The sequence below is a fragment of the Drosophila eugracilis genome, unplaced genomic scaffold (genome assembly GCF_018153835.1).
Source record: "Drosophila eugracilis isolate 14026-0451.02 unplaced genomic scaffold, ASM1815383v1 contig_2088, whole genome shotgun sequence".
Lineage (NCBI taxonomy): Eukaryota > Metazoa > Arthropoda > Insecta > Diptera > Drosophilidae > Drosophila > Drosophila eugracilis.
In genome coordinates, this window is record NW_024572964.1 from 6022233 (window position 1) to 6142397 (window position 120165).

At 41.5% G+C, this 120165-nt stretch overlaps 16 protein-coding genes across 23 annotated transcripts; 8 read left to right on the plus strand and 8 right to left on the minus strand.

Moving 5' to 3' along the window:
• The first annotated feature begins 245 nt into the window (after positions 1-245).
• Positions 246-2278, plus strand: LOC108107590 (luciferin 4-monooxygenase). Of its 2 annotated transcripts, XM_017215152.2 has the most exons (4): positions 246-580; positions 636-1147; positions 1201-1495; positions 1548-1628. In XM_017215152.2, the coding sequence occupies exons 1-4, from the start codon at positions 413-415 to the stop codon at positions 1551-1553; spliced, it is 981 nt and encodes a 326-aa protein (XP_017070641.1). In that variant the 5' UTR covers positions 246-412; the 3' UTR covers positions 1554-1628. The 2 variants fall into 2 exon arrangements, with proteins under 2 accessions (XP_017070641.1, XP_017070640.1); XM_017215151.2 differs by having other exon boundaries at positions 250-580; positions 1201-2278.
• Positions 2279-2357: 79 nt separating this feature from the next.
• Positions 2358-4252, plus strand: LOC108107618 (luciferin 4-monooxygenase-like). Its single transcript, XM_017215187.1, has 3 exons — positions 2358-2596; positions 2653-3164; positions 3222-4252. The coding sequence occupies exons 1-3, from the start codon at positions 2429-2431 to the stop codon at positions 4177-4179; spliced, it is 1638 nt and encodes a 545-aa protein (XP_017070676.1). The 5' UTR covers positions 2358-2428; the 3' UTR covers positions 4180-4252.
• A 6686-nt stretch (positions 4253-10938) lies between these two features.
• Positions 10939-12736, plus strand: LOC108107656 (pollen-specific leucine-rich repeat extensin-like protein 1). Its single transcript, XM_017215242.1, has one exon. The coding sequence runs from the start codon at positions 11020-11022 to the stop codon at positions 12415-12417; it is 1398 nt and encodes a 465-aa protein (XP_017070731.1). The 5' UTR covers positions 10939-11019; the 3' UTR covers positions 12418-12736.
• Positions 12737-23888: 11152 nt separating this feature from the next.
• LOC108107612 (DNA polymerase epsilon subunit 2) lies at positions 23889-25941 on the minus strand. Its single transcript, XM_017215182.1, has 2 exons — positions 25200-25941; positions 23889-25123 (listed from the first exon to the last, which is right to left on the minus strand). The coding sequence occupies exons 1-2, from the start codon at positions 25903-25905 to the stop codon at positions 24252-24254; spliced, it is 1578 nt and encodes a 525-aa protein (XP_017070671.1). The 5' UTR covers positions 25906-25941; the 3' UTR covers positions 23889-24251.
• A 221-nt stretch (positions 25942-26162) lies between these two features.
• On the plus strand, positions 26163-27885 carry LOC108107521 (solute carrier family 22 member 3). Its single transcript, XM_017215062.2, has 3 exons — positions 26163-26796; positions 26843-27035; positions 27099-27885. Exons 1-3 carry the CDS (start codon positions 26163-26165, stop codon positions 27883-27885), a joined length of 1614 nt encoding a protein of 537 aa, XP_017070551.2.
• A 156-nt stretch (positions 27886-28041) lies between these two features.
• Positions 28042-29416, plus strand: LOC108108216 (ribosome biogenesis regulatory protein homolog). Its single transcript, XM_017216184.2, has 4 exons — positions 28042-28253; positions 28313-28565; positions 28624-29117; positions 29180-29416. The coding sequence occupies exons 1-4, from the start codon at positions 28105-28107 to the stop codon at positions 29328-29330; spliced, it is 1047 nt and encodes a 348-aa protein (XP_017071673.1). The 5' UTR covers positions 28042-28104; the 3' UTR covers positions 29331-29416.
• On the minus strand, positions 29343-30895 carry LOC108108217 (glutaminyl-peptide cyclotransferase). The gene is made up of 6 exons (XM_017216185.2): positions 30771-30895; positions 30568-30663; positions 30204-30509; positions 29932-30087; positions 29668-29875; positions 29343-29606 (listed from the first exon to the last, which is right to left on the minus strand). The coding sequence occupies exons 1-6, from the start codon at positions 30855-30857 to the stop codon at positions 29425-29427; spliced, it is 1035 nt and encodes a 344-aa protein (XP_017071674.1). The 5' UTR covers positions 30858-30895; the 3' UTR covers positions 29343-29424.
• Positions 30896-31279: 384 nt separating this feature from the next.
• LOC108107522 (glutaminyl-peptide cyclotransferase) lies at positions 31280-32451 on the minus strand. Its single transcript, XM_017215063.1, has 4 exons — positions 31978-32451; positions 31814-31918; positions 31547-31757; positions 31280-31485 (listed from the first exon to the last, which is right to left on the minus strand). The coding sequence occupies exons 1-4, from the start codon at positions 32449-32451 to the stop codon at positions 31280-31282; spliced, it is 996 nt and encodes a 331-aa protein (XP_017070552.1).
• Positions 32452-32869: 418 nt separating this feature from the next.
• Positions 32870-35302, minus strand: LOC108107523 (organic cation transporter protein). Its single transcript, XM_017215064.2, has 4 exons — positions 35202-35302; positions 34333-35150; positions 33914-34106; positions 32870-33851 (listed from the first exon to the last, which is right to left on the minus strand). Exons 1-4 carry the CDS (start codon positions 35300-35302, stop codon positions 32870-32872), a joined length of 2094 nt encoding a protein of 697 aa, XP_017070553.2.
• Positions 35303-36387: 1085 nt separating this feature from the next.
• LOC108107524 lies at positions 36388-38438 on the plus strand. Its single transcript, XM_017215065.1, has 7 exons — positions 36388-36493; positions 37185-37308; positions 37401-37486; positions 37562-37720; positions 37855-37941; positions 38033-38264; positions 38332-38438. Exons 1-7 carry the CDS (start codon positions 36419-36421, stop codon positions 38436-38438), a joined length of 870 nt encoding a protein of 289 aa, XP_017070554.1. The 5' UTR covers positions 36388-36418.
• Positions 38439-47164: 8726 nt separating this feature from the next.
• LOC108107927 (xenotropic and polytropic retrovirus receptor 1) lies at positions 47165-56426 on the minus strand. 2 transcript variants are annotated; one of them, XM_017215751.1, is made up of 7 exons: positions 56031-56426; positions 50596-50936; positions 49001-50189; positions 48372-48566; positions 47986-48155; positions 47565-47807; positions 47165-47444 (listed from the first exon to the last, which is right to left on the minus strand). In XM_017215751.1, exons 2-7 carry the CDS (start codon positions 50662-50664, stop codon positions 47295-47297), a joined length of 2016 nt encoding a protein of 671 aa, XP_017071240.1. In that variant the 5' UTR covers positions 50665-50936; positions 56031-56426; the 3' UTR covers positions 47165-47294. The 2 variants fall into 2 exon arrangements, with proteins under 2 accessions (XP_017071240.1, XP_017071239.1); XM_017215750.1 differs by lacking the exon at positions 56031-56426 and having other exon boundaries at positions 50596-51423.
• LOC108107930 (motile sperm domain-containing protein 2) lies at positions 52179-53261 on the plus strand. Its single transcript, XM_017215759.1, has 3 exons — positions 52179-52450; positions 52513-52998; positions 53053-53261. Exons 1-3 carry the CDS (start codon positions 52363-52365, stop codon positions 53202-53204), a joined length of 726 nt encoding a protein of 241 aa, XP_017071248.1. The 5' UTR covers positions 52179-52362; the 3' UTR covers positions 53205-53261.
• On the plus strand, positions 53421-59964 carry LOC108107929 (motile sperm domain-containing protein 2). 4 transcript variants are annotated; one of them, XM_017215755.2, is made up of 7 exons: positions 53552-53899; positions 54689-55174; positions 55300-55523; positions 57891-57963; positions 58215-58318; positions 58378-58710; positions 58770-59964. In XM_017215755.2, the coding sequence occupies exons 1-7, from the start codon at positions 53809-53811 to the stop codon at positions 58947-58949; spliced, it is 1491 nt and encodes a 496-aa protein (XP_017071244.1). In that variant the 5' UTR covers positions 53552-53808; the 3' UTR covers positions 58950-59964. The 4 variants fall into 4 exon arrangements, with proteins under 4 accessions (XP_017071245.1, XP_017071244.1, XP_017071247.1 ...); XM_017215758.2 differs by lacking the exons at positions 53552-53899; positions 54689-55174; positions 55300-55523 and adding an exon at positions 56535-56794; XM_017215757.2 differs by lacking the exons at positions 53552-53899; positions 54689-55174; positions 55300-55523 and adding an exon at positions 57426-57572.
• LOC108107928 (regulator of chromosome condensation) lies at positions 59872-62190 on the minus strand. Of its 2 annotated transcripts, XM_017215754.1 has the most exons (4): positions 62099-62190; positions 61980-62038; positions 61209-61907; positions 59872-61151 (listed from the first exon to the last, which is right to left on the minus strand). In XM_017215754.1, the coding sequence occupies exons 3-4, from the start codon at positions 61870-61872 to the stop codon at positions 60274-60276; spliced, it is 1542 nt and encodes a 513-aa protein (XP_017071243.1). In that variant the 5' UTR covers positions 61873-61907; positions 61980-62038; positions 62099-62190; the 3' UTR covers positions 59872-60273. The 2 variants fall into 2 exon arrangements, with proteins under 2 accessions (XP_017071243.1, XP_017071241.1); XM_017215752.1 differs by lacking the exon at positions 62099-62190 and having other exon boundaries at positions 61980-62090.
• Positions 62191-62682: 492 nt separating this feature from the next.
• Positions 62683-81206, minus strand: LOC108108127. The gene is made up of 6 exons (XM_017216048.2): positions 80743-81206; positions 67512-67706; positions 67080-67422; positions 64097-64385; positions 63679-63959; positions 62683-63610 (listed from the first exon to the last, which is right to left on the minus strand). Exons 2-6 carry the CDS (start codon positions 67649-67651, stop codon positions 63389-63391), a joined length of 1275 nt encoding a protein of 424 aa, XP_017071537.1. The 5' UTR covers positions 67652-67706; positions 80743-81206; the 3' UTR covers positions 62683-63388.
• An 18240-nt stretch (positions 81207-99446) lies between these two features.
• LOC108108139 (uncharacterized G-patch domain protein DDB_G0278987) lies at positions 99447-107978 on the minus strand. 2 transcript variants are annotated; one of them, XM_017216067.2, is made up of 3 exons: positions 107601-107978; positions 100741-101001; positions 99447-100498 (listed from the first exon to the last, which is right to left on the minus strand). In XM_017216067.2, exons 1-3 carry the CDS (start codon positions 107691-107693, stop codon positions 99719-99721), a joined length of 1134 nt encoding a protein of 377 aa, XP_017071556.1. In that variant the 5' UTR covers positions 107694-107978; the 3' UTR covers positions 99447-99718. The 2 variants fall into 2 exon arrangements, with proteins under 2 accessions (XP_017071556.1, XP_017071554.1); XM_017216065.2 differs by having other exon boundaries at positions 99447-100501.
• Positions 107979-120165: the final 12187 nt, after the last annotated feature.

Below are 120165 nucleotides of genomic sequence, written 5' to 3' on the forward strand. Positions count from 1 at the left end.
TGGTGGCAGAGTATTCCATATAGCACAGCTGACCATTTGCTAAAACAATTTGCGATATCTTTTTGAGTATTTTGTTATGGGATGAAATCACGAAAGAGGATTATTACAGGGGGATGAGTACAGTCTTGGCAATTAATCATTGTTTAAGTAAACATAAATAGTGAGTTTGATAGGTACAGCAACAGTGTTATCGAAATTGATGGGTTGACTAAGCGATAAATGTTTTTATTTGTTATGGAATACTTTTAATAATGAGATAAGATGCCATCACTGATGAACTTAGTAAGACCATATTTGCAGAGTTCTTTCGCTTTTCTCTCTTGCCTTTCGTTTCTAAGTCCAAAGTTCAAAAAAGCTACTACAGTTAAGAAAATCATCAACAATAATTTAAATTAAAATAGTCTTTAGAAATATGGGTGAACTTCAAGCAGGCGTATCGCCTTTCAAGACGAAAAACACTTATGATGATAATCTCAAGGTCTGGAGTGGTGGCGAAGGGCGGAGCTTATTCTCCCCGGATCTGTCCATCGGAGAGATTATCTTCCGGCAAATGGAACTTCATCCGAATCTTACTGCACAGGTATGTCTTAAGTTTATTAAAAATTATTAATTCTAAATTTAAACGAGAACTTCAGATCTCAGTTACGGAGGGCACAGTGCTGACCTGGGAAGAACTGCATATGAACGCCATGCGAATTGCCAGTTATATGCGGGAATTCGGTTTGGAGCAAGGTGACTTTGTTGGAATAGTTGGCAGGCTAACCACTCACTTGACGGCTCTGGCTTATGCCTGTTTCTTCAATGGAACCCCATATCATGCGCTTCATACTACGTACGAAAAGTCATGCATCGAAAGGCTATTCGGAATTACTACGCCAAGACTGATCTTTTGCGATGGAGATGACTATGAAAAGGTCAAAGAAGCTTCAAAAAACCTTCAGGTACGGATAGTTACCATGCGGAATCATCCAAAAGGATCACTTACGATCCATGACATCTTGAACACATCCGTGGTCCAGAACTTTAAACCAGTCCGTTTGAAAGATGGCACTGATCAAATACTGGCCGTTCTCAGTTCTTCCGGGACTTCGGGACTTTCAAAGGCAGTCACCACCAGCAATAGTCACCAGATTATTGGAAACTTTCTGTAAATATAATAATCAAAATTAGGCAAACTTTTTACAATTTGACACTTTTCAGTCCCGTGAACAGTTCAATGGTTAGCTATAACCCAAACACATTAGATTGGGCATCGGGAATCCAAATGACCATCAATGGTGCAGTGTTTAGCATGACGAGCGTTATTGCAGACACCGACTTCGATCCTGGTTTTTTGTGTGGCCTCATTAAAGAGTATAAAATTTCCGTAGTCTTCATAAGTTCTTGCCAGTTGGCTATGCTGGCCAACTGTCCTGAATTCGAATTGGCTGACTTTTCTTCTGTAAAGTACTTCTTTTACGGTGGATCAAACTGTTCATTGGATGCCCAGCACAAAGTACGTAGTCGTCTTCGCCCCGACTGCTTTATTTTTAGTTATACTCTAACAGAGTTAAACGGTCCCGGATGCTTAAACTTTAACTTCGATGAGAAACCCAACTCAGTGGGTCGTCCGGTTATGGGCATTAAAGTAAAGATAATCGACGAACAGGGCAAGGCTCAAGGACCTAATATTGTTGGTGAGATCTGTTTAACTCATGGCCGGAAATGGTGCGGTTACTATAAGAATCCAGAGGAAACTAGAAGGATGCAGGACACCGAGAATTGGTTTCACACTGGAGATTTAGGTTACATGGACGATGACGGATATCTCTTTATTATTGATCGACTAAAGGACATGCTAAAGTATCATACAATTATGTATTATCCCAGCGAGATAGAAAATGTAATCGCTGAAATGCCAAATGTAGTTGAAGCTTGTGTCTTTGGCATTTGGGATCCAGTGAATGGAGACAAGGCAGCTGCTTCAGTGGTCAAGAAACCTGGAACCCTACTCGAGGCCCAGGACGTTGTAAACTACGTAAAGAAACGTATCACTGCGAAGTTTAAGCAATTAAATGGAGGAGCTTTAATCGTGGATCACATAGTTAACAGTGGTAATAGAAAAGCAAATAGAGCAGCTACCAAGGCTGAATTTTTAAAAACTATGGAAAATAATAATTTGTAGACCATTTTAATGTTTTGCATGTCTAAATTAATTTATGATTTTATGTATTGTAACTAAATATGTATTTGTTTAAAAGCTGAAAATAAATTTGTTAAGAAATTGTTCTATAAATCATTTCAACTTAGAAAACTACTCGCAATATTTTTTGCAGGTATCGATTACAAAATATTAATTACAGCTGATCTTCCGATAAGCGCATTATTATATAATTGCGTATTGTATGGTTGAAAACATTTTAAGTTCGTTTTTGTTAATTTTTTAAATATGTGTGATGTAATAGACAGTTATAAGCCTTTTAAGGCTGAAATCACGTATGATGATGACCTCAAGATCTGGAGTGGCGGCGAAAGGCAGAGTTTATTCTCGCCAGACTTGTCCATCGGAGAGATTATCTTTCAGGAAATGGAACGCCACCCAAAACACATAGCCCAGGTTCGTTTTTGCGGTCTCCTTAAGTCAAACTTATATATTTTCATTTAAACCTTAAGATTTCTGTTACGGAGAATATTGAGTTGAAACGAGAAGAGCTTCTTATGAACGCGAAGCGAGTGGCAAGTTACATGAGGCAAATTGGATTGACGCAGGATGATATCGTGGGCATCATGGGCAGGTACACCGCGCACTTGACAGCTGTGGCATATGCCTGTTTCTTCAATGGAACACCTTTTCACGCCCTTCACAATGCCTTCGAAGAGTCAACAATCGAGCATCTTTTCGGAATCACCAAACCACGACTGATCTTTTGCGATGGAGATGAGCATGAAAAGGTTAAAGTAGCTACAAGAAACCTTCAGGTAAAGATAGTTACCATGCGGAATCATCCAAAGGGATCTCTGAGGATCCAGGATATTATGACCACTCCCGTGGTAGAGAACTTTAAGCCAATCCGTTTAAAAAGTGGTAATGATCAAACCTTGGCCATACTTAGTTCTTCGGGCACCACTGGGTGTTCCAAAGCCGTCACCATCAGCAATAGTCATCAGATTATTTTGAACACTTTGTAAATATATTAATCTGAGTTATGCTTCCAAATCTAATTTGTATATTTATTTTTCAGTCCCATGAAAAACTCAATAGTTCAATATACCACAAGCACTCTGGATTGGCTCTCTGGTCTAATGGTAACCATTGTCACAGGAGTATATAGTATAACTAGCATTATTGCAGACAGTGACTTCGATCCTGGACTTTTGTGCAAGATAATTAAGGAGTATAAGATTTCGATGTTGGTTTTAAATACTTCCAACATGGCCAAGTTTGCTAATTGTCGAGAATTCGAAGCCGCTGACCTAACTTCACTAAAGTACCTCTTTTATGGAGGATCAAACTGTTCTCTAGGAGTTCAGCAAAGAGTCCGTAGTCGTTCAAACTGCAATTGTTTACATTTTTGTTATTCTCTATCAGAGTTAAATTCCGCTGGATGCGTAAACTATAACTTTGATGCGAAGCCCAATTCAGTGGGTCGTCCTGTTAGTGGTATCAAGGTAAAAATCATCAACGAACACGGCGAGGCTCAAGGTCCCGATAACGTAGGGGAAATCTGCTTTAAAAATAATCAAAAATGGTCTGGCTACTATAGAAATCCTGAGGAAAGTAAGATAATTCAGGACTCCGATAACTGGTTTCACTCTGGAGACCTAGGCTACATGGATGAGGACGGATATTTATTTGTTATCGATCGTTTGAAGGATATGCTGAAGTACCAGAACATAATGTATTACCCGAGTGAGATTGAAAAGGTCATCACTGAAATGCCGAATGTAGTGGAAGCTGTTGTTTTTGGCATTTGGAACCCAGAGGTTGGCGAAGAGGCAGCAGCCTCAGTGGTCAGGAAACCTGGCACACAATTAGAAGCCCAGGATGTTGTAGACTTCGTAAAGAAACGTCTAACCAGCAAATACAAACAGCTAAATGGAGGAGTTTTAATTGTGGATCACATCACTGAAAGTAAAGATAGAAAAATAAACAGATCTGCAGCCAAAGAGCACTTCTTAAACAATTTTAACAATAATTAGAATGTGAGAGCAAACTAGTGTGTATCTAAAGCAGGAACAGTTCTGCAAATAATAAACTAATATTTATTACCTATTACAAATGTGTCCTAGAACAGAAATATTAAATCAGAACACATTCGTTCATTAAATCTACACTAGCAACTTACAGCAAGATGAACTTCCCCCTACATTCCACCCAACCAACCCCTTGTAGGAAAAACTTCAGGCTATTAAAATATGCGCATATGTAATAAGTAAACCACTAAACTGGCACCAATGAATAGCTACCCAAAAACGAATCAACCACTTAGCACCCAATTGAAAAGTGTGACCCAGTTTAAAAGGAGTTTTAAAAGAAGATTTGGCAAACGCTTAATGTAATTGCCAAGGTCCATTTGCGGCAAAAACATTTCGACATATGAGGAATATGCGAATGCTTTTATAGGATCCAAGCACATATGGGAGAATCCTTCGTAATGGATGCATTAATTCCGCGCTAATGTTGCAAATATATCTGCAAAGCTGGAAGAGCAGGCCGAAAATAGTGACAACAATGAAAACTAAGCTCATAAATTTCCATGACAATGGAATTATGCTCTAATCCACCCCGAAAAGTTATTGAACTCTCTCCGGCAGAAATCGAAGCCACAAGCGTAAATCTTGCCTGCCTGTCATAAATTTCCTTGTTTTCGCATTCGATTTTGGTTTTTCGATTCGAATGGAATGGAATATTATTTATACGCATGAAATCGCAATTTTAATTCAATTAGCCCGAGCAGGAATACTACAAATGATTACCAATTTTATTTCTTTTCCATTTCTTTTCTTTTTAACAATTATTCCTCGTTTAAGGCAGACTTCGAGAGTAAATGTAGAGTAAATTTATTCCGCATGATTAATTCAAGATTCGATTTTGAAAATCAACAGCAAAAGGAAGGTGGGTGGCCCCAAAAATACTAAAAGCTGAACAAAGTAAAATATTTGTTCAAGGTGTTTGAACTCGAAGAGCTGGCAAACGAAATCAAAGAAACGACGTCATTACATATGATAATGCAGACGAATTGGCAGCAGAAAGAACTAATGTTATGAAAATTCGATGAGCAGTCGGGGCAGAGAAATTATAGATTGTTTATTGGAGCGAAGGAAAAGCGTTGAATTACAATATTTAAGGGCTCAAACTTTGGGTCTATATTCTGAAAGAAAATTCTATGATTTACCCAAATTTCAGTTTATAAAATAAGTTTGAAGAAAGATATAATCTGTTTAAGGGTTAAAATATAAATCTAGAAAAACTAATCAAAGATAAGCCAAATCATTAGCTGATCTAAATGAAGCGCTTTTCGAGATCCGTATCAAATTAATGGCATCCCAGGTCATACTCCATAGAAATCCAAAACATAGATCAATCTTAAGCAAAGTCAATTGGGAATTTAGCTGAAACCGCAACTGATCGAAGGACGGTTGAGTGGGTACATCTTCCCAAAGGTACCAGCATATGCTGATGCCACATTAGATCGACGACTCACTTGTCAGTCTGTTGGGTAGGATGGCACCAGTTTTGTGATGGTTATCACCCGACAATGGACCAGTTCCAATCAGAGAGTCAAAGAGCGAAAAGCACTCAGGGGAACTGGAAACCGGGAACTCACAACTCATAACTAACAACTGGGAACTGGGAACTGGAGAATCCCGCGGCGCAGCGATGTTCTCCGCGCATATGTCAGCATTTTTTCCAAATTGGAATCGAAAAATGCTGCACTAACAGCATTTTGTGGTTTTCAGCATAATTAAAGGCAGACGGAGAACCCCCGGCAAACGCCCCGGACAGATCGTAAACGTCGAAAAACGTAAGGTGTCGTCCGGACGGGGTTGCGAATGGGATTCATGAGGAGTGGTTGCAATTGGGATTGGGACTAGGAGTTTTCGGCGAGTTAACAAAGCCATCAATGGACCATAAACTAAACACTTTTTAAATGCTGAGCGGGGGCTGGGCAAAGGACCTCGGAGAGTCCTTGTTACCATTGTCGAAATCGCACAGATGTTTGGCTCAACGCGAATGCGATTTTGTTGCCCGGGATAACTAGCGACCCTTCTCATTAAAGGGTAGTTTTCATCATTTTCGTACCGCTCACACAGTGGGACTTCCTGCAATTGGAACTTGGCTCTATCTAACCCACTGTGCACTCTGTGCATTCCTAGCTGATTAGATCTGATTTCGCAATCCGATTCCGCCCTGTCAGTTGGAAGGACAGACAGTGAAACAGGTTCCAGGGCAGGGTCACAATTTATGGCACCAGAAAACGTATTGAGCAACTTTAAATGCGGGTCATCTCAGCCTGTAAAGCATGGATGTGGGGTACTCTGTGCTCTGAGGTGGTGGCAACTGGTGGTAATGATGGTGTTCTCTGGTGGTGACTTCGTGGTCGCTTTATTTGTGCAGCTTCGCTGAGCATACGCTGCACATCCGCCTAAAAACGGAAGAATCCGCCAAATGTTTCATGTTTTTCTTATGAATATGTTTTACAAGTTGAACTGAGATGGGTTTTAAAGTCCGAAACTGATATGCCTTTAAAGAATTGTGTATTGTAGGAAATATATTTATATAAATATATTTATTTTTTCTGAAACATTAATAAAAGTAAATTAAAAAGCTTCTTTCATAAAAATCTTAAAAACGTTTCCATGATTAATACGATTTTAATACATTTTCTTTTTTGTTATTATTATTAATTATTTAAAATCTTCCTTATTCCCTGACCCAACTTAATCACAATTCCATTAAGCTCTAATAAGCACCCTGCAAATCTGAAGAACCCCAAGTGGATGTTCCTGTTCCAGCTCTTCCGGCCGACCCTTCTGGCCCACTTGAAGAGCTCTTGACATTATGGTTATCCAGCAACCAAGTCCAACACTTGGCAACTGTTGCGAGTTCTGTTTGTGTTTTACGAGTTCGAATTGTGTGTTTGAGCTGTGGAAAATATTGCCACATCGGGACACATAAATATTTATGCCGCATTCGATTGAAAGCTTCTCAAGCGTAAGCATTTTAGATAAAGTCCCAGCCGCCGCCACCCACTCAGGTGCATTTGTAGCATCGTTGGCATTTTGCATATGACAGCAGAAATCGTTTTTGTGGCTTGATTGCGAGCGAATGTGCGTCTCAAACTGATTGGACCGACGCACAACAAGCCCGGATGGAATCGAATCGGAATCGACATCGTCATCAGCCGATTTGTTAACCAAAACAAGGGCTCTAATCCGACTAAGACCTAACCGGAGGCAACCGCAAGAATTCACCACCATCACAATGCAATGGATGTTGGCCCTCGGGCCTTGTTAGAGCCAGAACGTACGACCCTTCATTCGCGCATTTTTAATCCGTTTAAATGAATGACAGTCTAATTGGAGGATTTGGAAAAACTGGAGGACGAACCCAGAGCCAGACGGCTCCTTAATAGTGACAAAGTCCTTGCCATATGCTTCGAAAAAACCACATGTTATTCACGGTATTTAAACAAACAGCAACAGGGGCGTTCTACGCTAGGAACAACCCTCCATATACTCCAGTTCCAGATCCAGATCCAGCCCTCCAAAGCCCATAGTCCTCCAACCCTCATACAATTAGGTTCTCGCCCTGCTCACGTGAAATCCAATTCGAATTTTTATTTAATGCGCGAAAAGCACTTGATTGGATCCAGAGCAGGACTCGAGTTTTAGTTTACTCCGCACTCCAGGGACTCATTCCAGAGGGGTGGCAAGTGAAGGACTCTTGCAGGATGCAATCTGTGTATCAAAACTCTAAGGAAACTTCCACTGCGACAGCACAACACTATCGCACTGAGCAAAAAGGATTCAAGATTGTGTTGCAGCAGATCGGATTTCATTTTTTAAAACCAGTTTAGGTGAAACTCATATGTAGATATATCTATAATTATCATTTAAGATCTACAAAACCTTTCAACACATTTAAATATGGTCTTAAAACCCATTTAAGATAGGGCTAAAGGGTTGAAAGGTTAAAACAATTCCTAGTTTATCCATTTTTTCCAGTGCAATGTTAGATTAGAGTTCCAGGCAGCAAGAAGCTGTTTCCTCCAGGATTTCCACACAAAGCACAAAGATTACCAGAGACAGGCAGCACATTAACATCAACCTAGGCCACAATCTCCACAGAAAAGGTGTCTGCTGTCTCCGGAATAAACGTAGCCCAGCTCTACGCTAAAGTTGAAGCAATTAGCATTTACATTTTGCTATCTCCTTAGCAAGGATAATTGAAACGCGCTGAGGATGCCATGGCAAGGCATAAGGAGCACGTAACTGTAGTCTAAACTCTATTCAGAAGATTGTCATCTTAGTTTTTAATTTGCTTCCTGGGCCATTTCCTTGCTTCCTTCCATTTCCATCGGGCTTGACTTAATCACACAAAAGGCAATTTCACGCCTTTTTGCGCTTTGTCTCAGCCTGACAAGGGGGGAATCACTTTGTCAGTTGGCAGTTTGATGTATCGACAGTCGCTAAACCAAACAACCAACCCACCTAAAATTCCAACCCCTGCCTCAATGACAAGCCAAAATCTTTTAGTTAGCTTTCCAGAGAGATCAGCAGGGGTAGATAAGTCTTTGGGTTTTAGTGGAAATTTTGTGCTCGATTTGTATAGCGGAGATTTGCGTTAATTTCTTCAGAAAATATTTGCGTCAATGGTCCAAGGATGTGATTGGCATTTTCACTTGACTTCAATTGTGGACACGTGCCACATATGTGGCTAAGCAGTCTAAGCAGGGGTAATTCATGGTGGCAATACGAAATATATTGGGAAAATTGGTTCATATTAAGATAAGGTGATAAGGAACGATAAGAAATGAACAGTGCTATCTTCGCTTTTATAGGAAAATTAAGTAAAGTAACAACCAACTTGTTTCCTTCTTAAATTATAAACAAATCTTAAATTTTCCCAAAGTTTTAACAAATCATCAAATACGAAAACCCCATTATTTATCACTTTAAAATCGCATCAGCTTATGGTTTGAGCTTGGATTGTTCGATCGGTAATTAATTAAACACAAACTAAACAATATTTTTAATGAAATGGCCATGGACGAAGGCAATCATGTGTTTAATATTAATTTCGCCGACAGCCAACATGGCGGCCAAGCGAATTATAGGCTCCAGCACACACTCCCACACACACACACACTTGGCTGGTTGCCATAAATATTAATTAAAAATGCAACTCATATGGCAAGTGGAACAATTAGCACCTGAAAATATGCAAACATTAAATTGCCACAGCAGCAGCAGCAGCAGCAGACAAACAACAGCAACAAAAACTGCAACAAAAGAAGTGCAATTTAAATAAAATATACATGGGCAACGTGTATAGCAAACCTTGCTCACGACTGGCCATAACAGACACATATTTTGTCCTGGCAATGGCCACATCCTCATATCCGGTCTGCCAGGATCTAGGGTCTAGCCGGGCAAAAAAAATAAAAGGGGAAATAAGCGGGGAGTTGCAGAACGAGACGGAAAACGAACGGAAAACATTGCACAATTTGCTATTGTTGCATGTGTATATTTACAACTGGACATTTGCCACTTTTTCCACATAGAGCCAACTTAACTGACAAATAAATATATTTCGTTTCGTTGAAATCTTTCGGCGTTCAACAGTCGCCTGCAAAGCGGGGGAACCCCAACGTTATATTGGGTGTGTGTATGTGTGTGTATGTTTGGCAATATGTAAAAGCTACGCGCAGCATATACTCAAAATCCAAACCACCAGCAGCAGCAGCAGCAGCAACAACAACAAATGCAACAAACACAGCGACACAAAACATGGCCACATATTCACACAATCTCGCTGGCGCTGCTAAAAAATCGACAAAAACAACCTGTTCGGAAACACTTGCAACAAGGATATCAACGCCAGCAGAGACAGGGATAGAAAGGCTAGAACGAGAGGCCGTATCCTGCCATATTTTTGGGGTGGGTGTGAGAGGCAGAGAGAGAGCCAGAGAAAGAGAGTACGGCCAGGACCAAGCGCCGCCTCTTTTCGGAAAAGTTATCAGCACAGTGAAAGTGCACAGTGGGCAAAATACTATAATTGTGGGGCAAATATTAATGTAATTTTGAGACAAATATTTTTTAAAATTGTTGGAAAAAACTAAAACTTATTTAAAGTTTCATCATGTGATGAGGAATCCTATTTCGAAAAATGAATAATCAAAGTATTTGTCGCAGTTGATAAATTAAATTTTGATTGATTTTAATTGAGGTGCCCATTTGTTTTCAAAAATAAATCATAATTAACACAAATGTATAGAACCCACTGTACCATTGTATCACATACAATACCTCAGGGTTTTCGAGCAAGCCAACCTGGCCGGGGATGCCAGCCAACCAGGACTCGTCCTGGCCAAGGCTGGCACAATAAAACCACAGAATATGTTTGCCAACTGGGAAAGCAGATGGACCGCTGGAGAGGCGGAGTATGGGCCAGAGACAGAGAGGGAAAGCCGCTAATGAAAGAGAAGGCAAGCGAGAAAGAGAAAGAGCAGGAACATAAGGGTGGTGACGACTGCTCTCTGCAGGACCTGAATCTGAACAGACTCCGAGCAGAATCAGGACAGATGGGCCAAGTGCCGCGAGTGCGGAGAGTTGCCTTTTTCCCATTTGAATGGGACAATATGAGAATACGAGAATTCCAACTGGACGCGGTGGTTGGCAGCGGGTACTTAAAGAGGAACAGATTGCGGGCGGCCAGCAGTCGAAACTGGAATTTCGAATCGCAAAGAACTAACCCAAGAACGCAAAAGCCACACCAAAAGCCCAGTGAAAGTCGAAAAGTGTTTGAAAGTGAAAATGAATCTACTCATGGATAGCTTGCCGTCGCATGCGAATCCCGGCCAGCGTCGCTCTACGCCGCCCCAGCACGCCGAGCTTAGGATCTCCACATCGCCACAACAATCTCCCCAGCAAAATTCAACGACAAATCACAACAACAATAATGAGACACCCACATCACCAGCTGGTGGAAAGACCACTCTGAAACGAGCCTTTGATGTCGCCTTTCTGATGATGCCCGATGAGCGGATCAAGCAGAAGCAGGCCGAGAAGCAGGCACGTCTCCAGGAGGCACTGCATCATCATCACCATCAACAGCAGCAGCAGCAACACCAACAGCAGATTAGTCACTATCCCACAGATTTGTCTCCTCGAGGAGCTCCTTCACAACCACCATCCCCGGCGGCATTGGAGTATATCAGTCTTTTGGAGGCACGCCAGCGATATCCTCAGATCAGCATTCGTTCCCCGAGGGTCTATGATGATCCCAGTGTGATTATACCCCTTGTGGATTCACCGGAGGCCCCGTCAACTTCTTCTCCACCACCGCCCATGCGAAGTGCTTTCACCAAAGTCGCCTCCTCGTCGCTGTCCACTGCATCATCTTCTCCATCAACAACTTCCCGAATAGAATCACCCGTGGATGTTGGAGCCCCACCTTCGAGCCCCGATCAGCTAAGCTGTCACTCGATGAGTCCGCCATTGGTAACGCCACCGCCAAGAACAAACAGTGGTGGCCAGAATCCAAATCCCCTGCCAGCCAATCCCATTGTGTACCACAACTTCCGGCCGGAGTATCAGTTCAACGGCGCCTTCCAGGCGGTCAATCCAATGCAGGCCTTGCAGGCGCAGCAGCGACTCAAGCAACAGCTGCTTTATACTCGACCTCCTGGACCGGGGAATCCAAATGCTGGAGGAGCTCCTATGCCAGGAAATTCACCACCTGGACCACCGTCGGAGTTTCTTCACGCCTATCCGGGATTTGCTCCGCCACCACATCCATTTGCAGTGTCTCAACCTTTGCAAAATCCGGCTGCAGCTGCCATACTCTCCACGCTGATACCACCCACTCTGGCATCCACCTTTACACTGACCGCTCAAAACGTATGCGCCAAGTGCAACATAAGTTTCCGGATGACCAGCGATCTGGTGTATCATATGCGATCCCATCACAAAAGCGAGGTGGCCTGCGATCCGAATCGCCGCAAAAGGGAGGAGAAACTGAGATGTCCCGTGTGCCAAGAGACTTTCAGGGAGCGTCACCATCTAACCAGGCATATGACTGCCCACCAGGACAAGGCCAGTGATCATCAGCCTCAGCTGGATGACTCATCCTCTTCCGCCGGAGATAACGAGATCATCAACGTGGTCGGAGGAACACCACCTGGTCGCAGAATGGGTGGCATGTCCAAATGATCGAAGCATTTCTTCGGATATTTTTAAGGCATCATCTCCCCAAAGAACCCGTTGGTTTAACCCATAATACCCCGTTTTCGATTGTGATATTAATTTTAGTTTCCCCCACGCTCCGATTTCAGTTCCCTTAGCCTTAAATGTAGTGCAATTTGTATCTTAAATATGTAACTCGATCTCCCTGTATCTCAATAAATTCTCTGTCTTATGCAGGAGACCCGAAAGGGTGTCTAGTTTGATCATTGTAAGATATTATAGTCATCATAAGTTGCAGATCTGCTAATATTAGCATTCAATGTGTGGCTGAATGTTTCAATAAAAATCTAATTGTTATGCCAATCCAATAATTATGAAGAATTTTTTACTGAACTTTGGGTTAAATGTTTGGTTTTCATAAATTATGAAGAATTTTGAAACTGAACTTTGGGTTAAATGTTTGGTTTTCATAAATTTTTCATTACCTACTTAGTCAACTAAGAAACCAGAAACCAGATCTTAAAAGAAGCCTTGGCTTCCGGATTCAGCAACATATGGAGTTCTTGAAACCTTACCAAGCAACCAACCATTCCGATTATGAAGGTGAGCAAAAACATAGGTTCCCAGGCCCAGAAAAACCACTAAAAATCCACGGGCACCAGACTAACATACGCCATGAGAGTAGAGTGAAGAATATGTTCAACTTGTTAGCGCAGTCAAGCTTAGTTGCAGGATTCATTTTGGCTGCATGCAGCAATTAGATGCGGCCACAAAAACTGCGACGCCGACGCAAATGAGCTGGGAACCGAAATGGTAACAAGATGAAAGAATACTCTGGGGTTGTCCGGAGGCCAAAAGGCAGTCATTCGCCCAGATGCCGCGACGAATACGACGAGATCTAGAATAACCCATCATCATAGAGAGCTCGTGCAGTTTTTGGCGAAAATGTAATTCGAATTTCAATATTTCCACACACTTGCCAACCCTCCTGAATTCAGTTCCCATGAGCCTCGAATTTGTGTAGCATGGCGAATTCCTACAAAGCGCAACGAATTCCTTGGGTGGTGGCTGCTCGCCCCTAGAGTTTTCCTTGGCTCGTTGCTGCACTCAAATGAGCCACATCGAATTGCGTTGATTTAGCGTGGCCAAATCCTGTTAGCCCCGTGCCACAAAAGCCAAGCAGACATCCAGGATTCTCACAGGATGTCTTGCTGCCTTATCGACTGATGTATCAATTGATGGCATCGCTAAACGGCAAACGTTCTGCTCCGATCCGCTCTGCTCATTGTTCCCATGATGGGATTAGCATTTTATGGCTTTGTGTTCGCTGCTTGCCACTTGATAAAGACATTTTCCCTCGCTTCATTCACATGGGTGGAGTGTGGGGGGAAAACAATTGCTGGGAAATTCAATGAAGTCAAATTGGTGGGGTGCTTAAAGGTAAAGAGATACAGATAAGGTGGCTTTTCATGCTCAATATACGCTTAAGGTATGCACCTTTATTATTACTTTCATATATATTCTGATTTCTATTCAATTTCGAGTTTAAAAAGATATAAAATCCCCATCTTCTCCAATCTTCTTGGTAGGATATAAGTTAGAGACACATCTAGTCTTATATCATTTCCCATACTAAGATAAAAGCCCGTTAAAGTCATTCGCTATGATTTATTTCATGCATTTCCCCAATGAGCAATACAAGCTTCCTTTAAAAAACAATTACAACTTCCGACTTCCACGAAAACAAACAAGCGACACCCATATGAGCTACCATTGCCGTAAAGCGAACACATCGTCAAAATCACATTTCCTCATTTCATTTACAAGAGGCCACAGCCACATCCAGGATGTAAAGATGGAAGGACTACAGACAGATAGTCTTATGGCAGCCACTCACTCAAAAGGACGCCCAAGGCAACCGCAGTTACCAAAGCGAAGGCAACTTCATAATAAGCCCCATCATCATACTGCTTGGGTGCTACATAATAACCGCCATAATCACATTTCATATTTATCACATTTTTACGCCCACGCTGGTACAATCCGGGGATACGGGAAATCCCATTGCGCAGCGACCTGCGCCGCTTTGTTTGCCTCGCAATTTGACCGTAAATAAATTGCCTGCTCATTTCGTATAAACGGTGGTTCGGGCCCCTTAGTTAACCATCCAGCGTCCGTCCAATCCCCTTGGCTCAAAATCGTGTTCAAATACGTTTAAACACAATGCAAATACCGTTATAATAGCAGGAGCAAGCAAAATCCGACAGCTGGAGTAAGCCTGAGCCCTGGGCTTTGACTCCGCCCCATCATCACCATCATCCCCCCTTAATGGCTCCCCGTGCGTATGAGTGATTTCCACTCATCTGCGCTTAAAAGTATGCAAATGCCATGGCACGGAGTTGCCGGGATTGGAAACATTGCCGGCGGAGAGGAGTGGGCGTGTCAGGAGATGACTTTTATTACATTTTTGTTACGACAACTGGGTGCCTGGCCAAAGTGGTTTTTAACTGCAGGCAATTTAATTTCCACTTGCTCCCAGTTGTTTATATTTCCACCGCAGCCAATGCAACCCATTTGGAGTGTTTGACTACTGATTAGCACTGTGGTTTGGTGAGACTTAACCAAATTAAGTAAGCTTCAAAATGCTAATTCGTTATAAAAACATTTTGGATAACATTTTGGAAAGTTCTGAATGAATTGAAAAGGGTTAAATTAGCCCAAAATTTTGAATTTACTATGTTCTTATCTCTGATTTTGAAAAATTGCGACATGAAATATGCTCTTCTCAAACTATATTATCAGAGAGTATCAAAAGTGTATGAAGTTTTATTTATCTTAAAGTTGATCAACGAAAATATCATCGAAGCAATTTGGAAATGTTTTCGGCAAAGGCGACACTACAAGAGCCCCTGAAAAACTGACAGCCAAGCCGCTTAAACTTTGAACTTTGTCATTTCAATTTTCGCCAAACGGATGCGCTTTGTTTCAGGCCACATCCACATCTACAGCTACGGGGAATGGAGAAACAGACACGGTGGATGCTGGGTAGCTGGATAACTGAACTGAGCTGAGAACGAGGACGAGGATGAGACTGAAACTCGGGCCGAGGACATCCATGAGCCAGCCGGAAACATTGAGCCTGACAATGCGACTTTCATTTGCCGAAACTGCGGAGGAGCTCAGCCATTGTTTTGGCCACGGACAGGACAGGCTGAAGGCCTTTACGGCCACGCCATTCCCGTTGCAGGAAGTTTTTCATGCGCCATGACACTTTTTGTGCGCTCTGCGGTGGCCATTTTGTGCCGTGGCAGGATACCTTTTGCCCAGGAGGCTCCATCACCATCTCCAGCTCCTCCAGCTCCTGATCCAGTTCCATTGAAATTTTCGAATATTTTTGGAAGCATGGAAGCTGTTTGCCATGGCCAAAAGACAGGCGGCGGCTTACCGCACAGATATATATATAACCAGGAGCTGGAGCAGGAGCTACCACGTCCTTGCACTCCATGGCCGTGTCCTGGCCGTAATTTATGATGTGCGCTTCCCTTTCGCTCGCTGGCAGTTGGCAGTTTTTAGTTTCGCTGTTCGAGTTCTGCGGCTGTTTTCTGCTGTCATAACTTTTGGCCCGCATAATTAATAGTTGTAAGCCGCAGCACAGCCACTGACTTTTTAGTTGGACCGATGCACAACTTTTATGGCAACGGATCCTGCGAGCGTTGTTTGCTCAATTAACTTAGCAGGTAGTTAATTTTCCAAAAAGCCGCAAGGCAACAGGAGATCCCCATTGGGTTTGCGGGTTTTTGGGTACTTGTTGTGGGTGCTAATTGATTTACGAGGGAATGTTTCTGCGGTTGCCATTTAAGCTGACTTTAAGTGTTGTTCTCTATCACTCGAAGGTTGTTCCTCAATCCACTTTCCTCTTTAGTTTTGGTTTCTCGGGTTTATTGAAGCATGAAACGCATTTGAAACGCAGTGAAGTTTGAGTAACTGGAAATACGCAATAAGTTGACGCGTATTTGATATTTCCCCACTTGATTGTTTCAATTAAATAGTTTTCTTTATATGTTTCGTGATGAAAATAATCCAGAAACTGATGTATAAGCTAACTAGAAACATTCAAAACTTTGCAATTTTAATGATAAATGCTACAACCTTAAAACTTGTTTAAAAACTAGTTTGGGATGTTGGATAAAATTATAGATTTTTGCTGAAATTATTCAATGGCTAAAATTAGAACTCATCCTAGAAGATAGACACATTTCTAAATCGTTTGCCATAACTTTCTGCGACACATTGAAATCCTGGCACCATAAATACTCAACGAACCCCAAAAACCATTTAATTAAGTTAGCTTTTATGGCTCGTAAATCAGAGAAAGAACGTGGAAAAAACACATATTCAACATTCGCCTGTTCCATATTCAAGTGTGTTGAAGCCCCCATTGGTGGCAAGGTGGCGTTTGGACCAGCAAAAACAAAAATTCTCGCCAAATAAAATAAATGGCATAACCAACGCACGACGCTGACCATGTTGTTTGCTCCCAGCTCTTAATGCACGATTTTAATTTGGAATATTCTCCGGGACAGAGACTGGGTCTGGGACTGGACTGCATATGGGTGTATACATTATGAAATTATGAGCATTAAAATGAAGAATGGCCACTTATCTAAATTACACCATGTGTGGAATGGGCAATGGCACCGTGGGGTTGCTTGTCATCGAACAAGTGACACACTGCCCGGGGATAAACGTTTGCCGCGATCTCTGGCTGGGTTAAGCACACACCAGCCCATATATCATGGCAAATATGCTGAGTATATGGAAATGTCGCCGCCAAGTGATAAATGAAGCACAAAACGGCAAAAATGGCAGCGATACAGGCAACGACAGGGGCACACACATATGCCAGGTAAAAACTGTGGAATAAGAGCAAAAACTGGTAGGAGAAACCAAGTAAGTCACTTACATCCTTGGCCAAATCGTGTTCGCCCTTCTACCCAGAAAAAAACACGAAAGCCAACGCGCAAATATGTCATTTGACATGCTAAATATTTTGCCAGCGACTTCAGCAACACAAGGTAAGTCGCAAAAAATCCCACAGCAAAGCAACATCGAGTATACGCCAAGTAAGACAACTGGAATATAAGTTAGGGTTATATTTGTGGTTGAATATTTATGACTTTTAATGTAGGTAAAGACTTGTGGAATATGAAAATAGGAAATTGTTTTGGTTATCGATTATTTAGTATTCAGATTACATTCTTGGGACTTTAAGTTAAAGTCAATAAAAAGAAACGCTTAGTTGAAAAATAGGACAGTAATTGATTTATCAGGATAGTAATTGATTTATCAGTTGCATTCTCTTTCAGACAGCTAATGGGCTACCATTATTTGGCTATCTAAATAATTTACGATGAAAGCAATTTCCACAAACATATAGCCAAAAGAGAAGAAGTTTTTGTTTTTAATAGTTAAAAGTTGCAAATTTTTAAACATCGCTTCGCTGGCAGAGAGATAAGAAACAGGTTCGCCAATAAATATTGACACCATTTTGTGTTTATAGAACTGGAATCGAAGGGCCAAAAGAGTGGGGGAGTTGGCCAGATAACGGTGGCTATAATGTCTTTCCCCAGACAAAACACAAATTGAAACTGAAAAGTTTTATTTTTCTTGCTTCTCATAGGGTAAGGGCGAGCGAAAGAGTGTGGCATGCGTATCGTAAAAAATAAAATTATGCAAATTTTTATTATTTGATTATGCAAATGTTCGCGCTTGACGACCCTTGGCATAAGGACGACAATATAGCCCCCCAACTCTACAGCTTTTAGCCCTTCACCATATCGCGGGTTTGGAACTTCCGCTGAAAGCATGGAAAAGCGAATAAAAAAGAAGAAAACGCGACAGTTAGTTGGCCACTCCTTCCCTTCTGACCCACTACTTGGAGTAAATTTGAATTTTTTGCCGGCGATTCAACGAGAGGAGCCCGCAAATGCGAGGGGGGTATAGGAGCATGGTGGGGCGCCTCTGTGGAGCATTGTCATATGTGGTTGGAAATTTTGAATCTGTTTGCGACCTCTTCGAGCGTATCCGTTTCCTTCTGTCGCGTGCGTTTCCCATCCCAGCACGTTTTTTCCTTTGCCCCTTTTGCCACATTTTGTCGCACTTGTCGTATGCGTATTTATATTTTCCCTTGTTGTGCTTTATATTCATTGTTGTCTCTTTCCCGCTTCTCGCGCGATTTGAATCTTTTAAGTGAAATATTGTTGAAATCATTTATGCTTGACTGGGCCAGCACTTTTGGGGGGCACTGTGCATTTATGGCTGCGTTGGAAGTACGCCGTTCCACCTCGAACTCCCTAATTGATAAACACGACTTACTCGCGCAGAAGTCACGGAAAATGAGTTTAAATTTGGGCACAGATAAAAAACGCCAGGAAAAGCCAGAACCAGAAAGTAGATAAGGCTTGAGCATAAAGTTTTACGAGTCCTGGCTTGTAATCAGTTTGAATAATTACCAAAACGTGCTTATTGCTCAGGGAACATAAAAAAACAAGGCAATTGGTTAACCAAGAAACCGGGAATGTACTTAATAAAAGTTTAGAAAATAAAATGATAAAATTTAAAACAATTTCTTAATTTATGGAAAAGAAAAGAAAAGAGAAAAGAAAGAAACTCTTTCTAAATCGTATAAAAACTTTTCCAATATCAAACCATTCCATTGTCAAACTTGTAAGCTGTCAAGCAAACAACTTCCACAACTAAATACCACTTGTGGACAAAAAAGTACACGCCAAGTTAAGAGGAAACCCATCAATCATCTGGACAACAGAACATAAATCAAGCTGAGAGTCAAAGAAAGAGGTCTGGCTTGGCCGCCGGGCAACTATTGATAGGCAGTTCCCCATCAGCTTGATGGTCCATTCGCCGATATCCGGCTTAAGCGCCACTTCCAGGAAATACCATAACCGAAATACACAAAGCCCCAAAACACAACCAGTTCTATAATAATAATAAAACAAAATGCTTAGAGCAAAAGAAGAAGGAACAAGGAAGTCGCTTTTGTGGTGGCAGTCTGTTTATTTACGCCGCATTGTATGTAGAAACTTACATATGGATGTGCCTGGAGGGCAGCGAGGAGCTGGAGGATCCGCAGAGAAAGGGGCTTCCATACGGCGGGGCACACATCACACATGTTGTTGCGAGTACACACGTATGTTGCCTGCAAGCGATAGCGTCGGGACGTCGCCATTTTTTTTGTTTTGGCTGCCGCTCCCTTTTTCACTCGCAATCTTGGCCAGCAATCGCAGCCGGCACATATGTGCAATCATGTGCAGGCCACCCGTTCTCCGGACTCTTCAGCCCCCCAATCAATTTCCTGTCTCGTTTCAACAGCTCTGTGGCGACTCCATTTTGGGATTTGCCATTGGCGCTACGCCGAAGACCGCCCCTTTGTTTCTCAGGCGCATGTCCGGAATTTCCATAAAGTATTCTCTGGCCCTAAAATTCTGTCGAGCTCGAATTTCGAAGAGAGAGAGAGTCCAAATCTGACACATGGAGCATTCCCAACCGCATCTGCTTAGTGTCAAATGGGAGAGCCAGCGGATGGCGGATGCTTTTTCAATCAAAAAAAGCCCAGATAAGATAGAGCTGCCAGTGCAAGCTGCACTTGTCAAACTCACATGTCCAGGAAATCCCAACAAGAAATCATGAGAGCGTTAAATTGAAACTTGGGATTTTACGCAGCTTAAGTTTTTTAGCAATTACAATAGAGATCCAGGGAGGCAAGGAAGTGTCCGCGGGTGGGTAAAAATGATAAACAAAACAGGCGCTAACACTTGTCATTCGGTCGCCAGGAATATGTCACCTGTGCCGGTCGCATCCCAAACCAAAAATCCAAACCAAATTCAATCAACACACTGGACATATACCACCCTCATCTATAAATCTTGGTGCCCGTTCGTTCTAAAAAAAAAAAAAACAATCACGCATAAATTCCTATTTATGGCCCGACCATTTGAACCTTTTTGTGCGAGCCAACCTCATCCTCCTCCGGCAAAGAACACACAATCAAAAGTCGATTAGCATTCAGGGCAGGGCGGGCAGTTCCCATCCCAGCTTTTGGAGGACCAAACAACAAGCTACAAATAGGCAAGCGCAGGTAATCGCATTTCGAATTTCAGCTACCCATTTTTCCAACCCCCTACTCGTTCGGAAAATCTGCTGAAACACAATGAAAATATTTCGCCATGTTCATTGGGGGTGGGAAAGGGGTTTAATACGGGGATCCTTTGGTAACCGAAACTCCCCCTCACCATCTCCTTTTTTGTGTGTGTGTGACAAGTACAAGCCACTTGTGCGTTGATGATAATTTTCGAACCATTTTTTTGGTGGAGGACTGGGAAATGGGAGCTGGAACCCGGTAGATATATCCCTGAAATCGGCTTATGTCGCCTGTGCCATTGTGTTGACACGGCTGCAGAAGTGGGGCTTTTGTCTTGCCGCCCAATGGCCAGTGAATTCGAGTCGAGAGTCCTGCCCAACCAGGTGATTTATGCTGAGTTTTAATTTAAAAGCAATCAATTTTAAATATGTAACAGAAAATAGTTCTCAGCAAAAGAGATAGGCTTAGGTAGGGAATTCAATTTATATTCTTTAGAAAATTGAGAGTTTAGAGAGTAATACCTAAAGTTATATTAAAGTTAGTAGTGCAAATTTTATAATTCAATTGAAATTCTACCTCAAAGCAAGCGAAGCATAAGAAATCGTTTAGAAATCCCGAAAGGACAGTAGTTAATAAACCAAAACTGGCAAGGTGAGTGGTTGTTGCCAGAAAAATCATCATTAGGATCATTAGCAGGAGAGCTTAAAATGGGAAATTCAATTATGTCAAACATCGTGGTGTTATCTAGATGCATTATCCTTGGCTAATGAGCCGCGCTTAGCCGCGGATCCTTATCGGGAGCCAAGGAGCCACCAAGGGACAAAAGCCACGCAGACGTAAATGAAATCAATTAAAATTTATCACATGGCAGTAGTAGCTTCATTACGACACAAAAGAAGCAACCGGCAGCCATGTCCCCAAGGTGCAATTCGTTATCCATTCCAAGGACAATGGCGGTCAGGATGCGGCTGCCTTGTAATTTGTCCTGCCGCCGCAGACTCCCATAGACAGTTGTTGTTATCGGCTTAAGGAAGACAATAAAACGGCGTCAGCGTCGGCGTTTGTCGCTTTAAATAATAAAAACATTTGATTTGCCAACTTTGGCACGTGGCAGGACCTCTGCTGAAGAGTCAGGAGAGTTAACAATCCCGGCTGAGAATGCGCAAGCAAATCGCAGATAAAGCCAACGCGTAAATTAATGGGCGGCACGTGTCACTTGCTGCTTTGGGATTGAGTCGAGCTTTGGGATTGGTTTAGATTGAATTGGAATGTCTGGACACGATGGGTGGTCCAAGGCTTAACTTTACATCATGTGTGGGAGCAGCTTATGGCTAGCAAATTATCGCCTCTATATGATGCCTAGTGGTGACCCCCAGAGTGTTTGCTCTGCGGCTGATAATTGAGGCGTAAATGTCGGCACACGTCCGGATTCCAGACCGCCGCTCGTCCGGGGCTTAAGTTGATACATTGTTGTCATATTCATGGAGTTTATGGACCGGATTTATTCGCCATCCCAACATCGTTTACTCCTTTTCCCGAAGTGCACTTCGCCCAGTGTTTTAGTGTCCTGCCACAGCGCACAATGTTGATGATAACCCTATCAAAATGTTGAATGCCGGGAGCAGCTATAAGGATGCAGCTCATTGTCGAGTCCGTAAAAAGTTAATAAACCCTTCAAGTATCAATGGCTGAAAACAAAAGAATGCGTCCATAAACAAAGGCGAGCTTTTGATTTTCCAGTTGACGTTGTGGTTTCAAAGAGCCAAGCGAAACCTTTGACCATATGCGCTAAAAATATTGCTATATTTTTACGCTAGAGGGGACTTTTAAAATGGCATTATATAGTCATTTAATATAGGAAGTATTCCCCTTTAATACTCTATAATATTTAAATAAGACTTGCTTGATACTCTCACTAACTTCATATTAACAATTCATCTTACTAGTAGAGTCTATACCCCTTTGAGTAAACCACAAATAAGCATATTTCCATATTCCCTCGAAAGGGTATCAAACAGCGAACAATTAAAGCCACCCCAGTTAAGGATATTTATCCAAATCAAAATCACACCACCAAGTCGGGGATTACTGGATGGATTTGCAAGGGACGTCTGGCATATGGCCACTTGGCAACACCAAAGAATCAGCCAAACAAAGCGAAAAGATGGGTTAACAATTGTCAAATAACCACAGGACATGCACATGAGTGCATAGCCGTTTGATTGCCAAACATGTGTGTGCGAAAGGATAGCCAAAGGTGGGATACGATGGGCCAGTTGCTTTGATCCTTGATTGGACTCAGGCCACTTGGGGGCGCATCTGGTCGAATGATTGATGGCCAAGACACAGATTCCGAAATTCCGCATCAGCGATTGCTTTAATCGAGTCCCGAGCTTGGAAGAAGGGAAAAGCTTCAGCTCCAAATTAAATGGTGTCAACTTTGCGGGGAGGACACCATAAAAACTGATGACCATAACAGATAAAATGTTTTTTTATGTTATTGCCTTGAACTGCGACCAAGCTGCAGAGGAACCGCAAAACAATATTTAAATTTCAAAAGTTGCCAGTGTTCCAGTTAAATGAAGCAGAAGCAAGATTGTTGTCACAGAGAAAACATTTTGAATCTGGGTTCTTCCATTGAGAAGCTGAAAAGTCAACATAAAAACAGATAAAATAACAGTGGAAGTACAAGTATTTAAGCTTGCAAAGGGACAGGCTAAATATAGTTAGCACTTATTTGTGACCACGCCCACCAAATCCAATTGACACTCATGGCGGACACATTTTGGAAATCGATCCCAGGGACGTGCGGCACACAACTATCCAAGTTGCACTCATAAATCATAAATCAATAGGAGAAAAAACCCTCCAAGGCAGGAAAAAAACCTCCCCCCTTCTGCGATTGACCCGGCTAATGATGTCTTAAAAAACGATTCGGCAACCGGTCATGTGACAGCAAATGGGGGCCATCGATGTCCTCAGGTCAAACGCATTATCAAAATTGCCGTTTCAGCTGCCGAGGAGCTGCGTGCCAGCCTGGGAAATTGAATTTCCACGACCCTAAGTGGACAGCATCGGGCAGAGTAACAATATTTTTCCAAATCGGCTTTAAGTCATGAAAAGTAATAGACAACCCCCGGTTGCCGTAAAAAGCAGATTGCGAGACGCGTCAGCCAGAGAGCCAGGAGACGATTGTGGAACACATGCTGTGCGCATATGATGACTGACGACGGCGATGATGAGGCTGGGCCGCTTATCACAAGGGAACAGGCACACGCAAAGTTTGGCGAAAATCCTAGAGGAGCTTTCTGGCCACGCAACATGTGAAGCCGTAGGATGATAAGCCCCGAAACATGTTTATATTCAAATCATTAAATAGCTAGGCTTTTACAAAGTATTCGGTAGGCTTAAAATCATATAATATGTTAAGTTGTAGATGGTCCCGGGCGAGACTTTCTCAATACGAATTTTTGAATAAATCTGGAAGAGTAGTTTCTACGCTAACATTTCACAATATAATTATAAGTCATAAAAAACATCTGAATAAGAAATTACTTCAAACAAATTTTGACTGCCACGTTTTTAGAACACATACGTCAAAATTTTTTATCATATTACCCAATAAAATATAATACACGACAAGCGCAATAAAGATACAAATAATAATTAATAATAAAGTTATAGTTAATTACCTATATGATAACTACTCCACGTCATCCGGTATCTCAGAGTCCTCAATCGTTCGTGTGGCAGGTATATACACTTTGAAAGCAAACTTTGACTTGACAAAGGATCCGGTATTGAGGACAGTGCAGCCGTGTTGACTGCTACTGAAACTCTGGCAGGAGTCACCCATGACAATCAGATCTGGCAGTGGATACAGCCACAATGCTGGATCGTAATCCCAGTGCACGGGCATAGCAATCGGATGAATGGGTACCAAATGACCCTGGCACACAATTGTTCTGGCAAAATGCTGCTCGATCTGTGATGTGTCCTCCGGGAAATGCAACGTATTTCGGCAAAACTTGGCCATCAAGTCCAGTCGGCAAACTACTATTTGCTGGGTGCAGTACTGCAGACGACAGGGATTCGTGGCCAGTTGCGTGCGTGGCCATGTCTTCAGCAGTCCAGCTGCCAGACACTCAGGAATAGGAGCACGTGGCAAAATATTCGGCGCCGTAGGATCTTCGGATGAGGGAACGAGTATCAGATCTGTTTGCTTCTTCAGCTGCTCGCAGCCAGCGGCCAAGCCACCCAACGCATCCAGGTGATGCCTAAGCTCATGATGATTCCTTGTGCTGGCCGTGAAAGGACCCATAAGCACTATAGCCTGTGGCGGGCAGGAGTCGTAGCCCACAAAAAGCTGACGCAGCTTGTCCATAACCACGGGCAGATCCAACCGTACATCGGATAGGAATACTATAGTAGTTTCCGTATTGGTACGCTCCAGTTCTTGCAGGCGAGGAGAGTACTTCAGCAATTTGGCGGACTCACCGCCCCAGGTGTTGGCGGTACCGAAAAAGGCACGACTGCTGGTCGCTGGTTCTGCTGGTGGAAAACCTAAGCCATCAACTGAGGGAATATGAATTATGAAATTATGAAAATGAAAATGAAAGGTAAAAACGGCTACATTTTTTTAAATAATTACCCTTAAGCACACCGTTATTGTAGTTTCCCTCTGCTAAAACAAAGCACCCCTCGCAGAAGAACCCTGCATGAAAACGGGCTCCAGTGAGATCCAAGTGGACACAACCAGTGGGATCCTCTACATAGAACTTGCCTTCCTTCAGCTGGGTAAGCAGCCCCAAGACGACGGCCTCCTTCATCGTGGAGGTGGCCAGAAGGTTCTCCGCAAATTGAAGCTTGAATTTCTTGGCCTGTGCCTCAGCTCCAACACCATCCTGGATAACAGCGGGAGCAAACAAATCATGCCGCAGTGTTTTCTGGAGTAACATGGCATAACGTTGCTGCATGTAGTCTGATTTCATGCGAGGAGCGGTCAGCAACTGGCGAGGCTGAGTGTCCAATTCGAACTTCTTAACCCGCTGATTGTACCGAAAACGGGGTACTGTAAAAGCATTTATTAAGGTGAAAACCGTCTCGCCTTCATCCAATCCCACCCTGTTAAGTTCATTGATGGCCTTTTCCAAAGCGGCTCGTTCGACATGAGGCGTCAGTAGCTTCTGGCTCTGCAAATTTTCGGTGATCACCGTTAGCCACTTGTCCCGTTCGGCGGAGTCGAAGGGCAGCAGCTGCTCGGCCAGGTAGGAACTGTTCTCGGAGCGAATCATAAAGCCACATAGCTTAAAGGTGTTTGTTATTCGTTTCCTCAGTGGCAGTAAATCTGCATCCATTGTTATTGAAGTATTTCGCGCGCAAATTAGTGATGACACTTGGTAAGTCTATATGCTTATCGATAAATTGGTGTGACCGGGAACGAGAAAAGAAAAATTAACGCACTGAAATGGAAAAATACTGCATATGATCGGTTTACTGGCGGGAAATGAATTCGGTTTTAAAAATATGGGTTTTTATTTTGAGAGTTTATTTTTTAATGATAAGTTGGCGTTTTTAGAGTTTCCATTTTTTTTATAAAATATTTTGTGTAGAAATGCCTCCCAATGACTGTGATAAATACGATGACATTCTGCCGTTCATCGGAGAGTTTGGTGCCTTTCAGAAGCGAATGTTGCTTTGTATGATGCCAGCCGCTTTTTTTTTTGCTTTTACCTACTTTGGTGAAATATTCATGATACTGGAGCCTAGAGATCACTGGTGCAGGATTAGAGAACTGGAGGATTTACCCAAAAAGGAGCAAATTAGTCGAGGAATTCCAGAAAAGGAAGATGGCGGCTTTGAAAAATGTTTTATGTATAAAGGTCCCTACGACTCAAATAAGACCAACATGATAAGGACCAAGATTCCCTGTAACAATGGTTGGATTTATGATCGCAACGAAATGCCCTACGAGTCCATCGCTATTGAGTACGATTGGGTGTGTGATGACAAAGTCTTTGGCACTTACAGTGTAGTCTCCTTCTTCGTGGGCTCTATTGTGGGTTGTCTTTGTTTTGGATACGTCGCCGATCACTACGGTCGCTTGGTGGCTTTATTCCTGGCCAATTCCTGTGCCATGACAGGCGGTTGCATTAGTGCAATGTGCAAGGACATTTACTGCTTTGCTGCGAGTAGATTTGTAGTTGGATTGGCAATGAACAACTGCTTCGTTCCCATTTATATTCTAAGTGAGTTTCTTTATTTTAACTACTACTAGTATTTATTCGTTAACAGCTTTGGAGAACGTTGGCAGCAAATATCGTACTCTGGTTGGGAATCTAGCACTAACAATTGCTTTTACTTTGGGAGCCTGCACTCTTCCCTGGGTTGCTTACGGTTTCAAGTATTGGAGGTATTACGCAATGACCGTCGCCCTTCCTATGGTATTCATGATTTTGATTAGCTTACTACTTCCTGAGTCGCCCAAGTTAGTTATTTTTTATATTCTCATCCAAAATACAAATCTCTTTAAAATTCCTTTGATTTTCAGTTGGCTTATATCGGTGGGAAAAGTTGATAGGGGAATTGAAGTCCTAAAAGAAGCAGCCAAAACGAATGGAAAAACCGTTTCCGATAAGGAATGGTCTGAGATGAAGGAATGCTTTGAACTCAATTTCGCCGCCGAGCAATCTCGCAAACAATACACCTGTCTGGATCTCTTCAAGACCTTTCGCATGTTGGTTGTCATGACGATATTGATCTTTAATTGCATGATAGTGGCTTTGGTGTACGATGCTCATGTGCGGGTGGCTGCATTGTTGGACACCGATGTCTTTATTACCTTTTCCCTTTGCTCTCTTTTCGAAATCCCTGCTGGAATTTTGCCAATGATTACAATAGATCGATTCGGTCGCAAGCCCATTATGTCAGCCGTTATGTTGTTCTGTGCTGCATCCAGCCTTTCTGTAGGCTTACTGAAAAGAAAATGGGATAAAGTGATATTGGCAATTATAGCTCGATTTTTCGTAACAATGGGTTATAATATAGGTCAACAGTGGGCCGCTGAAATCCTGCCGACTATTTTACGTGGACAGGGACTAGCTCTCATTAACGTTTTGGGTAGCTGCGGTGCTCTTCTATCCCCTATAGTCCTTTTCACCCGCCACTATTACCATTCTTTGCCGATGTTTATAGTCGCATTACTTTCGGTGATTGACGGAGTAATAGTGATATTTCTCCCCGAAAGCAAGGGAACTGTAATGCCTCATACACTGGAAGAAGCCGAAAAGCGTTGGACATTGCGATGTAGAGATCGTAGAATAAATACAGATCAATAAAAAATAAAATGTTGAACCTTGTAATTTAAAATAAAAATATCGCTCACCATACGATAAGCATTTAGCCAAGTTTCACACCATGGTTTGAGAGTGGAGTAGCCGTTCAGTATTTTCTTATGGTATTTTTAAAAGTATTTTGTTTATTAAAGTACGGTCACAATAGACAGCACGTGTACGGGGAATTGAATTGAATTTTGCTTCGCTGTTTATTCCCACAAAATGGATGTTGTTAAAGAAGTATTAGCAAAACACCAAAAGGAGTTGGACAAATACAAGCCGATAACAGTTGAAAAGCATCTAGAATGTCGACTGGACGTGGGAACCATGTTGATCACAGATCCCAATGATTTCGATGACCTGGAATTAAAGTATGCAATGATTCCTGGCGGATTGCCGATTTTTTTTTACTGAATATGCTTATTTTCAGGAACAACAAGGAGCAGTACCTGACCGCACTGACACGGGAGAATACCCAACTCCTTATTAATGAAATTTGGAAACTACCCACCGAACGAGTGGACGAGAGCATTGTGGCCAAGCTTCCGGAACCTACAACCGTACTACCCCGCCTCCGTAAACCTCCAGGTCCCCGCCCGCTTACCAAATGGGAGAAGTTCGCCAAGGAGAAGGGCATCAGCAAGAAGAAGAAGGATAAGAAGACCTATGATGAGACCATGGATGCAAGTTTTTTTCCTTTTTACCTCACAGTAACCGTACTAATCCCTACCTCACCTACAGAAATGGGTACCTACATATGGCTTCAAGCGCGCCGAGGCCGAGAAGGCCAAGGATTGGGTTCTGGAAGTGCCACAGAATGTCGATCCCAATACGGATATGTTCCAGAAAAAGATTGATCTGCGCAACGAGAAGGTGGCCAAGAATGAGATTCAGCGCATGAAAAACATTGTGCGCGCCAAGAAGATCGATATGCCGCGCAGCGGTTACCTGGGACCTGAGGCTGCTTCCTCCAGCCAGCTATTAACCGCAGTCACCGTGGCGAAATCCTCCACAGCTTCTGTCGGTAAATTCCAAAACAAACTACCCAAGGAGAAGGAGGCACGAGGTCTGGGCATCAAGGAATTGATCCCTGGTGGCAAACGAAAGCAATCGCATATTTCACAAACGCCCGAGAAGGAGGCCAATCTGGATCTCATCAAGAGCGTACTAAACAAGAAACCTAAGTTGGATGTCAGCAAGGCGATATCAATGGAAAAGCGCGATAACCGCTTGGCGTAAGTTAATTCACAGATTATTATGGAATTGAATTTACTAAATTGAATTCTCTCTTCAACAGACGCGAGGCAGAGGGTGAAAATGAAGGCAAAAAGGGTAACAAGAAGCCCAAGGGTAAGGGCAGTCGCAAGGCGGTGGGCAAGAAGTCGAAGGGCAATCGTGGCCAGAGAGCTCCGGGCAAGAAGGCGCAGGCCGGGCGCAAACGTCGCTAGGAATATTTACAATTGCCTTAGGACATTTTTTAATTAACAAAAAAACACTTTACACTTATGCTTAATAAATCTTATACATAAGACAACCCAAAAACTAAGTTCGATAAAAACGTAAATCCACTGGTGACGTGTGCCTTTTAAGATATTCGTAGACAAAATTTCGGAATATACGGTTAAAATTGCGTATGGACGGCCAGTGTAGATTGGCGGCATTATCTCGAGGTGTGTGCCAAACATCTGGGAAAGGAGTGGCCACCAAGTGCAGCACAGGAACATCTGAAAGAGAAAACATAAGATTTTGTAATTATAAATAGTCCTAAAGCAACTCAAAACTTACTCTCATCTAAAAACGGACGATGATCGTCATCGACTAGACCACCGCTAACTTGACTTAAAAACATTTTGTTATTGCCCTCCAGCTGCCCAGCAGTGCGCAAAGACTTCTCAATCTGCACAAGACTGGAGTGCAGTCCATGTGTGTTCTCATAAAAACTCGAGAACTTAGGATTCCGCGCCCCAATAAGATCCAGCAGCACCAGCACTTCCTGTTATTAATTAAATCTTAGCAAGCTGATAATTCGAACTAAGGTCATTGACTCACGATTCGATCTATATTGCGTGGAGCAAGTTGAACTTGGCCGCTAGATTGGGAACCACTGCGGGTTTTGGCCAACTTTGAGGCCAGATGCTTTGAACCATACACGGAGTCGGCCTCGGTCCAGTCCTTAAAAGCCTCCTCGCCATCGAAGAATATGAGCTAAAGAAGTAGAAAATCAGAATTTTATGTAAGTCATATGGCTGTAGTTCGAGGTTTACGGATGACTTTTGAGCCATCAAGGTCTGATATCATGTCTAACAATGAAAACAACTTACCATAAGTCCCACGTCGTTGCGATTGCGAAACTCTTTCTGCAGATACCCACTCAAGGTCTTGGCTGTGTTCAGCAGAATGGCACAAGGCACAGCGGAATCTGTGGCTCCCACAAATCCCGGATCATTGGGGAAGTACTTACTGTCGTAATGACAGGCTAGAGCTAGAAAATTCTGAGCTTGGGGATTTATAGTACCCACAACATTGGCGAACGTAAGCTCTCCGAGAACTGGAACTCGCTGCTTGAATTCATCCACTTCCGTTTGGAAGCCAAGGCCGTTCAGCGCTTGAACTAGGTACTCGCGCACCTGTTCGTGATTTTATTTTTATAATACCGAATTATTTATTCCAAACTTTATCACCCACCTGTTGGTGTCCCCGACTACCAACGACGCGTGGCACCAAAATGGAGTCCAGGGTGCGGTTGAAATGGACCTCATCGTCGCGCCACTGGGATCCAGTCTAAAAGTTGTGGTAGACATAAGATGGGTTTTTTTTTTAACTCCACTATCTGCTATTGCCCTAGTGAGTCACAATGGTTTTGATTGTTTTTAGCGGGGGAAACTTACGTTTCTCGTTGGAGCTTGTTGTTTTGAAAGCGGGAGGAGGAAGAGCAGCAGGCCGGCTGCGAAAAAAAACACGGAACCGATCCCCATCTATACGCTTTGAAGCTTGGCAACGCACTGAAGCGCGATCGACGCCAGAAAAATCGATCTATACCGTAGTTTTTGTGATTTCGATGCTCATGACTTTTGTTTTCGTTTTCCGTTGCCTCTTTGGTGGGCAGAATCATTTCGAAAGCTTTGGTCTTCGGGTCAAGAGAGGTTTTTTAAGCTGATCATGTTGCGAGAGTTTTTCGTACAGCTTTTGATACTACGGTCGTTAGGGAAAAGTTCACAGTGCAATCTCGATTAATTGCAGCTGATAAAAATAATTACTTAATTATTACAGTTTTAGTAATGATTCAATCTTCTTAACCGTAGAAAGCTAAACATATTCAAAAGAAATGTAGATGTAATATAAAATAATAAACATAAAAATAAAAAGACTTAATATTTTAAATATATTTACACAAGGTTTAATAATCATCTAAATCATAATATGCACTAAAAGTATCCTTCATATTCGCATAGGAATCCCATTGTTCCAAGAAGTCGTACACAAGTTTGCGTATTATTTTGATCATATTGCGAATTGTAGGGTAATGTAAATTATCTACATTATCAGCTGCCGTGTAAAGGACCTTAGGTAATTCTTGTGGAGCCAGATGTAAAACTGCCACGCCTGGGGAAATATAGATGTAGATTATTTTGCAAGATAATGCTAAACAAACGTGTAACGTTACCCAGTTCACTAAATAGAATATGATCATCAAGGATATCATGGTCGTATCGTTTTTCGTTGTGGAACAACACATGGCAGTCGGTCAATTGTCCAGATTTTCTTAATTCCTTTTCTATGTCGGTTAGCAGATGGTGCAGGTCATTGGTGCTTTCAAAGTAGCTCATAAAAATTTGGTTCGGAGCTCCGATATAGCTAAGGGTTAACACAACACCCTACAAAGAAACAAATTTATATCTATGAATAAAAGTTATAGTTTTGACAAACTCACTATATTCTGCAAAGGTATAACATCCGTTTCTATAAAATGCCTAACTCCAGTGAGTCGATCCTCGTCTTTGGAAGTAACCGAATTATGACCATCAAAGAAGATAAGCTTTAAAAAACATTCAAAATCTTACATTGTTAAAACATATTCACATTTTAGATACTTACAGCGAGACCCATATCACTTTTTTTGGCCACCTGTTCCCCTAAATACTGTTGTAAGTTTTTGGCCACGTTTAGGAGAATGGCACAAGAAACCGCCCCTTCCGTCGCTGAATGGAATTCCTTTTCCTTATTTAAATCCTTTGGCATTTTGCTATCGTAGTGGCAAGTTAGCACCAAAAAGTGCTCTGCCTCCATATTCCAAAAGCCTACCAAATTGGTGAAGCTAGCGCCTTCATGAAAGTCATACCGTATGGTGTTGAAACCCAAATACTGGAGTTCCTTCTCGATAAAGTCACTAACTTCGGAATGTCCTTGACTGCCTACATATCGAGGCTTCAGTAGTTTCCATAAAGTTTCATTAAAGTACTCTTCATCTTCGAAAAAAATAAAAGGTTGCTTCTCAGCAGCCCAACGCAACAACGTTATATTAAAGACCATATATACCACGGTCAAGAAGAAAGCAATCCTGCCAAACATTGGGCTGAGGTGTTTTCTAAAGCAACTGGCTAAAGCAAATAAGTGAACTTCTGGCTTAGCCATAAATGTTCTCAGAATTTCCCCGTAACTAAAGCATTCGTCATGAAAATTGGCACTGTTTATTAATTAGAAAGGTTTCACAAAACGACCGTTCCCAGAATCAACACTGCAAGTGCTCCCCTTGAAAAGCTGTGATTTTCTAAAAAGTATTTTCTAAATAAACCTTAAAAAACATTCTTATAAAACATTATAAAACGTATATTTATGCAAAGGAATCTTAGGGTACTTTGTATGATATCAGCACAAGAAAGAGCGAATTCCTTAATTCTTAAAATGAAAATTATATAAAACGTGAATTATCAAAACACTAAATCAGTGAGTGACTAAGATAAGAACAGCCCTTATCTTTGGGCTAAATTCATCCGCTTCCATATTTATAAGTTTGTATTTCTCTTTCGTCGTTGCTAATATTTTTACTCGATGATGGACTTTCGTTCCGGGGCTTATTTTTCGTTTTCCGAAACATTCTGCTAGAGCGAAACTCCTCCTTCGATAAGGTCCTTAAGCTGGAGCCCTGATGCCACTCGTGCCTGGGATGGGATTTTCTTGATCCTGGACCGCAGCAGGGCATATGCCACATCCTCTGATTTCTTCCGAACTCAGCTCCATCATCGAGAGTTTGCGGAAGATCGTGATTTAGGGTTTCCGGTAAGAAGAGGGCCAGCAGTCCACCCAAGAGTCCAAGGCATCCCAGAACAACTAGCATGAGGGAAAAGGAGACTTGGGAAAGATACACCACTGGTGGTGACATCAGCATCGCCACAAAGCCCATCGTGTGTATGAACGCCACCCCTTGAGCCCTTACCACTGTGGGCAGTATCTCAGCGGCCCACTGCAGGCCAATATTGTAACAGATATTGGCAAAGAATCTTCCAGCTAGCGCTGACATCCTCATAGATGACGGACTCTTGAGGCCAGCACCAATTAGACTAAAGATTCCACTCAACGAAGTGTAAGCAAAGGAGCACCAGCGACGTCCACAACGATCCAGAGTGAGGATAACCAGGATATTACCCGGCAGCTCTGTTGCACAAGCTATGGTGAAGAATATAAAGATATTGCCCGTGTCCAGGACACTGGCCGCCCGCACATGTCCATCATACACCAAAGATATCGACATCCAGATGAGAATCAGCAGGATCATATAACGGGCCATGCGCTTCCGTTTAAATATTGAAAACACGGTAAAATCACGACCGTAAAGCTCCTCTTTGTAGAACTGATTGCAACTCTTTTCAAAAAGATCTATTATTTCCTGAGAAACTTTCTTCTTATTTACCCGAATCACTTTCTTTAATATCTCCATTGCCTTTTCGATGTTACCCACAGACACCAACCAGCTGTGATCATGAAATTCCTAGATTGTTAGGATTATAGTCTAATGTCTAAATGGAAAACCCACCGTGCAGACTCGGGCAGCAAACAGAAGGAAAATAGAGCTAGTCCAATGGGTAAGGCTGCATATGAGGAAAATCTCCGCCAGTTTCCCGACGCAAGAGCTATCCACGGCATCAGCATGGTGAAGGGGGAATAGAACATTGCCAGGGATAAGTTGGCCACCAGAGTGCGGTACTTGGGACCAACATACTCAAGAACTAGAAAAAACAGAATTACATATTTTTATCCTCATTTTTTTAATATACATATGTATATATAAATAAAAATAATAAAACAAAATCGATGAGCAAATATTTAAAATATTAAAAAGTATTTCAAGTATTCTTGAATGAAATATAAAATATAAATAGTACAATAACATTGGCCTTTAATAAACCATAATCGTAATAATCAAAATATTGAAAACTGTACCCAATATCTTACCCAAGATATATACCATTGTAAAGCAGGTGTCATAGGAGGCTCCAACAATGAATCTCGATATTGCAAAAGTGAAAAAGTTTGATGACATTGAGGTGGCCAGACTGCCGAGCAAGGCAAGGAAGCAGCTGCTGACCAGTGCTGCCACCCGACCGCAGTGATCCGCAAAGTGGCCATAGCCCATACCTCCCAGAATTGAGCCCAAAAAAAAGATGACCTGAGCATAGGTGGCGTACTTGTCATCCTCGCACAACCAACCAAACTCCATGGTGGCCGATTCAAAGGGATTGGTTTCCTGTTCGAAGACATATCCCTTCTGGCAAGGAACCGTTGGCAAGGATGTGTTGATATAAGAACTCTGGTCATATGCAAAGTGAATCTTAGTGTAATTGGTGTCGTACATTCTGCAGCGACTCCAAGATCCATCCTTCTCTTTTGGAATGGACAACTGCTTACGCAGCTCTGTACTCCCTGTGGTTGAAAGTTCCGGTACAAAACAGTAATAATTAGGAGGAGTCAGGCACATGAATATCTGTCCCAGATACACAAAGGCCGTGATGAAGCAGAAGGGAATCATGAATAGGAACATCATAATCTGAAACACACCAAACTGGCCGATCAACGGCAGTAGATCATCGAAATCCATATAGTCGTCCGTCTCCCATGCTCGTCGTGGTAATGAGCTTTCCGATCTTTCTCTCTTTTCCAAATAAAAAGAACTATTATCATCGCTCGGCTCAATATATTGCACTTTAAACTTTTCAAGCGAATCACCAGCCTGAATCCCTATGTCCACTTTCTCCGGCTCATTGTGAATAGCTCTGGGGATGAAAAGGTTCAACCTTTTTCCGAGACACATAGCCAATACTTACGGCTTCTTGGGATCCGACTGTTGACCCTGATCCTTTTGTTTTTTTCTATTAGGCCTGCCGTCACCTTTAATTGATCCATTTCGATTTTCATCATTTTCCATATTAAAAGACAAAAAAATATGACTAACAAATCTTGGCTTCTTGACGAATAAAAAAAAATTAGAGAAAAAGGATACATTTAACTAGAAGTGCTTTTTCTGCATTATGTTTAGCTTAGAAGGTTTTAATATTCGTTCCATTCAAACAAATCAAATCATTATCACTATCATTACACAAACATTAATCCCCCATTTAATCAGATGTGACTTGTTAAATTTTTGGCAATCTCTTACCATGATGACTTGATGCTTTTCCATGCCAGTGCTTTGGCTACATTAGTTTTCATTTCCGATTCGGTGGCAGCCACTGGAGCACGAAATGGGCATTGTCATTGGACTCAGTCCGACTCATCGACGCCATCATTCCTCCTATGCGGTTGGCTCATCTCAAAGGCAGCCCGCTGAGCATTTTCCACGTTAATTAAAGGCTCAGGCAAATCCAATCGAGAACTAATCCGGAGCAGTAATTTGTGGTATTGGCAAAGCCAACACAGTTTGTGGCTAATTGCATGAAAATTCGGTCAGCCGCAGCCAGGATGCAAGGTTTCCTAAAACCGCCTGTTGCTGTTGTTTGTCCACAGATGGCGCATGCGTGGAACCCCATATACCCATTCTCCACTACAACTTTCGAACTTTCATTCATAAAATGTGTGCGAATCATTCGAAATTGAAAGCAATGTGGTCGCCTGCGAAGAACCTCTAAGCCAGTCCCGATGTGACTTTCAATGACGGCGGTTCTTTTCGGAGTCTCTCGTTTTGGCAACCCCACACTTCGGTCCACATAAATATGCCCGGTCATGCCACATAAATCAGTGTCATAAATCTGCCCGTCTTGTGTATGGAATTATGTGTCAGTGTCCCGCTACCAGCCACAAAATATCCTAGATATTTATCTGGAGAGTGCCAAATAAAAACTTGGTTAAAGAAAAACAACTAAAACAAGCAAATTAACCGTTTGGCGGGAAACGAGATAAAGTGAAATCCCTGCGGGTAAAAGTGTAGAAAGTCAAGTGAAAGTGGCGGCTGCCGTTCCCGAAAAATAAAAAGGAAAATCAAAAAATCTTTTTCGTGTCAGCGTGTGCTGGGAATGTTCATCTCCGAGGCGTGAGCAACTGAAAGATGGCCATCCTGGAGTCTTGTTGCTTTTGGAAGGATGTGCGGAGTGGCAGCTTTGCCTGTGCCATCTACACGCTGGTAGGTTACTCCTCATATATGAATAATTTCTTAAGATAAAATGTGGCCTAAAGCAAAGCAGATATATATATCAAAATTCCCTTCAACTTTTTTAGACAAACGGCAAACAGTTGAGCAAAGTTTCTTGGCCTTTCCAAACTTTTTAAGCAAAAGCAGTCGAAACTTACCTTCTTAATACCCAGTTGTGTACCTATATGAGGGATTAAAAAGCAACTCTCAACGATTAATTACGAAAAGCTATTATAAGCCCGTGGACTTTAGTTTAAGAAGTCAAAATGCTTATTAATAACAAATTATTACTGAGTAAATCATTTTCTTTGTTTAGAAATCAATACCATAATTTGATCTGTTTCTGAGTAATGAATTTCAAGTCGAATGTCACTCAGTAATTTACAGTCTTATTACAAACATTCTTGTGCTGTTATATTACATTTACCTAATTAATATCTGTCAAAGACAGTAAATTGGAGTGATTAACAAGCAAAATGTAGGAAATACCTTAGAAAACATATTACCGTGTCGAGGTGCATGCTCCTTCAGCAATTACGGCATCCAATTGTCACTTGAAGGGGATTTTCGGAAAGGGGGAAGCACTTTGGGGGCTTTCGCAATACACAACAAATGTGTGCCATAATTTCCTTGTGTAGCCTTAAATGGTTTTTGTATTTTCTTCACAATTTGTTCCACACAGGTTTACTTTGGCTTCTCAACGCTGATGTTTTTGTTCTACCTGTTCGAGGAGCAGGATTTTCTACTGGGGAACCGTGCTCATCCGATGGGTGAGAGCTTGTTGGAGAAGGGTGATGTGACTGTAGGTGAGGATTCTGAAGGAATATACTGTAGTGAGAAAGGACCTCTGGTTTTCCTGGCAAGCGACTCAATTACGTGTGATTTATGCCTCTTGCAGTGACTGTGATATTCAACGTTTTGTTACTCTTTTGCTCGATACTGATGGTTATGGCGTCGGTCCTGTTGATATTGGGTCTCCGGCAGGTGAGTGTGTTGGAGCGTACTTGTACTTTGTCCGCCTCAATTGACGTCCCACCTCGATTTCGCATGAAATTGCAGAGCAAACGACACTTTCTGATACCCTGGATTTTCTTCATGCTGTGCGACCTGCTCATCGAGCTCTGCCACCTGGTGCACTTGTCCCTATCCCGCCGCGTTAGGTTCGATCCTATTGTGGGTTTCATCTTTACCATGGATTTCTTCCTTCTGTGCCTAAATGTGAGTTTAGAATTTGTATTATTTATGCCTATTTTATCTTAAACAATCTATAACTTTATAATCCTAAATTGGTTAAGTGTATGGGAGGCAGTTTAAAGCAGCTACTAACCGATCAATTTCACTTCCATTACCAGCTCTACTGTCTGCTGTGCGTCATCTCGCAATACCAGACGTTCCGCTCCCAGCGTGCGGAGCTGCAACAGGCGGCATCTGCGGCATCGGTAGGTATTCGGTGAATGTGTTGTGCCACTCCCATGTATGCTTACCTACCCTCCCCCCTTGAACACCGTTTTGCCTCCGTCCAAACCCAAGCCTATTGTGGTCTTCACAGCGGCCGAGAAGTTAACCAAATCGCAGCAGCAACTGCAACAAACGCAGCAGCAGCAACAACAGCAGCAGGCTAATATGCTGCAACAGCTGGAGACCGGAAACGGAAATGGGAAGCGGCGGCGTATGCTCGGAGTAGCCAGCCCGCTAATAACATCACAGCGTCTTACTAACTTCTCCACCATCACCGAGGAGGAGGAGCAACAGTCGAGAACAGGTAAGAAACTGAGGGTCCTTGTCAAAGGCATTTTTAATTAACTTAAAATGCCAACATATTCATCTAGGCCACCTTTCGGAGCAGTCAAATGGAGAGCAACTCGCCCGAATACCAATTATTACCCTGGCATCCAGCCCAGCTCATTGCAGTGATGCAAGTGCAAGTCATCACTAAGCCAACGTTACGTGTTTGTTCCCCCAAAACGAATCCCTGCAGAAATTTAAGAAAGAGTTCAGATATTTTTACAAATTGATTGACCCAAGATGGCAGAATAAATGCAAATAAGGTTTTCAAGAGGCATACTGGGCTTTGACAACAACCCTTTTACAGCTGAGCACCTACGCATGTTCCATGGTAACGGGGCAACTGAATCTAACTGGGGGATGCAACAAGATTTTAGGAAGTGATAAATGTCCTTTGCCTTTCCATAGCCAAACAATACTGGCCTGCACGACCAAGGTTTCTAGAGTTTGGCTGCTCAACCGTAAAGTACGGTAAAAGCTCGTTACTGTGAAAAAATCTGGGAAATATTTCTTGGAAGGATTTCTCTGCATACCAAAATCTTGAGGCTTAAAGAAAATTTCTCTTTCCTGAATTGGAATAATAGGTTTACAGATTTCCAACTAAGTAATACCCTCTAAAATTGAAAAACTTACAAAGAGAAAAGCGCTTCTTTGGAAAAACTTTTGACCACTAGAAATACTCTTATAAGTAGGCAACAGTTTTTACACAATTATTGAAGTTCCACCCCTTAGCGCTCATACTCGAGACCTTTTGTCACAGAAAAGTTTAACTTATTGAACGTTGCCCGTAGCTCTTCAGCAAATTCCGGTGCTTCACAATGACAACAGGATGTGAGCTCCGTTTAAGCTCGAGTGCTTTGCCAAGCAAAACTATTCAGTAACTCGAGCAGATGACCCCACGTCAGACATTTTGAAATAATTATTCAAATGCTTAAGCTTTACTCGGGCAGACAGCCGCAGGTTAAAATAACCCTAAAACAACAAGAGACCAAGAGAAAAAAAATTGACTTTTAAGACTTAATTAGCTTTTGAAAAATGCTGACAGACCCTAAAAGGGTCAGAGATTGAGCGCGGGTTAAGTGGTTTTAGTTGCCGTCTAATAATATTCAAATTATGTTTTAAGGTCCTAATTAAAAATCCCTACGAATGACAATCCAAACTTGTACCCATTGCAATCCATTAAAACTCCCAGCCAACCTTCAGATGACTACAGACGTCATCAGACCCAAACAGTGGCTTCATTAAATGGCACTTAATCATCGGGCTAAATTGGCCCTGTTAATTAAACCCCCAGGTGAAGTTGCAGGGACACATGACACCGGTACGCTGCCTTGGAGCGGATGCATGGTTTAGGGTACGAGCTGGGTATCCTGTCGATGACAAAGAGTCGCTGCTGGAGAAGCCACACAATCCGCAAACTGTTGCCCAGCTTCCAGATTGTAATGCGCTTTAGCTAGTGTCACACTGAGAAAAAAGCCTATGTGATTTTTATTACTTGGAATATGAAAATCAAAATCACATTTCCTAAGGGGTTTATAAATTTAACTTTATATCAAATTCAAAGATTTACTGAGAATCCACAGTCTTTGGATGCGTTCAATCTAAACCTCATTAAAAGCATTTTAAAGTTTATTTTCTTTTACATATTTTTATCAGTTTAGTTTACATTTAACGTTATGAGTGGTCAGGGTACGGTACACACAGATAGCTATGGACGCTATGGAAACATCCACATAAAGAGTCAGCAGAACTGTTATTACTTTTGTGAAAAGTCGCCCAAATATTGACATAGCCACAGGCAGCGAGATTCCGCACATTTCTATGACATGCCCCTTAAAAAAAGTCCACAACGCAAAAACATCTGGACATTGGTCAAAGCTACAAAGTTAGAAAAACCAAACCTAATGGATTCCTAAGTGGCGTAATGCAGTGTAAAGTCCGTTATATAAATATCGAATTTCTGACAAAATTCCCGAGTAAACATAAATGATTAAGTTAACTTTAAATGCTTTGCAATCGCTGTTAGATCTCTGTTCTTGTTGGTATTAAATTTTTTAGAAAAGCAATCGTTTACCAACGGCCATGAAATAAATTGTTGAAATTGCAATCTTTCCGCTTGGCAGCCTTTTTTTGCCTTTGATGAAGGCATTTCTCACCCAGCATGTACTTGATTTGGAAGCCATGGAATGCAGGTGTAATTACTTTAGTTTTCACGTTTAATGCAATATTAAGAGCAGCAGGATTAGACCTGGGAAATTTGTATAGTAGTAAAACAACAGAAAATATAAACATTTTGTTATCCGACAATGTGCTTAGCTTTTGATTCGTTGCGTTCTTGGAATTACCTTCAGTTTTGAAGAGAAACAAATGCAACGTTCGCTGCGCAAAAGCCCTGGAATTACTTTCGGCTTTAGCAACATTCACCATTTGGCTGGCGGCTCTTTAAAGTCGCCATTATGGGGCACTTAAGGGATATACAGTTGCACAGACCACAGTGCCAGATCTCGGATCCTAGATCCCTACTCCGCACACACAATTGACAATAAGCTCACTTTCACGAGGCTGAAACGCGCACGCTTTCTATCTAATTGCTAAGATGCCTGCCCGCCCTGACTCCCGATTCCAGGATAATGAGTTTTCCATTAGCGCTTGAGTGCGACGGGCAGTGGCAATATTTGCCAAGCGTCTTGACTGCTTAAGTGAAAATTCAATTAAAGTATAAGTGAAATCAAATGAAATTCCTGTCGTTCTCAGCAACCACAGGAACTTTAGACACATTGACTGGCATGCAGTGGTGGCCATCGAACTTGGCGTATATATTCGGCTATATAAACGAGTGTATAACATGCATGTTTGATGACACTGAAAACCCTGAGAAAATGCAAAGTTTTGACAATCACCATCATCTTACCACAGAAACAACAGGAAACAGGAAGTGTAACAAAGGATGTCCAACTTTTCTGAGCACACATCGAGCCAAGTTTCCCCGAACAGACTGGTAACCCAAAACTTCTGTGTGTGTCAAACTCAGGAGATTGAGCTTCGCTCGGATTAAATTAAATGTTAAATTTTAAAGCCGCTTGTTAACTTTTCCCCTTACTCTCAAATAATATTGACAGATTTGAGACATCTTGAGGCCCAAGGACTTTTTCTGCCTTACGCAGACTTTCTGGACTTTCACTTGATTTATAGCATATGACAAGTGGGTAAGGTTCCTTGTTGTTATATATGTGTTCGTTCTGATGTATTTTAAAAGGCAGAAAGTAAACAAACTTTTTGGGCAACTTGATGCTTGACGAGAATGGCAGCCAGTTTGTCACTCGCTTTATTGCGTATACGCATCGTGGACTGGGAAAGGGTCGATATGAACGTCAGTTGAAAGGAATTTTATGTAGATTTATGTGCGTGTGCTTTAAGCTTATCATATTCAGTCATGTATACGTGTCCATATACATTCAATTACAAAATTAGCATTCAAATGAAGCTAATTCACGCACCAGTGGGATGCCATAAAAGATGTAAGCATCTTAATGAATATTAAATGATGAAAACCATTTAAGGAACCAAATTCCTTCAGCCTATTCATGAGGTGCTTTAATTGAAACATCAAATTCGTTATCCTCAAGAAGTCATATTTGTTCCACAACTTAATTCCCATGGGAAAAGCCATAAGTACCAAAGCTTAATGGTCATTTTGCGGGCATTCACAAATGACTTGTTTTAATAAGAAAACTCTGCCAAGTGAAAACTATAAACAGCTTTTGGAATAATGAAGACTTAAAGCCACTTGGCCGTTGCTACAGACAAAAGTACCCAAGTGGTCTTCCGCCTTTGAGGGATTTCAAAGGAATTTCGGCAGACACATATTGAAGCCGAAATAATTAGGACATAAGTCGGCAAAGCATTGGCATTAGCGTTTGTCAGCAATAAATCGTGCAAGTAAATTATGTGGAACAGGGCCCAGACATCAATCTTATGACCCCCCCCGAAAAGCTGTGGGCTTAGGTGACACCTCAGCGTGAAAATGCATGGTGGGGATTCGATGGAAATTAGGCAGATGTCGCACATGTGTGAGTTGAGGGGTCTTCTAGAGTCTGCTTCCCAGAAACATTAAGCCATTTTTAATTGAGCTGCTTTTTTATACGCTGTTTCAAAGGCTACTGCGAAAACCGCTCACTTCAAAACAAAAGGCAAACATCTGACCTTTTTTTAGGAGCCACGGTATTAGCATACAAAAGGGTTGAGTTATTTTTCATAAAAAAAAAGAATCCAATTCGCAAATAAGTAATGGGACCTCTCTTATTTGCAAAACCCCAAAGAAGGAACTGCTTTACTTTTTTATCGTGAATGTAACTCTTTACCCTCTTTTACTTTGGGCTTTAAGATGATACCAAATTCAATTTATTTACTTGCCCTTTCGTGTTCTTCTCACATTTTACGAGATATTTTAATTGGCAATACACCCGCCTTCCGTGTGACATGAAGGAAAACAAAAAGGTTTGGTAAATATTCAAAGGTAGGGCAGTACAGATACCCTTTTTAAATGCCAAAGTTAATTAAATTCAATATATTACAAGCATATACATAAATCGAACAAATTTCAATGATTTTCTTAGAACTTAAATGCAAACTTTTAAAGTACCCAATATACCCTATTTTCCATATAGGGTATAAGAAAAACCGCAATCCAAAGAGTCGTCATGACAACGTTTCGCGGGTAAATAAATCCGCAGAGAGAAGTCGGGTATAACGCGATTAATTTTTCAGCAATAAATATGGAAATTTGAGTAGAATGGCTACAGTTTGAGATAGTTAAGTCCTGAGCTTTATAATTTAACTCAATTAGCGAGGCTTTTAAGGGATTTAATTCAATTAGCACTAATCGACTAAATTACTCTTGAAAGCAAGATGAAAATAGTGTGCAATTAAATAATATAAAAAGCTAAACTAAATTATATTAAATTACGCCAATGAACTTTTAAAGTTTTGCCAAATGAGCACAAGGCTATTATTTCCGAAACTAGTTAAAAGTGAACTAATTGCTGGAATAATAATAATTATTATTATTATTATAGCTGCCCTCCCCAAAAGACCAACTTTAACTGGGCGCCAAGCACTGTTGATTGTTGATCTTTCCTTCGAATAGCTTCAATATTAAATTTAAGTTATTCCGGGTGTTTATTTTGTCGACTGGTATGTTTGCATTTGAATTTCGCTGTCAAAACTTTTGGCTGTCACTTGGCAACTGAAGTTGACCTCTTTTAATGTCTTGACTTTCGGAGGGAAATTTCTATAAATGATAAATCGACTCAAAGTGCTTGAGCTTAAGCTGGGTTGACAATTGATATGCTTTCAAATGGAATTTTCATGGCACGTGAGCAGAAGAAATAAGCTTATTTAGTTAGACTCCTTGAAATGCGCTTTAAGGACTTAAAACTGGTTATGAAACTCACTAAAAGGGGATGCCCCTTATCCTTATTATCTCCTTTCCGGCGAATTAGCTGCCCGGGAACCTTGTCTTGACTTATTTCCCATATTTGAATGGCTTTTACGTGTCCTTTGGGTGACATTTGCGGATGCCATTCGGCGTCAGCGTCGTCGGCCATTAGTTTCAATCAAATTTCATAAGCAAACAAGAAGGACCAATAACCGAATGTATATATATGTATATGTTTATACATCCTGGCATTAGCATGCATGATAAATAATAAACATATTATAAATAGCTTTTTCCTCTGCAAGCAGTTTGGCCATCAATCAATGGCGGGCAAACGAATGGGACTAAAGGCCTTTGGCCTCGCATCCGCCTCGAATTACTCAGCACATCCCACTCAGATGGTCCACAATGGCAGTGGCAAATACGATTTATGCCCCCCACGTTTTTCGGGTTAGCCATACATTTGCTGACATTAAATTCGGCGAAACCCTAATTAAAGACTACGCAATTTTCCAACCGTCAAAATGCTTTTCATGGTTAATTAAAACTCGTGCAGCATTCGATTAGCATATTGAGTGGAAATTCCCGGCCACTTCCTGACAGTCCCTGTCAGTGATGGGCCATTGTCAGATGCTTTAAATTAATTAATTAACTTTCAATGTAAACATTTGTTCAATCACTGCCCAGCGTATAATAAGGGCTGTTCCCCGAAATGTGAGTTACACAGTAAAACTGATGGTTAAATTTAAACCAACTCAGTGTAAAATAACGTATACGCCAAGTGGGCTTTTGAACTGCAATCTATCACTTTTGTTTTTAATGAACGAAATCGTCTATGCACGCACCAGCAATCAAAGCATTCTATTTCAGGTCATCATTAGAAATATAAATAAATATATAGGTATTCTGCAACAAGGCAATTTTACCTACCGTTTGATTGGCATCAAAAAGCCAATCATTGGCAAAATTTAAATTGGAAACGGAAAATCAATACATGCGGATAAACTTTAATTTAACCATTTCGCACATGCCGAACCAACTCAGTCCTTTCAATCACTTAATCCTTGAATATTTGCATATGCCGATTGCATTCCTGCACAGCTGAATTGCATTCAGCTATTGTCGTTGTCATTTCTCCAGCGTAATGTTTACCCATTTATTAGCCCCCAAAGAGCAGATGTTTGGCCAAGATAAACATTAACTAACACGGCTGCTTAAAGCAATTGCAATGCGTGTAACATGGCATATACGCAGTGGGTGAGCTAAGCAAAACAATTGCAATCAGGAACCTTAACAACATGGTCGGAAATGCAAGGCCAAGCCGAAAATGTCAACACAATAACACGTATACGCACGGTGGGCTATCCGTACAAATAAGAGATTGCCGCCATTGTTGTTTGTATAACGTGTTGTGTGTTTGCCATCAGGTTTTGGTGAGCCTATGTTGGCGCCCCTGCCAAATCAAAGAAAATCTGCTTTGACAGCAGTAAAGGAAGCGAACCGAACCGAATGAAAAAAATATCCAACAAAGTAGGTTGGAGGTTGGGAAAAAAAGGTGTCACCACCACGTTGACATGTGAAAGTAAGCGCTGCTGCTTGTCGCTCAAGAGAAAGGAAAACGAAAAACATGGAGCTGTTTTATTATTTCCCAGAAGGTAAGCACATTTTACATTCTCATCTGCTTAAAAGCTACAACCGCAAGGTAAAAGTAAGATACCACACAACTCCATTATCAATGGGTTCATCTCGAAGGTTGCAAAAATTAAATGCCGACTAAATATGGGCTCTCATGCCGAAGATGAGAGGAGCGGTTAAAAATCCTCAGGCTAATAAAAACACTCCCCAAAAAGGGTCCACTTATCGCAGGACTTCAAAAACAAGCATTTGCCCGTAAGAGATTCTCATCAATGTGACATCCGCCATCCCAGGAGTGGCCAAAAAGGAAATTCCTATCTGCAAGCCATAAATGGCTTCTAATGGCCAATGACGCTTTGCAACCGGGAGTTGCCCGGCAACGGAATCACATAAAAATGTTTTCCCAAGGGCAAAAAAAAAATTCTAAAAATATAGGAAAATTGAAAGAGAAGTGCAATTTGAATTGAACCTTGGCTTCACACAAATAAGCAACTGTTGAAGACCCAAAGCCGTGATATAATCCGCTTTCAAATTGAGCACACAGTATTTGCTAAAGTGGAAAAAGAGAAAAGGCTAAAAACATATTTACCTTATGAAAACACAAAGCTGATCACGTTCAAGTTGCCAGTCTGATTGCCAGATGTTTCGTTTTCTTCGTCATCCCAGACTTTTCACATTTATTTGACAGTTATTTTGCATTTTGCTTGTCAAATAAATATCCCGGAAACATAAGTTTTATCAACTCTTAAATTGCAAAATTGAATCAATTAAATGCATAAAAAACTGTCAAGAATATTTATATGAAGCATGGAAAGGACTTCCAAAAACTGCGAAAGGCTCTAAGGAAACTTTTCTGACTACAAGAAACACAAAAAGTTTCTCAAACAATTTGTGTAACTTTCCTTTCCCCACAACTTGCTGAGTTTTGCTTTCGCGTTATTAAATTGAGAACATATTAAATCCAACAATCATTTATTATCGCCATTTGTCCCCGAAAGACCGCAAAAGTGTGGTTGAGTAAATCACATTGAATTCTTAGTGGTCAGTTTGTAGACAAAATTAATCGAGAATTTAACAAAAATATTTGTTTGTCAACCTCAAAAAAGAATTATCATAATGCAGGATTTCTGATAAAACATAATCAGCAGGGAGCAGAAGTCCTTCAAAGTTTTATTAAATAATTACAGTGAGTCGAAGCTGGGGAAAACCTCACAAAAACCAATCAATCAATCACTATTTGTGCAGCTGCGAGCGGGACCTTTCCAACTCCCAGAGGTAACCCACGGTGAAATACATCAAATTTGTTTGTCAACATCAGCTACCATTGAAATTTTTGATCAGAATTTATTATGCAAAATGGGAATCGTTTTAATATATTGAAAAATAATCAAATAGAAATTCCAAGAAACGTAGCTGAAACCAAAAATAAACAAAGAGACAGTTGCTTTCTAATCGATGGTCATTCCTTTTTATGATTTTGGACACATCATCAAAACATATCAAACGTCATGCATACGCTGTTGTGTCATCAATAATTACGTATGCTAACGTTTACGTAAATTTGCCATGACTACCACAACAAGCCACTGGAAAGCATGGTTCGGCGAATGTATTTTTAGGCACCCAAAATGCCAGACCCAAATAGAACTGAAGTTGGGCCAAAGTTTATTGTTCAACAGTCACGAGAATTGAACTTGTGTTTATCATCAATCGCCATCATTGCCTCCAACACCCACTCCACCCACATATCATATGTAGATGACGCTGGAAAATAGAGTTCCTCGAACTTTCTTGCTCACATTTGGCAAAAACAATGACATTTTTGTGGACCATTTGTTCATTGTCCGAAAATGCAACTGCAGTGCTTTATTAGCATGAACTTAAAATTTGTGCACATAGAGAGATGTTTATTGGGTAACCCAATTGGTTTCCCAACTAAGAACAGAGGTCCTCGATGGATTCCCCTTGAAGGAGCAGCCGCTGCTCCTGTTTGTTCTTCTTGGTTGCGGATTTGCCGCCTGCGGCCTTTCCACGCCTTCGATTCAACACGCCATCCGTCTCGTCCATCATGCGTAGAATCGTTGTCTGAAATTCAAGGTAAACAAGGTTGGGGTAAACTTAATTGATGTTTTCTGTGAAAACTATGTTAACGTATAAGTTATTTATAAAATAAATGGTATTTTTAGACAAATTATTTTCACCCACCTGATCTGAGCAATCCATTGGTGCCACCGATATATCCCTTACAGCCCTGAATTTGCCAACGTTGTTGAGATGCTCGTTCTCTAATCGAAAATAATTCCAAATGAAGCGACGGAAAACCTCAAGGGGACTGAGAATGGTCATCATCACGTCGCCCTCAATGTAGCCGGCCTCAATTAGACTCATGGAGAGGGTCCAGCTGAAGCGCAGTATTAAATCCTCAATTATGCCAAAATAGTAGAACCACTGAGGACCGAAAAAGTAAGAGAAACCCAAAAGACAGAGATAATGAACGCTTTGAAAGATTGTTTTACGTGCCGTTTGCCCAAATATTTATCGTGGCCATTATTTGTGGGGGTTACTCTGCCACTCTATACCTCCAAATAAAAAAAAAAGAAGAAAAACACTACCCATCCGGACTCACCGTCGATGAATAAACGATTTCCTCACGCAAGAATCGATTGTCGCCGGCCTTCGAGTCGAACAGGCCCCAGTCCATTTTAATGTCCCATGTGTAGGCGTAGCAGGATGAGAAGATGGCCGCCGTAATCCAGCAGTAGAACCAGGGATTCTCTTTGGACAGTGGATAGGTATCTGAAAATCAAGAAACAATCGAGTGAGTGTGGGCTTGGAGATGCACGTGCCCTCCTGCCAAATACAATCTACATGAATTTTCGGCCATGAAGATGGCACTAATTGGCACTGGACCGTAAACAGCACGCATAATGTATATATATGTATATATATTTGTACTTGCGGTGACGTTGGTGTGCCCTAATGAACTCACGCCCGCATAATGAATCCACTTACCCGTGGTCGTGTGATATTTGTGGGCAAATATCACCACAAAGAAGGATGTTGCATACTTGGCTGCGTTGACCAGATGCGGAAACGACTCCTTTGTGTCGCGGTATCTGCGGATGCACTGAGCGAACCGGAAGTAGGCAGGCAAAATGGCAACAATGGGATGCAGCAGAGACACATACTCCACACAGTGACTGGCAGCTGTTGCATAAATAAAACAATGTCGGTAAATTAACCACTTTGTACTTCTATAATTATATCAGGACGACAATTCTCGGTACTGAATTCACATTTTAAATGCTGTTGAATGTTGTTGGCTTTGCACTTTTCTCATTTGTAAACTGATTTAAAATGCGAAAAGTTTTTAACCAGAATTGGGGAGAAAAGTACGAACCGAATTGTTTACTTTTCGTGGTAATAAAATTGCTCCCGGAAATTTTGTGTTAAGTACTTTTGAGATGGAAATGGAAAAATAATAATAGCACTCTTTATGAATGTAATGCAAACTAAAATGGAAAAATGTGAAACAGATTTTACTAGAAGATGTAAGTAAGTAGTAGAAGTAGTAAGTAAGAAAGATTAAGGGCCATTTTCCCCTTATCAAGGTATATATATATATATCAAGGTCAACTCACCCTTTCCAGCTTTGTGCCACGTGGGACTTCGACCGAAGAAACAAATCAAGAATGGTATATCCAGAAAGGCTGGCACCATACTATTCAGCTGATCTGCCAGCCAGAAATCGGCAAAGTTTACAAAACAGAATGGAGCCATGATAACTCTTAGCAGTACCCTTAAGGCCCAATATCTGGCCTCGTGATGAAACGTCTTTGTGGGATTGAGCAAAAAGGCACCCATTAAAGTGTAGAGGCAAAGTGGAGCTGCATACTGCGGGATGCCCAATGGATCGCAGAAGATGTAACTCAGCACGCAGCAAGCCCAGATAACGCCAAACACCGATGCCACCTCCATGATATTCTGCTCGGACAGGTGATTGCGAGGATCCAATTCAAAGATAAGTACATGATTCACACCCGACGATCTCCATCCGTAGACATTGACGCCCCAAAGGAAAAGGCATTCGATAATGAGGAATGGAGCTCGGAACATCCTCATACCAGCCCGCCAATTCTCTCCAAATCCATAGAACATGGCAGCGATCACAACCGTAATGAAGAGGACAACAAAGGCGCCGGAGAAGAGACCCACTTTAAAGGTGGTCCACGGACTCTGCTGCTCACCGAGTGGTGGCACTCGTAACCGCTTCATGGCTCTTTGCCGATCACCACCCTCGATGTCCTGGGTAACAGCCTGCTCCGTTTCCTGGATCAACCGATCGATGTCTTTGTTGGTGTAAAAATGTGCTGCCTCCACGTGATCAGTGCGCCAACGTGCACCATAGTCTACGCTCAGCAGCTTGTCGTGCTTCTTAAGTATCTTACGGAAACCCGTGAAGTTCAGGTTCTGATAGTTCTGGAGCAGAATGAGTCCCAGATAAAATTCACTAAATGCCAACTTGAGATCCTGTATCTTACGCGCCGGCACATTCTTCTTGCCAAGCGGTGTCCGCCTCTTCCATGCTGGTTGTTTCTTCGGATGACCCATTTCCAGGGCCTCTGTTAATTCGCTTCGCAGACTGCCATATTTGCGTGTCGCCTCGGCCATCTTTTCCGAGTAGAATGTGTTGATCTTGGCCAGCTCCTTATCGCAATAGTGAAAGAACTCCTCATCGAATTTGGCAAAGTATCGGGTCACCATCTCGCGCTCTACCAGCTCAGCGGATGGTGATTGTTCGATGGCTGCATATAGCATGGCTTTCATTTCCTAAAGGAATGAAAATAGAACCCATTAGTATATACTTTTTTAATTAAAAAAAAAAAATAATAAGTAATAAATTCCTTTCAGACTTAGGACCTAGATTTTTGGTCATCATTGTATTTATATCTCTCTCGCTCATCTTTGCCTTTGTTTTCTTTGCCTTCTTCTCTCGTCCGCCCTTCTCTCCATCCCTTTCCGATTTGTTTACGTCTAAGGAGAGCACAACACAGAATGTGCGCTCAACAGGGCGCATGCGCGTTGAAAGCTCCACAATTTGACAGTTGGCCAAGCAGCTGATGTGGCACGTGACGTCACAGCTGGCAGAATGACAGCGGGAAAAGCACACTCGTCCGTGTATCTACACGGATACAGATTTTTCCGCACATTGGTGTGACATTTTATCGGCACTCACCTCATAGTTAATATACTGCTTTCGCCACTCGGGCGTTATGTGGGCTGTAAGGTGCTCGGCGAACTTCATCTCAGGGGATTTTAGGGGACTCTCAAAACTGGCTGAAATGCATCCGCATCCGGATAAATAGCGAGGAAGTGGTCGCAGTCCAAACGCACGTTTTCACGTAAACAACACAACTGGGCCAGAACAGCCAACAGCGAAAGTTCTTGGATGTCCGCTGACGGATGGGATGATGGTCCAAATGGCGGGGGACACGGTTAAGGAGGTATCGAGCTTTCGATATGTAAATGGCATCGGTTTTGTTATTGTCAGCTCTTTCTTCTCCTCTCCTCTCCTCACTCGGTTTCAATGTCAACAATAACAAAAGCGCAACATGAATGAATTTAGATTTTAAATTGATTAGGATTGATTAATTATTTGAATTTGTGAATTGGATAACTTATTAATACTTAATTGATGTTTTAGCCGAAAGTTTTTTAGTTATGATTGTTAATTATTGGAATTCGAAATATCAAACTACAGCTAGTTAACAAATAATTACCAAACCATTTTCCTAAAAACCAGTAAAGTCAATTAAACAGTAATTGCTAGTTAAAATAAAATAAGTTACTTATTTTACTTAGAACAGTCAAAAAATCGATTTTCTAAATAAAAATCTATCGATAATACCTTAAAACTAACAACAACTTAATAATAAAAAAAATAAAGAAGAGCAATGAAAATACGAATGACTATAACCAGTACGTATATTGTCCACTTAAATTAGTTATTTATAACCATAAGGTTTCATAAACATTTAAACTGGTTCCTAGTTAACCAATTTATATCCGACTATTTTTTACTTATAACCATGAGCCATTAAAACAACGGAACAAAAGTCAAACAATAACGATGACAATTATAATTAGTATATATGAAATCCCACTAACTTATAAAACAAAGTTCATAAGGTTGATAAGATTACCATTTTTCTATTTTCCCACAGAAATAAACCTACACTTGTGCATACATGATACATGTATATGCATGAATGTAATTGATAAATCAATCTTGTTATGCGAATCAAAAAAAATTACTGTAATTTTAGCCAAACCCTGCCTGTTAGATATCCATTACAGCCACCGCAATCATATCCGCCTGCTATTTGAAGGGGAATAGTTCAGCTTAGTAGACCTAGCTTGCTACTTAAAATCCAGGCAAGCCACAAGGAATTTCTACGCCCCCTATTAAAGATAGATATACGAGTAAGAAGCCAGTGGAGACGTCATATATCGCAAAGAAAACCACAGCAAGAACCATAAAAGTTCCCTAAGAATCGCCTCCATAAGAACCATAAACATTACCAGTTCCCCAGTTTGTTCCGCTTATCGCAATTGACGGTGGCCCCTTCGTTTTGCCCCCCAGATTGTCTTATTTTCTCAATATTGATTAAAGAACGGGCGGGTGTGTGGTTGCCTCTGCCATTGCCGGGCCCCCCACCCGCATTGAGTCATTTACATGATCGTCTGGAAAGCAGAGCACAATTGGTTTGGAGAACAACTGAAAACGCTCTCGGCGAGCGAGCCGACAAGCGTTTGGGGTAGAGTTGTCAGTCGTTGATTAGCCCGCTGACTGCTCAGTCATCACGCTCTCAGATTAAGAATACTTCCTCTTAGAGCTCGGGAAACATTTTCAAATACCTATAAAAAGGGGTAGATAAGGAATTCATATAAAAGCCAACTGCAGGGAATATTTCAGTTAGTTCAGGCAAAACCAAGCAGCAACATGCCTTCAGATCAGGATCCCACTGCCGAGCAGATTAGCCAAGTCAAGACTAGCATTCTCCAGAAACTGGAGAAAGAGCCACCAGCAGGTAAGCCACTTCAACAAAATTAGTCGCATCTAATCTGAAGTTTATATATATTCTCAAAATAGAACCTTTCCATCCGAACGATCTGAAGCGAATTACCGAGAGTGACCTATGGATCACCAAACTTTTGCAGGTGTACGACTTCGATGTAGAGAAGTGCATCACCAGATTGTGGGATAACCTTGCCTGGCGTAAGAGTTTCGGAGTGTATGACATCAACGAGACGAACTTAAACCAGGAATATCTGAACGATGGCTCCATCTTTGTCCATAACAAGGATAAGGACGGAAAACCTTTGCTGATCTTGACCATTAACATGCACTCGAAGAGCCGGAATCTAGATGATCTCCTGCGAATCATTGTCTTCTGGATTGAGAAGGTGCAGCGCGAAACTAACCTGGATAAGATGACCATTTTTATGGATATGACTGGCACGGGGCTGAGTAACTTGGACCTGGACTTCACCAAGGGTATTATTGGAATGATTGAGACCAAATATCCCTATGTGCCGAATTATATTCTTGTCCACGACTTGCCTTTTCTGTTGAATGGTATGATTTTAACTTTCTCATTTAAAAACTAAATAATAATTTTATTTTATTTAGCTGCCTTTAAAGTTGTGAAGACCTTCCTGCCCGCTGAAGCATTGAAGATTCTTAAGGTTACCACGAAGAAGGATCTTGACCAGTATGTGGACAAGGAAAACAGTCTTAAACTCTGGGGCGGTAATGACGATTATGTTTACAAATTTGCCTAAAATTGCCTTAAACTTTGTATGATAGTGTAAATAATAATACGATATTTATTGACCGGATTTGGCTTTGCTTATTTACTCCAGCGAAAAGCTTCGAAAGCTTTTCGGTTATACTTCCACTCAAGCATTTTGGAGGTAATTGTAATGCAAGTGATATACACCCCAAACGATCACGTTCCATTGCAGCAGTGGGCGAGCGGGTGGATGGGTTTGCCCTTTTGGGAGGCCCATTATAGTACCGCGAAGAACCAGGTGCTCCACATTCAATCCGTACGCCACCCGACTGCCAACGATCGAGGCGATGTGTTCGTATGTATCTAAATCCACCGATCGTGTCGACACCGTTAGTCGTTTATTCAGTTAGCCGTACACGCTCGTGGAACGCACTTGGATAGCTCGCATAATTCCCGCTTGTACATGATAACCCTGCCTATTGTACCTTCACCTGTGTTCCGAGTCAAGCAAATCTAATCGCAGTGAAAGTGGATTTCTGATTAGGCGCCATCCGATAGGAACTTCATAGTCCCCCCTTCGATTGGAATTAAACTCTAATGTTTAGTTGGCCCGCAGTTTTCGTTCTGATCGAGTGTGAAATATAGCTTGCAGCATGGGCATCAAGGTCAAGGAGACGACCCCCGAACAAATCGAGGAGCTGCGCGAAAAGTTCAACAACAAATATGCCTCATCACCTCCAGCAGGTGAGATAATCCAGCAAAAAAGAAAAAAACACTTAAACGCTACAAAGTGCAACGTTCGTTAGCTAGCGAAACTAATAAATTCGGTTTATGGTCTCGTATATTCCCACAGTTGACAGGTTTTAATCGTTAATTACCAGAGATATATATAGCAGTGTTCTGACAATAGTTTGTTTATATGAATCATTCTGCTTGGCTTATTTGTAGTGCAAATTCTCCAATTAGTAAGTGCATAAATTAAACAGCCCTGCCTAGCTCAACGATTACGCTGGCTTAAGTGCACTCCAGCGAAAGCTTTGAACTTGAGACTTAAGCTATAGATACTCGTACTTAAACACCTATACTCGTATATAGAAATGGGGAAGGTAAGGCATTTAGTATACGGACTTCCGTATAATCAGCAAAGGCAAAAGGTTAAGTACATGAGGCCAAAGATTAGACCAAACCGAATGGTTTATAATGAAAATGAAGAGTTTTTTTTATTTCTTTTCTAAAATAAAAAGCACTCGAACCAACACTTGTACCTTATGTTGTTATCAATCTGTTCCTTATCTCCTCCAAATTTCAATGGTGGCACCTCTTAAGTAAACAAAGATTACGAACAGAATTGCATAGATTAATGCTCTTCAATGTGAAACTATGGGTTGTGCCATAAAAGAGCAGAGATAAGCCCGTGTAATCGATTGGAATTTACTATCTCCACAGAGCATTTTCTTAAGCTCTATCGCTATCGCATAATCCACAGATAAGATTCCAATAATCTTTTTATTTCTTTACATGATCCACTGTCAGCACCCTTCCATCCAACCGATATCGATCGCATTCGTAATGATCACCTTTGGCTACAGAGATTCCTGGAAATGCATGATCTCGACATAGAGGCGTCCTTTAACAAATTGTGGGACACCTGTGTCTGGCGCCAGTCATATGGGGCTAATGATCTCAACGAGAGCCAGCTGAACCAGGAGTACCTGAAAGAGGGATCGGTCTTTGTACACAGCACAGATGTCGATGGCAAGCCCTTGTTGATATTCCGTGTTAAACTGCATAGTAAATCCAAGAATCTGGATGAGCTGATTCGCGTCGTGGTTTATTGGGTGGAAAGAACTCAGAGAGAGCAGCACTTGACCCAACTGACCATATTCTTTGACATGGCGGGCACGGGATTGGCTACCATGGATCTGGACTTTGTGAAACGCATTGTGGAGACATTTAAGCAATACTATCCTAATACTCTGAATTATATTTTGGTATATGAACTGGCCTGGGTACTAAATGGTAAGTACTATAAACAATTATTGATGACAATCTAGATATAAATCTAAAATCCTTTCATATTCAACTTTGAACTTCTCTCAAAACATCAACCGTGACCATGACTTCTTGTTAATCCTTTTTTCTAGCTGCTTTTAAGGTCATCAAAGCCCTGTTGCCACCAAAAGCGGTTGAGATTTTAAAAATGATATCGAAAAAGGACATTAGCCAGTACATAACCAAGGACAACAGCCTGGCCAGCTGGGGTGGCGAGGATAACTATGAATTTAGCTTCGTGCCGGAGGCCAAACAGGTTTCACCCAAACCGGTGGCCGCCAATGCCGGCGATGATGAGCAGTTCGCGGACAAGAAGGTGAGTAGCAGGGATGGGTGGCAGATACAGGTACACATAGTAGTACCATCAATAGACACAACCAACAACAGACAAAATCTCGAGCGGTATTCGCCTGTCGGGCGTGTTCCTTGTGACATGGCTGCACCCGGAAGGAGACGGTCCCTCGGTCGGTTAATTGCTTTTTCCAAAACCTCACGCGAACCTCCTCACGGCGCTTTCTCCATAATTGATTCACATTCTTGGGACGTATTGATTTAGGGTGCGCTGTTTGCGTGTCCTGCGTGAGTTGCCTGTCCCCAACTGACCACTAAGCTTACCTAAGCGAGGGTCTGTCCCAGTACACTGAGGGAACATTAGAGTAAAGCTATAGAAACTGGATTTAATATTCGATTGTTTGTGATTGTTACAAATAATGATATAGACTTTCATATGTTATCAACAGCTTAACTTAAAAATCTATATCCCTTACGATTTTTATCAACAAATTATAAATGTAAAATTTAAGATTACTACTATTTTATTTACCAATGAAGATTTTTCCCAGTGTAGCTGCTCGTTTCACCAGCAGCAGTCTGTGGGCAGAACATTACAGCAGCTATTTATAGTCTTTTATTTGACATATTGCTAAACTTTCGGTTTCTGGCTTGGGTCAGTGGCTATCCGGTCAGTTCGAGGCCCCAAAGCGTTGACCCGTAAAAAGTAGAACACATACACATTTTCACAGGGATTATAACATGTTCTACATATGTATGTGTGTATTTATATCGTATACGTGATGTGTTAATGACTCCCAGAGCGAATATTAATCGGCGAGGCAACTCGAGAATTTCACTCACACTCAAACAACAGCACACACCCACGCAAACATTTTCTTATCACACCCACACGACGTCATCATTCTCTCATTGCAACGGCACTTTCATTTACAGTTTCAGTTCATTTTGCGGCAACAACAAAAAACGGCAGTGGCGACAACAGCTGGAAGAAGCTGATCGACCAAGAGAGCGAGAGAGAGGCGGAGCGAACCGAAAGCTCGCATATTGGGTGTGCTTTTATTTCACTTGTATTTCTACATTCGCGCGAACTAGTCACAAAAATCCACTAAGCAACCTCATTTTATGTTCGTTTTTATTCCAAACTTGTGCTAATCGTCATGGATATTTCCTGTCTATAATTGTTATTAACTAAAAAGCGTCGAGACAAAGGAAAAAATCGGAGGACGGAAGCTGCATTTTTATTGTACCATCTATTGATATTCATTCTTCAAAGTTTTCAACAAAATGCCTAGGGTATGTGTGTGTGTGTGTGCGCAGTACGGTGACCTCTCGCTAAGTGTTCATGTCCATTCAATTGTGCTTAAGAAATATGTGTCAGTCTTTAAACAATCAATAAATCATTTATAAACCATCGAACATTCAAAAGTATTTATTACCCAAGCTGAATTTATCCGGTTAATTATAAGGAATGTGGCCTGCCTGTCATCATGATCATGAGTGCGTTACGTGGAAGCCCAAACAAAAGCACAACAAACCCGAAACGGATCGAATTGTCTTGCCATTCAAGACGATTATTTTACCTTGCATATTTTTCCTTGTTTTGTGCTAAAATGACAACTGTTGTTTGTTCAGTTTAAATTCAGGAAAAGGTATTGTTTTAAATTACTGTCCATTTGTGAGCAAAAAGAACCAATGAAATGAACCACTAAGCCCGGCTTATGAGGCAATTTAAATTTTATTTCAAATTTTTTTTTTTTTTTTTTTCATTAATGCCGAGCTTTATGATAATTTAAAAAAATAAAATTCAAAATATCGTTAAAAAAGTAAAAATATTGCAATGTGCTAACGCGTATTAAGAAATCCCTAAAGCGAAATCGGGAAATCCACCGTTTCAGGGTTGCCAGCTGTTTTTATTTGGGTAAATGCAAATTAAGGGCAGAACGAATCAAAGCAGGAGTCTAAAAGTCCGGCTTTCGTTATATGTTATATATCTGTAGTCCAATTACTGATATAAGCGCGGTGTGGATACTGACATATGTGACCGATGTCTGACCCTGGGCGTTTCAATTACGTGAGTTGGAGATTGCATCCACAGGGCAGCGATAAGGGCAGATCAAACTTATTATTCCAATGCATAAAAGATTTACAAGACACACAGACAACCCACATCCGACAGAAAACCAAATCGAACCAATTCACCTAGCGACCTCCGGTACAAGTGGAACCTTCGCTAATAATGCCAGCTCAAGGGTGCCTAGAATAGTGCGCCGGCTCTTGTAAAAATGACACACAAAAGCACGTTCGAAAGGGGCTGATTAAGGGGGAGGCACCGAACAATCCTACTAACCATAAAAGACGGTCATTTGAACGAGTTCTTTTTAATCGACAGGTCACCTTTGCCAATACCGCTCCCCTGGTGCTCAAGGAGTCTAACATCAACGAGATGCACACTCCATCCGAGGGTAAGAAGTCACCTATTAACATGATTTAATTTAGAATTACTGTATCATTGCATAATGAATAATTTTGGCTTTCTATCAATCGGCACTGCCCATTATGTCATAAATATACAAACTCATTGTGAGCAACGAAGTCGCCTCATTTTAGTTCGTTATTTCATTTACAAAATTCTTGGTCCCCACCAAAATTGAAAATATTCAAAAAGCCCTTATTAATACCAAGCGGGGACCCTTACATTGCTTTCCTTGATTAGGCATGTTGAACATCGATCCAAAGGAGTTTGTCAACTTTAATGCCAAGAATGCAGAGGCCACGCTGAACCTCAAGTCGATTGCCAAGTCAGCTGTGACGTACAAGGTGGGTTAATCATCTAAATATCAAATTCTTACCAAAACCAAAATTCTAAACCTTTTCAGATTCAAACCACATCGCCTGAAAAGTTCCGTGTGCGACCCCGTTGTGGCATTATCCAACCTAACCAGTCGGCCTCTATTAATATATGGCTGAAGTCAGAGCACAAGCTAAGTGAAGAGAGCAAAGACAAGTTCCTGGTGATGGCCATGGTGGCGTCGGGTGGTGAATGCGGTGGCTCTGACGTGGCAGAGATGTGGCGGAACAAATCTCCCACTGCTGTGGATGTGGAGCAGCATCGTTTGGTATGTCGTTTCGAAGAAAGTAAGCCTAAAGCGCCACCGGATTGTCCATCGAAGACCAGCAAGTCTTGCGTGGACAGCAAGAAGTCGGCTATTGTAAGTTCCTTACTAACAACAAACCGAAGAAAATAAATTTTAATATATCTTCATACCAGGGTCATGATCCGGCATCGGCGATGGAACGTCAGTTGGCGTTTACCCAGAACCTGCAATACGTGACGCTGGCACTGTTATTGTTGCTCTTTGCCGGCTTCGGATTTCTGATGTATCAGCAAATGGGACATTCCTCAACCTGTCCCAAATCTACGGCGTATTCGTGCGCCAGGCGCAAATAATATTTACTTTCACCGTGTAATCTGACCAGGCAGGAGCTAAACGATGCCGTTCGCAATAGCCACAATAACGACCACGACTGCAACTGCACGGAGCTAGAGAACTGCGCATGTGCTTTTGACTTGATGGATTTGGGTCTGGACTGTGCCGATATGTTTGACCAATTCGACGGCGAGTGTCTGAATGCCCTGATCAAGACGTATATGCAGCTGTGCCGCAGCTGTCAAGGCAACGGCGATAGGCAGCTGGGCGGTGTTGCGGCTGGCGGTCATTTACTTGGACTCATCGCCTTTGCAAGGAAGCTAGTGCGCGTCGTTCTTTCGCTATCTCTGCTGTGCGGCATCTTGTTTATAAGCTTCTACCTGGGCAGCAACTACGGCGGAAATTCCACCACCATCACCACCTCCCTAGCCACAGTCGACTCAGGCAGAGGTAATCGTCAGCCGTGTTACTACTCGTAGTCAAGCCAAAACCCAGACCTATATAAGACAGGGTGGTTCGATTTGTTTACCAGAAATTGCAATTTGAACGTCAACGATCCCTGCCATCTATATAACAATGTCAGTAGGACAGCCAAATATAAAATCCAGTGTACCTATTTCCCTGGCTTGCATTTCTTAAAAGGTTGAAGGGTCAACTTGAAATTATACCTTTAGTTCTCAGAATTTTCTAAACAGACCTTCGCTCTTGAAGGCCAATACTTTTTACTCCGTTTACTACAAATCGAACCACCCAAAATATATATACATATTTATACATACATCTCTAGATCTATGCTAAGAGTAACAATTTCGTGTTTCTTGATATTATTCGAGTTTCAAGTAAATGGTGTCCCACGCTTACTGCCCCTATCCGTTGTAGCTTTTTGTTGGTAATCTCCCATTCCTCCCCCGCCTGAGCCGAGAAATTATAGAACACTGTGAGTAAGATGTCTTTGTAAATTATATAAACAAATAACGCATAGATTTATGTCGGATTCAAGTTGATTAGTTTGTAAATAAATCTCAATTAGTTTCACTTTGCGTTCAAATACAAATTTACTACGGTTTCGTATTTGTAATTGTTAAACATTTAAATGGGTAGATAAAGAAGATTTCCTCGAAAGGCAGATTTGTAAGATATGAGCGGGGCATCTATTTATCGAAATAATAAGAACTTAACAGGACTCAGTTCGTAAATCTTAACATATTATAAGAAAAACTTGCGATCTATCTTACGAATCCGGACCATGAGTAAACTTTCCTTAAGCGTTAAGTAAGCGTACGGGGGTGCCACTTAATGTGACCAAAAACAAAATGGGAAAAGTCAGCGTATTTATACTCAATCTTATGTCTTTTTTCCGCCTCGCTTGGCAGCCGGCTTCTTGGCCTTCTTGGGAGGGGTAGCCGAAACGGGCTCCTCTTTGGCCTCTTCGTCGGCATCATCCTGCGGCGGCGTCTTGTTCTTCTTACTGCTGCTGCTGGCGGATGCCTTCGCCGGGACATTTTCTTTCTGCTCCTGTTTATCCGACTTTTCGGTCTCCTTTTCGGCATTTTCCTGCTGCGGTGTCTTGTCCTTCTTATTACTGCTGCTACCAGACGGCTTCGCCGGCAAATTCTCCTTCTGCTCCTGTTTATCCGCCTGGACCAAAAAGATGGAATGCTGACCACCGCCGGATGCCAGCAGCATTTGTTTGTTTTGCGTATTCTTACTGACAACCACTACCGGTTCGAGTTCATCGTCACCATCGCCAACACCCAGTTGATTGTTAATGCCGGAGCCCCAGGAATAGAGTTTGCCATCCTCCGAAATGGCATAGGAACAGACTTCGCCACAGCCCACGGACACAATCTTATCGCTCAGTTTCTTTACAAGCGTCGGCTTCTCCACAATATCCTTGACATCACCTAGACCAAGGCGTCCGTACTCTGGACGTCCCACCACCGAGCATTTATCGTCCGTGGTCAGAACGAGTGTGTGATGTTGACCGCCGGAAATATGTCGGATATCTTTGAGTTCCGTCTTAATAGGCGTAAGTGCGAAATCTCTGTTCTTTGTGTCGAAGGCTAGTTGCTTGTAATTGTTCAGCCCGGTGGCCCAGATGACCCCTGTCTGCGATTCCCGCATGAATGTGCAGTAGTTGGTGGCCCAGATGGCTTCGAAGGGTTTGGCCCGCGTGATGATGAGCTGGGTGGGCCGCAGCAAGTCTCGCTTGCCACGACGACCTAGGCGATTATATGGATTAATAAAGATATCTCGGCTGTGTATAGTCGAAGACTTACCCTCTCCAGAAATGGAACGTTCCGATAGCCGGCCCAATTGTCCTTGCTCGGCACAACCCACGGTGAAGATCTTGCCGGCGGTGGTTAGGATAACCAAGTGATCGGAACCTGAGGCGATGCTGCAGCAGACAGTACCTTCCATCAGATCAATGGGTGTCCGCTTGTTTCCATCGATGGTAAGGCCCATGTTGCCGTGCGAGTCTCGGAACGAACCCCAAGCGAAGACGCGTCCATCCTCGAGCAGACAGGCAGAGTGCGAATCTCCCGCCGAAATGGACAATGCCTTGCCGGGCAAATCGATCTGTCCTGGTTTGGATTCGCTGCCATCCTCGCTGGTGTCGCGACCCAGTGCTCCTTCATCATTGCAGCCAAAAGAGTAGATGTCCCCCGTTTTTGTTAGCACTAAGTTGTGCATGCCTCCGGCAACAACATCCACAGCATCAGGGATTCCAGTCACTGGGCTGAGACGCTTGCGCTCCAATATGTCCTCGCCGAGGCCAAGTTGTCCCATATCTCCATTGCCGCAAACCAGCACGTTGCCCAATATGGATTTTCGCTGGGGGAGATCCAAATGGAAGGCGATCCTGGCGCGCTTCGCCTTGGGAGCCTGATGCTCCGACTCGCCGGCATTGTTGTTGTTCGTCAGGGCCTTTCTGCGCGGCATTTTAAGTTGTATTTTCACAATTTTGGTCACCGAAACTGCAAAAATGTGTGTATATAATATATAAGGTTAGGGACGCCGATGATGCCGCTGAAATTTCTTGCACTCACAATGGAAATAATGCCGGTCTCTAGTTCAGCGGGAATTCCACGTTGTCTGGATGGTGTTGCTACGGAGGTTTTGAGACGAGTGAAAACACGGTATGCAATCAATCCTGATTTTGACCTACCTGGGCTGCAGAAAATGCGCGGGAAGCGGTGGCAGCTGGCCTTGGGGTGGGATTCGATTAGCCGATAGGAGCGTCAACTATCGATAGCAGTCATAAAGAAGAGTCTGCTCTTGTACAGTGCTCTCTTGGTAATAGCATGTTCCACTACCAATTTATGTATATACATTAGATAAATCTATGTTTGCCATTTCGTATTATTTATAAATATGATAATATAGGTTCTCAAATCTAGATATTTATATTTAGCTGTATGTCAAACTAGTTTAATTTTATAAATAAGAAAGGAGGATTATTATGAAAATATATTATTTTTCGAAGTGTATGGATAAATATCGATAGCCTTGTCAACACAATGCTGGTTTACCACCAAATACACAAACCTCGAAGCCGAGAATGCATGCCGCTATTTACTCTTACTTGGCGGGAAATTCGAACATATTTTGAACAATATATTTAAGTTATAATTATATCATTATCATTAGATAGATACCAAATTATATTAATTTGAATAATCCTAAAGTTCTCTTATTAACGTTAATTTAAGATAACCGGAATGTAACACAAAAACCATTTAAACTGTTAAATATATTCCATTATTTTTATTACACAAAATACATATAGTTACAATATAATTGGTTATTGATTTAGTTCATGTATAAGTCTATCTATCTAGTTCTCTGCATTATCAGTGCATCAAATGCACCACAAAAAGAATCCATTGTACCCATACCGTTGCCGCACTCCAAATCCCGGCAGCCTCCTCTCGATTTCCCTACCCAAACATTAACATTTAATCCGACTGCCCCATTCAGATGTCTGTCTGATGCACCTGCCACTCAGCAAAAACCATACAAAACGAATAAAAAATGATAAAAACGCGAAAAATAATAATCACTTGATGTCTGTTTGCGTATACATATTGCATGTTTTTGCACTTTTTTAATCAGTTTCGCAGAAAATGATTTGAGCGTATTTCATATATTTGTGTATGCACACGCCCCTTGTGGCAACCACAGACGCCGCCCACGTAGCTGATTTTATTATCAATTTTAATAAAAATTTGTGCAATTTTTGAAGCACCTGGCGGACAGGTGGTAGGCCATTGCCCGTTCAAAATGCACGTGGACATGGACCCTATTTGTCGGTAGCCACGTCAACCGTCGTCAGCACAGCCAATTACGCAAATTAAACAGATTGTTATCCTGTCTCGACCCGGACAATGTGACAAGCCGGGCAGCTTAATTCAATCAACGTGACATAATTACTTAATTAATTAAGTGCGCCCAGCGGTCACACATTCAAATCGGCCATCATTTTGCGAAAGTCGTTCAGGGAGCCGTACATCTCAAAGTCAGCTCCCCCATTCCCACTTGCGCCTCCGTAGGCGGCCTGGGAACGCTGCGATCGGGTGTTCGGTGGTCGTGGCAGGGTCAGTGGAACAGGCAGAAGCTCCGGCATTACCGAATGGTGCGTAATCAGCGCCTTCAACGAACTGAACTCCTTGGTAAAGCCCTGAAATTTGATAAAAATATTTATTTAATAAATGTATTAATAGAATTTTAAATAACTATAATTCCCACCTTAATCTTATATCCTCTTTGGGTTTTCAGGATCAGATAGTGGGCAACCCTTGGCGAAGGAGGAGGCACTCGAAGGGATAGGGCAAAGCAGCCCGGCTTTGTGCTGCTCTGGCGCACTAGAAATGCACCTGGACTCTGTCGGGATAAGACCTCTAGCGAGATTTCCCGGGGAATTCCGGCTTGAAACCATGCAGCCCCCTTTAGCTCCTGCTGTTCTGATAGGCTGAGATTATCCAGGCGCAGGGAACCGTGGGCAGGAAACAATTTTGGACTGGAGTTGGCTAAACAAAATAGAAAAAAATATCATGAAATAAATATTTATAATGTTTAGAAAATACCATAAAATATTAATGTTTTCATAATTAAACTAATCACTTAAATGAAATTTTCTTAAAGTGCAACTAATTCAAACACCTACCGCTGCACGTCTCCCTTAGATACTTCTTGTTGCTGGCCGGCAGCTCAACCTGCAATCGCTGGGTGGCACTCTCCAGAGCGGACAGCGATTGCCGGCAGGAGTCACCAAATTTGCTGGCAACGTACTTGTCCGGCTCGCAGATGGCCTCGTTCACATAGCCATCGGAGATGGTCTGAGTGGACCCACACCCGGATCCAGAGGTCAGGGAGGAGCCGCAGGTGCTGTGCACAAGTGGGCGACTATCCTCAGTGCCCCGCAGCAGGCCGATACCCATGGTCAGGCGTTTCACCTGTGAACGGATGGCAATGAGCAGGGAGAAATACTTTTTAGTTGAAAATTGGTAATAAAATTGGAAAAAATACAATATTTTATATTATTGATAAAATAAAGCTCCAGTATTTTTAATATGTTATTGTATATTTGTTTGTAAAACTATTTTAAAAATTCTTACAATTATCACATCTATTTTACTTTCAGTGTGGCAACTTCTAGTCGTACATTTTGCATGTTGCATGTTGTCTGCCAATTTGGCAAAGTTTTTGCATTGCTATAATGGTGAATTTGGGACTACTGTTGTCTGACCAGTATCGGGGCAGGTGCATTCGTTCAGGGATTTGTGGTACCTCCCCCTACAGCTTATCCCCATGCACTCCCTTCCCCCGGAGAATCCAACAAACATCAAACACACTTTAGCTCTCACAGTCAGAGCCACAACAACAACAACGTCATGCCACCCATTTCGTATTTTACCACTTTTATCCCACCCCAAAAAACAACCGAGATTGATGTGTAAAATTTTTGGTTACCAATAAAATGTTAAACAGGGCTTGCCACGCCTCTTGTTGGCCGCACTACGACGACCCACCGCCAGCCATTGGATTTTGCGGCAAATTACTTTGAAATGAGTTTGGAGCCTGAATGGAAAGTTTCTGACGTTGGCTGATACAACTGCCTTTGGGTTTTCCTTTGCCGCTCTTTAAATTGTTTCCCATTGCGTTCCGTAATTAGCAGCCTAAACGTAAATTGGACTTGGTTATTTCCTCGTAATTTGCGATAATTATGTTGATTTTATGAAGATGAAAGGCGATTAACTTGGCCAGTATTCTAAGTTAAATGGAGGATTCCTTCGATTGAGGCTGTTGGTTTTTCTTTTTGTTCAATTGCAGCTAATTAAATTGGCGCATTGGCAGCACTTGGCTGTCGTTAAGTATGCAATCAGAGCATCGTGCCAACCTAATGCCCCCATTATGCTAATGGCATCGGAAGGGAAGCCCAACGCATTATGCAATTCAGCTCGGAGGACTAGAACTCCCAGAACTGCCAGACAAATCCTGACTATAAAGAATGCAGTGGGCGGCGGTTGGCTGTTGGACTTTTCCAAGGTATTTTTCCCAGACAATGGCACAATAGACGTGTCTAAGCAGCATTCATAGCACAGCAGTGCTGCTACTCCTTCTGCCATTTGATTTTCTCGCATTTTCCTTGCCTTGTTATCTGTGGAAAACTTTTCACGTTGCCTACTTTCAGGCGGCGCCAGAGAAAAGTTGTCCCATTGTCCTTTCGGCAAGGATTTCCATGCCATGCCATACCATTCCCTAGGCCTACAAACACGTGACAACGGCAACTGGCTGTCGGATGCATTTGGCATCGCTGTTGCTGCGATTTATGTGTCATAAAGTCAGTAAGTTAACGGCATTTGCCTGCCATTTCCCAGGCATCCCAGCCCATTGTTCCCAAGGACTCCTATATTCTATTTTCCATTTTCCAACTTCAAACTGCACTAGAGGAAAATGGGAAGCATTTAACGCGTTGCCATTAAATTGTTTAAGTAGCAAGTTATAAATGGCAACGGGGATTTTGTTTGAGTTGCTGCCAACAGAAGAATGTAATTAGTTTGTGGAGCTCTTAAGGATTATAGACTGCTATCAAGTTCATGATCATTTCAATTTGCATTTGGAGGTTAAAATTGAGCTTAATATTGTGAATTTTAAAAGGCAGTTTAATGCTAACTATAATTATTATTAATTTAAGTTAAACGCCTTTCCTTGGTAATAAGAAACCTTTCACTTTGCAATTTTTGCTTAATTTCCTGTAACATTGGAATTTTATCTCAGTGTGCGCCCATTTTTGCCCCATTTTAGTTGTGTGCAGTTGGTGCACCTTTGTTAGTGGCGCGTGCCAAAGTGCCGTTACTCGAAAATTTGCATTTGTGCAAATTAATTTAATGAACACTTTTTCGGCTGCAGGTTTAGTGGCAAAAACACTTTCCACCTGGAGTACGTACTCCAATTCCAATTGCTTTTGAATTCGATTCAAGCAGCGCAATTTCAGCCAAGTGACTTAAAGTGGTGACTTAAACTAAGTACAGGAAATTTAAAATTTGCAAAAAAAAACAAAAATAAAAACATTAAGTACATTACAGAACTACACTTCATCCTCAGCCAAAGGATTTCCACTCATTTTTTGCAATTTCCTCATCTTTGAAATTTTGTTGATGCTGTCTCGATTTGAAGTTTTCCATTTCCGCCGCTACTTGGCATTGCTTTGGCATTAAGTGCATCCCAATAGGTAATTCCCTTCATTTCCCCCTTGCTTCCTGGCCAATCACCAGCGTAAGCAGATTTATGTTCCGAGCAAAGTAATTTGCAAGCATTGAGAAATAGGCTACAAAGGATCCTGGCAACAAAGCAAAAAATGATTGCTCCCTCGACTGCCGTCTTTTTTTTTCAAATACCTTGGCTAATAGTTAATATTAACCAACAGAATTGGAAAGAAGTGGTGAAGGAAAAAGGAGCTTACTGCAGAGAAAATCGGTGAAAATACACCAAAAACTTTTTCTGGTAAATCTTGTAAACTAGACTTGGATTTCTAAATAATATTAAAAAAATTAAAGACTTTCCTTTACGATTTCTTACTTAATTATTAAATATTTAATCAAGATAAGGCTTATTTCTTTCTTACAGTGAACCCTGGCGGGACTTACCAGCGGCGGCTTATCCACCAAACGACGGCAATTATTCATTTCAGTGGGCGAATTATCCTCCTCGGAGCTGGGCGAGCGCAGATGTTGTGGATGCGGGTGGGAGCTGGTGTGCGGATGCGGATGTAGATGCTCCTGTCCGGACAGCTCCTGGACATCGTGGTGGCTGTGCAGCAGATGCAATTGCTCCACCGGACGACGTTGAAGGTGCGGATGTGGATGCGTGTGACTATGCGGATTCGTCGGCTGGCGGGACTGAGGCTGCGGATGCGGAAGCGCCGGCGGATGATGATGATGGAAATAATGCTGCGGAGATGTCGTTGTCACTGTTCCGGCAGCTGCTTCACTGCGGTTAACAAATGAGCCCAAGGATTAAGGGGGAGGAAGAAACTTTGAGTTAAAGATTAAGGGAGTTTTTTTTGTGTTTTTGCTCACCTGGTTGGCGACTTCTCAGCTGTCTCAATCAGCGTAGTCTCAGCTGTTTGGGATGAGGACAAAGAGGCTGAGGAGGAGGATATGAATGTGGCTGTACTGTGCTGTGGTTCCAGGCGTAAGCGTATATCCTGCATGGTCATTAATAATGGATTTTTAGGTACTATTAGGTTTTCTTTTCCTTCAAATTGAGTTCATCTGTAATAAGAAATTTAAATAAAAGTCTTTAATCAAAATCAGACTGCATATTTTTTGTTTCAAAGAATCAAATAAGCCATTTATGTATTCCTATTTTTCCTGCATAAAGCAAGGAAAATGTAAAGAGATTGTTAAAAGTTTCAGCAACCCCTTCAAAAAAAGAAAAACTCACCAAAGTTTTGGCCACTCTTGAGGGCAAGAACTTCGGTCACTTCTGGACTCTATGCTAATGGCATCGTTGATGATTTCTTGACTTATTTTTCCAGTGCAATATTTTTCGCCTCGAGCCCGAAGTTTTGGCTTTAAGCTGTTGCTGCTGCTGCTGGTGCTGCCACTTTGAAAAGGCTTTAAGCCTTTCTGACTGCAAACTTTGTGCCCACCACAACTTGCTGCTTATTGAATCTTTCAGCATATAAAACTCTACATGAGTGTTTGGGTGCCGGTGGCCTGTGCCGATAGTTCTTGGGTGAAACTTTTAATGCGATTTTAAGCCTTTTGCTATTAGTTTGCAAATTGTTTCAAGATTTTCAGCATATTAATTTTTAAAGCTTTTTCGGCTGTGGTTTTTCTGGTTTCCACTGGAGTGCACGATAATTGAAACCGAATGTGGGTTAAGGTTGAATTGGAGAAAGAAAAGAAAAATGGAATAGACCGAAAGGAAGGCCTTAACTTTGCCCCGAAGGTCTCGTCTTGCATCAGTTTTTATTATTCTCCAGCCTGTGCTGCACCACTTTACCCACTTTTAAACAATGAACAATGGAGGATTGTGCCATACAAAAGAGCTTGCAACATTGAAGGGGATGCAAAAAAGGTTGGGGAAAAAATCGCTGGGGTTGGTGTAAGAAAAGCTGCAGCTGCAGGCGAAAATGTCGACAGTTGTTGAGATGTTCTTGGATGCTCGGTGATGCTGCTATGCATTTAACAAGTATACGCCATGCTGGCCGGGGCATTAATTTGGCCAAGGATGAGGAGTCACAAATGTGCTGACATTTGCCGGCACCCCGAGCAAAGTTTTCACAAAGTGTCGAATGACAACAAGGACTGCAACTCGAAATCTGCCATCCTTTTGGCTTGGAAAGTGAGTGAGGATTGTGTTGCACATGTTAATTTGACTTGTCATACAGCAAACGCATCCACATGTTGTAGCTACATGGATAATAAGCTACAAATATCTAGAAACTGCAGAGTGGCAACAACATTTTGCATTGCATACTCTTGTGTTTCCCTCAACCGGGAAGTTACTTACTTCGTTGGGAAAAAGACAAAGACTGAGACTTAGTTTCTATGTTCCTTGCTTTGTCTCGAATCAAGTTAAAGTTTTGCTCAATAAATTTCGCAAAAAAGTTGGGATTTTATTGCTGTTGGTGGTAAGCAAAGGACTTTTTATCTATTCAAGGAAACTGTAACATTAGTGAATAAAAAAACAACTCCAGGGAAAGTTCCTTCCAGTTCTTTTATTTCAGGAATAAGTTAAAAAAGTTAAAGTTTTACTCTTTGAAAGTTTTATTTACAAACAGATAAGAAGGTATGCTTAGGTTTAATATTTCTACAAATGTTTTTAAGAATATCAAGCTTTATCTAGTGAGTGAAAGTGTTTTTTGATTAGTCTGAGCTGGGAGTTTATTAAAGATCCTTTCATTGATTGTTTCACATTTTTAGATTTCTTCTTCGGGAGTACTTCTTAGTGATTTTTATCTAGTTGGCAATCATCTGGCAAACATTTGGACACTTATTGGTTTGAGTTTTGGCAGCTCTTGTTGCCAAAGTGTTTTCATATACCCAATCTTCTCAATATCCTTACTTTCAGTTTGTTATTCTTTCGCTTTGCTGCGGAATTGAAATTTACTTTGATGGCACCTGTCCGTATGTCTGCTGGCATATGACAACCTTCCAAGCCACATCCTCCGTGCGCTCCATAAGTTCCTATGTACTACTCCGGACTGTGTTAGTTCGCTTCCGCTCACATCTCGCACATTTGCTTGTTAGTTTATTGAAATTGATATTATGGTTATATGCTACTTCCCACCATTATCTCTTCCTCTCGACGTCTGTCTCGCTTTATATCTATTTTCATGGAGATTTTGCTGCAGAATTCATTGTTAAATCGTTCGGAATAGTTATTCTTTTTTCGTTTTACCCCCTTTGGCTTCCTGCAGACAAAGTTTGATTGTCATATGAAGTGTTTGGTGGTGTCTCATGTCTGCCGCTTGGGCTTGTTCACTGTCCTCAGTTTCCCATTTTCCCATTTGGCTTGTTCATATTTTTCGGTGCAGAACCCAATCCCTTTGGCAAATTGCACTCCAGAGTCAACGGCGGACGGAGTCGAGGTTCTTTATGGACCTCGTTTGACAAAGTCTTTAAAGCGCTTACGTCAATCAATGGCCTGCAACATGCAACTAAAACGGATGTGGTTGCCGCAACAATCGCAATAACAATAACCCACGAATGTCAACAGTCTTTGAACCCGGCGAAAACATAGTCACAGTTACAGAAACAGATACAGATACAGTCGCGGAAAACAATAACCTGGGTGGTCTTTTGGGCCGACATGTGAATTGTGGTAATGGAATACTCGACTAACAACTCCCAAAGAGCGAGAAATAACGGTACTGCCGCTTATACAACCACAAATGTTGTAGGTGCGCCCAGTGCACAGGAGGTAACAATATTTAAAAAGACTCTTAACGAGTTTAAGGTCTAGGAAAAGCTAGCTAAAGGATTTGAAATACTCTTTAAGACCTTAGATAGATTCCAACTTAAGGAAAGTCATTTCAAATTTCTTTCTTTTTAATTTTTATTAACTAATAAATAAGTTATAAAATCCACATGCTGTTACCTGCCAACTTCCGCTCATAAATCCCATATACCCCCTTCTGATAGGGTATATAAATCGGCAGTTTAAAGCGGTCAAAGTGAAGGATGAGGGGGGCTGCGGTATATTGCATACCTGGCACGACAAACACCAGCCAAGAAGGCCTCACGTTGGGCGCCACAAACCTATCAGGAAATTTATGTAGCCATCAAAGCAAACAGAGCTGGGCCTCCAAATTGGCAAAGATATACACCAAGGATGCGGCTGAGGATGCGAGAGCGTGTGGCAGCCACGAATGCAGTTCAATTATGAATTATGCCAACAATTTCGCCTGACATGTTTGCCATAGTCGTAGTCGTCGTCGTCGTCGTCGTCGTCGCGTCGTCCAAGCTGCTGAGCCACTAATTAAATGCAGCTCTGTGGGGTCGATTTGTTGTGCTAATGCGACTCGCGTAATTACACAAGCCGCTGCGATGGCGACAACGGCGGCAACATTCCAAGACGAGCGTTGCGTGTGTCAATAGAACAGTGAGAAATGCTTTGTAACCGCTTAAAGGAAAGGAGGACCAAGCAGGTGCACTGGAAGAAATAGTTATATTTCTCAATTTCATAGATTACTTCTAATTAATGCCTTCTAATCAATATTTATGTTGGGATATTAGAGTTAGATCTAGCCAATACCATTTGATATAAATTATGAATTATTTTTTATATTTCTTCAAGTGTTTTGTGGGATGAGCTTTGTGTCCATACGGCGGGGCTCCTTGGCGTCGTGTCTCTGTCCGCATTTGGCATGTGCAACAGCAACATCAACGGCCAACACCAACACCAACAGCAACAAAAGCAGCAGCAACAAAAAGCACAACAACAACAATGGGCTCTTTGTTGTGCCAGCAGCTCATTGCTGCCAATGCCATTGTTGTTGTTTTTGCTGCAATTGTACATTGACACCTCCTGGCTGCCGCTGCTGCTTTTGGTTGACTTCGGTCTTCTTTTTGATACCCTAACAAAAGGTCATTCAACTTTTCATAACAATCGAAAACTAAAAAATGTTTTTTTTTTAGTTTTTATTTAATAACTAATAAAACATTTTGTTTGACTCTTATTTCTTTAAGTTAATAATATAGTTAATATTTAATTTAACTTATTAAAATACCCTCTTTGGGGGGACTCACAAATAAAGGGTATTTCTATCTTCGTTTCTTCAAAATCGATCCCCTTTTCGCCGTATTTTTTGTTTGCTCTGTCAGGGCGACGTACATAAAATTTATGTCGCCTAAAGTGCAACTCTGACAATGTGAGCTTGTAATTTGTTGTTGTTGTTTTGGTTTTTGTTTTTGGCCTCTTTGCCGTACTTGTGGTTGTCAGCACTTGGCCATGGCTATTTAATGATTGTGTCGTGCAAATACCAAAAAGCCACAGGAGAAATCCTCCAACCACCATCCTCCATTCCATTCTCCGCTCCAAAAGTCTGACTTCAATTCCAATTCCGACTCAAGAGACCTCAAGGAAACTGCATTTCGTATAAGCCAAAGTCAGCTGTTCAACAAGTGAAAAATTGAAATGGTGGGCGGTGGCGAAAAGGAGAAAGGAGGCGTGGCAACGTCATGCAAATGTCATATGCAATCATAAATGCATATCGAGAAACGCTTTGAACGCCGCCATGGGGCGACTGTAATAATTTATACAAATGTCTGCGGCTTTTGACTCGGCACTTGTCACCTTTGGGCTTCCCAACCTTTGACTTCCCTGAACTATATAGTATAGAGAGAGAAAGATAGTTGTAACTCCCCCCCAGGCGACAGTTCAATAAAAGTTATGCCAGTCTGATGACACAGTTTGCCGCAGACGATGCAACCTGAGGTGGGCAGAGGCAAGGTGATGCATTTTCCGGGTAGATTGAAAAACTTTTGCCTCGTTGACTGTGAAAATGAAATATGTTTGGCTGCATTTCAGGAATGCATCTTCATTCTCAACGAAAAGGGGGAAAAAGAACTGTATCAATAGTTGGCCAAAGGGAAAAGCTTCTGCAGGTGACTTTTAAATTGTTCTGGGATTTTCCAAATTACTTGTAAGCTTCATATGAAAATCACAAAAAAAAAGGAAAATTTAGAAATGTTCCAGTCAGGATATTTAACATTTGCATTTGGGTCACGAAAACTTGAAGACCTAACTGAAGGCTGCAACTTGCATTCTTGTGAAAGAGATATTGGTATTGGCTGGAATTCCTTACACTTTTGCCTTTAAAAAACTCATATTCTCCCTCTTTCTTAACTCGGATAGTAGGGAATTATGTTATCTGAACCCCAAACATGACTTGCAGCCCCGACAAAGTGTGGCAATAATTTCCAGGCAAGACGAAAAACCGAAATGCCAGGGGCAGGCTCAAGGCACGCCTGCATTCCATTAATTAACAATTAGTGCCGTCAAGAGGGGGCCTTCCCTGGATTTCTTTCCTCTTTCTGTATACATATATTCTTTTTTTTTTAATTTTTTATGGAATGCCGCGTTGCTTTCCGGTGAGATGAAATTGGGTACCGGGACAGAACAGGATACGGTAGCCGGTGCCCAGTGCACACAATCAGTTGATAATGATGCGGCAACGCCTTCTGCAATTTGGACCGTTAAGATGGGGCGAAAAGAGTTAAGAGTTAAGAACTGAGAGCTAAGAGGGATATGGCCAGATCCCTGGCTAATGTCAAAGATGACAGCCAAGATGATGACGGGCACCAGGATGGGAATGAAAATGACGACGACGACTGATGACTTGTGTAATAAGTGGAAAGAATCTTGTCGAGAAACAATAACTCGTTGTCTTGCCTGGCTTTGAACTTGAACTTCAGCGGTTGCTGGTGGCTGGTGGCTGTTGGCTGTTGGCTGCTTGCTAGTTGCATGTTGCATGTTGCCGCAAACACAGCTTAATGATGGTTTTCATTCCGGTCTACCATTTTCTTCTTCTACGCCTTCCTCTTCTTCTTTCAACTTGGCTAGATCGTACGACTGACTGCTCTGTGCGCCTGTTAACTTGGCCATGAAACATTCGCAGCCAGGCCAGAAATTTCACAACCGGCATTGGGAAATTGCCGGCAGACGAAACAAGGGGGTAAAAAGTGAGTTCACCTCGCCGCTCTACGTGTTTTTCTTGTTTTCTTTTATTTTCTTTATTTTTTTTTCTTCTTCTTTTTTTTTGGTTGCATCTACGCGATCTCCTTGGCTGGATTCTCTCAGATTCTCCCCCCTCCCATATACCCCTTGATCATTCGGCGAAGAAAAACTCGTTTTCCACGCCATATTTGTGCGTGGCGGCGTCTTAACCGCAAATCCTTTTAGATATGAATTGAATTCATATATTATTTATGATCTGTTTATTTTTATTGTGCATGCCAGATGAACATCATAATGATGATTGGCTGCCAGGATTGCTTCCAGGGGCTGATGCCATGCCCGTCGCTCAGCCTGTCAGAAATGAGAAAACTTCTAATTGGAATTGCTAATCAAGTCGGGCAATTTTCGGTCGATTGCTCCTGCTACAATGTATATCTTTTCATTCTCACTGCTCATATTGCCTTGCTGGTCTGATCGCACTAAGTGGGTTAAGTGGAAGCAAATTTCAAGATCAGTGATTCGTTATCGAGAGGAAACAACCTTAAAGGATGTTGAATGAAACTAAAGGAAGTATCTTTTGATACTAAAGGCTCCTATATTTCTAGAAAATGAGCCTTATGAAGTTGCCTTAAAAGACTTGGCTTAAGTTTCCCCTTCTCTCTAGAAATTATTTCCAATAAATCATAAAAAAACATAATCTACGCTTTTCAGCATCTTAAAAAACTGCATTAATTTGGCTAACAACTAATTTGAATTTTTTATGCTCGATAAACTTTAACCCAGAGTTTTCCTGTTTAATATTCCCAAAGTCTGGCAACGAAGCTAGCTTTTTATGACCCTACAGTTCGTATAACACCCCCACAACTTGCCGCCCAGCAAAAACGTTCTTGCCACTTTTGGGCTCTATTCTTGGCGGACAATATCCAGTTTAAACCGAGACGAGTGAGTCCACGGCCAAAGGCGCCCCACACGACGTTTCGCAAAGTAAATCGTTGGCAGGAAAGTTTTGTGCCTTGATTGCCTCACCTGCCCCACTTGCCCCACCTGGCGACCCTCTGTTAACTTGGCCTGTCAGCCTGTTGCCAGCAGAACATGGCCTTAATAGTCGGCCATGTATATATGGCTTATACTCATACTCGTCGCCGGGGTTGGTTATTACAATTATTATTGTTGTTGACATGCCGCTCCATGCTGACAGCGGGCAATTTAGCGGCGCTTCGAAGGAGTTGTAGATGGCAAAGTCTGGCTGGCTGGAAAATGGGAAATGCTATTCCCCAAAGTGGCGTCCGAAAATTGTTCAAAGCAATTAGACCGCAAAAGTGATGGGAAAATGCAACCCTGAGAGTTCCAATCGATTGGATCTCTTAACGAAACGGCGGCGGCGTCGGCAGATACTTCAGATCCACTTGAAACTTAAGAGCTTTTCCGGCTCAATTTTCCACGCAGCGTGAAATGGCACTTTTCATTTTGACAGCTTGAGGTGTTTAACCCAAGCGGGAAAAATAAAATTTTTTATTCCCCCAGCCAGAGAAATAAAGCAAAGCGCGGAATGCAATTAAAATGCAACTACCCAGGCGGATTATGGCAAACATATATGCATATATATTCAGATCCTGCCAAGTACTTAGCCCAGAAAAGGGATAAAAAGCGAAAAGCGGAAGCTTCGACAAAAAAAAAATGGAATTGCGGAAAAAGGGGGAAAACGTTAAACAGTTTAGCAGTGCTTTCCTGTGCTCTGCTTTAATGATAATGAAGATTATGCCACACGTGACAGGGTAAGGGGATGGTGCTCGGGATGCAGATGATGTGTTGGGGAGTTGGAGTTGCATGATGATAATGTTGCTGCTGGCGCTATAATGAAATTGTTGCCAAAGCGTCGGTTTGGAAAAGTGCAAAGCTGCTGCAGCAGCAGCACCATCAGCCAGAAGCCCAAGTAAAAAAGCAGAAGCTTCTGCTCCTCTGTGTGTGTTGGCTTATGTTCACTAGTGTGTGTTAGCCCCTCTTCAAGTGGCTCTTAACGGGAACCGCTTTGCATTGCATGATGGAGATGTAGTTTTTTTTCTTTTTAATACCCTAAAGATGAGTTGGTGGAAATTTAGAGGAAGATAAAACACAGCCAATCCTAGTTAAGAAGTTCCGAAGTCCATTTTTTGGTCTTTCCATTATCCTTAATTTCTGACTGTAGTCCATATCTTTCCCACATCTGCTCTCTTTAATCTATATTTACTGATATTTATCAACAAAACAGAGTATTTTATTATTCGTTATAGGGAATAGGTAATTTGCCTACTCGTTTCGGCTTGCCTTGATTCTTTTTTTTTTTGCCAACTCGCGCGGGGAACTACAGAAATGATGTAAACAAATTTCAAGGAAAACAATTTGGATAATTACATTATTTTGATGAAGAGTTACAGTTATTACGGCAGTGGCCATGAGGGAGTCTCAAGGGAGGTTTCTCCGGTAACCGAGGGATATGGGAGGAGGCCGATGATGAGCTGCCGAGATCCGCTGTGTGGTCGCTTGCGACTGGCGATGGGATAATTGCAGGATTGCCAGTTTGCAGAATTGCACGGCATGCAAATGAGGACAGGTACTTAACCCTGATTCGAGAGCAATCATAAAACACATTTGCTTTAATTATATACCAGTATGACTACGAGGCCCGTCATCTTTTGGCTTAAAGCTGAAAAACTGAATTGCATTTTTGGGATCGACTTACATTTATTACCTGGCAATAACCTCAGGCTGTTGCCAGCAACAAAGTGGCATTTTCATTACGGAAACCGAAACCGAAGCGCTTCCACTTGGCCAAATTACACCTGCCAGTATTGCCCAACCGGGCTCAACCTCGATTCAATTGCAGCTTCAATTTATTCAATTATTATTATAAGCCATGCCCTGCCACGCCCCACATCCATGGCTATAGCTTCAAAATACGCCTCCGGACATTATAGCCGGGCTGAGGCAGGCAATTGAAATTGATTTGCCGAAAATGTTCGGTGAAAATTGGCGGGTTGAGGCCCAAACAATTTCCCAGCATTTACATAATTTTCCTTTGTTGCTGCAACAACGTTGCTCTCTCTCTCTAAAAACTCTGAAATTTTCAACTCTAGATCTCTGGCCAGGCATCTGCGGTTTTTGTGCCTCCCCGGGCTCGTTACGCTTGTGATTTTTCCAATGAATATCGTTAGCATTTCATTAAGAGGCGGCTATATTGCGGTTACCCCCGCTGCTGCCAGGCTAGCCTGGCCATCTCCTAATCGTAAATATTTCGTGTAAATATTTATACATTTGTCGGACTTCTCGTTCGGGGGCAAACGGAACGCATAAACATGTCGATAAAGAATCCCGGAGCAGGTTCTGTCTTCCGCTCCCCTTTGCTTTTCGATTCCTTCTTTTTTTATTTTTGGGATTGGGGATCTGAATCTGAGAGCTGAGATCACGAAGCTTGCAGTTGGTATCTTGCAGGTTTTGATGTTGCTCCTGATTTTGATGAACTCTTGGCTTGCCATCCGCTGGATATTCGTTACCATTCCAGGCCTTTGTTCAAAGCTAACCCAGCTATCCAGCTGCGGTCCCGACTTTGATTGTCTTTTAATTAAACGACAGACGAACAATAAAAAATGCTCCAAACTGGTTTCATTAATTTTCATAGCATAGTTCCCCCCTTCAGTGCAGTGTAATTTAAGTTCCCTCATGCTGTATATCTCTTACCTGTCGGTCGGTCGGTTGTTATTTGCTTTATGGCTGTCAAATTTGCTGCTTATCAGGCGCTTTATCTACATCTCTACCTGTCGTCATCGTCGTGGTCGTCGTTTTCGTTCTGTCAATAGCCATGCGTTTATTGGGCCTGAAGTTGCATTTCCCCCTGGCTTATCTTATTGGAGCAAACGAAAATGCATCCACTAAATACTCGGAAAAACCTTTAATTGGATGCAGGCCGTCTGATAAAGTTACTTTCGAGTGGGCAAGCTGCTGGCTGATAAACTTGGAATTTACTTAGTTGCGAGTTTCGGTAGTTAAAAAGTTTCCACTTCTCGAGGACTGCAGTCGCACTTTGATGGTTCACTTGAATTTTTTAAGAGCTTGTTCCAAAGGTTAATTCGGGGAAATCATTTACATTTTCGAAGGGTGATCTTGAGACTTTTTATAGGTGTCGAAATGGCATATTTAGTTAACAGAGTTGTGGATTGTTTGTTATCAAAATTATAAGGAAAATGCATTAAAGACATTTTTATTATTTAACCATTTCATGTCATAATTTTATCTATTAGTTAGTTAATATACTTTCTTAATTAAAAGGTTGCAAGTCTGAGTAAAAAGGTAAACAGGAAAAAAGAGTATAGCTTGTGTATTTTTTCCTCTTCCTTGCTTAACTACCCATCCTAAATTATTCCTCTGTTTGAGTTACTTGATTGCCTGCTGCTAGCTTGGCATTCCTGCCCACCTCTGTTTAATTTTTTGAAAATTAAAGTCACGCCGTTGATATAATTCCACTCCATTATGTGACAAGACAACTCGACGATCCGAGTTCTTTTTCCAACCAACTCCTTGGTTGGTATTTTGCGAGATTTGTTGTTGCTGCAGTCGTTTACCTTAATTCGCCTGTCCAAATTGCTATTTATATGCATCGCCCTCGCTTTTAATTTGCAGCGCAAATCACGAGCAGACCCCGCCAGCCACCGATCTTTCTATATATATATATTTAGAGGAGGTAGGTTCACCTACTCCTCCTGCAATCGAAAAACAAAATCAACAGGTGGCGCGCATATTTCAACATGCGGCTGCCAAGCAAACCGAGCGAAATATCAATAAAAATGCCATTTGTTGCGATTGTGCACGGAACCTCCGAGTCTTTGGTAGACTAGGGAGACCGAGGAGCCGGATCTGGGGACCCAAGAGTCTTTCGGACTCGGAGAACCTCTGGCTGCCACACATAGATAGATAATTTCCCCAAGCAACTTGGGCTTTTGATGATATTTCTGTGAGTCGGTGTGTCTCCTTTTTTTGGCTTCGCTTAATTTATTGGCCACACTTTGCTGTTGCGCTGCTGTTCCTGCCCCTGCTCCTGCTCCTACTGCTGCATTTAAACGACAAGTGTTGCAAATAAAAAGTAAAAATTAAAGCGGTGCAAATTAGAGGTGGTAAGAGAAAAACGGAGGTAAACGATGGAAAACCAAAGGCGACGTCAACACCAGAGGGTCGGAGCAAAAACGTGTTTGCAGCTAAAAACTATTAAAAAAGCGCCTAGATTGCAGTTGTTTTTGTTGTTGTTGTTGTTGTCGCTGGTACTGGTGCTGGTGCAGTGCAAGTGACTTGGTCGCGGTGGCTTAATAAAGGCAGCCAGGTTTAGGGTTAACATCCCAGCGCCAAAGGCCAAAAGTGCTGGCCAATGCAAACAAATAAACAAACAAACAAAAAGCGTTGCTGCTGCTGCTGCTCGAGCACGCCAGCAACATGTGTACTTGCTGCAAAAAGTCCAAAATGAAGACATGAGCCAGAGCCAAAGAGCCGGAACACACCAGCAACAGCAGCAGCAACAGCAGCAGCAACAGCAACAGCAACGTCGACCTTCTTTTGTGAGGCCCAGCTGCATAATTGCTATGGCAACAGCCAGCTAACGAGTTGGGGTTGCAAGTTGCTAGTTGCTAGTTGCAACTTGCCGGGGGACAAGTGGAGACCTCTCTCAGCTGACAGTTGAGAAATTAGAACGGTTTTTGTCTTCCAAATCACATGCACGTGTTGCTCTAGTCCCCAAGAGTTGCTGTCGTCGCTGCATCCGCATCCTCGAATGATTGGCGGCTGTTGCAGGTTGCAGGTGCGTGTAAGCTGCAGTTGCTTCTGCTGTTGCTGCTACTCCTGGCGATGTTGCTGCTGTCGAAAGTGGTGTTGTGTAAGGTCAGGCTTCAGCCAAAGCCCATTTTGGGCGAGCTTAATCAACGTTGTAATTTAGGTTTATGTTCTACTCTAACTTGGGGTAATGACATTTTAAAAGATGATTCAAAGTTGCAATAAATTTAATTTAATAACCCAACTCAATAGTTAGTGCATTAGTGCTTCAATTAAGGATCAAATGTGCAAAAATGGTTCTTAAATAATATCTTGACTAAGAAAAGTGAATTTCAAATCTCACAAGATTCCAGCCATGACTATATTTCCCTTAATAGCGAACATCCTTTTTTCCCTACCAAATGTCTGTTTGCTTGCGCAAATCTTCATCTTTCCTTGCTTGTGTTGTTTGTGTTGCTGTTGCAGCTTGTTGTTGCTGTTGTCATGTTTTGTCTTAAAGTTAAAGTTTCCCCCCATGAGTTGCATATTCGATTACCGACCGACACAATTCCGACACGGGCCTCCTCATTGAGGGTTTGTTTAAGCAATCTGCGTAGGTGGACATCGACGTCTGTTGTTGCTGTTGGTGGTGTTGATGTTGCTGTTGTGATGTTGCTCGTGGGTTCGTTTGTTACCGTACGTGATTGCGGGTTGTTGCCGTTGATTATTGCCTCTTGTGGCACGCATATAAATCTCGGTGTTTAAATCTCGAGTTAAACTTGTAAATTAAAACCTTAATGAGTCTATGGAGTGGGTCTCTGCGTTTAGTGCCACGCTGTGCAAACATGGCCAGAATACAGCCAACGGAGCAGGGGTGTGATTTATGCCGCTCACGGGCACTTTAAGGCAAACACACCTAGTTAAATAGGTTCTTAGATATTTGTGAAATACCTCCCAATACTACCTATACCAATACCAATTGCAATTCGAATACCTTCTCTCCCCCACATAGCGTGTTTATTTCCTTTACGATCGCCACCAATTAGTTGGCCACAATCACATGCAAGCCAAGCAGCTCACAAAGAAATCCCACAACCGATGGCTTTATGTTGATTTCTCCAGCTAATTAATGCCCAGTGAATATTCTCACGCTTGGCCAAGAAAAAAAGAACATGGAGGAAAACTAAAAGACAACCGCAGAACATGTTCTCCTTCGACTGACCAGCAAAGTGTAACAATCTCCGGCTTCCTCAATTTAATTTGCATATTTATGCCTGCCCACGAGTTGATTAATTTCCAACAACTAACTCGGGCGCTTAGATTGAGATGATTGCATAATTATTTAATTACCTTTTATAAATATTACTTTTCCAGCGAACATCCAGCCATCCTGAAGCATCGAAAGCAACAGGTGTTCACAGCAGTTCACTTCCAAAGGTCACAGGCATAAATCAATTAATTTATGTTAATTTTTTTGGGGTCACTAAAGTTGTTGGTTTCTTTGATCTTTTTTTTTATTATTTTTCTTTTTTGTCAACACTAGTTTCGCAATGGCTTAAACTAAGCACACACACACACACACACACTTTTTAACTGTTACGAAATAGGCTGCAATTTTAATCCGCCTGGCAACCTGTCTCTTTGCCTTTGCAATTTTCCAACCGAAAACTAGCAACATACGACGAATGCTGCTGATGTTGCTGCGATATTTACTGCGATGTTGCTGCTGCTACTCCGACGACGACGTTCGCTTCCGCTGACTCAACGCAAACGACTAAAAAAGGCCACATAAATTTTGATGCACATTCAATAGGCCAGGCCAGGCCAGGGCAGGCATTCAGCTGGCAGCAACGGCAACATATACACCAGCAACAGAAACAGCAACAGCAACAGCGACGACGACGCCGGCAGCAGCAACCAGTTTCCTTCCATTCACACGGACATTGTTTGTGGATCGCAAGTGGGCCATTTAGGTTCCACTTTCCAGCTTCCACATTTGTAGCCAGCCGTTTACGACTTGCCAGCGGTTTGTTATCTTTTATGATAAGACCAAGAACCGCTTTTTACGACCTCAAGCTTCATAATTTTTAATGCCCACTTCTGCCGCCTGAAATTGATAATTTCCACTATTTCTGCAAATACGTTTGCCTCTCCTAACTAATTAATTGATGGCTCAATTAGGGTTCGTGCTGGTCGGATAGTTAGGAGTTGTTCTTAGATGGACTCTTGATTTTTATGATTCTTGGCAAACATTTTATTGCCACGCCATTCAGCATTTGCGGTAAGTTGGCACTCACAAAGAGGGTTAAGATGAGTTGAAAGAACTAACTGGTGGTTAATAATTGGCAGTAATCAACTGAAGAGGTAGGCATTAGTAAGAGATTTGTAGAGTTTAAGGAAGTGCAGTTATAATTAAAAGATAGGCAATTAAAGCTTATACTAAAAATTAAACAAAATGAAGTTTAAGTAATATGTACTTAAAGTTCCCTTTGTCTTCTGCCTCACAGGCAGTTAAAAGAAAATCACTGTAGAGGAAAGTTCCGGCTTTTAACTGTTAACTAAAGTGGCAACTTTGTCTTTCGCGACTCACCACGCCCCCTTTGCCCCGCCCTTTAGCCCATTGACGGAGCAAAAAATTAATTAAAAATGCATTAAAAATGTTTGCCTCACGCATTTCCAACTTTGGAGGGAAACTCCCCCAGCCCTGCTGCTCTCCAGGAACTCAGACCCATTGCCGTTGAAATGCCAATCGCAGCTAGTAAAAGGCGCATACAGCAAATACCCGAGAAGAGCAACAACAACAAACAGTGAATACCGCGAATGGCAGCAAATCTTTTCTCCACTTCTTGCACAACTCCAAAGTATTTACAAGCTTCAGTTGGCAGTCGCATCTAAAAATGTTTGGCATTTGCCAACACGCACCAATGAATAAGTGAGCTGAAGGGAAAACGGTGGAAAATCTGCGGAAAAGGGGTGAGGTAAGTGAAAATGTTTGGATTTCAAACGAGCTCATTTCTAGCGTGCGTTGCTGCATTTCAAAAATGATTTGCAAAGATGAAGCTGGGGAGGGGGAATTCTTAAAAGGAGGTGTGGGGACCTTGCCACAGGGATTGGCGGCAGGAAGTGCTAGGCGGTTTTTGGTATGGCTCCTCCCGCTGTTAGATGAACTCCAGGGACCAGGCAAGCGGAACGATCCGATCCGGAGACCGCGGCAGACGGCGTGACTTGGATGAGTTATCGTCGCGACCACGCGTGAGTCTTCCGTAAGGGCACTAAATATTCGTACACAGAGAGAAAATGCTGTAAACTTTTGCATTAAAATTTGTTGGTACAAGAATGAGAAAATTTATGTTGATCATTTAATAGTAGAAGTTAAGGGCAATTAAGATTGAAATTATGAATTTTTGCATTCAATTTTCTCTCTGCACATGTGTGTGTGAGTGCGAATGAGTGTGGCCGCGAGTGTGTGCGTGTGGGAGTATGCCTTGGCTGCCTGCTGTGTAAACAAAGGCGGCCATAAAACTGCAACAGTTCTCATAATTTATGACAAGCGGAAAAAAGTGAGTTGACTGATAAGCAACTGGACATGTTGGCACTTTAACGAGAGCAAACGGGGTTTTCTTTTTTTCCTCCATTTTTTTGGTTTAGAAGGGGTTTTCCATTGCGGTTTCTAAGTCAGCAGCGACAGCAACATCTTCAGAAGAAGAACTCACGAGGAGCAGCCGAAGCCGAATACGAAGCTCGGTTCTAGGTGCTGATGTTGCTGCTATTGTTGCTGATGTTGCTGTTGCTGTTGCTGCTGCTGCCACGCGGTTAAGCGCGCCACAAGTCGCCAGTTGCTACTGTTGCTGCTGCTGCTGTGCGCCGCATCACTTGGCAGCGTGTTTTTTGTCGCCGCGTCGACGTCAGCAGCAATTGCTGCTGCTGGGCGACATCGGCAACATGTCGCTGGTCTAGCTGCAATTCCAGATGAAGTTCTGTGCGTGTTGCCAAGATGTGGTTTACTGAGGGTGCAGGGTTAAGGGGCAGGTGTGGTAGAGGCAAACCAGTTATTGTGGGAGAAGATTGAAAATGGAATGGAAATAAAGGTTTCCTCTTAGGTTTTTAGAACTAGTTCAGCAAGAAGATGGGGAATTTCTGTTTAAGGTAATAAAATTTTTAGTTCCAAGATGTGGTTTTAAGTAAAATAATAACTACTATTTTCAAATGTTCTCATGATTTTTAATAGAATTTTCGAGTTGAATCTTAAAAAGTTATCATAAACTATTTCTGTTCTTAAACCCCAAATTCAATTCCCATTTTTTGCCAATTAGTTTTAGGCCTTGTTTTTGTTTCCATCACAGTTCTCTTAGAATGTGGGCTCCTAGCTAAACTGTTAATTATCAAAAAATGTTAATGATGGCTCGTTTATGTTTCGTGCTAATGAAGTTCCCCCCCAGAGTTACCATTTTCCCCGCACCGAGTGCAATTTGACGTGTGCTTAGACAAACCAAGATCTGGCAATGACAACTGATTTATGGTGTTCACTTCGCGGCGAGACTCCAGTTTTGAGGTTTGTGGCCCGCAATTTGCATGTGTAATTGCCTCGCTTGGCTTACATCTTGCCCAGCATCAATCCCACAAACCAATCCCATGGCTCGTTTTCCGTTTTCCATCCGAAGACCCATTTCAATTCCCATTCCCATTCCCATTCCAATTCCAGTTCCAATCGCACTGTCATTAGTTGGCGTAGTTTTTGACAGCTCAGCTGAGTGGCCCTGCTGGTGCTGGTGGTGGTTCATTTATGACATTCGCTGGCTAATTGCCGGCACTGAATAACTGCAAATGTTGCATACGCCCTGTGGGCGGGGCTCGTGCACTTTAAAAACGCATTAAGGAGCGACAACAAATGTGGCAAGTAAAGGGTAAAATGAAGGGGGAATCTGGGTGGAAACAGCCCAAAAGTGGCACTTGCAACATGTTTGGGGCGTGCCCAAATTATGCATCTGAAGAAGACTGGAGAACGGGAAGCGATTAATGAACCCTACAAAGAGTTTGGAAAATGTGAAATTTCAATTAACCAGTTTAAGGCAGAGAGAGAAAGCATATGGATCCCTCCTATTAAAGACTGGTGACTAATTTATAAGTTAAAGCACTTGGACGAATTTTGCAAATATAGTTCCTTAATTGTCATTCTGGGAAAGTCAAAAAATATTCCAGATATTGGCAAGGAATCCAAAATTTTCCTTCGCAAAAAAAAATAATTTTACCATAACAAAACCGTCGATGAGCTTATAATTTTATCTTTAACAAAGTTGCATTTAAAATTACAAATATTTGGTATAAAATTTTTAACAAATATAAGCCCTGATAAAAAATGTTCGAAGTTTGGTCAATCCTGGTTTTCCCAAGCCCATCACAAAGCCAAAAATGGTCAGAATACAGAATGTCATATCTCTTTGAAATTGTTTTTTAAATTGCAGTAAAACTGTATTCACAGCTTAAAATGCCAAATTTTTGGGATTTTTTTCAAAAAATGATGATGTTACCCCTTATCGAATATGCGAAGATTGGATATCTCCGATTTTCCCCTTAAAGTCAGTGGGCTATACCCATAACTTGGCCAATATTGGTCCGAATACGGAACGCCATATCTCGTTGAGTTTGTTTTTTAATTTGCAGTAAAACTGTATTCACAGCTTAAAATGACAAATTTTTGGCATTTTTTCAAAAAATAATGATGTTACCCCTTATCGAATATGCGAAGATTGGATATCTCCGATTTTCCCCTTAAAGTCAGTGGGCTATACCCATAACTTGGCCAATATTGGTCCGAATACGGAACGCCATATCTCGTTGAGTTTGTTTTTTAATTTGCAGTAAAACTGTATTCACAGCTTAAAATGACAAATTTTTGGCATTTTTTCAAAAAATAATGATGTTACCCCTTATCGAATATGCGAAGATTGGTTATCTCAGATTTTCCCCTCAAAGTCAGTGGGCTATACCCATAACTTGGCCAATATTGGTCCGAATACGGAACGCCATATCTCGTTGAGTTTGTTTTTTAATTTGCACTAAAACTGTATTCACAGCTTAAAATGACAAATTTTTGGCATTTTTTCAAAAAATAATGATGTTACCCCTTATCGAATATGCGAAGATTGGTTATCTCCGATTTTCCCCTTAAAGTCAGTGGGCTATACCCATAACTTGGCCAATATTGGTCCGAATACGGAATGCCATATCTCGTTGAGTTTGTTTTTTAATTTGCAGTAAAACTGTATTCACCGTTTAAAATGTCAAATTTTTCCAAAAAAAGACGATGTTACCCCTTATCGAAAATTCAAAAATTGGGTATGCCAGATTTTCTCCTCAAAATTATAGTATTATGTCCATAACTTGGCCAATAATGGTCCGAATATGGAATGCCAGACCTCGTTGAGTTTGTTTTTTAATTCCTAGGCAAGCTGCATTAACAGTTTAAAATGTAAAATATTTTCAATTTATTTTAAATTTATCTGAAAAGTTTCTACTACTAAATGACGACCATTTTTTCTTTGTGGACTTATCTTCAGTATAACACTTTTACCTGCGCTTGTTGGCCAAGATAAGATCAAAGATCACTGAGCAAGTTCAGCTCTTGGAAGGTTTCGTGTTGCCATTGTGTTGCTGCTGTAAGAGTTGCTGTTAGTGCTGCTGCTGCTGGTGTTGCTGCTGTGACTGTTGCTTGTGTTGCTGGTGGCACGCGCGTTGCTGCTGTGCAGCAGGTCAAAAGCGTGCAAAGCTAAAAACGGTAGCCATGATAAATGTGCCCCATAGAAGCTGCGACTGGTTGTGCCTTACATTGTTGCTCCGGTGTCAAAAGTGGTTGCTGTGTCAAGTGTTGCTGCTGCTGCTGTTGCTGCTGCTTTTCCTGTTGTTGCATCTGGGGTTGCATCTGCTTCCCCCTACTAATGTTGACAATTTAGCACAAAATTTGTATGCCATGTTATTAAGAATTCGCAACGCTTTCATGGAACATTTGCCGGGGCAATTAGTTGTGTTTATAATTGGGGACGTGATTGCTGTGGTGTCTTCAGTTTTTTGTATGTCCCCTCTTGTGGTTGCCACATTTTTTTTCGGTTCTTTTTTTTTGGGGCGAAACGTGTTTGAACGCTATAAATCAATTTGGCGCAGGGCCGTCGAAGGATGCATGCATAAATTCCAAAAAAAATGTGAATAACGAATAGGAAATGCTCTTACAATGTGGATAAATTTTAAAGTTTAAAGTTCTGATTAAAAGATAATAATATAAAAAACATGAGTAAAGAGTGAATCAAAGTTTATTCAAAAATATTCCTTTTAATTACTTAAGTTCTGTTATTGATATCCAAGTATGTATGGCCTGCTTAAATGGCCATCATCTTTTGGGCCAACTTACACTATCCATATTTTTAAAACCCCTTCCTGTTTTGCTGCTCTTTCTGGCTAAAGCTCAAATTGAAATCGCATAAAGGGAGCGAAACAAAAAAATGTAAGCCAAAGCGAATTAAAATTTTATCGACAACAAAGTTGCGGTCCGACCGGCAATAAAAATTGTTACGCTGATGAACGACATGACACCAGCAGCAGCAGCAACAGCAACAGCAACTACACCAAAAACATGCAGCGACAGCAACTGATCGACCGCAGGAACAAGCAACAGCAACGGGAGCAACAGCAACAGCAGAAACATCAACTGCAGCAACAGCAACAGCAGCTCAGTGGACCGCATCGCGAAATTCTTTCCTTTTTTTCGTATGAAGTACTTTGGTTTTTGTTGCTCTTTGCCAGAGCAGGCTGCTAAACTCAAAATGAGAAATTGCTGCCGCCGGTGCAATTTTCATGGTTGACCTCATTTTGTGTTGCCGCTGTTGACTTTGCGGAATATTTTGTGGCAGAGCGCATCATGTCTGGCTGTCTGGCTAACTGACGGACTGCCTGGTTGCCTGACTGCCTGCCTGCCTGTCCTTTTTGGCCAAAATGTGAGTTTCGAACTGGGTCCGGTAACTCTTGTCAGCGCCTGTGACAATTTGTCGCTAAACAATTTTTCGGGTTCCCGGGCAAAAGTTGATGTTGTTTATGTGTTGCTGCTGCAGTTTTTCGGGGCGAAAATTCAATAAATAACAATGTAATTATATGTTGAGCCGGGCGAGTTGCTAACTCGATTTTGGTAGTCAGGATACTGGATAGGAAATACTTTAATGCCACGGAAGCTGGGCAACAAAAGGAGCAAAATCTACATATCTGCTTCAGGGCAAATTGGCGTTAATGTGCCGAGTCAATATTTACCAACACAACTCCGACATCAAAGCAAAAAGAGGTACACGGATGTGTGTGTATATCCTTCCATTTGCCACCTGGCCTGGGTCAACAACATCCTTGCCAAGTATGTGCCTCAAAGCGGCTCCATTTTTAACACCTTTCCACACATCTCACTCTATCGTTAACCCAACATTCCTACGGGCAGACACTCTTCGTTCGTCATAAAAATCAGGTGCGGCATATTAGGGACAGCTCTGTGGACATGAACACAAAGTAGCCATGGCCCACGTCAATGGGAAATGTTGAAAATGGCAAAATCTAGAGAGAAGAAAAAGAGGTGCTGACAGGGGGAAATGTTGTCTGCAATGTCCTGTAAACGCTTTGTTTACAACGATAGCCATGATTTCTCTTTACACTGAGAGGAGTTTTTGGTAAGTAAACTGAAGATGACTTTTGGTACTTTATATAGAAAGTACTATTAAAACTTTCTTTAGAATAAAGATTAGTGTTATAATTAGTATTTTGAATAAATTTAAATATCCTTAAAATATCACCAATTTTTGTACTGTATTTAGAAAGCAAAGGCCAGAGTCATGCCCGTCATTCATCCACGGCTGTCCCTGGCTGGCCCCATGGAATCGGTAAGATAGATTTGACGACGTGTTTCCCTCTGTTCGGCAGGAAACATTTCGCAGCATGCTTACTGATGCGATCTTTGTGTGTGCCTCGTGCTTTGCCTTCCATCCAGTAGCAATTGGAATAGGAACAGGCAAAACCAAAGCAAAGCAAAGCTAAGCAAAGGAAAAAAGCAAAAGCAACAACGCGTCGATGACAACAGCAACATGACCATTTCCATCCATTGCCATCTCAATTTTCCTGCTCTGCCTCGCTCAATGGCAAAATGCTTGGAAAATGTGCACAATTTTCACATCCGGTGTCACATTCGATTCAATTGAGATTTACCTGAACGTGACTAAAATACGCAAATTAAAAACGCGTGTGTGTGTGTATAAGAGTATCTGTGTGTTTTTGTATCCTGTTACTGAAAGTGTGTGCGTGTTGACTATCCCAGTTACCATGTTAACAGCATTTACCGAGCTTTATGGTCGAGATTTTTTCCGGTTTCCCCTCTTTTTGGGGTTACTGGGAATCTTGTGTGAAATATTTTTTTTTTTATGTCGGCTGGCTGGTTAGTTGTGTTATCGTTATCATTTGAATAAATTACCGCTAGACGAAGCATATGATTTGATAATTGGGATCCGTTTAGGCATTGAATTAATCAAATTCTGGCTTATTTCATGTCCCACTGGATTTGAGGTATCTCTCTCTAGCTCTTCTATATTATGCAACTTAATTAAATAACTAATTTAAATTTTTGGCCTCACCAAATTGCAATTAACTAGGGCTAACAATCGCGAATGATTGGCTGGCCACTGAAAATGCACGGCAAATAAAGCGAATAATTGAAACAATTTCAACAAGGCTCAATGAACTGTAAGTGTATGTGTGTGTAAGTGTGTGTGTTTGTGTGTATGGGTTTGTGTGTGTGCATAGAGGCAGTGCGAAAAGTCAACGCCAGAGGGCAGCATAAATCGATTAATGCCAAAGTGTTATGTAAATAAAATAACCAAATAGATACAGTCAAACATTGCCACGCCCACCCAATTATACATTATTTCGCCATATTTGCATTCGCTTTAAAGTCAAAATTTAAGCCCAGTTTGGGTTTTTGGGCGAATCACGCGTGAGTGGCTTTTGGTTTTTGGGGTTCGCTGGCGGGGAATTAGCGACGCCTCGCCAGTTGAATAAATCGCAAAAAAAAAAAAAGGAAATTAACGTCATAATATTTCAGCTGTAAAAATGCGGTTTTCAATTGCAAACAGAAAACCCTTTAAGCGCCTATCTTTAATGGCGCCAACTTCAAAGTGACAATAATTTGGCCATTAAGCCGCGAACTGAGACAAGACATCATCTTGGTCGGGAATCTCCGCCATCCGCCATCCGCCATCCGCCGTCTGCTCATTAAATTGGCTTGTCATTTAATTGTTCTTCTCATGGCCTCATGGCCACGCATCAAAGGAGTTGGCTTTTGGTTTTTTTGGTGCATTGCCAATTGTCATAATGGCCGAGACGGCGCTGGCCAAGCTGGCAATTATGAGTTAAGAGCTAAGAGGAATTACTCCGCCAGTCCAGACCCGTTCTGCACCATCCCGACCAGGCTGAGACCATTAAAAAAAAAAAAGAAATGAGCAGCCCGGAGACGCACACAAAGTTTCTGTCGAGAATGGGGGCCATAAAATTAGTCGTGGCCAGAAAAGTGCATTTGCTTGTGGCCAACAAAAGTGGGAAAGGGTGGCTGAAGGACTGTAGAAAGACAGTGGTTAAAGTTTTAAATACTTTTAACAAATATTTTTAAGGTATATACTTTTAGACATATATCTTTTCGCGCCACATTTTCCTTTGGAAAAGCTATAAAAATCTGTTTTTTTTTTAAGATTTTTAAACCATCTTTAACCCACTGTAAGTCAACTCAGACATTGCTGCACATCGTCCACATCTCGTAAACGTTCTGATGGAATGGAATGGACAATTTAAATGCAGCATTGGGCTATTGACACGCCCCCTCAATGGGCTGCCAACGGAGACCACTCAAGGGGTAGTATTGCCACAGAGTTGCAAGAAGGGGTTAAACGAAAGGGGGAAAAGTGCGTGATTTGGAATGGTTTTTAAGAGCGAGTCTTAAAAGGCTTCACCGGAGATGTATATGCGCTAAATGATGACGGTCATATGTCAAGCGGTTAACTGGACTGGAAAGTGATGAAGTAGACGATATTAGAGGGAGAACTTTTCACTAAAAGGAAAAATAATCCCAGCTAAATTTGCAAATATCAAACTGCCGGGATTGTGTGGAAAATTATGCAGATTTTCACCTCAGAAGTGTGAGAAAAATGTTCCTAACACATACAACTTTGGCAATCTGTCAGATTCTAAGCTAAAACTTCAATCAAGCCGGACAAGTTAATTGAATTTTGCCACAGCCAACAGCTCAAAACTTTACACGCATTTACAGAGAGAAAATATTTGAAAATTCTACTTTAAGATTATATTACAAAATATATTAATCTAACTAAATCCTTTTTCTCAGTGCCCTTGTATTTCTCATTTTCCCTCACAACCACTTCACCACAAACTGCTGCCCATGTTCACTTTATTTCGAATTTGTTTTCAAGTGTTTTCGAAAAATGTTTACCACTGAGCCAGAGTGAGGATTTGAGTTGACTTGAGCATTTTGCATATTCCTGATATTTTCCATATTGGTCCGAGAGTCGGAAACTTTTTGACTTTCTGCTGTGGCAACAGTATTGGAGTGGAAAGAGTGCGTTCAGTGACAGTTTTCGGACAGTTTTGCATGGCTAGCATATGAATAAAATCAGACGTGGAGCAGGGAAATGAGGCGAGGACGTGTCATGAATTCATTTAGCATATATTGCCAGTCAGAGATCAAATTTGCTTTGGCCATCACAGTGCTATTTCGATGGCCTAAACCACTCTTTAAACATGATGTCTGGATTGGCTGACTGGTTTCGACTGGACACACAAAGTCACAAATCATATTTCAATTAATGTCGGAAAACAGCATCGATGCACCCGTAATAAACGAAATTATTACATTGGCAAACCCACACTCTCTCCCTGTGGATTTGTTTTCGTTGGCTAATGTGAGCAAAATTCGGCAGTCCAACAAACAATTTGGCAACTGATTGGCAACTGCACATGGGCTTGACCAGGGGCGGTCTCTTCTGCGTTTAAAAGAGCCTCGAAAATAGTTGGTTCAGTCGCTTTCAATATCACATTTCCAATCTATTAACGAGTGAGTCGAACCGCACTGACAGACTGACGGGCCAATGAAAATGGAAAAAAAAGAAAAATGAAAAACCTCGCGGAGCTTGATTAAAAAATGCCTCAATCCCACTCTCATCCCGAACCGTTGAATAACGTGTGAAAAAGCAACAGCGGCGGAGGTGACGGTGGCGGTGGCAGTGGCGGGTGTCCTGTCACAGGTTAATTTCGCATGCAAATAATGTCACGTGTTGTGTTGTGTCGCATTCGCTGAATGAACTTGATTAAAATTCAATGCGACGTTAATTAAATTTACCCAATGCAATTCGCAGTCACTTCTTTTCGCTGCTTTGCCCCCACTGGGATGTGTTTTAAAGTTGCACTAAAGTAGTTCTGCTTTGTCCTTTGATTTAAAAATGAAAATAAACAGTATTACGTTCTCTTATTAACTTAAAAGTTTTTTAAGAACCTACTAAGCCCATACTTTAAAGCCACCTTTCCTAATTTGAAGCCACTTCTCACCTCAGCCGTTGCACGTGGCGTATGAGCAATCGGCACATAAATTACCCGACCAACATTGCAAGGACTCCCTGAGACCGGAATTCCGGTGCATTGTGTGGCTTCCATCGACGCCGCCAAGTCTAGACAAAGCAATCATAAATAATTTCTGCATAAAGACGTAATAATTTGCCTCAACTCTTTGATACCTTCAGGAGTCTATAGCCATCCCCATGGCGAAAAGCCCTAACTCATCAGAACTGGGACTCGCTCTCTTGTTGGCGCTGTCCAAATATTTTGTTATTAAATGAAATTGCAATGTTTGCTGCTGACCACTTTGGCGGTGGTTGCTCCTGTGGTATGTTGTTGGTGCTTTGGGTATGGGGGGGATTGGAATTGCTGCTCATTATGATTGCAACCCAGTCAGTATCCCGGGGCTCCCCAGATCCCAGCCCCTATAGCCATCTACCCTGATGTTGTTCTCTCCTGCTTGTCTGGGAATTTCATTTCTGGGTTCGGTCAGTTCCTGACTGTGGGGCGAATTTCACTTTTGCGTTTTGTTAAACGTTTTTATGAATTGTTTTGTCCGTCTGCTGGTCCTATTGTTGTTGTTGTTGTTTCTGCTATTGTTATGATGCGGTTAGGGGCTAAAACTAGCCACGGGGCAAAGGTCAAGTAAGGTGGGAAGTGAGAGGGGTCCGCACCGCGTTGGCAGCTGGTCGGATATACACTTTTTGAAAAGATGTTAGCGTGGGGTCAATCGGAAAGACATAAAGTTATATTTTATAAAATTAAATGTTCGTAAAATACTTAATAAATTATATTCTGAAGCTAAAATGTATCCTTAAGCCTTAAGTTTTATATTTTTAAACGTTGTCCCGAAAGGGTATTCTGAGTTTCTGCTACCCTAAAGCACCTTTCTCCCCTTTATTTCTTGGCCACCCTCTGGGAGCATGTTGGCCATGTTTGTATGGAAACGGACAACGCAGCCATTTAATGAAATTTTAAACATTTTTGTGTTCTAATAATGAAATGCTTATGGTTGGTTTGCTCGTGGCCAAGGACGTAGCCATGGTCAGAGTCCTTTTCCTATACCCCACAACCCTAACACCTCTTACCTGCCAGGACTTTAAGGCATTGAGTGGCTAGAAGAGCCTGGAAACTTTTGTAGCAAATTCAATATACGGGAAAGTGAGAAAATTGCAGGTGAGTTATGGAAAAGTAACTCAACCGAACTGAAGAGAACTCGTTAAAAGTTATACTCCTGCTGCCATAGCGGCGCTGCGTTGGAATAAAAGTGTTTTGGTGGAAAGTTGGCCATAAATAATGCGCTGCTCGATATTAACAAGCCACGACGGAGGTGATGGCGACTAAAAAGTTTAGCGCACTTCAATAAACAAAGTGCCAGTCACCTCTCGTCGCCGTTTTACCCCCTTCAGACAGTTCTTTCGCGGTTATTTTCCAAGTTGTCAACAGTTTATTGATGTTGGCTTTTTAGAGAGGCAGCCACAGCCACAGCCATAGCTGTTGCCACTGCCACAGCCACTGCCACAAAGCGCGACATAAATAATCAAAGGCGAAAAGCTCCTCCAGCAGGCAAATGGAAAATGGTAAAATAATTTCAACTAAAAGGTCGTGATGTTGTTATACTCCGCCCCGGAATTTCCCGCGATTGTCGCCCGCGGGCATTCGTCTTTCATATCCGGATTCCCGCTTCCGTTTCTCGCAAAAGGGAAATTGATTTTGGCCATTCTCGGATAGCAGGGTGGAGGAGCAGGCTGCTATCGTTCAAAATGTTAATTAAGTGTCTAGTTTAAGAGCCGAGCCCCAAAGTCATCCATGAAATATTAAGCAGGCTGTGTGTGCTGCGGCCCATAGAAATCTCTCCCTCAGCTCAAGGACAGGCTCTAGTAACCTGAATACCATCTATATATAAGTAAGTATGTATTATATATATATAACCAGCTAGCAGCATATGTGCGCGAGCAGTTAATTAACACTGGTGTGCTAACTAGGCTTACACACACTCACCCTGTTAATGTTTGAAAAATGTGACTTAATGAAGTGCGAAATATGCGGAGATTTCTATGGGGTAATGAGGCAGCATCTACTTTCTGTGCGGTTTGTGTGGATATGCTTGATGTCATACTCGTAATATCCTTGTATCGCATTTCTTGTGGTTACTTTAAGGATGCTCGAATGCTTTAAGTGGTTTCAGTGGCTCACAAATGGCTAGCTCTATATCCTATTGGGTGGAGATACTTATTAGTAAGAAGCTCCTTCATATTTCTACATAAAAGCTTTTGTGAGATATTATTATGTTGACAAATTGTGATAAAAATGATTGATATTCATTATTTAATAACCTTTCAGCAACAGAAATATAATAATTATGAATTTTTAAGCCTGCAAGGCCAACCTATCATTTTTACCTTAAAAATTCAAAAAGGACTGCTTTCCATGACAGCTTCTAGGGTATCCTTGATTTCCACGTTCTCTCCCAAACTTGTTCCTTTTCAGTTGTCATGTCTCTGTTGTTGTTTTTCGTTTTTGGCGGCGTTGCTGCCACTGCTCCACTCGCCCCAAATCGAAGCTATAAAAGTAATTAAGATAACGACTTTTGTGCTGCTCACATTTTTGGCTAGCCCCAACCCCCCAAACCACCCACTACCCACGGGATGATATGTATCGTGTATTTGCTTTATAGCCAGAGTTTTACAATATTTCCTTTTGGCTCAATGCCCTCGAAGCCCTCCATTCCGCATGCCTTTTGCCAGCTTCCTGTTGTTTGTGCAATTTTCTTGAAATTTCATTTCTTAACTTTTGCCGCCGGGTTTTGAGACTGTAAATCATGTGAGCAACCAAAGGGGGTGGTAGTGAGGAGTCAATGCCATGTGTTATTGTTACTGTAAGGGACACAGACTGTTGCCTTTTTCGCTCTTTCCACTAGATGTTCCTTTTCCTCTAATTGTTTGCCTGGCCACGGGGGACAAAAGCGCTGGAAGGAGCCAACATATCGATTAATTAACAAAATTAAAAGATAAAAGTTTAGAGCGCAGGCAGCATATGGGGATTTTGATTTATTCCTTTTGACTTTCAGCAACAGGAAACGGACAATCAGTTTGATTTAGGGATGCAAATCGTGAAAGCCTCATTATCGGTATATGATTACAGTTTTGGCCGCCATCTAAGGGTGGAATTATTATTAATTAATTTTGGGAAAGTCTTTAGAAATGCCTGAAAGCATTTACAGCTTTAACGACCAAAGGATCAAAAGGGAGAAATTAGATTAATATTTTCATAAAGGAAAAGCGGTGTCTATAGTGAATACATTTTGCAAAATTCAAACTAGGAAACAGAAAAGCTACAGATTAAGGGTTTTATTCTTATATGCTGGCATAAACTAAGAGATTAAATTAAAGAAAACCCAGAAGGGTTGTAACAACAAATTTCCAAAAGCAATCTAAAACAATTTCCTACAATTTAGGTCAATTATCTCTTTAATTTTCTTTGTTTGTTTTGCGGGATAGAGCGAGGAAAGGATAATTAATGTGATACGAGAAACAACTACTTAAAAGTCAATATTTACTTAAGATAAAGTGTGCAATTACAGGAAATAAATTCTAGGAAAGGAAATTCCTTTAAAATCTGATTTTGCTTCTTTAAAGTGAGTTTAGCCAACCTCAGAGTGTTGACTGGTTTTAATATGCACTTGGCCGAGTGCCAACTGATTTTCTGTTTTATATAGATTGTGTGCCACAAAGGAATCTGCCACACCCCCTTCTGCCATATCCCTTTACAACCCAGGGGCAGCTAAACAATTGAGTGCACTTTGCACTGCTTGTTGCATACTTTCTGGCGCTGCTGTTGTCGCAGGATCACGTAGGATATGGCTAAGGGATAAGTCGGGCAGTCAGTCAGGGCGGTAGCTCCGTTATCCTTGTGCGTGCCCCTCCTGACACAATTTTTTTTTTCCTTCACTTCTTTCTCAGACTTACATCATACTCGGGTCACGGCTCGTTGGACACTCGAGTGGCACATAATTTCCGCCATACTGCTGCAGGCTAGTGCTGTGTGCACTTTAAATAAAATTTTTTATATAATATATATTATTATAAATCATTAAATATTAAAGCTAGGTTATCAAGAGAAATATTACCCTAAGACAAAAGAAAGTTATAAATTTAGTATTTGATTTCCATATTTTACAGATTCCAAAAAGAAATTCCCTGTGCATTGCTTTCGTCTTGCCTTCTTCGGATTGCATTACTCGACTGGAAGTTCGAAGCTGTGGCTGATTGAATTTTCTCCTCAGCTGGCCAGTATTTTCCATCATTATCGTCGAAGCTGCTGGATCTGCTTTAAGCGCATTAAGAGGCAAACGTAGGGGCCACTGCTGAAATGTCGAATGTGAAATGCGTGCTAATTAAAAGGCAAAACATTTATGCAATGCCAGACTGGCAGCATCCGCAGGAACAAAAGGCTCACAAAGGCAACGGCGGCCGTCATGGCAACACATGCTACTGCTCCTGCTCCTGCATTTCCTTTTCCCCCCATACATCTTTCCTTGCTGGCAAATAAATCCCATATAAACAGAAGATAATCCTGGCAACATCATGGCAAATACCATTCATCGCTGGGGGTCCTGCTCCCACTGATTTTCCTGTTGCTCCTGTTTCAGCTCCTTTGGTAATGCGGATGAATGAATGGTAGCCAGAATCTCTCCTGAATGATTGACCATTCATGGATGCACTCGTCGTCAGTTATTGATTTTCCCAGAACATGGAGATCCGGGACTTGGTTGGGGTATTCAAATAGACGAACTGTTTTTGTAATTAGCAGTGGTGGGATGGTTCAGGTTATAATCTGGCTGGTGTGAGGTGAGTAGACAGAAGGATATAGTGAAAATGAATCGTTGCCTAATGAGAGACCCCGAGCTATAATCAAATTGCAGGTATCAAAGAAATAATTATTGGTCTTGTTTGATAAACAAGCCATAATTGGTATTTCCATAAATATTAGGGACTAGGAAATGTGATTTTAGAATGGAAATCTGTCAATAACTTCTACATAAACTATATATTTGAATGAAGCTTTAACCATTCAGGTAATCTCATTTCGGGTTTGTTAATATTTTAATAGCATTCCGCAGATTTATATTTCTTTTAATCAGGTTTTATGGCAATAATTAATTGCAATTTTATTAATAGCCAATAATTCTGTGTTGTCAAAAAACATTAACACTTAATAAAAAGTGGGCTTAGGAAAGAGTAGAACATTTAACATTTTAATTTCATAAATCGACCACTTTCTAATTTCCATTTAATTAATTTACCATTTGCATGACCCTTTGTTTGTGTTTACTTTTTCCCAAGGGAGCATTTTGGCTTGCTTTCTCTGGAATTATTGCAACCGTTTCGTAATTAGTGAGGCATACAGAAATGAAAATGAAATTTACAGGACGACACTCTCGGTTTTGGTTGCCTTTTCAGCTGTCAGCATTGAAAAGCTAAACAAACTCGTGCAAAAATTATGCAAACAGTTCAAGTGAAAGGGACACGAAAAGAAGCCAAGCATACATAGCAGATGAAAGCACTTCATTAGCGAAAATGCTGAATGTTTATTCCCACATACCGGAATGCCTGGACATACACTTCCGGCTTCCCTTTTTATGAATTTCAATTCGAATTCCATTAGGTTGAGGATACTCGAGAATCAGAAGGTTTCTTTGGAAGAGTTCTTCGTAGATTTAAATTTGAATCAAAAACTGCCAACTGAGATACATATTGCCCATCCCAGACCCTCAGATTATCCTTTTCCATTAATCCAGTTGTCAGTGGAATAACCACTACTGTTTGCTCTGGCAATTTCGAAGACAATTTCATTGAAAATTTTCCCATTTTGCGGTCAGTCTGATTGGCAGGCAATTAATGATTGGGTGACTTCGATTTAAATCGTAAAGCACTGGCGCCAGTTAAATAAATAAATAAATAAATAAAACTAAAAGAAAGCCAGGACCAGACCACGTTCACTTAATTTATTGTCATAATTATTACATTTTCCATTTTCAGTTATTGTATTCATTTCGATTCGCTTATTAATGATGTAACGTTATTAATGCTGTCAGCATTTCCATTTATTTATAATTTGTTTGCCAATGTTTTTTCTTTCCCAGGGTCTCGTTATTGTTAATGGCCTTTTGTTTATACGGCCTCTGGGGTTAAAGTCCGTCCGGCCTTTGTCCAGCTGCTGTCAGTGCGAATATTTGTAGTTTATATTTAAATATTTTATGCACTTGCCTGCCAATTGTTGACCTCTCTGAATTATGGCCTTTATTTGGCGAAAGCAAATATTATCCAATATCAATCATAGGCCGTAAAAAGGTCGTATTTCACACACTGCCAGTGCACTGGCTAAACTGAAAATGATTTAGTGAAATTGCTGACGTTTGGGGATTATTGGGAATGTTCTTTAATATTTTTATTAAGCCCTTGATAATTATGAATTAAACCGCATTTTTGTCTTTTCAGATTATCCTTATTTTTCTGTTTTATTGCCTGCTTTTGGGATTACATTTCATTTTACTTAAAAGAAGTTTATTGTCATGATGAGCAGTGCACTGCAGTGGCTACCAAGTGGCAACTTTATCTAATACTTTTATAATTTTAAAATTTGCTTTGTTACTTAAGACTAATAGTTTTATCTACAGCTCGAATCAAAATTTAAAAATTTTGTCAAATTTATGTCAGAGCCCTGACCTGCAGGTTTTTCTGGCTTTATAAAAAGATTGCATACTCTTATGCGCTCATAAGAAAACAACGTATGTAAAAATATATGTAGAAAAAGAACTTTTCATGTAGAAAAATGTGTAAAATAGTTGTCAACATATTGGAAAATCCCTTAGAGTAACCTTATTTTCTTAAAACAAAAGTTGTAAAATCAAGAAATCCTTAATCTGATTATAAAGGTCTATGATACTTTAATAGATTTTTCCGCTTGGATGTTGTATCATTTTCTTTTACAACAAAAAATTTCCATCTTTATTTCAAATGCTTTTCCAAGTGGAAAAAATAGCATGGAAAAAATCTGGTATTTCACCTGAAAAAAGCTATAACTTATTCAGTTGCGTGCGACTGCACAACTTGACAGTGCAAACGAGAAACCCCCTTGAATGTTGTAACTAATATAGCCGCTGTAATTATTCATGCCACCAAAATGTTGCTAGCAACATGTTGCCAAACGAATTGCGTGGAGAGCTCCACGAGCCGCACTTGAAAAATTAATGAGAGCCACTCGAATCGCTAATCACATGTAAGTGAATCGTTCCTCTGGCCAACCCTCCAAAGAGGTTTCCTGAGGGTCGGTGTGGTGGTCGTGGTCGAGGTTGAGGGGGGCAAAACAGGAAACGCATCGATTGCCTGGGCGTGGACACATTAAACTCTCGAGGGTTGTGCGTTTTTGCTGAATGCCATTGTTTGATTTTTATTCATATTTCACTTTCACAATAGAAAACTTAGCCCATACTTATCGGATACAAAATATTTCAATTAGTTGGTAGTCTTAACTAAATTCGAGGGTTGCTCAGCCAGCAAGGTCCGTAAACTATATCACATGTACTTAACCATAGAACAAACAAATTTCCTTAATTACTTTCACCTATCGTTCCCTTTGCAGTTCGATATTATTTGTCCCGCCCCATGAAACCCCGCTTAGTGATTATTTTCTATATCTCGATGCTTTTGGCCTGCAGACTCTTCAGGATGCCGAGTAGCTGCAGGGACTCCAACGGCTCGAAGTCATCTGCATAGCGCACTGATGAAGGTTTCGCCACATGACGCTCCCTGGGCATATCCAATGGCAATGGCAGTTGTTCGGACATCACGGAATGGTGCGTGATCAGGGCTTTCAGGCTGGTGAACTGCTTCTTGGCACCCTTCAGGCGGTACATCTGATTCCTGGTGGACTGCACGGGATAGGTCTTGACTTTTTTGCTCCTCTCCAGTCGCAGGACCAGTTCGAAATGTCGTGGAGTACTGCGCCGCAGAAGAAAACTTCCAGGTGTGGCCTGCTGCAGGTGCTCCATTGCTGCCTTTGCCGTGATCCTTGGCTGATACCAAGGACACGCCAGCAGCTCTGGTTCTTCATCATCATCATCATCGGAGTTTTGGTTGGCGCTGATGTATCTGGTAAACAGAGGAGCTCCTCTTCGGCGTTTGCTAATGGAATTGGGTGAATTCTCAGCTAACAGTTGACAGCAATCGGAGATCCCGGCATCGGAGTCTTCCTCAGCATCTTCCTCCTCCTCCTCTTCAGGATTGGAGTCACTGCTCGGCTGACTGCTCTGCCAGCAGTTGAGGGACAATAGAGACTTCTGGGGCGAGCGTTTGGGCGAGGTTGGGTTGCTGCTGGTGGTGCTACTGCTGGTGGAGCTGCAGCTGCAATCCGCATCGCGTTCCTCCTCCTCTTCTTCCGCGTCGGCATGGTACGAGGAGTCGAGAAGGTCCTGCTAAAAAAGAAAGGAGAAAAACCAATTAAATTACCATTCAAAAAAGAAAGGGTTCTTAAAGTCATGGTGCCACTTATAGAAACCTTTTTGGGTTTAACCACAATATTTAACCCAAAATGGTTCCACATATCAAAATAGTCATTACCATAACCCCATTATCAAAAAGGCGTTCCAGTTCACATTCTTAATTTTGGGTTAAATGTAATTCTTGATATTTTCTTATCGTATATCATACACACCTCATCATAGTCGCTGGTGGGTTCTTCGTTCAAGATCTGTTCCTTTTGCGAGGGTTGGGCAAAGAGTTTGCGGTGCAGAAAATTCTTCATGCTGTCGTAGACCTTGTGAGTGCGACTCTGGATCGGCTCTTGTTTATCCATATCTCCGGCATTTGGAAATTGCAGCTTGTTGCTCCATTGTTCGCATTTCTCGAATGCCGACTCCGTATTGTAGTGACCATAGATGTCCGAGTAACCAGGACATTTGATGGCATTGCGTAGCTGTCGGATGAACAAAAATAAGATGGTTTTTTTTGTTAGTTTTGGTCAGAAAATTTGTAGAAAGTGTCATGGAGTGTCCCTATAAATCTTATCTACCTCGGGGTTTACCATTTCACTCGAAGGACCTTCTTATGCAACAGCCACGAAGATAGCACACACACACACATACACACTGTCATCCCATTATCCTGGCTTTGTTCTGCTTTCGCCTTTGTTAGGCCAATCCCATTCCCATTCCCATTCCCATTCCCATTCCTATTACAGTTCCCTTCTAAAAACCCAACGACCAGGACTGCTTCTGCTAATGCTTTTGGGTCACTGCTGCTGTGATATCCTTGTAATGCGCTTGCTCTACTTGTTCATTGTTGTACAATTTGCCAGTCCGTTGTTTTCCCTGCTCGTATTTGCCTTTCATTTCGCTTATAAAATATTCATATGCAGCTCCTGTCGAGGGTTGCCAGTGGGTTTGTTTTTTATTCAACACCTACTTTTACTTTAAAAATATTTAAATAATTCTCACTTTTTGAGGTGGCACAATTTAACACTCTGCTAGGTGTTTGCTTAATGGAGAAGGGTTTATGCTTTAAACTTAGTAGCTGAGGGCTTAAAATATCAATAGAAATATATTTTCAAACCGAACAAAGACAAAATGGAGAACGTGAACAATCTAAACTGCTCGTATTGGGAGCAATGGCTTGAACCAATGGATATAGACTGGGATGCAACCTCCTGCTTCGAGTTCCGCATCTTCCCCGTATTTCTGACTACTGCACTTACCATGGTGCACATACACCCCTCGGTATTGTGCATTGTGATCCGTAAATTCATGGCACCCTTCAGCACGCACACATACTCGATGGAAAAATGGCAAAATAATGAGCAATCGATTGAAGAGGAGTACTGGCCACAAAGGAAATCTGAAGACCAGGTACTACTCGCCGTGGGATTACAAAATTGAATTCGATTGCCAGTGGCGGGACAGGATGGGGGGCTTTATAATTCAACACATTCAATAAATTAGAGGTTTGGAAAGGCAAACAAAGGAAGTGCAGACGCAGAACTTCCGTTGCAGGCCATCCCCAACGATTTGCATTTCGAATTGGGAATCTTGTTTATTTGTGAGCAAACATGGTGGAGGCTCCGAAAAGTTGTTGCTACATCTTGGCCAGTTGGTCATTAATTCGTGGCCAACGAGCCATGGCCAAAAGAGTTTTCTTTGATGTGGCCACGCAGCGCATAAATCTGTTGAAAGTATTTGATTTTTCGGCTGGGGGGAAAAGCGGCGTGAAATGCCTCAAAAGTGTACCTTTTATCGGCTTAAATCAAACACAATGGGCCAAGCAACAAGCATTTAATGGCTACGATTCTTGCCAGTTACATGAGTTTTAATTTATGCAAGCCCAGCTCAAAGTCAGGCCAAAGAAAAGGAACACAACAGTAATTTCAATGATAATAGAGCCCAAGAAGAAAATTGGGAACGAAATAAAATCCAGCATACAGTAGTGGCCCAAAGGTGTTGGCGTGTTGGCCCTATTCTTTTGATGGTGTTCGTGCTAATGCAATAATCATAGGTCTATCCCCATCCCAATTGGTTTATATATTCCGATCCTGCCCTGCGGAAAGGTTGAGCTCTAATTGATGATGAAACAGCGCCCCCGGGCCGGGTTTTCCATTCTTGGCCAAAGAGCTCTTTTGTTTGGCCAGCGAGGTGTTAGCATATTTTCGTAATCAAAATGTGTTACAATAAAAACTCAGGTAACCGAATCGAGGCACCTTCGACAGCTGACAGACAAGAAGGAAGGTAGGTGTAGACCCTTTGGCCTTCTCCCTTCTACCTTCTCCTCCTTTTGGCCTTATAAAAACAGTTGTTAAATTTTCATTTATTGTGCATTTAGAAGGGGAATGGGGAGAGGGGGAGAAATTAGTTGAAGTGCCCGGAGTGAGTCGATGAATTTATTGAAATGTTTCCTTTGTACACCACTTGAGGTCCCAGCCGACATATGCCTGAATTTTTGAGCCAGCTCTGGAAAATCAAGCAGCTGCTGAAGGGTCTTGAAAAACAAAACCACCCCACACACACACATTCACTCGGCCAACCCACAACTTTCCACCTTGGTAAGTGCTTACTGGTGGCTTTTAAATTGCAACCGCAATATCAAACTAACTGGCTACTTATCCGCTCGCAAATTGGCCAATTGCCAAAGCAGCTGTGCTGCCAAAACAAGACTTCCTTTGTCTTTTTTATGCCACCCTCTATTATTTACCACCCACTCCCAAAAAAGTTTCTGTTCTAAAAATTCCTTTGGACATTTTCGTATCGAAATTAGTAATATTTCATTTGGCTCCGGGCCATTAGTCGAGCGCTTTTGAATATTTTGTAGGCATCTCGCTTTTAGTTCCAGCTAATTTGACAGTTTTATGCCACAGCAAAAGAAACTCAAAGTGATCCCAGCACGGACACACGTGTCGGGGCTTTCAAAATGTCAGAGATACATGGACTTACGAGTAGTTTATGACATTTTTTAAAACACGTCCCGCACACATTTCTCCCGCCCCCCTTCTCCCTTCATCAAAAAAATACGGTTTTTCAGTCAGTTTTTCTTTTAGTTGGTTAAACGAGTTCGTTTTCGGGGCTCGTAAAATGATTTTCTCACTAATTTAGTTTTATATGCCAGGAAAAATGTTTATAGTTTCAGCTTTTTGGTATGTTTTGTAGATATTCTTTTTATTACAATTAGCTTTGCCTTTGGCTGGTAAATCCTTTGTTTAGACACATGTGGCGTGTGGCATTGGCTTTTTTATGGTCTCCCATTGTCTTTTTGTTGTTGCTTTTTTCGTGTGGCTTTCTGTGGCATTTTTATAGGTGTAAAAAATTGGGTCATATAAAAAATTATTGAAATGTAAAACGAATTGAGTTGTTCGTTTCCAGGCGTCTGTTTTATGAGTGTTTAAAAAACCATTTTGATGGGTTTATTAAATGCAAATGAAAATTGTTGAAATTTTAATTGCATTTTATGGGCATATCTCTTTGGGGTTTCTTCTTTTGATACGTGGGCTGTTCCAGAGATGAATCTCAAGTATTTATCTTTCCCTCGATTTTTTGAAGAGCAGGCAATGAACTTTTGGAATTTATCACTTTGAGAGATGGCGAACAATTTAATTAGAGACTCTGACAACTTTTTCTCTAACAACTCCAGTACATCAGCTTGTGTGTGTGTGTGTGTGTGTGGAAAGTCTAGTAACTGGGCTTGCAAATAGTTTTTTCCCGAGTCTAGTCGTCGTCTAATGCACACAAATCCTTGGTGGGAAGCCATATGAAACTCAAACACGGACAACATGGGCTGGTGATAACGATGATGTTGGCTAGGTTCTACGTTCTACGTTCCCGGTTGATGGCCAGACTAAGCCAAAACCAAAAACTATTTGTAGTCAGAAGAGTTTAGTTGGGAATGGGGGCAAAATAAGACAAAAAAGAGAAGAGGTAGAAAAATGGAGAGGGTTAGATCCCGTTGAAAGCTTTTTTGCATATTTGCATTACATTTTCATGGCGTGGCATGTGGCGAACAAAACGAAGAGGGGCGAAAATTTATATTGAGTCGAGCGTAAAAATAACAATGCAGACAGTTGATGGTCGAGGCGGCAGACGGCATGAAAATAAGTGAAATTGTTGTTTACCCAAAGCGACGGGGCCATTCGGTAGTTGGGCAAAAATATGGAGCATAAATTACAATGCATGCAAGTCGAATACTTGCAGTCAGTCGCCGGCTATTTAATTATGCTCATCAATTTGTGCAGCCTGCAGTTTGTAGATTGTGGATTGCAGATTGCATTTTCCCCAATAAATCTTCAGCTTACTGAACAAGGCGTCTGCTTGGAAATTCCTAATTAAATGCACTTAAAAGCGGTGCAATTAATTTTCTATCCTTAGAGTTTCCTCGCCCTCTAGGGGCCCCCGAAAAATCAAAGAGTCTGCATGTAAATACATGTGTAGAACACGAATAGCCAAATAGACATTAATCACTGGCCTTGAAAGGGAGAAAGATCCCAGTGCAGTGTTGTTGGAGAAAAGTGCATTAAAATGCCTTAGAATTTAAATGCCTCAGCTCATTGCTGCTAATCGTCGCCAGCAGTTGATTTAATTTTAGCTGCATCTCATCGAGAATTATGAGGCCCATCACGGGATCTCTGCAGTCGAAGAAGAAATCCACTTAGGCAGGGCGTTGAAGGCACCAGAGCATGGCATCATAAGCCACACGAGAAGGAAAATGCTTTCAGCCTGATTTCCCTAGCACAAATCGCTCGAATCCATTGTCTGTTGAACAAAGTTTATGCGGAAACTCATTTTTGGATTTTTGATTATGTTCTGAAATCATGATATGAACAGAGAGCTGGCATGTTCATATTAATTAGAAAGTTTAAAAGTGGGACAAATTTTAATAATTCCCCTAATGATGTTAGTTTATAGATAATTATTTAAGCACCATTAGTCTTAGATATTAGATGCCTACTTATATCTTTTTAATTAATCAAAAGTCTTCTTATTAAATGTATGATAAATGACTGGTTTCTTATAATTTAAATATTTATGATATTCCTTGCGCCTAATTTAATTATCTTTGATGAAGTTGGATCATATTACTGCTCTGATAAATGCTGATTATACTTCAAGCGGAATATTAAATGAGTTTGTAAAAAAGTTTTCCCTTTGATTAATTAATTAAAAATGTGCCTGCCTAATGAAATGTAATCAAATGCTCATCCCAAGAGCAATCTCTTGTCCATAAACACTTTGACAGAATAAACTCCAGTTCACTTTAATAAACGTCGAGTCTATCTTTTCCGTCTTAATTGTCTCCGATTTTAATCTAGCAATATGCTTGCTGTCCCGACCCCTTCCCTACCAGCCCAACAGCATATGGTCATTTCAGACAGATCCAACAGTTGTGTGACAATTTTATTAGTTCTGCTCTCTCGACGTTCTGCAGTTCGTGACGATTCCGTTTTGTATCTTTGACCCGCGAGATACGAGTGATGCCTTTTATCTGTTGCGAACCGGCTAATTGAAATCGTTTGTCAGCACAGCCAGTTGGCTGTGTAAACAGACTGTGTCTGGTAATAGATTTTGATAACGGAAGCGGGGGGGGATTTTTCTTTTGGGGAGGTGTCAAGCGATTTATACCCAGGAGATCTGAGGGATATATAAGAGGCAGAACTTTTCTTTTTTGAAGAACTCTTTTGTAGGACTTTGTAGTAGTCTTCTTGGTAAAACAACTCCCGTTGTGGCCACACCCAGACTTCCAATTTCAAAAGACAATCCTTTTGGGAGCCAAAACAACCAACACCTACAATCTACACCTACAACCGAAAATTGAATAGAAGGAGAGGAAGATGGATTTTCATAGATCAAGACAGAAAAGAATCCAAAGAGACACGAGATACAGAAGGCGATGGGTGTCAATTCCAGTGAAAAATGACTGGATGGAAAATGCAAAGGTCGGCATAAAAGTAGAGAAGGCGGAGGCACAAACGCAAACTGTCATTCAGTTTAAAATTACAAACTTTTCCACTGTTCGTCGTGGCTCTTTTAAACAAATATTTTGATAAATGCCGCTCAGATGTCAGGCCATTGTTCTGCATTTTGTATCTTATGTGCAGCATCAACGGATTCCAAGTCAAATATGGGGATTAGTAAAGCAAAGTAGCTGAGGGCTTAAGGAAAGTTGACTTTGGCATTTCAGGTAGCTGGCAAAGGTAGTTTGTCTTAATTAAGCTATCACCTTTCGGGCATCGCGGCTAGACGATAGAGCCTAGTTAGTGCTTATCTCTAATCAAAAACAAATAACATATGTGCTTTGTTTGCATATAAGAAATGCATTTTGTCAAAATCAATCACTATCTTTATGGGCCCAACATATGTTTCGATTTCAATTCCCGACTCGGCCGGCGTTTGTTTGCTCTACTTATCGCCAGAAATCAGGCTGCATTTACAATTTGATTTATTTGAATTCAGATTTACGCTCAGCTTAGCTCGCTCCCCGACTATCGCCCTCTGTTTGCATATATACTTTTGATTTAGTTTTTATGCAAATCATATTTATTTGGCCCTATGTGATTTAGTGTTCCACTGATTTACGTCGACAGTTCAGTTTATTATGCAGCGCGCTCTTTGTGTGGTTGTTGTCTGTTGTTGTTGTCTCTGCTATCTCTGACACTAAATCATTTTAATTGTTGTCGTTCGTGTTTTGAATTTGGCCATGCCCCGCTTTTTCGCCCCTCAGCTGTTCGACCTAGTGGGGAGTTCACTGTAGATAGTGTTAAGTGCGCGTGGGTTGGCTACATAGATATTTCGGATAATGTGTGGGGAGTGTGAAATGTGCATAGACTGTTAGAATCTACAAAGCCCAGAATAACTTGAGTCATCAAGGGCATGGATATATACAGAGATGGATTGAGATTTGGGTACGAATATAACATTGAGTAACTGAATTTAAGGTTATATCATATGAGAGCCCCTTATCTTATGAACTCAAGGATTTACCCTCAAGAGGTCCGTATAAAGGATATTCAACTTTCTATCTTAAAGGATCTTAAAAACTTACCATCTTGTTCTTATGCTGGGTATCCTTTTTGCTGATGTTCTTGTTGATGTTATCCGTGGCGCCAAAGCGGTTGTATTGGAAAAGGCGACCCATTTTCGTCAGTTGTGGGAACAATTCTTCCCGATTGTTTACACTTTGCTCTTTAAACACAAACACACAAATCGCTAGAGTCGTAATTTCAAGAACTTTATGTGCCCTTTAAGAGTGTTTAATATATTAGCGCGTAAAAGGAATTTGAAACGGAATCGAAGTCCCGCGATTGTTGAGTTTCGGTTCGGCTTCTTTAAGTTTGATTCGAATTCGAATTCGGTTTCGGTTGTCGAGTAACGGGAGCGATACGAGCGATCGGTTCGAAGTGCGCAGAGGGAATGAAGTCCATGGGGCGACTGCATCGAAAAATACAACGGAAAATGAGCACGAGACGCAGAGCGTTGAAGAAGAAGAAGTGGAAGCGGTGCGGTGAGCTGAGGTAAGGCGGGGGTGAGCCAAAGAGAGAGTGTTGAAGGGAGAGAGAGAGGAAAAGAGGGCAACAGCAACAGCCGCTGAGATACAAATACAAATTTCATGACAGGCAAGCCGGCGTTGTTCATGCATTTACCGCTAGTTCATTCTATGCCTCTCTCACTCTGTCTATGGGAGGGTTTGTGTGAGTTGGTTTTTCTTCATTTGCTGTGCTCAAAGCACTCACACACACATACACACGCGAGCAGTGGAACACTCAAAACAGCAACTACGCAAATAGAAGTAGAAACAGGAAATGAGATTAGTCGGCAGAGAGGTACCCAGTACACTTTTGCCTATCTTAAGGCGAAGGTCCTGTCATTCAAAGAATTCAATATTTATTCAATATAATGAATATGTTTATAGATCTTGTTGAATCAAATAAAGTAGTAGTAGTAAAAAATTTAGTCATGGGTAACATAATACCTTATACTAAATTCGTTTTTGCCTTTTGATTTTAAATTCAATTATGAATAAAATTTTAAGTTCCTTAAAATGTCAAAAAGTTATTTCTATCTCACTTACATCACTTTACAACTAGTATACCCCTGCTTTCTACGAATACCGGGTATAAAAACCACTCCAACAAAAAGCGAAATGAGAAAAATTTACTACAACCAACGGAAACTACACTGAAACAAAAAGAAGCAGCGAAATGAAAGGCGAGACATGGCTGTTTTGGGCAGCAGGCAAAGTGAATGAAATGGAAATGGAATGAAATGCGAGTTTGAGTGACTGACGGACTGACGATGAACCTTGAGGGTAGGAAAGTCAGTCAGTCATTCATTCGGTGAGTGAGTTGGTGAACGAGCGGACAAGCGGGCGAGTGAGTGGGTCTGTCACTCCTCAACAAGTTGAGTTTCCCAGTGGGTGGTTTTGGGTGGTTTCAGGGGGGTGGCGCTACTGCCCCATGGGGTTAAGAAGGAAGGGAAGATAGAGCGGGGAACTTGGCCCGCTGGCGAGTCATTCATTTTGGACAGCAAAGAACCAGAAGCAGAATCACTAGCAGATTCTGATTCCGAATCAGAAGCGGTAGCATTGGCAGCAAAAAGCGACAGAAGCCCAACCAAGTTTTGACTTTTAATTTCTTTATTGACGGCTGGCGTTTTTATAGCTGAGGTCAATGTAATACCTCTTAAATTATAAAAAATTTGTAGAAATGCATATATCTCGTCTAAAAATGGTTAAAGAAGGATAGTTAGTCATTAAGAAAACAATTGCTGCAAAATTTCCTTTAATTCTAGCATTGTTGTAATATAGATTAGATATTTCATTATATTAAGTTGGGATACTATTATGACCCATTTTAACATTTTTAAATAAGCCTAATAACTCCTCTGTGGCTTGCAATGCTATTATTTTGATCCTAGGCGTGTGTCCTGAATGAGTCCTTCCCCATAAAGGCGTGCGACTGTGTGTGTGTCAATGATGCGCGCTCTACATTTGGCTTCTTCATTTGCCTCTGTGTGTTCCCTGTGCCGGTTTTACACATTGCCTTTTGCTTATTTGTTTAACGTCCTCGTAATCGTATGTAGCTGCTCTATAGCCACCCACTGGGATGCACTTTCCTCCTGCCTGCTTTCCTTATTTTTTGTTCCTCTTTATCAGCCGCACTACATTGAAACTTTCATCGTCTTTTTGTGGTCTCCTTTTTTTGCACGAGCATAAAATAAACACAAAAACTTTGCAGTCTCATTCAGCAGTTGGAACCGTAGTCCTCGCCCCCTATTCTCCCAGATCCTCCAACTCTCCCACTCTCCTCATGGCTGGCCGTAATTATCATTATCCTTTCGGTTCTCGTTTTGCGCTTTTCATTTTACCGTGTGCTGTTTATACAGGCAACTATGGCACTTTAATTGAAGTCAATTTTTTGTACTTTGCGGACTGCCCCGGCAACATTTCGTCCTGCTGCACTGATGCCACTGCGCCCGCCCCCGATTTCCCCGCAGCTATTTTCATTGAAAATAATTTTGCAACTTATTAGCACCTCCGGAAATTATGAGTTCAAGTTTTTTTGTGGCTTGTTTACGAGCTGCGCTTGGCTTGCTCCCATTTTCCCATTTTCGCATTTTATTATTAATTGAGCTGCTCCGGTTTGGCTTCAGAGGTTTTCCCCTTTTGTTTACTTAATTAGCGCTTCGGAAGGATGAAGGAAACTTCTATTTGTGGACAGGAGACGGCCCTGTTGTCAAGAGTTTTGTGGTTTATACCAAAATCAGGTTGGATTTCAATATAATTGAAACTTCTTTTTGGTTAGTTTTCTTTTTTTTTGGAGTTTTGGGGAGTTTTTGGCCAGCTGCAGTTAATACCTGATGGGCCACCTTAATAAATCATAGAAGTATAAAAACTAAAATCCCTTTTTTTGTGACTCACATAGCAGCTTACTATTAATCCCATATTTGGATGTATTTTACTCAGGGACAGGAAAAAATGCTACCCGCATATTCTACCCTGGTGCAGAAATTATTTTTTATGAATGGATATCAAAGGCAGAGCGAGGAGGAAATCACAATTAGATTATACTATTAATAAGTCGCTTTAACAAATGTTCAAATTTTCCGCCCTGCACAAATCACTGCCCCACCCTCAACCCGACCTCAATCGACCTTCCACTTAGCTAAGCTGATATTTTGGCAACAGTTGCGGAAATTGAATTCGGTTGCAGCATTTAATAAAATATCCCATTGTATCGGTATCGATGATGAGAAAGCACTTTCGGGAGTCTCAAGGAAAGAATACATAAATCAAGTGCAACCCCCTGACATCGGCAGCTGGGAAAAACCCACTTCTTACTCCTGTGTGAATTGCAGTTTCATTAGATAGAAAGCTTTTCCAACTCTGAGGTTGATTTGTCATCACAATAACATCAATTTTCAAGTCTGAAATTTGAGTTCAAGTACATTTGATTTTTCCAAATGAATGTTGTGTAAATTCTGTGCCAGCTGTTGCCTTTCCACGGCCAGAGTTTTCCTCCTCTGGGCTCTTGGCACTTAATGTTTGTCAATTATTTGCAGTAATTTGCAATATTTCTAAATGCTTTTGCTGTGAATGGTGATCCGCCCCTTAAATTGTTTTTAATGGCCATTTGCACTTAAGCGTCGACTGCAATAACACCCCCTCAACGGAATGTAATGGCTTCATTATTGAGAGCAATAAATGGCCTACAAGAAAACTCTCGGCATTTCTGTTTGTTATTGTTGTTCAGGTCGTTGGGTTTTCGTGATTTAATTTATAGTCACAGCGCGTAAAGAAAATAAACGTATATTTATTGACAAAAGACAAGACCGATTTTATTTCCCACTGCCGCGACAGGAGGTCCCGATGGCAAGTGTTAAAAACATAGTTATAGATTTTCCTATATGGTATAAGCGGCATTGTGGAAAAGCCAAAAAAATTACCATCATGGGGCTTTGCCATTGAAAAAACATTTGGCCTGCGGTGTCTTTGTTTTCTTTAAGATTTTCCACATTTATCTTTTATCTTTAACCCGATTCTGAAGTGACTCCAGCAATTATGTTTATAAATGATTTGTTAGGGGTGGTCTGGAGTTCTCTAAATCGGAGTGAAGTGTTTTTTGGGTTCCCTGGTAATCCTTTATTTTATACAAGCCAGCCAGAATTATGTGTGAAAACCATTAAATCTTAGTTTAATTGTTTTCTGCTCTTGTCAAAGCCTCCAGGGCAATGGATTTTGGATCTTGGATCTTGGGTTTTCTGGCATGGGTTTTCAGTTTTCGTCGTTTTCTGTCTGTTCCCCAGTTTATGGTTTACGACTGCCGGCAAGTTCAACGGATTTTTTAATTGCTGCGCTTTGCGTTTTGGTTGATTTTCAATGTTCTCGTTTTATTTGTTTCGGTTTTCGTTTCGTTTTTCCCCCTTTTTTTTTCGCCGCCCGCCCCCCTTGTCATAAATCATTTTGGGTTTTTCATTTTCGGGGGAGGGAGACAGGCCAAAGCATTTTGAATAAATTTTTCGTTGCTAATTTCTGTTTTGATTTAGCTCCCGAGAAGCGGTAAACTTTCGTTATTCATATTTTATAGGACATTAACTTGTCCCGCCGATAATTTTGTTTGACATGGTTTTAGTGCCTGCCCCGGGAAACTTGAAGTTTTCCTTAGTTAGCGCTTCCCGATCAATCAGTCATTTATCAAAGTTTCTTTCACTTTACTTTTCCCACCGGCCCCGCCCATTCATATATTTCTTCTGATAAAAAAAAGCCCGCTTGGATTTTGGGAATTTCTCACACGTTTTCGTTACATATCAAATATGGAGTTTTCTCCCCCTCTTCGCAGATGTTTGTTTTCTTGTTTTCCTTCTACGTAATGATTCCGATAACGCCCACATTAACGAGAACTTTCCGTTTGGTCTCGCACACGAACAATGAAAAGCGATTTTCCAGCAGCACAAACAATTATAGCGATGCATAAATTAAGCGCAACCCAATGTGAATAACTAATTTCCTGTACGGCAATTACTAAAAAACAGAATTCCACTTCAATTCCAAGAGCATGAGCAAGACGGCCGCGACCAAGTGCGCATTAAATGAGCATATTTGGATGCATGATACACTTAATCGCTGGAAAAATGCTGGAGGGAAGCAAGAGAACCAGAAAACCCGAAAACGAACCATAAAAAAACGTGACAAAATGCCAGTTTGTGATAGCGAAGTGTGACCCTGTATTTCCCGAAAGGCGCAACGAACAAATTTATGCACAGAAAAATCAACCACGAAACCAAAAAAAAAGAGTGCTCGATAAGGTGGAACACGACCACAGATCGTTGCATTTAATGCCCGGCATTTTCCGATAGAGGTAGATCGGGGTTAGGGGCTTTATTTACCTCCATACTTCAGAGCGGACAAATAAATCGTAATTGGCGTACGAGGGTTTCTTTTTTATTATATATTATTTTTTTTATAATGTGTAAGCGCTTGATAGGAAAAGGACCGCATCGCATCGTATCGAGTGGTTCTGTTCTTTTTTTTTTCATGCCCATTAAAATGTTGAACTAGAAAACTCGCAGCCTAGCGTGAAAAACTGAAAAGCAGGCCAGAGAAAATTCCGATATGGCGTTTTGCGGTTAGAGACCTTTGTTTAGAGACCCTTCCCCGTTTTTCCATCGCCCCGGAAGTACTGAAGTGTTATCGCGATCGGAAAATCTCTGATAGCTGCAGTGTGCTGCTGCTGAAGGTGCCGTTTTCCTTTGTTTTGGGTCGTCAAGAGATACGGTAGGAGATAGGATCCCGAGAGTGCGAACAGCTGCCCGAAGTTTGCTTAGAGGGTTTGCCGAATATTTGCGATTATTCCGGAACGATAGCGAGGAAAAACAGATTCGAAATGGGATGATAGCGCTTAAAGGTTACAAATCATTATTCGAATGTCACAGCAACAAAGGGGCGCAGAATAAGATTTTATAATTAATGGAGTTTTGGAAAATATAATAAAAAGTACTTTATGGTACTCAAGGAAAGTGTCCTTTTACTTGAAGTCATAAAATCCACTTCCTTCTTAACAAAATGGCTAACCATTTAGTTTTTCTACATACTTCTTTTGGAGTGAGTATTAGTTATGTAAGTTTCTAATATTCAGAAGGTTTTTTCCATTATCTTAAACTACTTTTATTCCCTCGGGGTGGAAACAAAACTCTTATTTGTAAGGCCCTAATGACCTGCACTAGCAACTAACGACTGCCTTAGTGACCCAATTTTCCTGAATGATAGGCTACCAGCGTAGAAATTTCATCTAGTGGGGAAAAACCCACCGAAGATTAATGAACTACAAAAGATGGGAACACAAATCATGTGAAATTGGAGAGAGCCAACGAGACCCAGAGTTATATTTCCCGAGAAGAAGAACCATTTGTTCTCAAAGGGAAAAAGGATGCGAGTGCTCCACGCAGTAGGTGTCATGGCCAAGTGAGAATGTCACACTTGCAGCTTAGACATAAAAAATATATGTCCCCGAACCGGAGACTGCGCCTGCGACTAAGGGCACTTTTTTACCTCCAACTCCTGACGCGACATTCAGACGCGACCCTTAAAGGTGCATTTGGGAGTGAAGTGAAATAGAGAGGTTCGGAGGTTGAGAGGTCCTGGTACGTGTGCGTTTGCCGCCAGGATGTGGCATAATCAAGATGAAGACATGTGCAGTCGTTAGGCTTGTTATCCTTTACTTAGCCGTCGCCTTTCCTGTGGAAATTAATGGCCCCGCCCTTGCAGCAGCTGCCAGACCCAGACTTTTCCTTCTTCGAACATTTGAATATGAGCGAGGATGTAATTTGATATTTTTCCCAAACCGAAAATCCCGTTCCGTTCGCAGGAAGTGCGACTTGTAATTTTCGATATGGGCGCCTCCTGTTTGTTTGGAATTAATGAAATTTAGACATAAAAATATATTTCCAGAGAAGACAAGCAAACAAACAGGAGATGGTGGCCGAGATAGTACACTCTCGTTTGAAGTGACTCATAAGGGTAATCAGGGGAAATTGAGTTATCTATAAGGACATATGGATCAAGTGGAAGGAAAGCCCCTTTTAGTCAAATGAAATAATCTTTAACTTAGTTTTTGCCAAAACGTTTCTGATTTGTTGGCCAAGCAGAAGGAAAAGTTTTCCCAGATTTGCAAGAGGTTTTTGTTTGCTAAATACCCATAAAAGAAGAAAGTTTTTTGGATTCTTTTGTTGCAGATTTCGGTAGCACATCCCACACACGCCTCTTGTTATCTCATCAGGCTCACCTATGACCTAATCCCCGGCAAAATGTCACATATATCCCATAAGTCTCATCCTTTTGGGCCCTAAAAAGGGAAAATCTGATGAGTGCAAGATGCAGCCAGACAAAAGCGCGAAACGGAATCCGCTTAATGCGATTTTCAAGTGGAAAGCAATGAGAATGTCCTTGCGTCTACACTATTTTCTCTACGATTTTTCAAGGCTGCATGGTGAGTGAACAAAAAATCGGAAACAATGCCAAAAACTGGCACAAAGCCATTGCAAAAAAAAAAAGGAAAAGGACGAGACAAAAAGAAGTGCCTGACTGTCTGGATGGTTTTGAGAGCGCCGCTGTCAGGATGATGGGTGAGTCCTGGCCCATTGTCGTGTTTCAAGGACCTAGGACCCAGGCCTAGACCTAGACCTAAATGAAATTTTTGGCACAGCTCTAGGGAGAATTTATAGCCTAGAATCAGCAGGCAAGCAACACCGAACAGTTAATGACGTTGCAATGGAAAACAAAACGAGAAATAATGAGTTTTCCCTTTGTGTCTGTGTCGCCGTCTATCAACCGCAACATGCAACACACTCACACACACTCATACTCATACAAAGAGAATCAGAGTCAGCAAAGTCAATTCCCGTACTTCTCCTGGGGCAGCTGTTCGATTGTTCTCGGCTGTGTACTACCTGTACTTCGATTCGTATATATCTACCATATCCTTTGGCATAATAGCCAATTTAAATGCTCTTGTCAGCAGGCAGTCCTTTTTTTGGCCAAAAAAGCAGCCAAACAATAGGCCAAGTAAATTAAAAGAAAATACGAAAATTCATGTTTAATGAACCGCGCCCCAATCATAATTTCCGAGCCGAGAAAAGGAGAAAACAAGAGTGTCAGATACACGAGAAAACTTTCAGACAGCTGTCATAAGCAGAGTGAGACCTTCATCGAGGGACTTGTCAGTCACTCAGTCCGCAGTCTATATCTTTTCGATGTGCGATCCAGGCAAGCGGTCCAATTAACCCCTTTAGACGAACGCCTCGCCCCCTGAACAGGGCTCAAAAGTATTTTCGTATTTTTGTATTTTTGTATTTCGTGTTTATTTTGGTAATTCAAATGCATCGTTTTAACCCTTTCGTGTTGATGTCTTTTAAATGCGAGCTGGTCCCGGGCTTCTCGCTGTGTAAATATTGTGTTTACCTCGCTGTCATTCAGTCAGCCAAAGGCACCGCAGCCAAAATGGGTTAGAGATGGTAGCGTGATAGAGGTTTTGAATAAATTAATTGGTTAAGATTTTATTATAATCTGTGACCTGTTGCTTGAATGATCTCTTGACTTAAGTGATTAATAATGGAGACGGATCACATTATATTTTATAAATATCTGAATAATAAATAATAATAATAATAATCACTCACCCCTAGATTCCACTAAATAATTATATGCCTAATTTTATTTACCACACTAATGGCTAGATATAGAATTTATTCAAAAAATAAATCAAACGTATCTTTACATATACATTAAAAGTTTCTCTCACGATGTCATCTCTAGGATGATCCCCTACTTAATATAGAGCGGGTAACAGTATCTGGTCGATCCCCGGTCTATATCATTTGCATAAATGCAGAGCCCGCATCCATTTGCAACCCCTTTCGGCCACTCTGGCGGCGTCTCCTGGTTCTGTTTGTTTATCCTTTAGCCCACCGCCTCCGCGGCGCCAGTCTCAATTACTTTATTGACCCGGACGGAGCATCCACATCCGCATCGGCGTCCCTTAAATGCGTTTCAATTGCGAAAACTATTTGAAACTGCATTGGGCCCTGATTTATGCACTCATTGTTTCTGGTCCAAGTCGAGAATAGTTGTGATTGATTGGCTTGCCATTCAATTGTCAGCGGAGCGTAATCAAATTGGCTTATGTAAACAATGCATCTTAAGGAGAGAAAGAGAGAGAGAGGGAGAGAAACTCTCAATTGAAACCAAGTTGAAATGTCAAGAGAAATATGATTTACGACCCCTGCCACACAGATGCCAAACGAGAAAAGAATCAAGAAAAATGCATTCCTAAGCTGGGACAGCGACCGCGACTGCGACTGCCACTGCAATTGAAGAAATGCCATCGAATCAATCACTCAATACTTAGTACTCAGTACTCAAGGGTTCAAATCAATGGCCATCAATTGAGGAAAACTTTCTATCGATTCGGACCACATTAAAATCGCATCAGATGAACAGCAACTTGGCATTCACATAAATCAAGGCCCAGAAAATACAAGGCGTAAGCAAAAATGTATATAAATTATGATTAGGTCCCTGGACTTTTTCCCCTATTATCAACTCCCTACACCAGCAAATCATATGAGAAATTGTCATTAGGCCGACAAAGCCACCAAAAAAAGTTCGGAACCCAACCAAAAAAAAATCCCCGGCACTAAGCCAAGTTAGCTGCGGCTTTTCTGTGGTTTTCCTGAACCAAATAAAAAAACAAGAGGAAACGCTATAGTCGAGTGCCGCGACTATAAGATACCCGTTACTGTTTTACACAATTTTAAAATATTAATTTTGCTAGTGGAAATTCACAAGGCGCCACCTATTGTCAGAGGAAGTATGTTGAGTATGCTTATAGTGACGTCTCTGCCCATGTGGAGCCTTATAACCTTAATTTCTTCATAAATAGCGAAATAATGTTCCGATTTGAAAAATCTTTTGTAAATCGATAGATATTAACAGAAATAAGTTACACAAGGTCAAACGAAGGCATTCATAATAATATTATAGACTCCACAGTTTTCCTCGGTTTGTGGGCGTTAGAGTGGGCGTGGCCGGATGCAACTTCGTGGCAAGTTGCAGAGGCATCTCCTAAATACGTGTTCCTATGCAAAATTGTGTAGCTTTTATAGTTTTCGAGATTTTTGCATTTTTGGTTTTTCGGGTTTTGTGGGCGTTAGAGTGGGCGTGGCGTGATCGGATAAAAACAATTCGCATTGGGAGCATCATAGAAACATACATGCTTGATCCGAACTTTCTATCTCTTATAGTTACCGAGATATCAGCTTTTCTAGAAAATCCGAAAACCGTCTTTTGAGCCTTGTGGGCGTATGGGTAGGTGTGGCCGGATAGTAGTAGCACTATAAAATGCGCTGTCATCTAAAGATTATACTTTCTGAATTTCATCTTTCTATCTACAATAGTTCCTGAGATTTCAGCAATTTTAGTTTTTTACGATTTGTGGGCGTTAGAGTGGGCGTGGCAGGATGCTGTAATAAACTTGCGCTGTCCCGGGACCTCAAGAATCTTCACGCTTAATCTCAGCTTTGTATCTGCTATAGTTCCTGAGATCTCAGCGTTCATACGGACGGACGGACGGACGGACGGACGGACGGACGGACGGACGGACGGACGGACGGACGGACGGACGGACAGACGGACATGGCTCAATCGACTTCGCTATTGATCCTGATCAAGAATATATATACTTTATAGGGTCGCAAAAGCTTCCTTCTATCTGTTACATACTTTTCAACGAATCTAGTATACCCTTTTACTCTACGAGTAACGGGTATAAAAAGAGAAAATACCCAACAGCAAACTACACATATGTGGGCGCCTAGAAATGGAGGGCATAAATCATATCCTGTTGCCTGCTGGCTACGCACTCGGCACAAGGACAAATGTTGATGATGACAAAGCGCCATTAAAGGCACATTTACACACACACACACACGAGTCCTGGAGTCCTGGGCACCTACGCCCCAGGAAAACCGACAAACAAATCACATAAATCAAGCGCGACACTTCGCTTATTATTTGCTGATTTTCCTCTTTCTTTTTATTTCATTTTTTTCCGTTCGTTTTCGATAAAAGTTTTTTCGGGTTTTTGGGGCTTTTTATCAAGATTTAGGTGTTTAAAAAATTGACAGCTTCAATTCGAATGGTTAGGCAAATATATATTGGCAGGGCGACATATCTGAGAATTCTGAATAGGGTTCAATAAATATTTGATTCGTTTTTGCTTTTTTAATAAAAGTTTTATTTTGATTTATTGGAACTTACAAAATTAAAGGAAAAATCTATGACACAAGTAGTTTGAGTTCTTGTTTAAGTTATAATTTTTCTATATCAAAGAAATATTTGTAACAGTTAATTACTTCATTAAAAGTTGTACACAAATATTTCGCCTTAAATTTGAGATACTTTTGATTACTCTGACCATTTATCAGGAACACCGATCATGTAGGTCCCCCACTAAACATCATCAAAGGGAAACCGCATTATTGTACCAGGAAAAGCAACTGCCTGCCCACCAATTAGAAATGCTATTAGCAGCCAACGCCTCCATTTAAGATATCCTGTTCGCCGGCCAGGTAAATTGCTACAAAAAATGAAGGATAAGAAGGACTAGAAGAGCCTTGTCTTCACCCGCATGGAGGGAGTTTATTTTCTCCGCTTCAATTAGGATTTTCATAATTTCCCAGCCTTGTGAAATTTATTGGTTTCGATTTCCGCTCCATTGCCTCATCTGCCGAATGACCACACCCCCAATGGCCAGGATAATGGAGTCCAGGCCTCCTGTGATGTCCTGCGGCTTAGTCTGTGGTCTCTTGTCACCGCCGTTAATTGAAAAAGTCTTTAGCTTGAATTATTAAATTGATTTTTATTCATTTTTAATGCTGGGTGTGGATCTGACAGCAATGCCTTAATGGCAGCTTATGTGGCATTAGAGTTTTAACTTTTTTCTTTTTTTTAAGTTTAAAGCTTAGTGCCTCAGGGGACCTGGCTGGCTTTTAGCAGCTGCTCACGGGTTTAACTTGGCCGTAAACTTTGGCAGAGCATACCATATGCCACCCGGCTGAGTCATCAATCAGGTCTATTAGAAACCACCAAGCCTGACAGGACTCTGTCTAGTTCAACCCCATATGAGAGGGGTTTAGTCTGCAATTTCATGCCTGACATACGACCAAGCCAAATGACACTAAAAGCCACAGACTCAGGTTCGAAGTTCTTGTTGCAGTTTGGGCACTCGAAAAATTGTAGATATATTTTTAAGATCTGTTTCATTTTATGAGTATTATATAATTAAGAAAAAATCTACAGAATTACTAAGGCAACTTCTTTGAAACTTCCCGATTTTCTAATGACTTAAGTTTGTGGTAGATCTGCATGACTTCATGCCACTCAAAAGTGAATCAAACCTTAATTAATTTGCTTACCATTTTTTCCAAGTGCATTCCTAGCTATGTAATATTTTTTTTTTTGCATGACAGGGCCACATTCAGGTCTTCACCCTCGTCTCAGCTGAAAACTGCAAATTAAACTAAACATAAACACAATTTCTCAGCACTTAAAGGCGGAA

Coding starts and splice junctions, on each gene's coding strand:
- LOC108107590 (XM_017215151.2), top strand. CDS start 413: ATGGGTGAACTTCAAGCAGGCGTATCGCCTTTCAAGACGAAAAACACT. Junction 581..635: donor ATCCGAATCTTACTGCACAG/GTATGTCTTAAG, acceptor CGAGAACTTCAG/ATCTCAGTTACGGAGGGCAC. Junction 1,148..1,200: donor CAGATTATTGGAAACTTTCT/GTAAATATAATA, acceptor GACACTTTTCAG/TCCCGTGAACAGTTCAATGG.
- LOC108107618 (XM_017215187.1), top strand. CDS start 2,429: ATGTGTGATGTAATAGACAGTTATAAGCCTTTTAAGGCTGAAATCACG. Junction 2,597..2,652: donor ACCCAAAACACATAGCCCAG/GTTCGTTTTTGC, acceptor TTAAACCTTAAG/ATTTCTGTTACGGAGAATAT. Junction 3,165..3,221: donor CAGATTATTTTGAACACTTT/GTAAATATATTA, acceptor TTTATTTTTCAG/TCCCATGAAAAACTCAATAG.
- LOC108107656 (XM_017215242.1), top strand. CDS start 11,020: ATGAATCTACTCATGGATAGCTTGCCGTCGCATGCGAATCCCGGCCAG.
- LOC108107612 (XM_017215182.1), bottom strand. CDS start 25,905: ATGGATGCAGATTTACTGCCACTGAGGAAACGAATAACAAACACCTTT. Junction 25,124..25,199: donor CAATAACGGTGTGCTTAAGG/GTAATTATTTAA, acceptor ATATTCCCTCAG/TTGATGGCTTAGGTTTTCCA.
- LOC108107521 (XM_017215062.2), top strand. CDS start 26,163: ATGCCTCCCAATGACTGTGATAAATACGATGACATTCTGCCGTTCATC. Junction 26,797..26,842: donor CGTTCCCATTTATATTCTAA/GTGAGTTTCTTT, acceptor ATTCGTTAACAG/CTTTGGAGAACGTTGGCAGC. Junction 27,036..27,098: donor CTACTTCCTGAGTCGCCCAA/GTTAGTTATTTT, acceptor TTTGATTTTCAG/TTGGCTTATATCGGTGGGAA.
- LOC108108216 (XM_017216184.2), top strand. CDS start 28,105: ATGGATGTTGTTAAAGAAGTATTAGCAAAACACCAAAAGGAGTTGGAC. Junction 28,254..28,312: donor TTCGATGACCTGGAATTAAA/GTATGCAATGAT, acceptor GCTTATTTTCAG/GAACAACAAGGAGCAGTACC. Junction 28,566..28,623: donor CCTATGATGAGACCATGGAT/GCAAGTTTTTTT, acceptor CCTCACCTACAG/AAATGGGTACCTACATATGG.
- LOC108108217 (XM_017216185.2), bottom strand. CDS start 30,857: ATGGGGATCGGTTCCGTGTTTTTTTTCGCAGCCGGCCTGCTGCTCTTC. Junction 30,664..30,770: donor AACAAGCTCCAACGAGAAAC/GTAAGTTTCCCC, acceptor CACAACTTTTAG/ACTGGATCCCAGTGGCGCGA. Junction 29,607..29,667: donor TCGTCCGTTTTTAGATGAGA/GTAAGTTTTGAG, acceptor TTTCTCTTTCAG/ATGTTCCTGTGCTGCACTTG.
- LOC108107522 (XM_017215063.1), bottom strand. CDS start 32,451: ATGTTTGGCAGGATTGCTTTCTTCTTGACCGTGGTATATATGGTCTTT. Junction 31,758..31,813: donor TTATACCTTTGCAGAATATA/GTGAGTTTGTCA, acceptor GTTTCTTTGTAG/GGTGTTGTGTTAACCCTTAG. Junction 31,486..31,546: donor TATTCTATTTAGTGAACTGG/GTAACGTTACAC, acceptor ATATTTCCCCAG/GCGTGGCAGTTTTACATCTG.
- LOC108107523 (XM_017215064.2), bottom strand. CDS start 35,302: ATGGAAAATGATGAAAATCGAAATGGATCAATTAAAGGTGACGGCAGG. Junction 35,151..35,201: donor CAGTCGGATCCCAAGAAGCC/GTAAGTATTGGC, acceptor TTTCATCCCCAG/AGCTATTCACAATGAGCCGG. Junction 33,852..33,913: donor TTGCTGCCCGAGTCTGCACG/GTGGGTTTTCCA, acceptor TCATGATCACAG/CTGGTTGGTGTCTGTGGGTA.
- LOC108107524 (XM_017215065.1), top strand. CDS start 36,419: ATGGCCATCCTGGAGTCTTGTTGCTTTTGGAAGGATGTGCGGAGTGGC. Junction 36,494..37,184: donor CCTGTGCCATCTACACGCTG/GTAGGTTACTCC, acceptor TGTTCCACACAG/GTTTACTTTGGCTTCTCAAC. Junction 38,265..38,331: donor GGAGCAACAGTCGAGAACAG/GTAAGAAACTGA, acceptor ATATTCATCTAG/GCCACCTTTCGGAGCAGTCA.
- LOC108107927 (XM_017215751.1), bottom strand. CDS start 50,664: ATGAAGTTCGCCGAGCACCTTACAGCCCACATAACGCCCGAGTGGCGA. Junction 50,190..50,595: donor AGCAGTATATTAACTATGAG/GTGAGTGCCGAT, acceptor TCATTCCTTTAG/GAAATGAAAGCCATGCTATA. Junction 48,156..48,371: donor CAAATATCACACGACCACGG/GTAAGTGGATTC, acceptor CTTGATTTTCAG/ATACCTATCCACTGTCCAAA.
- LOC108107930 (XM_017215759.1), top strand. CDS start 52,363: ATGCCTTCAGATCAGGATCCCACTGCCGAGCAGATTAGCCAAGTCAAG. Junction 52,451..52,512: donor GGAGAAAGAGCCACCAGCAG/GTAAGCCACTTC, acceptor TTCTCAAAATAG/AACCTTTCCATCCGAACGAT. Junction 52,999..53,052: donor CTTGCCTTTTCTGTTGAATG/GTATGATTTTAA, acceptor TATTTTATTTAG/CTGCCTTTAAAGTTGTGAAG.
- LOC108107929 (XM_017215755.2), top strand. CDS start 53,809: ATGGGCATCAAGGTCAAGGAGACGACCCCCGAACAAATCGAGGAGCTG. Junction 58,319..58,377: donor AGTCAGCTGTGACGTACAAG/GTGGGTTAATCA, acceptor AAACCTTTTCAG/ATTCAAACCACATCGCCTGA. Junction 58,711..58,769: donor ACAGCAAGAAGTCGGCTATT/GTAAGTTCCTTA, acceptor TCTTCATACCAG/GGTCATGATCCGGCATCGGC.
- LOC108107928 (XM_017215754.1), bottom strand. CDS start 61,872: ATGCCGCGCAGAAAGGCCCTGACGAACAACAACAATGCCGGCGAGTCG. Junction 61,152..61,208: donor ACGTTCCATTTCTGGAGAGG/GTAAGTCTTCGA, acceptor ATAATCGCCTAG/GTCGTCGTGGCAAGCGAGAC.
- LOC108108127 (XM_017216048.2), bottom strand. CDS start 67,651: ATGACCATGCAGGATATACGCTTACGCCTGGAACCACAGCACAGTACA. Junction 67,423..67,511: donor GCTGAGAAGTCGCCAACCAG/GTGAGCAAAAAC, acceptor TGTTAACCGCAG/TGAAGCAGCTGCCGGAACAG. Junction 63,611..63,678: donor AAAGAGGATATAAGATTAAG/GTGGGAATTATA, acceptor ATCAAATTTCAG/GGCTTTACCAAGGAGTTCAG.
- LOC108108139 (XM_017216065.2), bottom strand. CDS start 107,693: ATGGGTCGCCTTTTCCAATACAACCGCTTTGGCGCCACGGATAACATC. Junction 101,002..107,600: donor CCCAGCATAAGAACAAGATG/GTAAGTTTTTAA, acceptor TTCATCCGACAG/CTACGCAATGCCATCAAATG. Junction 100,502..100,740: donor CCACCAGCGACTATGATGAG/GTGTGTATGATA, acceptor TTTCTTTTTTAG/CAGGACCTTCTCGACTCCTC.